General features: G+C 38.1%; 2 protein-coding genes across 2 annotated transcripts; both read right to left on the minus strand.

The window, feature by feature from the left end:
- Positions 1–13,039: 13,039 nt before the first annotated feature.
- On the minus strand, positions 13,040–104,552 carry pik3cb (phosphatidylinositol-4,5-bisphosphate 3-kinase, catalytic subunit beta). Its single transcript, XM_079823112.1, has 24 exons — positions 104,023–104,552; positions 82,307–82,370; positions 51,021–51,204; positions 49,359–49,587; positions 47,277–47,497; positions 45,545–45,727; positions 43,815–43,982; positions 41,004–41,093; positions 40,187–40,435; positions 38,917–39,013; positions 38,172–38,302; positions 36,300–36,350; positions 35,908–36,096; positions 35,694–35,815; positions 35,459–35,602; positions 35,266–35,365; positions 26,957–27,141; positions 26,494–26,603; positions 26,333–26,411; positions 22,806–22,973; positions 18,681–18,804; positions 18,366–18,511; positions 18,106–18,238; positions 13,040–14,781 (listed from the first exon to the last, which is right to left on the minus strand). Exons 3-24 carry the CDS (start codon positions 51,168–51,170, stop codon positions 14,650–14,652), a joined length of 3,201 nt encoding a protein of 1,066 aa, XP_079679238.1. The 5' UTR covers positions 51,171–51,204; positions 82,307–82,370; positions 104,023–104,552; the 3' UTR covers positions 13,040–14,649.
- Positions 104,553–114,745: 10,193 nt separating this feature from the next.
- foxl2a (forkhead box L2a) lies at positions 114,746–119,091 on the minus strand. The gene is made up of 2 exons (XM_079823855.1): positions 118,991–119,091; positions 114,746–116,364 (listed from the first exon to the last, which is right to left on the minus strand). The coding sequence occupies exon 2, from the start codon at positions 116,349–116,351 to the stop codon at positions 115,431–115,433; it is 921 nt and encodes a 306-aa protein (XP_079679981.1). The 5' UTR covers positions 116,352–116,364; positions 118,991–119,091; the 3' UTR covers positions 114,746–115,430.
- Positions 119,092–133,016: the final 13,925 nt, after the last annotated feature.

Consider the following 133,016-nt stretch of genomic DNA (forward strand, 5'->3'; position numbering starts at 1 on the left):
CGAAAATTGTTATGCATATGTGAGATCACATCTTTAACAAGCATGCAAAGTTTTATGGAAATCAGACCATGGGTGGCGCTATAACTGTTTAAAACCTTTTAAAACCACGTATTTCCTATTGGAAATTGCCTGTATTGACTGTAAATGGTATTTTCCATCTATTATTTCAGTGTTTAAAATCTTGCTAAATAAAACTTAATGTCTTTTGATGCTTGTGTGCTTAAAGGCCTTAAAGGCTTGAACCCCGCTAAATGCTGCTTGCAGCTTTAATATTATTATTATTATTATTATTATTATTCTCCGCTAAAACGCATCGTGCAGCCCAAACCGTAAGGGCTGGAACTTTGAAACTTTGTCAGATGGTAGTAAACAAATCGAGGAGAGGTTATCAAATTATGAGCCAGATTGGCCTATAGGTGGCGCTATAGCAATCAATTGCGCGAAACTGCTCATAACTCCTAAACCGTATGTCGTAGACTCAAGTGTCTTATATCATTGGAAAGGTGAGTTTATGACGAACAAAACGTATATCTCCGATTTCATTTGCGCCATGATAGATTTTCCGCCATTTTGAATTTTGTCAAAAAACTACTTTTGCGAACTAGTCCTAGGTTTTTTGCCCGATCGGAACCAAACCAGTGCAGAAATGTTCTCTGGAGTCTGAATATCAATAATTATCGAAAAAAAGTTGAAATTTCTATTCACGGTTGCTAAGGGGCGGAAAACGAATGTTGTGGGAGGAGCCTATTTTACTAAAATGGCTATAACTCAAGAAAAAAATGAGATATCTTCACCAAACTTGGTACACATGTGTATGGGCTCCGTTTTTGGTCACGATAAAAAAACCGCGATGATTGAACACTTGGTGGCGCTATAACACGAAAAAAACATGAAAATGGCTATAACCACCCGACCGCTAGTCCGATTGACTTGAAAATTGGTATGCAGTGTCTTGGTCCAAGGTACCAAGTATGTCTATGAGGACATTGGCGTATCTCAAAAAACATGGCCGCCAAGGCCAACTAAATTTGAGCACCTATTAGACAAGGTTAACGGAGGCCGATCAGAACGAAACTCGATGGGTATGTTTGACTTATGGCCTTAGAGGTCTATAAGAATTTTGAAAGAAATCAGCCACTAGTTGGCGCTAACAAGTTTTATGGCACTGTAATCACGTGGTGTTGAACACATCCACAAAATATGCATATCGTTTGATAGACCTCCTCATATTGAACAACTTTGCCTCTGGAACCATTGCTGTTAATCCAATTGTTCATTAAATATTTGCGATTATGTTTAAAACCTACTTTTGCAAACTAGTCCCTGGTTTTTTGCCTGATCGGAACCAAACCAGTATAGGACAATTCTCTGGACTCTCTAGATCAATAATTATCGAAAAAAAGTCCAATTTTTGCCTTTGGATGGCTATAACAGGGTCATTTAGAAGAGGGGCGTAGCAAAATACACTCAAAAGCCTATAAATCCTAAAGGAAAACTCAAAACTTCACGAAAATTGTTATGTATATGTAACATAACATGCTGAAAAATCATGCAAAGTTTCATGGAGATCGGACTATAGGTGGCGCTATAACTGTTAAAAAGCTTTGAAAACCATGTAATCCTATGGTGAAATGCCTGTATTGGCTGTAAATGGTATTTTCCATCTCTGTAATCAGGTGGGGTTAAAAACATCCACATAATATGCATAAATTATGATAGATCTCCTCATACTGAACAACTTTGCCTCAAGAACCAATACTGTCTATCAAATCGTTATTTAAACATTCACAATTATGTTAATAACCTACTTTTGCAAACTAGTCATAGATTTTTCAACCTGATCAGAACCAAACCAGTGCAGTACAATTCTCTGGACTCTTTAGAGCAATAGTTATTTTAAAAAAAAGTTAAACTTTTGCATCTGAATGGCTATAACAGGGTTATTTCATGATGTGGCCTTGACCAAGTGTCCCCAAATGCCTATATCTATTCAATGAATGCTCAGATATTCTTAAAAACAAGTCAGAACATGTGTACTATGCCTCTAAACAAGCATGAAAAATTTCAGACAGATAGGACAATATTTGCCTCTATAACAGTTAAAAAGCTGAAAATTATGAAAATAATGGTATATTAAGCCAATAAGTGGTCGTTTGCTGCCCCCCGCTGTTCATTTTATTGTACTACACTCTAATATTGATCTACAAGTCATATTCAGCTTAAAATAAATCACTATTTTAACATTTGCAATCACATTTAGTTAAAATGAATCTATTAAGTATTACTATTGACAATTTTCACATTGAGAAATGTGAATCTTGAAGGAGACTGGCAGGAAACATTTTGTTTACTGCAACATCATAAAGTTCAAATGTCTGTATCTACAACAAAATGTGTGTGTGTAGTCCTATGTTTCTGAATACATTTTTAAAAATCTGATAAATAGTTACAAAGAGCTATGTTAAATGATTATAGACCATAGCATTAAAAAAGTGTGTGTGTGTGTGTGTGTGTGTGTGTGTCTGGCCTTGACCAAGTGTCCCCAAATGCCTATATCTATTCAATGAATGCTCAGATATTCTTAAAAACAAGTCAGAAGATGTGTACTATGCCTCTAAACAAGCATGAAAAATTTCAGACAGATAGGACAATATTTGCCTCTATAACAGTTAAAAAGCTGAAAATTATGAAAATGATGGTATATTAAGCCAATAAGTGGTCGTTTGCTGCCCCCCGCTGTTCTTTTTATTGTACTACACTCTAATATTGATCTATAAGTCATATTCAGACTTTAAAAAAAATCACAATTTTAACATTTACAATCACATTTAGTCAAAATTAATCTATTAGCTATTACCATTGACAATAATTGTCACATTGAGAAATGTGAATCTTGAAGGAGACTTGCAGGAAACATTTTGTTTACTGCAACATCATATAGTTCAAATGTCTGTATCTACAACAAATTGTGTGTGTGTGTAGTCCTATGTTTCTGAATACATTTTTAATAATCTGATTAATAGTTACAAAGAGCTATGTGAAATGATTATAGACCATAGTGTGTGAAAAAGTGTGTCTGTGTGTGTCTGTGTGTGTGTGTGTGTGTGTGTGTGTGTGTGTGTGTGTGTGTGTGTGTGTGTGTGTGTGTGTGTGTGTATAAGCATGTATAATGGAATTAACATGGAAGACCAATATGATATTTAAGTGAAGCAACTGTGAAAAGACTGTATTAATAAGTAGAATGTCCAGCAGAGGGCAGCAGAAGACCACTTATTGACTCACTTTCCTTTTAAAGTTTGATTTTCCACAGTATTTTGCACTAAAGCAATTACTATTATAACACAATCATATTTTGTCAGAGTTGACACTTCACATAATTACTAGCAATGTGGTAAATCATGATAAATCACATTAGAAACATGGTAAATCATGGTAAATAATACTAGAACATGGTATATCATTGTAAATTTTGCTAGAACAGGGTAAATCACGGTAGACTATGGTAAATCATGCTAGAAACATGGTTATTCATAGTAAATAATACTAGAACGTGATGTATTTCACAAAAAAATTTGACATGCTCATAGACCATTAAAAGATATTTTCACAATTACATATCTCAAAAACATTTTGTGTGTGTGTGTGTAACCATGCATAATGGAACAACTGGTTTGAAGCCTGTTTTAGAGACTATTTTACTAAAAGGGCTATAACTCAGGAACGAAATGAGATATCTTCACCAAACTTGGTACACATGTGTATGGGCTGAGTCTTTGGTCACAGTAAAATTAATTGTGAGGACTGAAAACTTGGTGGCGCTATAACATTAAAAAAACATGAAAAGGGCTATAACCACCCACCTGCTAGTCCAATTGACTTGAAAATTGGTATGCAGTGTCTTGGTCCAAGGTCCAAACATGGCCGCCATTGGCCAATGAAATTTGAGCACCTATAAGACAAGGTTAAAGGAGGCCGATCGGAACAAAACTTGGTGAGCATGTTTGACTCATGGTCCTAGAGGTCTGTAATAATTTTTTAAGAAATTGGCCACTAGTAGGCTCCAACGAATTTTACGGCTCTGTAATCACGTGATGTTTCACATATTCCCACAATATTGATATAATTTGATAGATCTCCTCATACTGTACAACTGTGCCTCTAGAAACATTGCTGTCAATCAAATCGTTCATTAAATATTCGTAATTATGTTAAAACCCTACTTTTGCAAACTAGTCCCGTTTTTTTTGCCCGATCGGAGCCAAACAAGTCTAGGACAATTCTCTGCACTCTCTAGATCAATAATTATCAAAAAAGTTGAACTTTTGCATCTGGATGGCTATAACAGGGTCATTTAGAAAAGAGGCGTGGCAAAATACACTCAAAAGCCTATAAATTCTAAGGGAAAGCTCAAAACTTCACGAAAATTGGTGGGCATATGTGACATTAGATCCTTAACAAGCATTAAACGTTTTATAGAGATCGGACCATAGGTGGCGCTATAACTGTTAAAAACCTTTTAAAACCATGTTTCCTATGGTAAATTGCCTGTAAATTGACTTTTCCATCTATTATTTCAGTGTTTAAAATCTTGCTAAATAAAACTTAACGTCTTTTGATGCTTGTGTGCTTAAAGGCCTTAAAGGCTTGAACCCCGCTAAATGCTGCTTGCAGCTTTAATTATTATTATTATTATTATTATTCTCCGCTAAAACGCATCGTGCAGCCCAAACCGTAAGGGCTGGAACTTTGAAACTTTGTCAGATGATAGTACACAAATCGAGGAGAGGTTATCAAATTATGAGCCAGATTGGCCTATAGGTGGCGCTATAGCAATCAATTGCGCGAAACTGCTCATAACTCCTAAACCGTATGTCGTAGACTCAAGTGTCTTATATCATTGGAAAGGTGAGTCCATGACGAACAAAACGTATATCTCCGATTTCATTTCCGCCATGATAGATTTTCCGCCATTTTGAATTTTGTCAAAAAACTACTTTTGCGAACTAGTCCCTGGATTTTAGACCGATCGGAACCAAACCAGTGCAGAAATGTTCTCTGGAGTCTGAATATCAATAATTATCGAAAAAAAGTTGAAATTTCTATTCACGGTTGCTAAGGGGCGGAAAACGAATGTTGTGGGAGGAGCCTATTTTACTAAAATGGCTATAACTCAAGAACAAAATGAGATATCTTCACCAAACTTGGTACACATGTGTATAGGCTCAGTTTTTGGTCACGATAAAAAAACCGCGATGATTGAACACTTGGTGGCGCTATAACACGAAAAAAACATGAAAATGGCTATAACCACCCGACCGCTAGTCCGATTGACTTGAAAATTGGTATGCAGTGTCTTGGTCCAAGGTACCATGTATGTCTATGAGGACATTGGCGTATCTCAAAAAACATGGCCGCCAAGGCCAATTAAATTTGAGCACCTATTAGACAAGGTTAACGGAGGCCGATCAGAACGAAACTCGATGGGTATGTTTGACTTATGGCCCTAGAGGTCTATAAGAATTTTGAAAGAAATCGGCCACTAGTTGGCGCTAACAAGTTTTATGGCACTGTAATCACGTGGTGTTTAACACATCCACGAAATATGCATATCGTTTGATAGACCTCCTCATATTGAACAACTTTGCCTCTGGAACCATTGCTGTCAATCCAATTGTTCATTAAATATTTGCAATTATGTTAAAAACCTACTTTTGCGAACTAGTCCCTGGTTTTTTGCCCGATCAGAACCAAACCAGTCTAGGACAATTCTTTGGACTCTCTAGATCAATAATTATCAAAAAAAAGTCCAACTTTTGCATTTAGATGGCTATAACAGTGTCATTTAGAAGAGGGATGTAGCAAAATACACTCAATAGCCTATAAATCTTAATGGAAAACTCAAAACGTCACTAAAATTGTTATGTATATGTGACATAACATGCTGAAGAAGTGTGCAAAGTTTCATGGAGATTGGACCATAGGTGGCGCTATAACTGTTAAAAAGCTTTGAAAACCATGTATTCCCTATGATGAATTGCCTGTATTGGCTGTAAATGGTATTTTCCATCTCTGTAATCAGGTGGGGTTAAAAACATCCACATAATATGCATATATTATGATAGATCTCCTCATGCTAAACAACTTTGCCTCAAGAACCAATACTGTCAATCAAATTGTTCATTAAATATTAACGATTATGTTAAAAACCTCTTTTTGCAAACTAGTAATAGATTTTTCGACCTGATCAGAACCAAACCAGTGCAGTACAATTCTCTGGACTCTTTAGAGCAATAATTATAAAAAAAAGTTAAACTTTTGCATCTGAATGGTTATAACAGGGTAATTTCAAGATGTGGCCTTGACCAAGTGTCTCCAAATGCCTATATCTATTCAATGAATGCTCAGATCTACTTAAAAACAAGTCAGTACATGTATCCTATGCCTCTTAACAAGCATGAAACATTTCAGACAGATCGGACAATATTTGCCTCTATAACAATTAAAAAGGTGAAAATTACAGAGTTCATATCAAAATAATGGTATATTAAGCCAATAAGTGGTCGTTTGCTGCCCCCCGCTGTTCATTTTATTGTACTACACACAAAATAATTGATCTCTAAGTCATATTTAACTGCTCATAACTCCTAAACCGTATGTCGTAGACTCAAGTGTCTTGTATCATTAGAAAGGTGAGTCCATGATGAACAAAACTAACATGTTAAACGAATGTTGTGGGAGGAGCCTATTTTACTAAAATGGCTATAACTCAAGAACAAAATGAGATATCTTAACCAAACTTGGTACACATGTGTATGGGCTTAGTCTTGGTTATAATAAGCCAATAAGTGGTCGTTTGCTGCCCCCCGCTGTTCATTTTATTGTACTACACACACAAAAATTGATCTATAAGTCATATTTAGACTTTAAAAAAAATCACTATTTAAACATTTACATCACATGTAGTCAAAATTAATCTATTAAGTATTACTACTGACAATTGTGTCACATTGAGAAATGTGAATCTTGAAGGAGACTTGCAGGAATTTTGTTATGTTTACTGCAACATCATATAGTTATAATGTCTGTATCTACAACATAATTTGTGTGTAGTCCAATGTTTCTGAATACACTTTTAATAATCTGATTAATGGTTACAAAGATCTATGTGAAATGATTATAGACCATAGCATTAAAAAAAATGTGTGTGTGTGTGTGTGTGTGTGTGTGTGTGTGTGTGTGTGTGTGTGTGTGTGTGTGTGTGTGTGTGTGTGTGTGTGTGTGTGTGTGTGTGTGTGTGTGTGTGTGTGTGTAAGCATGCATAATGGAACAACTGGTTTGAAGCCTGTTTCAGAGCCTATTTTACTAAAAGGGCTATAACTCAAGAACGAAATGAGATATCTTCACCAAACTTTGTACACATGTGTATGGGCTCAGTCTTTGGTCACGATAAAACAATCGCAACGATTGAACACTTGGTGGCGCTATAACATGAAAAAAACATGAAAATGGCTATAACCACTCGACCGCTAGTCCGATTGACTTGAAAATTGGTATGCATTGTCTTGGTCCAAGGTACCATGCATGTCTATGAGGACATTGGCGTAACTCAAAAAACATGGCCGCCACAGCCAATTAAATTTGAGCACCTATTAGACAAGGTTAACTTAGGCCGATCAGAACGAAACTCAATGGGTATGTTTGACTCATGGCCCTAGAGGTCTGTAAGAATTTTTTAAGAAATTGGCCACTAGTAGGCGCTAACAAGCATATGTTTCCTATGGTAAATTGCCTGTAATTTAAGTTTTCCATCTATTATTTCAGTGTTTAAAATCTTGCTAAATAAAACGTAATGTCTTTTGATGCTTGTGTGCTTAAAGGCCTTAAAGGCTTGAACCCCGCTAAATGCTGCTTGCAGCTTTAATTATTATTATTATTCTCCGCTAAAACGCATCGTGCAGCCCAAACCGTAGAAGCTGGAGCTTTGAAACTTTGTCAGATGGTAGTACAAAAATCGAGGAGAGGTTATCAAATTATGAGCCAGATTGGCCTATAGGTGGCGCTATAGCAATCAATTGCGCGAAACTGCTCATAACTCCTAAACCGTATGTCGTAGACTCAAGTGTCTTATATCATTGGAAAGCTGAATACCTGACGTGAAAAATGTATATCTCCGATTTCATTTCCGCCATTATAGATTTTCCGCCATTTTGAATTATGTCAAAAAACTACTTTTGCAAACTAGTCCCTGGATTTTAGCTCGATCGGAACCAAACCAGTGCAGAAATGTTCTCTGGAGTCTGAATATCAATAATTATTGAAAAAAAGTTGAAATTTCTATTCACGGTCGCTAAGGGGCGGAAAACGATCGTTGTGGGAGGAGCCTATTTTACTAAAATGGCTATAACTCAAGAACAAAATGAGATATCTTTACCAAACTTTGTACACATGTGTATGGGCTGAGTCTTGGGTCACGATAAAAGAATCGCGACGATTGACCACTTGGTGGCGCTATAACACGAAAAAAACATGAAAATGGCTATAACCACCCGACCGCTAGTCCGATTGACGTGAAAATTGGTATGCAGTGTCTTGGTACAAGGTACCATGTATGTCTATGAGGACATTGGCGTATCTCAAAAAACATGGCTGCTATTGGCCAATGAAGTTTGAGCACCTCTAAGACAAGGTTAACGGAGGCCGATCGGAATGAAACTCGGTGGGCATGTTTGACTCATGGACTTAGAGGTCTGTAAGAATTTTGAAAGAAATCGGCCACTAGTTGGCGCTAACGAGTTTTTTGGCTCTGTAATCACGTGGTGTTGCACACATCAACCAAATATACACATCATATGATAGGGCTCCTCATACTGAACAACTTTTCCTCTAAAAGCATTGCTGTCAATCAAATCGTTCATTAAATATTTGCGATTATGTTTAAAACCTACTTTTGCAAACTAGTCTCTGGATTTTTGCCTGATCGGAAACAAACCAGTCTAGGACAATTCTCTGGACTCTCTAGATCAATAATTATCAAAAAAAGTTGAACTTTTGCATTTGAATGCCTATAACAGGGTCATTTAGAAGAGGGGCGTAGCAAAATACACTCAAAAGCATATAAATCCTAAAGGAAAACTCAAAACTTCACGAAAATTATTATGTATATGTAACATAACATGCTGAAAAAGCATGCAAAGTTTCATGGAGATCGGACCATAGGTGGCGCTATAACTGTTAAAAAGCTTTGAAAACCATGTATTCCTATGGTGAAATGCCTGTATTGGCTGTAAATGGTATTCTCCATCTCTGTAATCAGGTGGGGTTAAAAACATCCACATAATATGCATAAATTATGATAGATCTCCTCATACTGAACAACTTTGCCTCAAGAACCAATACTGTCAATCAAATCGTTATTTAAACATTCACAATTATGTTAATAACCTACTTTTGCAAACTAGTCATAGATTTTTCAACCTGATCAGAACCAACCCAGGGCAGTACAATTCTCTGGACTCTTTAGAGCAATAATTATTTTTAAAAAAAGTTAAACTTTTGCATCTGAATGGCTATAACTGGGTTATTTCAAGATGTGGCCTTGACCAAGTGTCCCCAAATGCCTATATCTATTCAATGAATGCTCAGATATTCTTAAAAACAAGTCAGAACATGTGTACTATGCCTCTAAACAAGCATGAAAATTCAGACAGATAGGACCATATTTGCCTCTATAACAGTTAAAAAGCTGAAAATTATGAAAATAATGGTATATTAAGCCAATAAGTGGTCGTTTGCTGCCCCCCGCTGTTCATTTTATTGTACTACACTCTAATATTGATATACAAGTCATTTTCAGCTTTAAATAAATCACTATTTTAACATTTGCTATCACATTTAGTTAAAATTAATCTATTAAGTATTACTATTGACAATTGTCACATTGAGAAATGTGAATCTTGAAGGAGACTTGCAGGAAACATTTTGTTTACTGCAACATCATAAAGTTCAAATGTCTGTAACTACAACAAAATGTGTGTGTGTGTAGTCCTATGTTTCTGAATACATTTTTAAAAATCTGATTAATAGTTACAAAGAGCTATGTGAAATGATTATAGACCATAGCATTAAACAAGTGTGTGTGTGTCTGGCCTTGACCAAGTGTCCCCAAATGCCTATATCTATTCAATGAATGCTCAGATATTCTTAAAAACAAGTCAGAACATGTGTAATATGCCTCCAAACAAGCATGACAATTTTCAGACAGATAGGACAATATTTGCCTCTATAACAGTTAAAAAGGTGAAAATGACAGAGTTCATATGAAAATAATGACCAATATGTGGTCTTTTGCTGCCCCCCGCTGTTCATTTTATTGTACTACACTCTAATATTGATCTATGGTTATAGATACATGGTTAATCATAGTAAATAATACTAGAACGTGGTGCATTTCACAAAAAAATGTGACATGCTCATAGACCATTAAAAGATATTTTCACAATAACATATCTCAAAAATATTGTGTGTGTGTGTGTGTGTGTGTGTAACCATGCATAATGGAACAACTGGTTTGAAGCCTGTTTCAGAGCCTATTTTACTAAAAGGGCTATAACTCAGGAACGAAATGAGATATCTTCACCAAACTTGGTACACTTGTGTATGGGATGAGTCTTTGGTCAAGGTAAAAAGAATTGTGAGGATTGAACACTTGGTGGCGCTATAACATAAAAAAACATGAAAAGGGCTATAACCACCCGACTGCCAGTCCGATTGACTTGAAAGTTGGTATGCAGTGTCTTGGTCCAAGGTACCACGCATGTCTATAAAGGAAATTGGCGTAGCTCAAAAAACATGGCCGCCATTGGCCAATGAAATGTGAGCACTTATTAGACAAGGTTAACAGAGGCCGATCGGAACAAAAGTTGGCGAGCATGTTTGACTCAGGGTCCTAGAGGTCTGTAATAATTTTTTAAGAATTTGGCCACTAGTAGGCGCCAATAAGTTTTATGGCTCTGTAATCACGTGATGTTTCACATATTCTCACAATATTGATATAATTTGATAGATCTCCTCATACTGAACAACTTTGTCTCTAGAAACATTGCTGTCAATCAAATCGTTCATTAAATATTTGTGATTATGTTAAAAACCTACTTTTGCAAATAAGTCCCTGTTTTTTTGCCCGATCGGAACCAAACCAGTCTAGGACAATTCTCTGGACTCTCTAGATCAATAATTATCAAAAAAAGTTTAACTTTTGCATTTGGATGGCTATAACAGGGTCATTTCGAAAAGAGGCGTGGCAAAAAACCCTCAAAAGCCTATAAATTCTAAGGGAAAGCTCAAAACTTCACGAAAATTGGTGGCCATGTGTGAGATTAGATCCTTAACAAGCATTAAACGTTTTATAGAGATCGGACCATAGGTGGCGCTATAACTGTTAAAAACCTTTTAAAACCATGTTTCCTATGGTGAATTGCCTGTAAATTGAATTTTCCATCTATTATTTCAGCGTTTAAAATCTTGCTAAATAAAACTTAATGTCTTTTGATGCTTGTGTGCTTAAAGGCCTTAAAGGCTTGAACCCCGCTAAATGCTGCTTGCAGCTTTAATTATTATTATGTTTTTAGCTATGATGTATTTAGCGATGTGTTTGTTGTCAAACTCAAAAATGAGTATATTTGTAATAATTAAAAATGCCGTTATTTTATTTAAAAAAGTTAATAATTGTATTTTATTGACAAAATATTTTAGTTTGTCTTATATATTTTTTGATTATATCAGGTAACATTTTAAGCTGTCAATTGGTCATGTTACATTGTACCCCACCTATGGGGCATGTGGTCACATTTCACTTCCATGATTTCGGGGTAAATCAAGAAAAAGGTATACACTGTATTCATGAAACAAAACCACATAATTGAATTAGACATGTGAAATGAATGTGGCAAACAATAAATTTACACAAACTGAGACCGTCAAAAAGTGTTAGGTTGTGCCCCGATCTCCCCTATATGAAGTCGTAATATCATATAATTAAAAAAAGACACCTGCCGAAAAACTTGACGAATACAAAAACCGCATTTCTGGACCTTTATAAGGAAACAACATAAAAGTTATAATAGATAAATGAAATGTGCACTGTTTTTTTTAAACAGGATTCCCAAATATTTATATTCATGATTTTACAGTATTTCTACACCCTTTACATTTTTATTTCAATGTTGTAATTAGCAATTCATTTAATTTTTAATTCAATTTGAAGCAGATTTGTTCCCTGTCTTAAGGGTCAACATCAAGTTATCTGCATCTCCTGCGCTGCATCAAGCCATCCCATAAAATCCGTCATCACTCAAATTAATGCACGGCTCAGAGTAACTACATGTGTGTAAGACTCCAATAACATTATAAAGTAATTATTCTATCAAAAATAAATCTCTCAATCAAACGGCTGTGTCTATAGTATTATACACAACATTATAATATCTTCAAATATATTTTTTATTATTATTTAAAATTATCATTGCCCCTGGTTCAGTAATGAACTATTGTAATAAAGTAGCAGTGACTGGGACAGATTTTAAGTATCACCTCAAGATGCAATCTAATCCGGTTTACATGAAATAAGCTGCTCCAGAGCAGGTTTAAGCTTACGGACCTGTTGCAATGACAGCAAGTCCAGGATGAGCTCAAATCCAGCTAACTGAGTTAGCGACATACGAAGAACGGACCCCAGATCTCACCATCATCTGGGATTACACAAGGAAATCTATACGGTCTCCGAGTCAGTTTTTTCTGTTTCCTTGGGTAATTTTATAAATCTCTCTATATTGATAATGGCAAACAAATGTTTGGAAATGTAATCTGATATTTCCTACTGACACACTACAGCAAAAGATATAACTGGTTTAAAACCATTTTTATTTGGTGAAAATACTAATGTGCCTAAGACTTTTACACAGTACTGTATAACGTTTGTCTAATTACATAATAACCCCGTCCCCCCACCCCCCACAAAAAAAACTGAAATGATAAAGAAGAGTTCAATGAAAACAACTTTTATTTCTATGAAATGGGCGAGACAGAGCAAAGCCTGTATTAAACGTTTCAGTGAAATCAAAGGTCATCAGTGTAACATACAGCAGCACGAGCGCACACGCATACACTCTCGTAATAGGTTTACAGTTGCACATTTACGTTTGCATATTGCACCAAGGCATCAAAACATCCCCTAATAGCATATGGAGTAGGGCCATTGGACATTACAATTTAGACTAGAATAGGTTGTACTCTAATTTCAATTCTTACTCTCTCATATAGCATAACAGCACAGGAAATGAACGTATAATTCTCTGGAATGTTGGTCCTATACTCTCTGCATTGCTCTTAATAACTCACTATATCACAGTACACAGTCTTTCCTCCCATTCACACATTCGCATATTCAGTGTAAAAATAACATGCTCAGTGCATCTACACATCTCTAGTCACACAGCCAACAAGAAAAGCAGCACTAGAGACATTGATAATTACTGTCTGTGCTTTAAAATATAGGCATTAACCAGTGATTACTATTGCCTGAGCCGCCAGTCACGACAGCTAGACCTCCCCTTTTTGGTCCGCTGAGTCTTTTGTGCAGATATTCTGTCTAAACAGGCCATTGAAATCGAATCTCGAGTTTTGATATGCAGGCGTATACAGTTTTAAGCCTATTTAAATCTGTGAATTACTCTCAAAATAACAGGCACCAAAACGAGCAATTTTCATGGACTGTACCATTAAACAACAGGTTTGGCTACAATGCTGCGCTTACATTTAGATGAGGAATATATTTTATGGCTAGCACCATAGAACAAACTACATGAGAGCGATGTTGGGGAAGGCCCTCAATCTTCACAGTGTTTGTTCAAAGTGATCCTCAATCCAATATTTGTGTGAAGCCTCTTCAATTTTACAGCAATTTCTGCTATACTGTACATAAAGTAGCACTGTGGCATACAGGAACAATGCTTTACCTTTACAATGTTTAAAACTAATAAAATATTTATAACATGATTCCAGTGTTTTTAAGACTATTTCTCATAATAAAGTAGTCTGGCACATACAGTTTAAAAAAACAAATTCAAAAGCAATTACAAACAACACGTTTCTTGTGCAGTGAGGCACATGTTTACCTTTTGGTCTGATAAGATGCACTTCCTCTGAGCTTGCGCTCTGATTGGTCCATTTTCAAAAGTCCCGATACGTGAACACATAAAAATTCATTTCTGTATGGCCAAAACCTGCCTTGTTGTTTCAAGGTTTAGGAACTCTTCATTCCCTCCGGAAGGACAGGCTGGAGTTATTAACAGTCTATTGATTTTTCAGTGGAGGAAGAAAATGCAGAAGTTCTTTCTTTTGTCACCTTCTATAAGGCTATTACATCCAATGTCAAGTCAGGGTTTTGCATGGCTCTACTATGGTCAGAGGCAGTTGATGTCCAACACAACAAACGGGTAAAAGCTTAGATCCATGCGATTTGGCCATCAATTTTCTAAGATCATAAATAAGCTGGTTTTTGCTGTAGTAAACAGTTTTTCTGCACGTAAAGATGCTTTACGGTGAACCCTAACTTCAGTTTGGAGAGATGTTTGTGTGGCCAGATGTTAGTGTTTATGAAGGGTGAGCCACAATGTGGGCCATCCAGTTGACTTTGGTGGTCCAACTCTCTCGCAGAGCTTCGTCAAACTTCTGCCGGAACTGTTTGAGGGCCTCCTCATCAGTTTTACCTAACGCCAGAGAGTCCTGGAAAACAAACATACAGCTGCTGTCACTCCATTCATTGCTATCATATATTCATTTGTTTATGTATTTTGAATGTCTTCTCATTTAACACTCTTAAAGGAGTAGTTCACTTTAAAATGAAAATTAGCCCACTCACCCTCAAGCCATCTTAGGTGTATATGACTTTCTTCTTTCTGTTGAACTCAGAGTTATATTAATAAATATCCTGATGCTTCCAAGCTTTATAATGGCAGTGATGGGGTCCATCGAGTTTGAAGCTCAAAGAAGCACATCCATCCATCATAAACGTACTCCACACTGCTCCGGGGGTTCATAAAGGCCTTATGAAGTGAATCGATGGGGTTTTGTAAGTAAAATATCAATATTTAAAACTTTATGAAGTAAAATATCTAGCTTCCACCAGACCGCCTTCCGTATTCAACTTACGAAAAAAGTGTAACGCCTCTCGCAGTTCAAAATGCTTACGCTATAGTTTAAGATACATCGTGCCAGTTACACTTTTTCTGTAGGTTGAATACGGAAGGCAATCTGCCGGAAGCTAGATATTTCACTTTATAACATGCTAAATATATGGATATTTTTCTCACAAAACCCCATCGATTCACTCCAGAAGGCCTTTATTAACCCCCCAGAGCCGTGTGGATTATGTTTATTATGGGGGGATGTGCTTTTTTGATTTTCAAACTCAATGGATCTCGTCACTGCCATTATAAAGCTTGGAAGCGTCAGGATATTTTTTTTACAATTACTCTGATTGTGTTCGTCTGAAAGAAGAAAGTCATTTACACCTAGGATGGCTTGAGGGTGAGTACTCCTCTAATGCATTGACCTAATTCAGTGTTATAATGGCTTCATTCTCTTTTGTGTGATGTTCTTTTCTTTATTTTTTTGACCCTGACCTTTTTGCAAAACACCAACTCAAAAACAAACACACGACAGCGAAAGGTACATAAAACAAAGACACAGATCAACATAGTAGCATGTTAAATATGACTAAATTGGATTTTAAATGGATCCCTTGTATGTTTGCATTTGTAGTTTGTTTTTCTGCTAGTTTCTTGAATTCCTGGTGATGTTAAGATCCTTCATTGTTTCACTGATACTGAAGTAGTATGAATGAAATTAGTGTATAATTTTGTCTGAATTTTACTGAATTAAATGTTTTTGATGGGTTCTAAAAGTGGTGGTTGTTCTAAAGTCCTATCTTTAAATATTTTCAATTTGTAAATAACAGTAATTGTAAAAATATTGTTTCTTAACTGTAAGAATAATGAATTTATTATTAGTGGAGTATAGTGTAATACCTGAGAAATCTAAGAATAGTAAGTGGTGATTTGTTGATATCAGGGATTGAGTCAGAGCTATGCCATAAAAGTGAGATTATGTGTGGTTTGAAATCATGTTCATTTTTATTAATTTGCCCATTGCCACAAAGCAGTAAATGTTTTTATTTTTTTTTGTAACATTAAGCAGGTCTTTACTGTCACTTTTGACCAATTTAATGCACCCTTGCTGAATAAAAGTATTAATTTCTTTAATTTCTCCCATTAAAAAAATATTTCTGACCCAAGATTTTTTAACTGTTGAGTATAATGTAACAGAAGCTTTTCAATTCTATTAAAAGAATTCTGAAACAAATTGTACACAAATGTTTTCAAAATTGATAATAATCATAAATGTTTCTTGAGCAAAAAAATCATATTAGAATGAATTCGAAGGATCATGTGACACTGAAGACTGGGAGTAATGATGCTGCCAATTCAGCTTTGATCAAATTAATAAATTACATTTTAAAATATATTTAAATAGAAAACAGTTATTTTGAAATGTAAAGATATTTCACAATATTACTGTTTTTGCTGTATTTTGGATCAAATAAATGCAGCCTGTGTGAGTATAAGGTCCTTCTTTTAAAAACATTTGAAAAATCTTACCAATCTAAAATTTTGAATGTTTTGGTAATCTGCAAATGGTATCTGTGAGGATTTCCAGTCAGGATTTAGACCATATCATAGTACTGAGAATGCTCTCATTAGAGTTACAAATGATTAACTCTACTCATCCGATCGTGGTTGTTTCTCGCTATTAGTGTTACTAGATACTTAGCACTGCATTCAATACTATCGACTCTAATGGCAATGCAGTTCCACAAATTTTTTCAGCTATTTTTTTAATTCAGTCGTAGTCTAGGTCCTATGTCAAAAGTACTTTTTAGTTATCATATTTAGTCAACCTTGTCCTGTTTTTGTTTACTAATGGTCACTAATTAAGGTTATTGGAAGGAGATATTTAGCAGATTATCCAAGCTGCTCTTTGCCATACAATAAAAGTGGAAGGATACCAGTGGTTTTCTAGGTCCATAAAGGATATAGCAATACCATAAAAACACCATATCAATCTGTTTTTTTAAGTCTCATGCCAAAATCAAAAATTTCCAAAGAAAACAACAAATGGTCCTAATATACACTTATGGTACGCTGTTGTACTAAAATCACAATCTTAACCTTTATCTCCACACTAAAATCTCAGTTGGCCAAACTTTCAGTGGCTCATATTTTCTGAATTGTTATTGGTGTCCGGAAACAGTATTCAATACGTCATGACTTAAAGGGTTAGTTCACCCAAAAATGAAAATTCTGTCATTAATTCCTCACCCTCATGTCGTTCCAAACCCGTAAGACCTTTGCTCATCTTCAGAACACAAATGAAGATATTTCTGATGAAATCCTAGAGGTTTGAACCATCCATAGGCATCGTTAAAATAGTCCATGTGACTCCAGTGGTTCAACCTTAATGTTATGAAGCGACAAGAATACTTTGTGTGCAGTATGTCAGAACGTCAGCTCATTATTGGTTGACGCTGTTCACGTGCACACAAAAAGTATTCTTGTTGCTTAATAACATTGAGGTTGAACCACTGTAGTCACATCGACTATTTTAATGATGTCTTTACTACCTTTCTGGGCCTTGAAAGTTGCAATGACGTTGTTGCCTATGGATGGTTCAGAAAACTCGGATTTCATCAAAAATATCTTAATTTGTTTTTCCTAAGATGAACAAAGTCTTACGGGCTTGGAACGACATGAGGGTGAGTAATTAATGACAGGATTTTCATTTTAGGGTGAACTAACCCTTTAACACTTGCTTAATTTTATGGTGCTTATCAGTCTTGTTAGAGCTTGACAGCCCCATTAATATTCGCTTATCATTTCATATGGTGTTTGAGCAGTTTGAGAATGAATAAATTACAATTTTCTTTTTTGGATGCACTATCCCTTGAAGGAGATCCTCGGAGGGAACTCTGTGCTGTACATGTCTGCTTACCTTTAAATACTGGATATCTTTGACAGACGTAAGCTCTGGCAGGCCTGCTGTGAGCATCAGAGCAAAGAGTGTGATGAACAGATTTCCATTCTTCCTCAGAATCAGATACGCGTCCTCACAGTATTGCCTAAAACTACATATATATATATACAAAGCACTGTTAGATTAGTGTCCTATGGAAATGTTGAAAAAGAGAAATGGAATTGTGCATTATGAGGGAGAGAGATAAAGTGAATTAGACAAAGAAGTCAGTCACTAACTTTCCAAATTTCTCAGTGTTGCCCGTTTTTCCCTGTTGAATCACGTGGATGAAGTCATGTGTGAGGATAAAAGGAACGCGCTCACGCTTGATCCCAAACTTCGACTTAAAGTTTCCAAGGATATGGCCAAAGTCTATGTGGAAGAGCTGAATCGCACACACACACACACACAGTTTGTAAATATCCTGTCAATCTACTTCAATAGCATTTTAATCAACAGAAGAGACTATAGAATGGCATTTTAAAACAGTATACATTCTGTGGGAAAACTATACATTAACGTGGCTTCATGTGTAGAACAGTTTCCCAACCTACCTGCCCTGTACTGCGAACCATGATGTTGTCGCTATGACGATCACCAATGCCCAAGACGTAAGTGGCAACACAATAACCGGCACATGATAGAGTGAACTCCTCAATGGCTTTGTCCAAAGCATCTCTATGTCAACACATCACATCACCAATCAGTTTTGACACAAACAGCAACTTTCAATTACAATATAATACAGCAATATAATTCGATAAGAAGTACTGCCACCCATAATTTCTATATCGTTAAGAACTGCTTGGAGGCTAGATCTAGTTTTACCATAAAAAAAAAAAATTATAATAAGAGATGACAACCAAGTGTGGGCTGTTAATCAAAAGGTTTGGAGGTCAGTATTGTACAATTTCCATGCATATTTATAATTTAATGATAGTGAGACTTAAACAAAATTGTAAAAAATAGAGTTTTATGTGAAATTTCCTCAATTATCCATTGACAAGATTTCGTAAAAGACAGAAGTGGGCATTAATCTATCAATAGATTCCGTTAATCTATGAATAATCGATAACCTCAAGATGCCAAATATCAGACAGATAATGTATCCAAAAACACAACAACAATTAGGGCCCAATGAAATTTAGTTTTTTCACAAATTCTGATTTTCTGTTTTACTTTTTTCTGGATTCCATTTTAATGTTTAAATAAAATTTTAGTAATCAAAAGGCATGTCTAATTAATTCAAATAACCATGAAATGTTTTATTTTTTTCAGAAATTCTGAGTTGTCGTCTGAATTCTTCTTGATTTATGATTTAATACAAACGTACTATGAAATGGTAGTAATCAAATTAAGGCATAAAATATTAAAAACCTAATAACTATTTTATTTGGCAAACAAGGTTTACTGTTAAAAATTGTGATAATCCTTAAAATAATAATGTTATATTATTATCATCATCATCATCATCATCATCATCATCATCATCATCATCATCATCATCATCACTTTAAGGAGTATATTCTGTATAGTATTTATACACTGTCACAATGTTAACTGTTTATTCTGACATTGTCATGAAGCCCTTGAGCTTCTGTGTATGATATGACTATAGTTTTAAAGTGCCCCTATTATGATTTTTTGAATATTAACCTTTCATTCAGTGTATTGGTCCCTACTGTATCAGAATTTAAAATCAGGTTAAAAACATTTCTTTTTAACTTGGCTTTTAATTGAATTACATGTTTTTTTTCCCTTTTGTTATTTATTTGGTCTTTCGGTTTTTATTTGAATTATGATGTGATTTGATCTTGAATTATGATATGCTTTATCATTTTGTTTTTATTGTATGTTTGACCTTGTTCAGCACTTTGGTAGGTTCTACCTTGTTTAAAGCCCTTTATAAATAAAGTAACTTGAACTTGTGTAATGGAGCTGTTTGTGAATGTAAACGTTCTGCAAAGTTGTCAAGTCGAAAGTGCACAATATATACAATTATTGTCTCCCAAAAGAAAGAATCGATAGTGAACCGCCTAAACGAGTCGTCTGTAATTCGAATCCCACTGTGTGCCGCTTCTACGTCACTAGATGAGACATTTGCGTTATGCCCACCTACGTTGTACATTGTTTGTGTGTGAACAACTTGACCAGCTGTCAAATATCATTTTACTGACGACTGCTTCTCAAATCTCGGAGCTCAACACAGGATTTGCAAAACGCTTGCTCTTGAAAGATGGGTCATTACCCCGATTATTTGGACCAGCTTTCTTCTCAGAATCACAACCTGTAGGTATAAATAACTATTGATGTATATATTTTCTACAGGGTGTTCAAAATACGTAGTTTTGTGTTTTATATCAAAACACTCACGTTATTACTGTCTTACAGAAATACTTCTGCTCATCAGCTGTGGGCCACTATTACCTAAAACTGTGTCTATTAATGAAGATTGTCTGTTGTTCTTACTATCAGTAAAGATAAAGGATGGAGCAAGATTTGTTTCACAAACTTTAATGTTACATCTAGCAATTCACGTTCAATCACGTACAATCGCTGAGGACTGAGGAAGACTCCGGAGCTGAAGTTCAGTTTTGGTAATGAGCTTTTTGTTCACAACAGACTGGGCACTTTAGAGCAAAGTAGGCTCATGGAAAGGAGGGATTTAGAGACACTGGATCATATGTCGAGTTGTTTGAGAATCATTGAACACTGTGGTGATGTGCAATGTATATTATGAGAAAATTAAAGTGTTTTTTGACCTTTGATGCATTTAAACCTTTCATAGTAGACCTCAAAAACAAAATTAGGAACCTTCAAAATAGCACTTTAATCAAATTAAAAGGTGAAATGCTGGTGAGCACTTTTAAGTACAGATGGAGTGAGATGACAGACACTGAAAACAGGGCTTGAATATGTGTAGTAGAAACTTGATATTTAAAGAGCACCTATCATGGAATTTTGAAATTTACCTTTCATGTAGTGTGTAACATAGATCTAAGTGAACAAAAACATCCTGCAAAGTTTGAAATATGACAGTGCACCGTATATATAGTTATTTTCTTTCAAAAGTAAGAGTCGACTCTGAGTCATTTTTAAGAATCGTTAGAAGACCGAAGCTTTTTCTCTGACTAGATGACGTCAACTTGTCAAGTTATTTGAATACGATACGCCCACTTATTGCGCTCCAAGACGCCAACTAGAAAACCTCATGGCGACGAGACCCTGTGTTCTGAAGTGCGACTCAAAAGCAAACTTTTTTCATCTGCCCAAGGATGAGCATTTGAAGACTAAGTGGCTTGAAGACAAACCATACATCGTCGCGATTGAGTGTTTATTAGTCTTCAAATGTCTCTATTTGCATGTTTCGCGATCTCAGGAAGCTTTTATTATGGACTTCTATTATGGCACATGGTATCTTCTTCGTCTGTGTGTACCATATATGGACTACATGTGCACAGAGCGCCCTCCGGCTGCCAGGATGAATTGAAAACAACACATAAGAGTCTGCATCGCTCATGATTAGGCTACATCTGCGCATTTTGAGGAAGTATTGAATAAAAAATACTCCTCTGTTTAGAAATTTGACACAGACATATGAGAATCTATCAATATGTCTCCTCATCTGCACACTTTTGAACTAAAAGCCCTGAGGGATGTTGATTTGTCGCGAGTCTTCGTGAGGAGAATAGAGGAGTTTTTTTATGAATGAGATCAGCTGAGGCTCATATTACAATCAAACGGTACCGACACGGTTTTCATATTCATAACTCCTAACACATATTAACAAATTACTGTCACTATAAGACTTTGATTGGCGTTCCGTTTCCGAAAATATCTGCACAGACTATACCAATCACAACTGACTGGGTCATCGGACCAATCACCGCAGATTAGCGTCACGTAAAGGCGGGGTTTTGAAAAGTGAATCACTAAAGGAATCATTTGAGAATCGCTGTCAAAACAGGTAAAAATAAATGCATATTATAAGAAAACTAAAGTTTTTTTTGTCATTGCATGCATGCGAAACTGTTGTTGGGGACTTCTAAAACAATATTTGGAACATTTTAAATGCCATAATAGGTGCTCTTTAAATAACAGCCTTTTCATGCTTCGATATTCATAAATGGTAAGTATGTGCTTTTTCTCTTTTGCTCCAGTGTGCTGATTGCTGAGCAGGCCGCTGTGTCTTGAGTAAACTGTGTTGGTTAACAAGTTTTTGTTTATTGATCGTCACATGCGATCATAATATACAGCATATTGCAAAAAGGTGTTTTAGTGCATCTCTTGCACTAAACGGTGATACTCGAGCCAGGTAATGTTTTGCCCACACTGACTACATCAGTACTGAATGCAAAAGCAAGAGCCGTTATCCTCCGTCCGAACTTTCACCATGGTGGAATAAATAAATTAATGCAAACAATAAACAGCTATGCTATGCTATAAAAAGTATTAATCATTTTCACACCGAACTGATCTGGCCAGTGTGTTGTATACGGTGTAGTCACTCAAGTTAAAAAAAATTTCTTTTTTTTTTTTCGGAAATCATAGGGCCCTAAACAATGTAAATATCAATATCCAAAGGCTTTAGAATCATGAAAAGCAAATGTATTGAAATAATCAAATACTGTACATAAGATATGTCAGAAGTAGCCCCGTAGTAGGCAGGTATAACTCACCCAGAGTTCTTGTCTTTAAGCCAGTTCAGTAGTGCATCTTTATTGAAGGCGGCAGCAGCGGCCATGTTGCTGCTTGTTTTTTGGATGTTCGCAATGGTATCAGCTGAAGACACAACCTCGATCAGACCAGAGTGATCTCCTGTTGCCAAGCAACCATAAGGCACAATTCTATGAGACATAAAAAAAACAACCATTTGAAAATAATAATCTTTAAATCCATTAACTGCAACTGAATGCAGTTGTCCCTCCATGTGCTTAATCCTGTTATATACACAGTACTTTTGTGCCAACCGAATGTACTCCAGGCAATGAGAACCACATTTAAACAAATGTGTGTATTGAGTATAGAACCAAACTCAATTAAAACTCATTTTAATTCAGTAAAAATCACACTCTTTTGGACGTTGGTAGTTGTGGTCATTATAGATGCTTTAAATAAAAAATAAAAAACAAAACCTAACACAGTCTTAACAGTCTTGACTCATTCAAAAATGTTGACACTATCTCTCTACACCAGAACTGCTCTCATAGGGAAACCCCATATAGAACAGTCCAGAGCGAGCAGTTGTTTAAAAACAGCAGTTGAAACACCTTAACCCCCATGCAAGAGCCTGCATCGTTTTAGAGCTGCATGATTCTTGATAAATAGAGAATAGAGTTTTGTTTTTTACATCGAGATCACGATTCTCCCACGATTCTGAACAGACAACTAAACAAAATAACATGTAATTTACTGTAAATAAATTACTGTATTTTTTACTGTAAATATAACATGTAACATGTAATTTACTAGATGAAAACATTTCAGGGTGATTGCTGCAGTCTATTAATGAATAATTTTTCATTTGGAATTAATTATTATTATTTTTTAAATCTGACTGAACTTGGGGCGCTGAACATGCTGATTGGTTGAGTTCACGCAGCATTTTATTTCGACCACTATTTTTAAAAGTCTGTTGCGGTGTGGGCAGTAAGAGTTGTTTGCTATTCGGAACAACAATAGAGTTTAAAAAATACGGCCGATGGACCGATTCAGGCTTTATTAAAGGGTTAGTTCACCCAAAAATGAAAATTCTGTCATTAATTACTTACCCTCATGTCGTTGGACACCCGTCAGACCTCCGTTCATCTTTGGAACAGAAATGAAGATATTTTAGTTGAAATCTGATGGCTCTGAAAGGCCTCCATTGGCACAATGCACGGTTCACTCTCAAGACCCTTAAAAGTTACTAAAGACGTCGTTACAAAGTCCATCTCACTACAGTGGTTCTACAATAACTTTATGAATCGGCGACAATAGTTGTTGTGCGCAAAAAAAACCTAAATAACGACTTATATAGTGATGATGATTTCAAAACACAGCATCATGAAGCTTCGAAGCGTTATGAATCAATCAGTTATGAATGAGTCGAATCATGATTCGGATCGCGTGTCAAACCGCCAAACTGCTGAAATTTGGCGATCCAAACTGCTGATTCGACTCACTGATTCATAACACTTCGAAGCTTCATGATGCCGTGTTTTGAAATCGTCATCACTATATAAGTCGTTATTTAGGGTTTTTTTGCGCACAAAAACTATTCTCGTCACTCCATAAAGTTATTGTAGAACCACTGTAGTGAGATGGACTTTGTAACGACTTCTTTAGTGCCTTTTAAGGGTCTTGAGAGTGTAAAGTGCCATTGAGCCAATGGAGGCCTTTCAGAGCCATCAGATTTCAACTAAAATATCTTCATTTGTGTTCTGAAGATGAACGGAGGTCTGACGGGTGTCGAACGACATGAGGGTAAGTAATTAATGACAGAATTTTCATTTTTGGGTGAACTAACCCTTTAAGGTCTGGGGGGAATAAAGTCCCTGGGACAAATTGTTCCGGGTAATTTAGGAGGAAAGGAGTTTTAAGAGATTTAAATATTGGTTGGTTTTGATCAAAGCGATCAAAGTCTCAAAAAGTATTAATAAAGTTATTATCAGCTGTAGCAGGTAAAATGTCTGAAAAAGTCTGATGCTCGGGCACACACCAGGAGAAAGTGATTAAGGAATGCATTTCCTTTTAATGAAGTCCAGAGTATCTTCTTTTAAAATACAAATGTTCTGTTCCTCAAAAGGCTCAGGAACTGAGTGTGAATATGTAATTTTTGTGGTTTGCCCTAAAAAATGGAGGTACTCCAAGAGATGTTAATGAGCATACATAAAAACCTTTCATGAAGCCTCTATCCGCAGCAGATTACTAATAACTGCTGGATGATGAAACGCCTATGGTTGCGAATAATACTTAAAAACAGCTCAACCAAACAGATTGAATTCTTGAAATTCATGTTTCTAGTTTACGGCTGAAACAAGTCAAAACTTTACTATTATTGTTAATCGTTGTATTTTAGGGAGTAACACTGTAATAAAATATTAGTACAATTATGTAATGATTTTTAGGGTATTCACTACTGTTACAGATGTCATTCCCAAAATTGTGTGTACAAGTCCAAAGAGCACTCTGAAACTCTAGAGGGAGCCGTTTCCAATGTAGACAGGCATTCAAGTACAACAATTCACTGCTAGGTCAAGAGGTCTGTAGTGTTCTTGTCAAAGGTTGAAAAAAATATTAAATATTGACTCAAAAAATGTGATGGCTTTGATTGGCTTGTGTCCAGAAGCATTTAAAAAGCACCTAAAACAATGTGTTCAGTGAAAAAGGAAGTGGTGAACATGATTGCGTCTTCTGACATTCTGTAACATTCAACCTTTTAACCATATTGTAGAAATCGCAGGGGCCCTCAAGGGGGATAGTTATAGCTCTGGGCCCCTTTCCTCAGAGTAACACCCTTCCCTCTGCTAGCGACACCCCTGCACGCGCACACACACACATGTTGGGTTTTCATGTTTTATGGGGACTTTCCATAGGCGTAATGGTTTTTATACTGTACAAACCATATTTTTTATCCCCCTACACTGCCCCTGCCCCAAAACCAACCCATCACAGGAGACATTCTGCATTTTTACATTGTCAAAAAACATAATTTAGTCTGATTTATAAGATGTTTTCCTCATGGGGACCTAAAAATGTCCCCACAAGGATGAGGATTTTGGATATTGCCATCTTTGTGGGGACATTTTGTCCCCATAACGTAGGGATTACCAGTCCACACACACGCACGCACACACGCACGCACACACGCACGCACACACGTTTGTTTTTGTGAAATGTGGGGACATTCCATAGGCGTAATGGTTTTTATACCGTACAAACCGTATTTTCTATCCCCTTACACTGCCCCTGCCCCTAAACCTACCCATCACAGGAGACTGCACAGTTTACTTTCTGTGAAAAAAACCTTGTTATGTATGATTTATAAGCATTTTGAAAAGTGAGGACATGGGGAACGTCCTCATATTTCACCCTCTTTTTGTAATACCTATGTCATACCCATGTCATTATACACATTTGTGTCCTGATATTTCACAAAAACATGCCCACGCACGCACGCACGCACGCACGCACGCACGCACGCACACGCACACTCTCTCTCTACCTGAGGTCAAGGTTGGCCTCCTTCCATAGCAGATCCATCAACCTCAAGATCTGTAGAGTCAACATGTCCTGCCTCAGGTCTGAAAAAGACAGATTTTCAAAAGCATTGTAATGTCATTCTGTGACAGCCTTTTGATATCATCCGAGCCATCTGTCACTCACCATCTCCATTTTTGAAGATGATGTCCACTGTGTCTCCTCCCAAGAGCTTGTTATTGTAAACAATCCACAGAGGTTTCATCTTAGAGTCCATGTACTTACACCTCTCAACACTGGCAGAGGAGAAAACAAAGTTAGACATTTCTTCTTAGTATTCAGTATTTTTTGATGACAATTTGATAAAAGAGAATTCTCAACACATCAAAATGTTTGACTACTATACTGTATATAATCTTCCTTCAACATTAGTCTTTGAAACCACTTTAATTTTCAGCTGACGTCACCAACCCCCTTCCCCCAACCACCCGACATACAGAGACAACTTTCATAACCTGATCACTGTGGAAGTAAAAAGGCTGTTGCATGTTTACTTTAATAATAATAATGAAAATAAACAACTCATTTAGATCATTAGCCCCATAAAATTCAACTCATGTGCAGTGAACTTTGAAAACAGAAATCTTACTTGACTCCAGCAAGCAATAAGTTGGGATTGAGAGGTGAATGCAGGTCGGAAAGAGTCTCGATGAATCCCGTCTGTCGAAGGCATGTCATCATGGCCTCTTTAAGATGAGCCTGTTTTGTCTTAGTTTTGATGGTGGCCAATTTAATCAGCTCATTTACTGCTTTCAGCTTACTGAGCGCTTCAACCTACAAAATAATTACAACACATCATAATGTTAAATTCCAGATTGTATGGTCATACATCCCTGCCTTCAAAACTGCTTCAATCCTACAGACTGCTTTAAAACTTCCTGAACTGTGTGAAGAGAGAAAGCAGCTGGGTTTCCATCAACATATTTTTATGCACATTTTGGGATATCTCTCACACACAAATGCAATGGAAAGAGCAAGATGCAAGTAAAATCTAAAGTGCATAAAATACATAAACGCTCACGTAGAGTCGATCATTTTATTCAGAAAAAAGAAATGCACAGAAAACAATGATGCAAATGCATTAAAAAACATCTTTCCCATTCTGTCAGTTTTGAGTTTGGGTTCCTTGCCACTTGCTAGGTGGGGACACTTAATATTCAACAATATTATTGATCTGACTGTACTATTGGATGAGAACTGAACTGAGTTGATGATCGCTGTTTTCCTCAGAGCTGCTTTATAGACGAATTGAACTCATTTAATAATTGACGAGCTCACACAGTTATTGAACCAAACTGAATCAACACTGAACTGACTTCAGCTGAACATTGACATTGTCTTTTTAGCACTGCTTTTCAGCACACTTGAACTCTGTTTGCATCATTGAATCATTATTTTCCTGTTATCACTGTAAAGCTGCTTTGAAACAATCTGTAAAAATTTTTTTTTGCTTTGGTCATTTGCTTGCTCTTGTTCTCTTGGATACATTTGTACACTTTGCACTCAAGAACCTAATTCAATAAGTGTTTAATTATTTTTATAGGTATATTTTTATAGGTTAGGAGGCTGCTGACTTGATTTTTTTTTAAAAACACATTTACATTTAATTGCTCAATAGATGTTATAATATTAGATCCAAAGCAAATTACTAATGAAAAATACAACAAAGTCCAATAAAGAGAAAAGCGCTAAAAAGTTAGGGTATGTTTACAACAATGTACTAAAAACAGATGACAACTTTATCAAAGTGACCGGCAAATACAACTAAAAGCGCTGAGATTTTAACAGTAAAAGACTGTAAAAATGCTACGGTGAAAGTTTTTGAACTATATACTGTGAATAACTGTAATAGATCTAACTGTACATTTAATGTAATTTTACAGTAAAATACCATTAAATTGACAGTTTTTGAAAGTGAAAAAGAGCAAATCATTGTGTAATTTACAGTGAAAAAATGCACATTGACATTCCCAGAATTCCCTGCATGACACTTCACATTTTATGTATTTTTGTTGAAATAACTGATTAGAAAAAACTAAGAAAAACTATAAAGGAAAACCGTACATAAGGGTTTTATGTTACATCTAATGTTGTTAAATTAATGTTTATTGCATTTTTTATTTTTCATGCGTGTTAAGCATGAAGGTTTTTACTGTTTGTGTGAATGACACTGTGCACCTTGTATATATTAGTATTAACCTTCTCAGCTTGTGGAAAAGCTGCTTGTGATAAGCTGTGATTCATGTCAGTATTTATCAAAAGGTACATAACAGATATTTAGTATTTCAATAGGTTGGTAATTTAACATTATTTCAGTAAATGGAATATATATTTTTTTACTGTAAAATTTACTTAAATCTGTAAAACCTACAATGTTGCTACTGTATTTTTTACGGTCAATTTCTGGCAACCACAGCTGCCAGTTTTTTTTACCGTAAATGTAACAGATTTTTTTTTACAGTGCGCAGGCCGGTATTTGGCGATATCACTTTGAAAAGAGAAGTGTTCACATTTCTGTTGTTTACACAGAGACGGCATCTTTTTCAAAACCTTGGACTTTGGAACCCGTTTTCAATGGTTTCCGTTTTCAGGCCCCCAAAACGCCATTTTTGTGTAAATGAATGGCCAAAACACAAGCCAAAAGTTTTCCGTTTTTATTTGAAAATGGTGTTGTGTAAACGACCCCTTGAGTGTCCAATCCTAGTCCTGAAGGGCCATCTTGCAGAGTTTAGATCCAACCTTAATTGAACGCATCAGAATAAGCTTATCAGGTCTTGTGTCTGAATATGCCTGTTATTCTAGGCAAAAAGCAGTATGTGAAATTAGCAGTACACAGGAGAGTAGTTGTGAGCGATGCAACTGATGCTGTAGGTCACATGACAATGACAACATGGTGGATATACGTCTGGATTGTATCCTTACTATTACACACATTCATACTAGTCAAGTCAACTTTATTTATATAGCGCTTTTTACAATGCAGATTGTTTCAAAGCAGCTTCACAGTGTTAAACAGGAAAATAATGCAACAGAATTTGATTCGGCTGAACACCCACTCTGGAGAAAACGGTGATGTCATTTCAATAATCATATGGTGACAATGTTTTGACACTGTTCCCTTTAACATATTTAAAAAAAAAAAAAAATTGAGACCAATAGTTGACCACTTGCTCATTCCTCATAATGCAAATTATTAAAGCTACACTATGTAACTTTTCCGTCCACTAGAGGTCGTCTGTTCAAAACAAAGGCGTAGTTTGATGACGCCACGTTTGAGCGCAGAATCTTGGGACATGTGGTCTTCACCTCACAGTCGGTGGAAAACAGTCAGGATAGGACTCGGGCAGAAATCATGTTCATGGATGCGATTATTAACATTACTGTAGTCTGAAGCAGAGCAGGACCGAGTGTTGTGGAGCTGAGCAAGGCCGCAGGAGCGATTGAAGAGCGGGACTGTTATTATGGCATAGTCGCCGGCGGGACTTTTATTATGACACGGTTGCCGGAGCCACTTCCTCTTTTCCAGTCATGAGTATGAGGTAACGCAACTCTGTTTATCGTATTAGATATATCTGAGTGTGTTGAAAAGGAAGTTATGACGTTCACTCGGCGGCTGCTATGACACTTGTTCACACTGCAGTAAGAGTAAAGTGTTTCACTGAATAAAACCGGAAACCGAGGGTGACGCAGAAATGACGCAATCGACAGGCGACTCCCTCACACGCATAGCTCACACGTCCCGGTTCCTTGGTTAAAATAGCAATTTCTCACGATTTACAAATAGTTGGAAACATTTGGGATATTCTAAGTACTCAACTGAACAAAATAAATAACACTGGCCTAGTGGTTTCTGGATATTTTACTGCAAAAAATCCTACATAGTTCACCTTTAAATTGCCTCATACAACAGGTTTCATGCATCAAGGGAAAAAAAAAAACACTTTCATTTTCTCATAATATACATTGCACATCACCTCATTTCTCAAAGAGTCGGAAACCGGTTTGTTCAAATATTCAGTCTCCCTAAACCTCTCCTTTCGAGACCCTGCTCTGCTCTGATTGGTCAGATGTCCCCGTCTGTTGTGATTGGTTGATGCTTACAGCGCGTGTCGGAAACAAAATGCCCATTACTATATTGGAATCTCAGCTCCAGATCTTCTTCAGTACTTGATACACAACAATACGAACGATGGCATCAGTTTTAACATATCAATTTGAGCCTGATTCCTCATCGTTTGGAAGTGTATCATAGATAGTGGATTTGTTTTTACCATTAAAAACAAACCCATAGTTGTTTTGTTTTTAAATGTGTTAAAGGGCACAGTGTCAAAAATAACAAGTGCAAATGCCAGCTATGGAAAAACTGTATCAGTATCAAGGCTTGCCAACATTGACAGCTGGACATTTCGAAATCAAGTCAAAAGTACAGTCCTAAAGGTCACCTCTTCACTGACACAGTCAATAAAAGCTGCTACAAAATATTTGATTTAATGTAGAGTTAAACAGCGTCTTCTCAACATGTCCAAACATGAACCAAACTCATCCAGGCTTTAGCTACAACTACAGTGTTTGAGGGTCAAAGTAGTAGGGCCGGTCCAGATACCATTTTTTGAGCTTTGAAGCTTCAGCAGAAATCAACACAGAATATTCGAAGCTTCGGAGGGAAGGGGCTGAACTTATTCTCTCTAATAAAGGCAGGAATCTCGAGAAGTGGCGCGCCTCACGCGGGCAGGGCTTATATGCGCCGAAAACGGACACTGTAGTGATACAAAACACACAGGTCTGTTACGTCCCAGGTTTGATATATGATAGTAGTAAAAATCATTTAGTCAGTTAGAGAACAGATTAACTACAATTAAAAACTGAATGTGCAGCGTGAGCCGAACGAGAGTCAGATTTCATTCATCACGAGAGTGAGGAGCTGAATGACAAGATGATCGCGGAAGATTTGGTTTCAAAGCGAAATGTAAAAGCGCCTATTTAAGGGAGTTTGTCATTGTGCTGTTTTGTAGTGTTTATCATTAAGAATAATAGGCTTATGAACCAACAATTCAAGCAATCCGTCCCCGAATTGGCAAACTGAAAGTAAACTGTGCACGGCTACATTCGTTCACAGCCACAAGCACTGCAATGTGAGGGAACATTTTCTCACCCTCACAACATCCCATAGGCTAATACATTTTGATTCTATTATTCTATTTTCCACAATGTCAAACCAACGCAGTTTAACCCAAAATGCAAGCTCAGGTATGCGCTTCTTCTATATAAGCTCGTGCAGTTGTGCGCTCTAGACAGAGAATATTCCATTGCAGGGAACACTAAGAAGCAAATATAGTTATTAAGTTAAACTCATATTTAAAAACGAGTTTGGGTTCCTGTCGATCCTATTAAAAACTGCTAGGCTATAAAATAATAGTATTGTATTTCGCCAGATTTTATATAGTGTAAACATATGCATATGCGAAAAAAACGAACAATATTCAAATCCCAAAACTGAAAATCGAATACCAACTCGTCAAACAAATATTCAAATATTCTGGTCCAGCCCTACAAAGTAGACATTGTTCGCAGGCAGCCAATGAAGACCATAGGCTAGCATTATGCAAATGTGTTACAATGTTATGTATGTAACAGGAAGACTGGAATTACTGACGACTTGTTTCGGTAGTTCAGAATCGATTCCTCATTTTAAGAGACATAAAAAAAAATTTATTCGCTTTGGTACTATTTCCCACACACACACTCCATAGACATTATGATTTTTATACTGTACAAACTCTATATTTTTTGCCCTTAAACTAAACCTACCCATCACAGAAACATTTTAGCATTTTCAAAAAAACTCATTCAGTATGATTTATAAGCTTGACCAAAAAACATCCCCGCAAGGACAAGGATTTAGGATATTGCCACCTTTATGGGGACATTTTGTCTAAAGTTTACCAGGCCACGCACACTTTAAATCACACACACCTTATATTCGAAGATATATCGCTTATAATGTAAAAATAATTAATTTCATATGGTTATCCATATCGGAAATTGCAAACAAAGTAGAAACTATGTCTAGATAATCAATATCTATAGAAATCTATTGGTGTACCAAATGATTCATTGATTAACCATTAAGATCAGTGGATTAAATAATAGACAAATGTATTAACTGAAGTAAGAGCTTTATGAGAGACAGTTACTGTGAATGACACATTTATAAAGATGAAACTGTTATTTTGTGTAGTGAAAAGGATACTTTGTGGTTTTGTGTATTGTACAAACACAATTTAAAATATGCTGACATGTGTGAAAAAGTGCACTTTTGATGATCTGTTGTGATATAAGCACTATGAGTACACCTTGTAAAATGTACACCTTGCTTGTGAAAATTGTACCAAAGCGAATAAAAAAACTAACTTTATTTGTCATGCACTTTGATCTGTGAAACTTTGCAGACCTTTTACCTTCACAAAAAGCTATATCACGCACTGCATGCAAGGGAATATCTGAAAAAGCATAAAAAAGTCTCCTGAAAAAAGGAGCTCTTTAAATGTCCTTTATAACTACTCATTTGTAATCAACTTAATGTGATTTAATAAAACTGTATTTATTAAAACTGTATCTACAACTTTATACAAATTATACAACGTTGTATACTTTTTCACAAGTCAAATCAACTTTATTTATTTAGCGCTTTTTACAATGCAGATTGTTTCAAAGCAGCTTCACAGTGTTAAACAGGAAAATAATGCAACAGAATTTTATTCAGCCGTATAGCCATATGTCATCAGCTCGTTTCAATTATCATACAGTGACAATGTGGACATTAGATCAGTAATTCGATCAGTAATTTAGTTTATATGGTTAATTTAGTTTACTATTAGATTTATTTGGATATTTAGTTGAAAAATGTTGTGTCCCCAACTGAGCACGCCAAGCCAAAGGCGACAGTGGCAAGGAAACCAAAACCCCATCAGGTGACCTAATGGAGAAAAGTAAACCTTGGGAGAAACCAGGCTCAGTCGGGGTGCCAGTTCTCCTCTGGCCAATTAACAAACAGCGTATGATTATTATTCTGGCAACTTTACAGGTCAGAGGTCCTATTAGATAGGAATAGGCGTATTGAGGATGGCGTATTTTTATTAAACAATTATTAAATGGCAATATTCGAAAGATTGGAGGCAACACGCTGGAGACGGGTTTATTGAGGATGACGTTTTGATTAAACAATAATAAAAGTGCAATATTCGAAAGATCTGAGTCATCACGCCAGAGACGGGTTTATTGAGGATGACATATCGATTTAACAATTATTAAATAGGAATATTCGAGCAATCGGAGTCATCACGCCGGAGACGGGGTTTTGAGGATGCCGTGTCGATGAAGTAATTTCAGGGGGAGTCAACACTGCATATTCTTATAGACACAATGCTCAGACATAACAAAAATCGGTACACTTGAAATCTAAATGAATCAAATTCCACTCCTAGGGATGCTAATAACTAAGACAATTTATAACTAAGGAAAGAAATCAGAACTGCAATGTTTTGATAAATGAAGAAGAAATGTTCCACCCTAAGACTACAACTACAATTTTTTTCTTAAATTTTTGCCATCTGATGCTACACTATATTGCTAAAAGTTTTGGGACGCCTGCCTTTACATGCACATGAACTTTAATGACATCCCATTCTTAATCCGTAGAGTTGAATATGGAGTTGGCCCACCCTTTGCAGCTATAACAGCTTCAACTCTTCTAGGAAGGCTTTCCACAAGGTTTAGGAGTGTGTTTATGGGAATTTGTGACCATTCTTCTAGAAGCGCATTTGTGAGGTCAGGCACTGATGTTGGACGAGAAGGCCTGGCTCTCAGTCTCGGCACTAATTCATCCCAATGGTGTTCTGTCGGGTTGAGGTCAAGTTCCTCCACACCCAACCTGCTCATCCATGTCTTTATGGACCTTGCTCTGTGCACTGGTGCGCAGTCATGCTGGAACAGGAAGGGGTCATCCCCAAACTGTTCCCACAAATTTAGGAGCATGAAATTGTCAAAAATGTCTTGGTGTGCTGAAGCATTAAGAGTTCCTTTCACTGAGACTAAGAGGCCAAGCCCAACCCCTGAAAAACAACCCCACACCATAATCCCCCCTCCACCAAACTTTACACTTGGCACAATGCAGTCAGGCAAGTACCGTTCTCCTGGCAACTGCCAAACCCAGACTCATCCATCAGATGGCCAGACAGAGAAGCGTGATTGGTCACTCCAGAGAACACGTCTCCACTGCTCTAGAGTCCAGTGGCGGCGCGCTTTACCCCACTGCATCCCACGCTTTGCATTGCACTTGGTGATGTAAGGTTTGGATGAGCTGCTCGGCCATGGAAACCCATTCCATGAAGCTCTACGCACTGTTCTTGAGCTAATCTGAAGACAACACGAAGTTTGGAGGTCTATTGACTCTGCAGAAAGTTTGCGACTTCAGAAAGTTGGCGTGCGCTGACCCCGCTCTGTGATTTTACGTGGTCTACCACCTCATGGCTGAGTTGCTGTTGTTCCCAATTGCTTCCACTTTGTTATAACACCACTAACAGTTGACCGTAGAATATTTAGTAGTGATGAAATTTCACGAATGGACTTATTGCACAGGTGGCAACCTATCACGGTACCACACTTGAATTGGTTGAATTGGTGAAGGTCCTGAGAGCGAGCCATTCTTTCACAAATGTTTGTAGAAGCGTCTGCATGCCTAGTGTTTGATTTTATACACCTGTGGCCATGGAAGGGATTCGAACACCTAAATTCAATGATTTGGAGAGGTGTCCCAATACTTTTGGAAATACAGTGTTCAGTGTCAATCTCTGACTGAAACAGATAATGCTTGAAAAAGCTGAAATGAAAATGTTGCACCTGTTTTTTGAGAACTTCTATGTGTGGGATGCAGCCTCGGCAGTATGCTTCCAAAATCAGAGCGAAATGAACCGATACCGCTGGCATGTACATTTCAGACCTGTAACGTACATCACACACAATCATAAGCTTTAGGTCTGCAGGTGAACTGAAGCATTTACATATTCAGGCTTCTTCACATGTACACACTTGCCTGAGATGCCAGAATAGGAAATGGCCGATTTTGCGGCTGGTCTGAGCGCGCTCCAGGAGGAAACGGCTGAGGGCGCAGTCGTAGTATGGCTCGTAGCGCAACACCTGCACAAGCTGCAGCAAATACTGCAACAGCTCGTCATCACTAACACACACATAAGCAAACATTCAGGATTTCAGCATTTCTCATGAGGTCTCCTTGATATGAAAGGGTGCTCCCAGACAGCGTTGCTCACCTCATATCTCTTAGGCAGATGACTGCAAATTCTCGGACATACTGGTCAGGGTAGTTGAAGTCCAGGAGTTCTAGAGCATCTCGAGGGCTTAGCTTGGGCCAAATCTGCAGCAAAGCCTGTAGCTGCAGTACAAGAGAGAGAATTTTGAAAAACACTGTTTGAGTTTGAACACATCTACAGGGGAATGTGTAAGCGTGTTTGTGTGTGCGTATACCTGAGCCATGTCTTCATGTTTGCTCCATTTAACAGACAGCAGCAGTTTGGGGAGAGACTGAGGAAAATTTTCTCTGCAGTCGTAGCGAAGTGTCCAGATCAGATCCTTCTCATTCTCACACAGCTGAGAGAGAGGATCCCTCTCCATGATCTCCTTCAGCTCTATGTAAAACTTCTTACCCCCACGACCCTGCAGACATTGATTTCAATTCATTAGTAAAGGAATATCTCAAAGAAATAATGGTATTTATGTGGAGGTTATGATAATAATGCATGATATCAATGGATTTGATAAAACTAGAATCCGCAATTACATCAAAACAAGAAGCTGGGAAATTATTTCAACATTATATAACCTTAGATGTTGAATGTTTAAGGATGTCACCATTTTACCATTGTCATGGTCTCATTGGATCCTGCTATTTCTGCAGCTTTTTCCAGGATCTATGGAAGAAAAATATCAGAACATGACAAATGTTGCCTCATGTTTTATTATGTATGTATGTGTACACTCACAGACCTTTCACTGCCTAATGCATGTTGCACACAAAAATGTTTTTAACACTTACTTTTTTTGGGTATGAGTGTGCTTTTTTTTCAAGCAGAGTTTTGTTTAAGACTTTTGGTAACCTTTTTTGGTAACTCTCAATTTTTGCACCTTTCACTTGTCACATTTACTAAACAGGGCAAATTAGTGTGAGAGCACAATTCCAAAAAAGCGCAGATGGGAGTGGAAAGTTCAGCATGTGATTTACTGACGACGCACATATTAATGATCACAGACGGAGCCGGATCATTTCCATAATGACCAACACAATCTACCAGTTAGCATCTGGTTTAAGACATGCCTTTTTTGGCCGGTAAATAATGGCGCAAACATCAGTAAATTGACAAGCGCAAACCTTGCATGATTCATTTCAATACTCTCCTCCCATACATTTTGCGTCTGAAAGGGAAACTCCTACAAATGCATATGCAATTCACTGCGTGTATTTAGTAAATCCAGACACTATTTTTTTAACGCCAAAAGTGGGTTTTTGCGCTGACCCATAAAATGGCTTTTCAGTTTTCAGCCAAAAGAGAATAAAAGGCTGAAAATATTCCAGAAACTATCACTTGACAACAATATAAAAGTTCAAAACAAACAAACAAACTTTAAAACATATTCAGGCTACGCCTACATTAATCCGGATACATTTGAAAATGGCATTTTCAAGCGTCTTCCAAAAGTTGCTCATCTAGACTGAAACATCTGAAAGGAAATGACCTTACTGCGCATGCGTAAAACATACTAAAAGTTAATGAGATTCTTCAGAGAGAGCGCTATTCTTCTGGCACAATCATTTTATTAGCAAAATATCACACCACTCAATGTTGCGTCCAGGTTGCACTCAAAATCGCATGGTCTAAAACGCAAATGCCATCATGTTTTGTTGCAGGACAGAAATTGTGAGAACAGTTTGAGTCATCTTTGCAGGAATGCAAAATAAAACTGTACAAATAAAAATTTCTCTTTAGCAACATTATAAAAGTATACAGCAGACAACTGTGCTGGTATAACCATAGATCTCTATGGAATATGCAGCACATGACTAAATATGCGTCATCGTTTTCAAATACGTTTTAAAGTTCACACTAAAAAGCCAAAACAGGGTTCTCAAATGTATCCACTTGAGAGTGTGTTTTCAAAAAGCTCCATCTTCATTGACAAATATGCCATCTCAATGTGGACGGAAGGCCAAAACAAAGGCCAAACAAAAACGTATTAGTGTGGATTTTTTATTTAAATTTGTTTAATGATGTTGAATTTGTGTTGATAACATTATTGAGGGGGAAAAAAAGGAAACCGAGAAAAAAAACCCCCTGCTCCTGGACAACATGTATAAACAAATCTGTGATTAATCACTTTAATATGCTGCATTATGGACTAGAGCACAAGGCATTTAGTCAAAGGTGTCAATCCTTTCCTGACTATGCAAGACTAAGTGCATCTTAAGTCACAGAAATCGTGTAGAAGCCAATCAATTTGATATCTGATAGAGCTGCTATTTTTTGTGGATGAATGTGGACCGTTTGAGGGCCTATAAACATGTAATATCTAGTACACAAGATACTAGATATCCACACTAAAAACAGTATATTGGGTTTTCGAAGTTCAGTTGTACACAAGAATAATGTGTGCAAGTAGTCGTATGTACATGTGTGGGTATACGGTATGTGTGTAATTAATCATGCTCACATTTATGAGTGTGATATGTGAGATACCTTGTCAAAAGCGGGAAATACAACTGGTTGTGTTGAGTATTCTGGAAAGCTTATATGTAGTTCGGTGGCGTTCTCTGTGTATGGATTGGTCTGAATCGTCCCAATAGGGTTCAACATCTCTTCCAGCTCATCTGCAACACACAGAAAAAAAGGCATTTCCTGAACACATTTCCTTCCTTTACAAGACATTAGTGCACAACCTTACACAAAATGAAGTACTGCTAACAGATGAGTTGATAACTCACACAGAGTTTTTCTAACTCTACAGACACACACACACCCTATGCACACAGCAGTTTACACAACCACATAGTCACAATCACACCCCAGTAAGCTGAGTGTTTTCTCCTTATGATGGTGCGCTTGATGAATTCATTACACAAGTTATTAGAGTCTTGTGAAGAGAAACACACATACATTACCAATTAGACAAAACCACATATTTCGATGAGTGTAGTCGCGAGTCGCTCTCTCGCTGTAATACCTGATGAGTTAATTACTTAAAATACAATTTATCATCGTGCAAAAACAAAAACAAAAAGCAAAAGCTTTTTAGTTAGGTTGAACACGAGTAGAATTTTGTGCATTACGTTCCGTCGGGACCCCTATGTGAGATCCAACAATCAGAGAGGTTCCCGAAACCTCAATCGATTTTTTTGATTGGTTAAAAATAAATACAGAATATCTGGTGTTTTTCTGTGGGTGCTCGGCCATTGTTGGCGCCTATGAATGTGTGTGTTCTCACCAGGGAAAGAGGACCAGCAGTGAAGGATAATGTCACCAGTCTTCAGCTGCCCTCTGTAGTCAAACACCATTGTGTTCACCCATGCTATTGGGTAGTGCTAGACAAAAAACATAAAACATGATTAGTTAGTGTGTAGTGAGCGCTTTTTTGCTTTCTCAGTTTGCGTAAATCCACTTGGGGTTCAGGGTATTTATTTTTTCAGCACATTAATTTCACACGTCTAAAACAATTATGTTTCATGAATACAGTGTATACTTTTTTCTTGATTTACCCCTAAAGAATGGAAGTGAAATGTGACAACATGCCCCATAGGTGGGGTACATTGTAACATGTGAGAGGCTTATTGTAACATGACCAAATTACAGCTTAAAATGCTATCTGATATAATCAAAAAATATCCAAGACAAACTAAAATATTTTGTCAATAAAATACAATTATTCACTTTTTTAAATAAAATAATGGCATTTTTTAATCATTCAAAATAAACACATTTTTGAGTTTGACAACAAACACATCGCTAAATACAGCTATACATCATAGCTAAAAACATAATAATTAATCACCTCTGAACATTGACTCTCAGTCATTATTCACCTTTTTCTCATTGTTTCTCAAAAGAATTAATAAAAGTATAGAATATAACAGCACAGTTCTAATAGGGGCTCATTGTGACAACATGCCCCGCCTGAAAAATGAAAAATAAACTAAAGTAAGAAATGTACTTTTGCTATGGTTAAATAAATGTTCAGTGATATCTTCAAAAGATTTTTTTAATTTTTTCTCTAAATAATGTTGATATGGCAACTAGTAAATACACCAAGTTTCGTCATCCTGGCATGTGTGGAAAGTTTTAAACCCTGTGTGTTACAACTAACCCTGCGTTAGGTTGTGCCCCGCTCTCCCCTTGTGTTAGTGCTTGAGTTGAGGCATGGGGGATAAAAAAAAAAAAAAAAGACTTAGGTGGGTCCCCAATTATTGTTTTGGCAACCACCCAATAGGAGCGTAAAATCGAGGACTGGTATGTGTTTGCTCAAAAATGTGTGCTATGATATTACATGTATTTGTTAGTGCTACTGAAAGTTATTTGTCATGTAATGTTTTAATATTATGTGTACCTGCCCGGGGACTGCGGATGGAAACTAGCATTAGCTAATTCTGGTACAAAACATCTTTTCGTAAGATTAAAGTATTTTGTACATTGTCCCTGACAAATAAACGAATTAAATAAATAAATAAAATGAATAAAGTTTGTATGCGTGTTGATCTCACCACTTTCCCAGCCTTGCGGATAGTCTGGTATTTGCTCTGGGGGTTCTTGGTGGATCTCTGTTTCTTCACTTTGTCCATAACGGCGTAAATGGCGAAACAGAGGCGGGCCATCCGCGGCAGGTCGCAAACCGTGATGTCAAACTCCAGTGTTTTGTTCCACACATGTTCAGATCGATTGCTGCTCTCACTGCTGACCGCTGTCTTGCACAACATCTCCGTACCGTGAAACAGCCCAGCTCGAACTTGGATCTACACGTATACAAGTTACAAAAATAAATCATCACGACATGCAACTGTTCTTCGATTCGATTATTCAAATGTATGTGCAAATGATACTCTTCTCCAGGTAATTGACAAAAACAGATTCGTCTGACTGAATAATACTCGACTTAAAAATGTGTGCTATGATATTACATGTATTTGTTAGTGCTACAATCTTGCAGGAGGGTTTAAAATCAGTAATTATACGTTTGTATTTTTGGTAAAACACTTACATGAATACTTCAGTAAAATAATGTGTGCTGTGTTCTCAGTTATTTGTAAACGTTTAGAGGCGGGACTACTTTTCTTGCTGACATCTGAATGTGTGTTACTGATTGAGGTAAAAGGTTGCACATTTCACATTTCCTGTCCATAAAGGTCTGCTTTTGTATGTTTGGAAACAGTCATTACTTTGGAGTTGGACATAAAGACACACTGCGCTTCTAAATAAACATGTTTTAATTGTAATGTAATACAGATTCTGTGCCACCAGGAGGCAGATAAAGGTTAGTGTTAGTGAGATCATGCTGAATTCAGGGGTGTTGACAATATTTACCTTAGCAGCATCATCAGCGTTCACCTTGTTACCTTTCACAAGATTAATTCTGAACAAAGATTGAACCTTCCAAACACATGTATGTAATTGCTGAGGAGAGAGAAAGATAAAAGGACAATGTAAATAAATTATGAAATTATGGTTACATATACACACTGTATTGTCAGTGTACTGTGTAACAAAATATGAAACCAAGTGTGATTCATTTCAAATGAGAGCAAAACATTTTACAGAAAGAAAATGGTCTCAACAAGGTTTTAACATCAAAATGTCGGACATGTTTTGGTTGTCAAACGTCAGTGGAACATACCCACAGTTAATGTGATGAATTATATATGTGCTTTCTCTACTGGGACATGATCTTGATCCTCTAAAATGGCTCAGAAAAGTCAATGGCTCATTTTTTAAAAGTTGCATTCCTTTGCATATGGTTCTTGGTTTGATATTTATTTTGTTATCTAATGCGATGACATTTAGACATTAAGTGATGCTTAAGTTTAAATTACTATACAATTTGCAGTCACATTTTATATTAGCTGTCTTGAACTACCGTGTACTTGCATCCAAAAAATTGTTAGGTACAATATATTGTGTTAAAAGCTATATTGTTGTATTGTAATGTTGTTAATACACGTATCGCAAAACACATTTGCTGCAATTGAAGTGGGATACAAGAAATTTAAGGGTGGGTTAAGCGTAAGGGAATTTAAAGGGTGACATACATAGTACTTTACAAGGGGACATAGTAATAGTGTTGTAGTACTTGAGTCCCATCTTGAGACCTTTTTTTTTATATAAGGTCTCTGCCTTGTCTCTGTCTAGATTCAGACTAAGAGGATTCAGGATTTTATTTCAAAACTGGTCAAAATCACAACGGGAAATTGTAACTTCAGTAAATTGCCAGTGCATTGTCTGATTTATTTGTTAACATCATTACTGTGACTTGGTGTAAAACTCAAATGCAATCAATACATTATTTCTAATTTTATTTCTTTTGTTACTGTTGTGCCAGGTCAGAAATGATTGGTCAACAGTGTCGAAAATATGACCATTATTAATACAAATGCCCAAAAAATACAAGATATGATTGCAAAAGCTATTTATATCTTGTTTTTTATACATAATACCATATGATATTTCTAATTAAGCATATCTCAAGAGCAAGAGAGTGGTTTTCATGAATACGAGCACGACTGCAAACGTGATATGGATTTTATACACGTTCAGTAGAAGAAGTTAATATTAAAAAGTAGGGTAGACAACTTTTTATAAACACTTTTTTTATACTGGTTGAAACTCACTCCACATCCTGATAGCAATCAATAATAGAAGTGGTCTAAATGTTAAAACATCTTCTGTGGAAGTCTCAGGACCAAGCATTTTTCGTCCAATCATTGCATTTGGTCCGAAGATACGTATGTGTTAGAGAAAGACATTATAGAGTGTGTAAAAATGAACAAACTGTGAATTTTAAGCTTACATATAACATTTCTTCAAAAAATAATTGTACTGTATAAATACAAATGTTCATTTTCTTTTTGTGTACTACATTATTGATTTTTTTCCAGTCAATTTTTCCTACTGTCTGAATCTGTATTTACAGTAAAAAGCTCAGTGTGATCCACAAGAGGATTTCGGCAAAACAAAACTGACATTTTTGTATAGAATTCTATAGAAAAAAAATATCCATGGTGAAAAAACAGTTTGACCAGTATGGCTCACACGATGACTTTTTATCTTGGTGGCATTGGCCAATTTACTGACACAATAACTAGGTTTTGAAGCATAAATTAAATGTTTTGGGTGAGTAACTACATTTTGCAGACATTCAATAGAGTTCTAATGTTCCAGCAAACTGTTGTGACAATTGAACTTACAGTTTTGAAAAATGTGCCAAAGCGGATTGAGAAAAACTGTAACAAAGTGGGACCCAATTTGCTATGTGACAATGTGACCTCATAGACATATTCAAATGCACACACACAAATGCACATTTGCACGCTCACACAAATGCACATTTACATTCCATTAGGGGTTTGGTTTAACATCAGCAGTTTTGATGTGGTCAGCACTCTGACATCTGCAAAATAACTCACATGATCAGTGCTAACACACACAAATGCCTGACTCACTTCCTGGAACACATTTTTGAAACTCACTGGCCCAAAAATAAATAAATAAATAAACTATAATGTGCACTGGACGCTACACAAGGCCACAATTTACATGATATATCTGTCAGACACACATACATACACACAACACTACACGGCAGCAAACATTAGATAAAACATACCAACCAATAAACAAGTGCCACAAGACTATAAAGCAGCAGCACAGCAAGAAGAGAAATGATAAATAAATAAAGTTTGATGTTTCCTACTTTGTCTAGTACGTGTGTTTGTATGCGCATGCATTTATACGGCACCTGCTAAGATAAATGCATTTAAATTATTCAGCTAACTTATTCCAGTTTAAATGTGCAAAATGAACTACAAGCATCTCAATTGTATTTAGGCTAACCAGAGTGTGTAAACACCGTGACCCAATGGTGGTTTCAAAGCAATGCTCTGTTTGTTTGAGGAGTTTAACTTGTCAACTTCTGCCTCAACCAATGGTGTGAGATTCGGGTGGGACTGTCTGTTTGTTTGAACAATGGCAGACGAGATGCGAGGTGGAGATGCGCTAGGAGTGTTTGGGGAATAAATCCACAATCTTTGCAGCGCTGTTTGGTGCTGCTAGGGGTGCAAAACTAAGACGACATTTGATTATCTGAAGTGCAGGACACACAGAGACTCGCAGTGTCCTTACCGTTGGCTGTCTCTTCTTCGGGGGCAGTGGTAGAGGAGGGTTCGAAGACTTCCGCGCAAGCACTGATCCAATGGTGCTGATTTCCTTCTCAAACATGGCCTTCACAACGTTACAGTGAACCATTGTCAGATGAGGGTTCTCATTTGCCAACAAACAAGCCCTAATGTACTACACACACACACACAAACAAACAGTTATATTAGTGTCTTCATACAGAAAATATAGATTATAATTCTATAATAATTCTCTACTTTTGCTGCTAGATTTTTGGTTGTAAAGTTGTAAAATTATTTCTGTGTGAGCAACTGAGCATGTTTACGTGTCTGCATGGTTTGAGTTTTTAAATGTACTTCCTGGAACAACACTGCACTTAAGATCCAAACACATGTCTTTAATGGGCTGCTGTGACTGATCACTCACCTGACTGGTTTAGGCTCATGATGGAACTTAACTATTATGCACACAACATTTAAAGTAAAGCACGCACTCTTTTGGTTGATGTCTGAACATGACCTACCAGTTAAGACACATTTCACTTTGCGGAATTCTTTTCATTGTTTTTCGGAAAAACAACCGGGGCGTTACTGTACACCTCCTTCTTAGGATGTTTTTGAATAGTAAAAATGCTAATCAGCTACACTGAAGCTCACTGTGGTAATTTGATTCCAGGTTGAATTTTAAATGTGAGCCAAATGCACAAATAAATTAAACAACAGATAGAATAATTCAGGCCTGAATGGAGAACCCAATCCAAGAACCCAAGAAATATTTTAATAATAATCATTACTTGTAATAGTCTGGTGCTTTTAAAACATTGGAAGTGAAAAAAGAATGTCATATACACCTCGGATGACTTGAGGGTGAGTAAATCATGGGCTAATTTAAATTTTTGGGTGAACTAACACTTTAAGGAATGTTAGTCTTTTGATTAAAGATTATGAGGTCAAGCCACTAAATGTCATTTATATAGATCAGTGAGTCAAACACGTGTGTGTGTGTGTGTGTGTGTGTGTGTACCCTAACCCTAAAAATATGTCATACAAATCAAAAAGCATTTCTTCATTCAATTGATAATTTTGTCTTATTTTCCTCATCATCGTGCAATTTAAAACCGCATGATGATGAGGAAAAGAAGACAACATTATCAATTGAATGAAGAAATGCTTTTACAGGTGCAAAATGCATGACACTTTAAACAGCACATTGCTCGAAAAACAGTATGTACTGTACTTTGCCATATTAAAGGGATGGTTCACCCAAACATGAAAATTAGCCCATGATTTACTCACCCTGAAGCCATCCCTTATGACATTCTTCTTTCAGACGAATACAATCAGTTATATTAATAAATGTCCTGGCTCTTCCAAGTTTTATAATGGCACTGAACGGCAGCCCAAAATTTGAACGGGTTAAATATGGCTATTTTTCTTACAAAAACCCATCGATTCACTTCAGAAGGCCTTTATTAACCCCCCAGAGCCGTGTGGAGCACTTTTATAATGGATGGATGCACTTTTTTGGGCTTCAAATTTTGGGCTGCCATTATAAAGCTTGGAAGAGCCTGGACATTTTTTAATACAACTCTGATTGTATTTGTCTGAAAGAAGAATGCCATATACACCTAGGATGGCTTGAGGGTGAGTAAATTATGGGCTAATTTTCATTTTTGGATGTGAACCTTTGAAAGTACAGTTTGAGCTTCAAAAGCCATTTCTGCCATTGTATCTTACTTTGTACTGATTAAGAGGGTAATCTTCAAACAGGAACTCCAGTTTGCCGCTGACACGCAGCACATAATCGCTCCGGGCACCAATGTCTTCCTCTGGGCCATGAGTGGTCTGCCATTTCTTGAGAGCCTGGTCCATTATTTCAGATACTGTACAATGCAATGACACTTTCAGGCTAGCTGTGTCCTACAGAGAGAGAAAGCAATACGAGGATAAGACTGACATTTTGTGGTAGATATACAGTTGCTGGTCATATAATTACAATATCATTAAAAAAGTTGATTTATTTCACTAATTCCATTCAAAAAGTGAAACTTGTATATTATATTCATTCATTACATACAGACTGATATATTTCAAATGGTTATTTATTTTAATTTTGATGATTATAACTGACAACTAAGGAAAATCCCAAATTTGAATATTGAATATTTGAAAATTTGAATATTGTGAAAAGGTTCAATATTGAAGACACCTGGGGCCACAGCTAATTAACTCAAAATACCTGCAAAGGCCTTTAAATGGTCTCTCAGTCTAGTTCTGTAGGCTACACAAACATGGGGAAGACTGCTGACTTGACAGTTGTCCAAAAGACGACTCCTTGCACAAGGAGGGCAAAACACAAAAGGTCATTGCAAAAGAGGCTGGCTTTTCACAGAGCTCTGTGTCTAAGCACATTAATAGAGAGGCGAAGGGAAGGAAAAGATGTGGTAGAAAAAAGTGTACAAGCAATAGGGATAACCACACCCTGAAGAGGATTGTGAAACAAAACCCATTCAAAAATGTGGGGGAAATTCACAAAGAGTGGACTGCAGCTGGAGTCAGTGCTTCAAGAACCACTACGCACAGATGTATGCAAGACATGGGTTTCAGCTGTCGCATTCCTTGTGTCAAGCCACTCTTGAACAACAGACAGCGTCAAAAAGCGTCTCGCCTGGGCTAAAGACAAAAAGGACTGGACTGCTGCTGAGTGGTCCAAAGTTATGTTCTCTGATGAAAGTAAATTTTGCATTTCCTTTGGAAATCAGGGTCCCAGAGTCTGGAGGAAGAGAGGAGAGGCCCACAATCCACGTTGCTTGAGGTCCAGTGAAAAGTTTCCACAGTCAGTGATGGTTTGGGGTGCCATGTCATCTGCTGGTGTTGGTCCATTGTGTTTTCTGAGGTCCAAGGTCAACGCAGCCGTATACCAGGAAGTTTTAGAGCACTTCATGCTTCCTGCTGCTGACCAACTTTATGGAGATGCAGATTTCATTTTCCAACAGGACTTGGCACCTGGACACAGTGCCAAAGCAACCAGTACCTGGTTTAAGGACCATGGTATCCCTGTTTTTAATTGGCCAGCAAACTCGCCTGACCTTAACCCCATAGAAAATCTATGAAAACTATCAATACTATCAAATCTATCAATACTTAGTTGGAGCCCATATTTTTCATGTTCATACTTTTCAGTTGGCCAAGATTTCTAAAAATCCTTTCTTTGTATTGGTCTTAAGTAATATTCAAATTTTACTGAATTTGGGATTTTCCTTAGTTGTCCGTTATAATCATCAATATTAAAAGAAATAAACATTTGAAATATATCAGTCTGTGTGTAATGAATGAATATAATAAACAAGTTTCACTTTTTGAATGGAATTAGTGAATCAACTTTTTGATGATATTCTAATTATATGACCAGCACCTGTATATGCAACCATATCCTATGCATACCATATCCTAAAATAACACTACGCACCTGTGACTGGTCGTAGTGCATGGTAATTTTGATTACGCCCTCATGCTTGTCAATCAAATTCTCCAATAACCCTGTCTCCAGCTGAGGGGAGTAACAGCTCCGAAGCCACTCCCCCCACGACATCATCTGCATTTGGTGCATTTTCTCTTCGCTGATTCGCTTCATTTTGGAACGAAAGTCCTTCACTTCCTGGTCTTGCAGGGCGTCCAACTCGTGAAGACCTGTGCCATGTGGCATAACGTTCAGTGATTTCACACTCTCACCATATCAACATTCACGGCAAACATGGTGTTTATGCAAAGAATAACATAGAATCTGAATTAAAACCACTCTGTCACAGATTAACACTTGTGCATATGTGATGCTGTGAATTTCTGCTTCAAAAACATGCTTGTCTCCCCAACACTGGTCCAAAATCTGGTCCTTTTTTAAGTTTTATAAAAGAGTAAAAACAATGTGTGATAAGTCACACAAACTAGTTGCGCGAATTAAAAAAGGCTTGCAATAGGCATGGGGATTACATTAAAAATACATCAAGATTTCTCCTTTTGTGTTTCACTTAAAAAATTGAATTTACATTTTTGACTGAACTATTCCTTTAACTAGCGTTTGTTTCTGTTGAATGACAACAGTGTGTTTTGTAGCGAGACAGAGCTCTGAGGGAAAGGTTTCAAATGGCTTCCTGATAACACACATGATGACATTTAAAGAGCATTAAAAATTCATTTGATCCTCTCCACTAAGAGAGACTGCCCATATTGTGTGTGTGCGTTTCAGAGCCAGTGAATGAGTAAGGGAAGTGGAGTGTGTGAGTGCGTAAGCCTCGCGGGTTGAGCCTGACATCTCATTATAGCCTTATGATGATTAATACTTGCATACATATAAACAGACCATCAGCATCACTCTGGTGTCGAAGCAAATGTTCTTTCACTGCTCCATTTGTCCTGTTGTCAACAGATTTGTGCGTGGAGTATACTGTGATCTGTATACTGTATCCAGTGTAAACAGCGTCACTGATTATAATGGCTTCTGTTTGCTTTAGACGTGACACAGCGATCATCCGTGACATCCAGTGTAGGTAAATGTCAGACTGAACGCCAGTGGGTGGGGCCTATGGTGTAGAGCTTAGATCAGGCCCAAAAAAAATCAAGCCCGACCCTACCTGAGCCCGTGCACATTGTGTGCGATGTAGGGCCGGCCTGGCCGGACACATTAACTGTAATTATGAGCCCGAGCCCGATTCAAACCCGAACATTAATTTAATACGTGGGCGTTATGACGAGAACGAGCCTGTAATGAGCGAAGCGGAGCGGTGTGACGCTCAGCTCAATAATACGCTCTATGCCAGCGCGCTCCAATCATGAAGACATCTAAATCTGGGGGATACGGTGAATAAGCTAAAGTCCCAAAAAGTTGGCATGTTCCTCTAATAAATACAGATTATACTACGTGCAATTCAAACAAATCGCCCAACTCAAGTGTTTTGATTTTTATTGCCAAAATTTTCAAAACAAAGCACAGCGATATAAATATATACTATATATTGTACATTAAAAAACACGAAATATAAAATTAACATTTGAGGTACTACCACATTTTTTAAAAAGCTGTAAGACAAAAGCAGTGCTGTTGTTGTTTTAAGAGGTCCTCACATAATCCTTTGATATTAGTCCTCTGATATTTTGAACAACAGCTCAATTGAGTGAGTGTAATATTGTTTTGAATATCTGTTCAATAAACAAGTTATTATGGAGTAATGTGCACAATATTGCTAGCTGCTTGGTCTATTTTTGCTCTGCAAATGAAAAAATATTCCTAAAAATCTCAAAGCAAAATCAACAGGTGCATACCTCTGAGCAAGATTTAGTGATAGTTCATTCCTGAATAAACAAGTTGGTTGAATTGATTCAGTGATCCTCTCATAAAACAAAAAAGACATTTGCTTGTCGTCACCCACTGGGCTAAGAAATGTAACCTGCAGAAATTGTCACTGAAAAATCCCACATGGTCACATCCTATCTAATGGATATTAGCCAAAAGAATAGCTCTCCTTATGCATTTGATTAAGTGCATATTTGTCACCTTTCCCAATGAGGACTCCTATCTTAGAGTCGAGTAGTCGCTCTGCACGTCCACAGTTGCGTGTGATCAGTTTGAGGACAGGCAGGAACGGTCGCACATCGCATAGTCGCCTGGTCTCATCCTCCAGCTCCTCGTGCACTGCTGCCTGGTTCACACACTCGAACATGTGACCCTCCATCTCCCCCAGCAATGAGAAGAGAGGGTATGTCTGTGCCTCCTTCCATAACAGCTACATCAACACAAAAACAAGACGATGAGAGTAAATAATATAATCAAAACTGCATGTTAAATATCCATTCTATCTATAATATATACCAGGGCTCTTCAACTCCTGTACTGGAGGGCTGGTGTCTTGCAGATAGATGTAACCGGGCATACTCGACCCACTCCGAGCCGGTTTCCAGCGTGGGAGGCGGGCGCGCTAACTACATCTGTCATGTTGTTACGGTCACATGATCTACGGTGTTGCTTCACTGTCATTCATAAATCCTATATAGTAAAGTGTCCATCGAATGCACACTTCAGAGGAACAGGAAGTATCTCACAGGAAGTAGTAGGTCATCCGGGGACTTTTTTGGAGCTTGATAAATGCTTTGTTTATAATGAAAAGGACGATTTAAGCTATTAAACTTTTAGGATGTTTTAATAGTACAAAGACCTCTAATATGTCAAAAGATCAAGGCCAATTTGATTTCTCTTGATTATACTACTAGTGTAATTCAAATAAATCGCCCAACTCCTAGCTTTCGCCACTGCAGTGTGTTGAGGCATTGGTTTTGTTTGTAATGTTTTTAGGTGCATTGCGTTATGTTTTATGATGTTGTTCTTTTCATTTAATAGGAATCATTTTATTATTGTACAGCACTTTGGTCAACTCTCTGTTGTTTTAATCGTGCTTTATAAATAAACTGAAACTGAAAGTGTCCTAAGATGCAAATGTGCATTGACCGGTCTAGCCTGAAAAATGCAGTGTTGTCATGATTTGAACATTTACAATGTTAGTTCTTGTCAGATTTCATTGGTGAATTCAAATATGAAATTAAATCTTAAGTTTGGTGTACAGCTTTGGAGAATTTGATTTTTTCCCATTCAGAGATACAAGCTGTACTCTCATGTCTGAAATAGCTGCCAAAGAGGCGTTTCAAAGATGGCTGCCGAGAATGACATGTATTATACCCGGTAAACATCGTATGATATATGATTTTGGGCTGTCCCAGACGAAAGATGATCGATTTCTGTGGTCGTGGCTCCGAAACGGTGGTCCTACGTTGTACAGTGAGAGAAGTTCAAAGACGGACGTTTTTACGGTCTTTCGACCAAAGATTGGCAATAGAGGGACTTTGTCTAAACTCAGCAGGACACTTGCCCTCTCCAGGACTGAAGATGATGTGCTCTGCTATAGACTATCTGAAGTGCCCTTGCATTCTTTCTTGGTAATGGTTAAACTAAAATCTAAAATGAAGGGGTATCTTCAGAAGGGGCATTTTCAGAAGAAAATGTGAATGGTGCTTGCCAGAACTCCACCAGAATGCTTGTTTCAGGAGGCTGCTTTGTGTTTCCTAAAATATCTTTCTTAATTGTTATTAATAGGCCATTTTTCACAGCTGAAGTGTTACTTCTTACTCTGAAAGAGCGAATCTGCTTGTAAACAAACACACGCACCAGTTTGATGTGTTGGATGGTGCTCTCGCGAGGAACCTCCATCTGGATATAGATTCCAGTGGGCAACAGGAAGTCCACCATCACCTGGTCGTCTCCATCCAGCTCTGACTCTGCCCACAAGTCCAGCTGATCTGTCTTGGCGGGAGGCATGGCAGAGAGCACGCTGGAGCCAAACCATGGGAACCTCAACACATATCAAAACAAACAAAGGTTAGCAATAAAATAAAACACAAAGGTCAAGTAAAAAGATCAAAGTAAAAGGCTTTTGCCATTGAAATAAGGGAAACTTAAGTGTGTAAAGAAAATGGCATCAATTGTAAAGTCAAGTCAACCTTATTTATATAGCGCTTTTAACAATGCAGATTGTTTCAAAGCAGCTTTACAGGAAACAGGAAAATAATGCAACATAATTTTATTCAGCTGTATAGCTATTCTGGAGAAAATGTCATCAGTTCATTTCAATTATCATACAGTGACAGTGTGGGCTTTAGATCAGTAATTTAGTTTATATGGTTAATTTAGTTTAATAATTAGATTTATTTGGATATTTAGTTGAAAAATTTAGAAAAATGTAGTGTCCCCAACTGAGCACGCCAAGCCAGAGGCAACTATGACCTCTGAAAATTATGATCATAGTTCATTTTCTATGAACTATGATCATAGAAAATTGTGTAAGGTTGTGTCTCGTTTACAATCCAGATTGTTTCAAAGCAGCTTTAAAGTGGTAACAGGAAAATAATGCAACAAAATTTGTTTCGCTCTGGAGAAGACAGTGATGCCATCATCCAGCTCAGTTAATTTCTCATACAATGGTTTCAATGCGGGCACCGCACTGGCCTGTTATTCAAGCACTCCAACTGATCCTAGAAAGGCTCAGTGGAATAGAATGGAATGATTGCACTCGATAATGTCCACTATCGTTTCGAACAACTACAAATTACTGCCCCCTCAAATAGTGCACCAAATAAGGGCGATTTCAGCCACAGCACTAGAAACCTCTAGGCAAAAGTGTGTTGGAGCTAAACTTGGCCCTCCAGTTTTATGAGAGGTGGCCAAAGCATTACTCAGCAGTTCCAAAAGTGTTCTGAATGAATTTTGTATGATATTTTGATTTGCAAGAAATGGCTTGGGTCACGCCTGTCAGACTATTTAATTAGAGAAATAAAAGCATAGCTCTCCTCAACAATGTGTGGCGTCATTCTGAGGGTTTGTGCAAATATGAGCTAATCATAGGCTGTGTGTACACTGGCACAACAAATATTTGTTTACAAATGTTTTACTCACATCTGACACAGGAATTTGTGGCACATATGCTGGAAGAAAACAAAACTGGAGTTTTTTCGCATTGCGTGGAAAGAGAGCATGATTGCATACAGAAAGGCTGTAAAAACTTCTAGATCTGCTTATTTCTCAACTCTCTTAGAAGAAAACAAACACAACCCTAGATATTTATTTGATGCAGTGGCTAAATTAACAAGAAATAAAGCACAGCAGTAATGACTTTATGAACTTCTTTATGTGCAAGATTGATAATATTAGGGAGAAAATTATGCATCAGAGAGTGCATTGTAGTGTCACTGAGGACAAATTCCACTCATTCACTGCTATAGGAGAGGAAGAATTGGCTAAACTCGTTAAATCATCTAAATCAACAACCCTATACTGACTAAGCTACTAAAAGAGATGCTTCCAGAGGTCATAGATCCTCTTCTTAATATCATTCATTCATCTTTGTCATTAGGATATGTACCGAAAACTTTTAAGCTGACTATTATTAAACCTCTTAATAAACTATTAAAAAAACGCAACTTGATCCTACAGAATTAGTCAATTACAAATCTAATGTCTAATGCCAATGTCAAATCTACCCTTTCTGTCAAAAATACTAGAAAAGGCAGTATCCTCACAACTATGCTCCTTTTTAGAAATAAATGATATCTGTGAGGATTTCCCGTCAGGATTTAGACCGTATCATAGTACTACCACATCAGATTTGGTAATTTTTAGAAGGCTGGAAAATCTCCCGAGTGCTGTCACTGCCTTCTGCCATTTCTTCTCGTTCAAAAAACAACATTGCGCGCTGCGCCTGCCTCAGACTGATGCTGGCTGGACAGGATTTACAGCGAGTTTTCAAAATCGTGATAATAAAACACTGTTTTAATAATTACATCTTAAACGATAATACTAACCGTCAGTACATTTTATCGTGGTTTATCTTGAAACCAGTAATCATCCCATCCCTAACGGCCAGAAGGTCTACCATGTGCATAGTAAAGCAATCACCGACAATCATTTTGGGCGGGGATTAATGTAAACACAGATATTGGATACCAGTTGTGTCAAAAGTGAATGTAAACAGGCAGACCAATGTATTAACCCATTTGTGCCCAAATTTTTCTGAATGGTTTCATGCATATAGTCATGTTAATAGTGTCCTATCTATGTGAACATGTTCTGCATTTATTTTCCCCAGGTTTTAGTTTTTTTTTCTTGAAAATCGTATTTGAATGTGTGGATATGTTGTATGCACCCCTTCAATGTCAAATTTGACTAGGAGGAGAACATTTGGCATCTAACTCAAAATAACTGCTTTCAACAGATCAATCTTTATTCACAAACAAATTTCTTATGTATAAAAGTCGAAGAACATTCGATGCAAACTCAAAAAAGCTGCATCTATCTGTTGAATATGAAAATAAAACAAACAACAAATATCTTAAAACAACGACAAAAGTCTTAAAGTTGTGGAACATAGTGCAGAACAAAGTGCAGCCATTAAGTTGCCCTAACAGGGCATTGTGTATCAAAAAGTTAAATGAAAATAAATTAATATAATGACGAAAAAATTACATCTATATGACAAAAATAAATAAATAGTCCCATAGTATTCAATGGCTGACTGTAGTAGGTGATTTCATATAATAATGTACATGTAAACTCATTACTTGTCTGAATTTCCACATTATAATGGAATCATAAGCTACTAGTCATAAAAAGAATTAGGGTCCTTGACCGATTAGAATGAAATGCATCCATTCCAAATTGGATGAAGGGTCCTCAATATTTTGGCCCTTACAAGACATAATATCATAAAATAAGATATTTGTCAGTTAAAGGGTTAAGTTATGTTTTAGGTGGGATATTATGAAAGCAAAAAGCACTAAACAAGACCAAAAACCTTGATTTATTAACCGGTTAACACAGTATACCCCATTTCCCTATTATATTTACTTACAAGTCATTTGCCCACCGGCAACTATAGTTGCCACTTGGACTTTTGACTAAGTATACAAAAAACTATAGATCTCTTGTAAGAATTGTTTTGTTTGGATGATTCAAGAGACCTTCACAATTATGTATATCTATGTATGTATGTATGTATGTATGTATGTATGTATGTATGTATGTATGTATGTATGTATGTATGTATGTATGTATGTATGTATGTATGTATATATATATATATGTCAAAAAAATTCTTATTAGTAACATGAAAATAACCTTTCTTTGGGAGGGTTTGCCTTCGTTATGCTTCCTGGAAGTAGGGGGAGGAAGTTGGCAATCTCATGTGACAGGAAGGAAGTTAATACCTTTTTTTTCCTCTTGAAATCCTTTATTTGGTTGTTTTCTTGCGTGTCATTGAGATATAAAACATGGATACTATCTAGAAAAATACTTACAAAAGGAAAATTACAACTATACGCTGCGGCAACTATAGTTGCCGGTGGGCTTAAATGGGTTAAGAGAGAGAGATTAAAAGACCAAATTCAATGTAAACCTTATTGATGATGCACATGTACAGACAAGCAGATGAATCCAGAATATACAGCTCTGGAAAAAAATTAAGAGACCACTTAACATTGATTTCTCAATGTTAAGTGATCTCTTAATTTTTTCCAGAGCTGTAAATACAACACGCAGTTTCTCTTAAGTGTTTTTCCATTGAAAACCAATTAAAAAGAAAACGTTTTCAATTATTCACCACAATCATTTAGTGTATTGCGTTTATCCAGGGCTCATCTGCTCACCTGTATATAGTATGCATCTTCACAAAGTTATACTGAATTTGATCTTAATCACTGTTTTGGTACATTAAGTGTTTTCCACGTAAAGTATTTTAGAACGTCCCGTTGTTTTTAGTGATTGAAATACTGCAGCAGATGCTGTATATGGATCACAACTTTTTTCACAATTGTTTTTCTTCTTTTGAGAGGTGATCTAAATATTGCTGGCTTGAAACAAATGGAAAATTGGCAGGACTGTCCAGCATGTTTTGCCCTCCATGTCTTCACACCAGTCACATGACTGAAAACTATGAATAGTAATAGTAATGCCTTAGCAAACACTTACATATAACAATTCGCATTTTTGCAATTTTGTTTTATGTCTTTAGGGGTCCAGAAATTACACATCAAATATGGCAAACAAAAGCTCAACCATTATAAACCGCTCTAATCATTTGGATTACATTTACAAAGTCTTTATATACTTTTTAAAGCTTAAAAAATAATGAAGATTAGATTAATTTGTGTTTGAAGATAAATGTAAGCATTATGGGTTATGAATTATATCTTGAAAAGGTATAAAAAAATAGGAAAAACGTATATATATATATATATATATATATATATATATATATATATATATATATATATATATATATATATATATATATATATATATATAAAAATAATTAAAAAAACGAAACTGTGCTATAGCCTTAATTCAAAAATATTTCCAACAAACACTTGCTATTTTCAGCCAGTATTTACCCTGAAGAGCACAACAATGAGTCATTGAACCACATGATGCTGCTTATCTCTGTTCTCACCTTACAAACAAACTCAAAACCTCAAAAGCAGGACATCATCGCACAGAGACCAGACAGGTGCGGAGACTCAGTCACACAATGTCAATCGATGAGACACAGGGTAGGAGGAGGGGGATGTGGTTCACGTCTCGCTTCCACACACACTCGTGAGAAATGGCAAGCTATACAAAGACATATCCACAACAGGGGACAGAGGATGTGGGTTTTCAAACTGTGAACACAGATTTTCACATACAAGCACACTTTTGTTTATTTAGATATACATAAACCCAAACCAACAAGAGTTAATTGCTGTGTCAATACAGCTGTAAGTGCACTTTGTCTGCTTTTAGAGAGGCTCAGTGCACCACATCCATTACAGCTCATATCAAGAGGTTCTAATAACTCTATCCCGTGAAGTGCTTCAGGAAGCCCAACCTTCACGTCCACCACAGCTCAATATCACTGACATTTCCAGACCTCTGACGTCTCCCTGCTGACGGCACTGTTTGTTAAGAGCTACTGTGCTCTGAGGTTTTAACCCTTCATGTTAGTTCTTCCTTTAAGAAAGCACTTTATGTACTAGTGCGCTGGTAAACTGTGATCAAGTTATCATAGATAAGATTTCCACAACTCTTAAAGAGCCAGTGATCAAGCAGAAGAATGTCAACTACAGAAGGACTAAACATTTGTGTTTTGTCGTGTTAGCCTTCTGTGAAAATGCTTGAATACAGCAGGAATTAGCGTCTTAGTATCACTGACTGGTTGTTCATATGACAATGCATAGTTAAAAGAATACATTTCCAACATATTTTTTTGTAAAAATATTATATAAACAATATAATAAAATATAAATGAAATGACAATTTTTTTTTATAATAAATAAATAGCATTAATTGTAATGGGTTGCATTAAAGGCACAATATGTAGTTTTTGCCGCTAGAGGTCGCCTATTCAAAACAAAGGTGTAGCTTGACACAGAGATTGAGCGCGGATTCATGGGAGATGTAATCGGGATGGGACGTGGGCAGAAATCATGTTCATGGATGAGATTATTAACGTTACTGTAGTATGAAGAATTTCATATTAAAAAATGCTGGATGACTTGTGTTGCTAAATGGCATGCAATTAATTTGAAAACATAATGTATGACAAAGAAAATGCTGTACTAATGCACAATAATTCGTTTTTTGTCTATAAATTTCTCCAAACAGTTGTTCCCTTGTCTAAGAAAACACATAATATATTAAAGTGTCTTTGGTGTTTCCATGGTTTCCACAAAATAAAACAGGAAATCGAGGGTAACGCAGGTATGTCACTGATAGGCGGCACACCGTGTCCAAGTCCTGGATAAAATTGCTAATTACTCTGGATATAAACATTCTTGGAAACATTTGGGATAATGTAAATACACAAGTCAACAAAATATATCACTGTTAATCCAAAAATCTTAAATATTGTGCCTTATTGTATCAATGTGACCATATGTCTTGTAGGCCATTTCCTCATACAGGCCTAAAAATAAATATTGTTGTATCTTTGATTATCAATAAAACTTTTTTAGTTTTAGTCATCATCCTGGGAAACAGGCCAAGAATCCTGGGAAACAGGCCTCATTAGGCTCTTGAGTCAAGATGGCGCCGAGGACGGCCGCAACGTCGCAAGCTCTGCTGAAGCATTGTAGTTTTTTGTTTGTTCTGTTTATAGTTTTTGTGTTTTTTGTCTTGGATGTTGTCTGCCTTACTACGTACGACAGACAGACACTTTTGGACATTGGTTCGGCAATCGCACACCGAAAACCGGACTTTAAATTCATCAACGACGACACGCCGTTTACAAACACAGCAGCGGAACCCTTTGTCTGGGTGGCCCGGCCGCGGAGACGCGGCCGGAGAAGGGGCTGTAGAGCTGGCGTACTCGTCAGATTAAGACGCCGCGCAAACCGACCCCCGCTTCCCAGTATTTTACTGGCAAATGTTCAGTCTCTGGACAATAAACTCTGCGAGCTGAGAGCGCGGATCTCTTTCCAACGAGACACGAGGGACTGCTGCATTATCTGCCTTACAGAAACTTGGATGTCCGCTGAGATTCCAGACTCAGCCATCGAAACCACAGGGTTCTCCGTGCATCGGATGGACAGAGAAAAAGATCTCTCCGGGAAAAGCAAAGGCGGGGGTGTGTGTTTTATGATCAACCGATCCTGGTGTGATCAGAGGAACGTACACTCTATCAAGTCTTTCTGCTCTCCTGATCTGGAATTTCTCATGGTTCTGTGCCGACCATTCTGGCTACCGAGGGAATTCACCGCGGTCATCATCACAGCGGTGTATATTCCCCCACAAGCCGACACAGACCGGGCACTAAAGGAACTGTATAGGTCAGTGAGTGAGCAGGAAAGCGCGCATCCTGAGGCTGCGTTTATTGTGACCGGGGACTTTAACAAAGCCAACTTCAAGCGCATCGCACCCAAATACCACCAACATGTTAGCATCAACACGCGAGGGAACCGTGTTTTAGACCACTGCTACTCCCCCTTCAAGGAGGGTTACAAGTCCCTCCCTCGCCCACCATTCGGCAAATCAGATCACGCGTCCATTCTACTTTTGCCCGCTTACAGGCAGAGACTGAAACAGGAAGCACCAGCCCTCAGAACCATCCAGTGCTGGTCGGACCAATCGGACTCTATGCTACAGGACTGTTTTGATCACGCGGACTGGGAGATGTTCCGGTCGGCCTCTGATGACGACATCGAGGTCTACGCTGATAGCGTAACGTGTTTCATCAGGAAGTGCGTAGATGACGTTGTTCCGACCAAAACAATTCGGCTGTACCCAAACCAGAAGCCGTGGATAAATGGGGATGTTCGCGCGGCACTCAATGCGCGGACCTTCACTTTTAACTCTGGTAATGCGGAGGAGCATAAACAAGCAAGTTATGCCCTCCGGAAAACAATCAAAGCAGCAAAACGCCAGTACAGGGACAAGATTGAAGGACAGTTCAACACCACCGACTCCAGAAGCATGTGGAGGGGAATTAACACCATCACAGACTATAAAGGGAACACAAACTCCACCGTGAACACCGCTGCCTCTCTCCCGGACGAGCTCAACACCTTTTATGCTCGCTTTGAGGGAAATAACACCGCCCTCACGGAGAGAGAGCTCGCGGCTGAAGATACAGAGGTTAGTGCACTCTCCGTATCTGAAGCGGATGTTACCCGATCCTTCCGGCGGGTGAACGTCCGAAAAGCTGCGGGTCCAGACGGGATTCCCGGCCGCGTCATCAGAGCGTGCGCGCGCCAACTGGCTGGAGTTTTCACGGACATTTTTAACCTGTCCCTCTCCCTGTCTGTGGTCCCCACATGCTTCAAAACGTCCACCATTGTTCCTGTACCTAAGCAGTCAAAAACACTCTGCTTAAACGACTGGCGTCCTGTTGCTCTGACCCCCATCATCAGCAAATGCTTTGAGAAACTAGTCAGAAACCACATCTGCTCTGTTCTCCCCCCCTCACTGGACCCACTGCAGTTTGCATACCGCAAAAACCGCTCCACTGATGATGCCATTTCATCAACAATTCACACTGCTCTCTCCCACCTGGAAAAGAGGAACACATATGTGAGAATGCTGTTTGTAGACTACAGCTCAGCATTCAACACCATTGTGCCCTCCATACTTGACATTAAACTCCGGGCTCTCGGCTTAAACAGCTTGTTATGCAGCTGGATCCTGGACTTCCTGTCAAACAGACGCCAGGTGGTCAGAATGGGCAGTAACATCTCCTCACCACTGACTCTCAACACTGGAGCCCCTCAGGGCTGTGTTCTCAGCCCACTCCTGTACTCTTTGTACACACATGACTGTGTGGCAACCCACAGCTCCAACACCATCATCAAGTTTGCTGACGATACGACGGTGGTAGGTCTCATCACTGACAATGATGAAACGGCCTACAGAGAGGAGGTGCACACTCTGACACGATGGTGTCAGGAGCACAACCTCTCCCTCAACGTCAGCAAGACCAAGGAGCTGGTGGTCGACTTCAGGAGGAATGAGAGAGAACACCGCCCCATCACCATCGATGGAGCACCGGTGGAGAGAGTCAGCAGCTTCAAGTTCCTCGGTGTCCACATCACAGAGGAACTCTCATGGTCCGTCCACACCGAGGCCGTTGTGAAGAAGGCTCATCAGCGCCTTTTCTTCCTGCGACGGCTGAGGAGGTTTGGAATGAGCCGCCACATCCTCACACGGTTCTACACCTGCACCATAGAGAGCCTGCTGACTGGCTGCATCACCACCTGGTACGGCAACAGTACCGCCCGCAGCCGCAAAGCCCTGCAAAGGGTAGTGCGCACGGCCAGCTGCATCATCGGAGGTGAGCTTCCCTCCCTCCAGGACATTTACGCCAGGCGATGTGTGAAGAGAGCTCAGAGGATCATCAGAGACTCTAGCCACCCGAACCATGGGCTGCTCTCACTGCTGCCATCAGGCAGACGGTACCGCAGCATCAGATCACGCACCAGCCGACTCCAGAACAGCTTCTTCCCACAAACAATCAGACTCCTTAACTCTTGACCCATCAGGATCATAACACACACTGGACAGAATATCACTCAGCACAACCCACTGTAGATAAACACACATTATATACACATTTATTTATCATACAGCATCTATTGCACTTTGGATTTCAATTTTTCAATCTGTGAATAATATTTTATACTGTACATTGTATATTATTATTACTATTATAGCGTAATGTATATTGTTTAGTGTATGTTTAGTGTATATTGTTTAAAGTATATGTATATTGTAAGTATGTGTATATTGTTTAAAGCTGTGAGAACTACACTCACATTGTGTAAATTATTTATTGTTTATTGTAGAGTTTACTGTGCTGTGAGTAATTGTGGGCGCATCAGTGTAATCTGATGCTGCTTTAAATGTTGTACATGTCATGTCATGACTACCATGTTGCTCGGAACTGCACCTAAGAATTTCACCTACTGTTGCACTTGTGCATATGTAGAGTGACAAATAAAGTGATTTGATTTGATTTGATTTGATTTGATTTGATTTGATTTGAAACCGTTAATTCTCTATTTGCAGATTCAGATGACATTAAATTGTTTAAAACAAATCTGTAAAAAAATCTTGTATGTGAAAAGGCGCTTTATGCACAGTCAATCGATTGCAGCTAAATTTACCTTGTGGTGAATGACACAAAAACCAGTTCAGTCCGATTTGAGCAAACTACCCTTAAGAGACTTGTTTTAAAGGTCCCATGGCATGGATTATTTTATTTTATTTTATAATGTATTCTGAGGTGTACTTATATTGTTAGTATGATTTTTCCATCATAAAATGTCATAATTTAGAAATAAAAGGCATTTTTTCTATACTGCTGTTTGCCCTCTGGCTGAATGCCCTGTTTCAAGGAGCGTGTCTGCTGTGAGACTTTGGCTGACATCTTTGCATTTGAAATGAGTAGGCCTATGAGTAGGGGGCGTGGTTTAACGAGGTCTACGAGGCACAAGCCTGCCAGAGAGACGGATGGACCTGAGTTCACTTCTCATCAGTTCTCAGCATGTCTCAGTTCAGTAAACTGTTGTAGTTACAGCATTTACTTCAGGTTATTCGTTTATTTCTAGTCGGAGGGACTGTCACACATGTCAGAAAGTTAGTAACTTTTGTAAATTATGGATCAGCGCTGACTCGAAACGCGAACCGTTTAGAACGATTCAGTCCAATTTGGTGAACTGGTTTGACCGGTTCACTAAAAAGAACCGGTTCAAAAGAACGATTTGTTTGTGAACCGGACATCAATGGACCAGAGGCGGAGCGCTTGCTAACAAAGTTATATTGTTACTACGGAGTTGTGAGAGCGCTGTCAGTCAGCGCAAGCTTATTTTGTTTGTATCTGAGAGTTCTGAATAAACACGAGTCCCAGTCACGCCGAGACCGTCTTCCTCCTTATTCTACCAACTTGGAAAGTACCATTACAGCAGTCGAGATGAACGGGTTACGAGTAAGTGATGATTATAGCATTATTAGATATTTTCCTATCATATGAAAAGCGTCAGCATTGAGTACACAGCGCAAACAAAGACACAACAGTGCAGTATTTGAATGTAATCCAGTTTATTGTGGGGATATCTGGCTAGCCTAGCCAGGATACCCTCATGCTTACCCCCCTTCTGCTTAATCTCGCGCCGCGTTTGGTGCCTCCGCTGTGGGCCAGATGCAGTACTGGGGGTTGGTGATGTTGAAGGCCGACCGGCCAGTGCAGCCCGAACTTCGGCGTGCGTGAGGTTTATCTCTAAAGATGTTACTCTGCTGATGTTGAGCAGAAACTCACGACTGCATGCACATTTTAGAACAGATAGACGCGACGAGGACATACAAAAACACTGACTCACAAGATAGAAAACACTAAAACAACGTTCTGTCGCGAGAGAGAGAAGCCGCAGCGTGTGCATGAATAATAAAGTTTTGTGTGAAGTTGAATAATTAGCTACACATCAGAAATCACTGATCACAGATCAGAAGGAACTGAAACAAGTCTTCATCCAAACACTGAGAAACTGCCAGCATTCACTCCTTCACAAGCCATGATCTCTCGAGGACAAACAAATATAGCGCTCGCATGGGCGTGCCAAATTCTCTGGGCAGAGGAAAGGGAGGTAACCGTTCCTGTTGTGACATCATAACAGGACAATTCAAGATCAGCTTGTGTGAGCTGTCATTTTCTCAAAGGCATTTGCACTAGCTCCACCTAACAATGGCTGGTTGGGCCAAACAAGATACAAAAAAGACGTGCCTATTTCAACATATTCAGTGGCGTAGTCAGTATCTAGGTTGACGCAATCGACCCAGGTTCGAATCCGCCTTTTGTCAAGCTCGCTCTTCTCCCTTTTCCCGTCACATATCACATCAGAAAGGCATTTACTTTCAATAAAAATGAAGAACATGTTCTAAAAGTGGAAATAAAGTGCCAAACAAAATGTTTAATAATAATAAAAGCATTTATTGGGTAGAGTTAGGGGTAGGTGTAAGGAGGGCTTTTATTGTCCCATTAAGGTGGCATCCATTTAATAATTTTAATAAATATAATCATTTACACTCTGTTATTATTGCATCCTGTTAATGTACAACAATACTGAGGTGCATAGTATGTATCTGCCAAAATAATGTATAAATAGCATCTAATAGCAAATTACTATTTACACATATATTGCAAAGAACTGCTACTTTTATATTTACATCCACAGCTATTTGCACAGTGAAAATATGCAAGTATAAAATAAGTATTTTAAAAATAAAATAAGTGTTTTAAAAACACTTACCAGATCTTTTATGAAACCGTTTGATTCAACAAATCTCAGTGAATCAAGTTTTCATATTTCATAGCCATTTTGACATTAAATGGATATCATAATTTATATATATATATAATATATATTTTACATCTTATTGTTGAGCTGTGTGCCATAAATCGTTTGGTATTGTAATTAAACTTGTATTTAATTCATACTATGATATACTAAAGATAACAAATGTGTGCGTTTTTCCCTCTCTACATTCTTCCCATATTTTGTGGAATTTTGAGAACCCCAGATGTAAGGTATCAATTCTTATCTGTAGTACAAACGAGGCATGCATTAAAGTTTAATACTTACAATTAAGGGTTTGTTCAAATAAGTGTGAGCAATATTAATGGCAAATTGCACTAGCGAGAAACAGGGCTCACACACACACACACACAAAACATCAAGGACAAGCAACAAGCAATGTGGGGTGATCCTATATTGGATCGAAAGTCCAGAACTGGAACTGAATGACACTGAAGTGAAATATTTACTCTATGCAGAAACTGCTACTTTTTATCCAAAACACACCTTTTACACTTCAACACTTTGGACTGTATTTTGTTATATCCAACTTTGGAAGCTTTAATTCAGCAATACTAAGTCTATTTGTTGAAGCTCACAGGTCACTGCATGCCATTTAAATGAAATAATTACATAGTAATAATTACAACCATAATGCATGGGACAAACATATTATTAGGACAAAACATTAACAAGGTCAAAGTGTTAGTCAAAAGCCTGCTAGTATCACCACTCACAAACAACATTCACAATTTCAATTCACCACAACAATCTATTAGGTTAAAGAAACTATGGATCTACAAAGAGATATTTACTGTACTTAGATCACAGAAGAGAACAAACAAAAAACCAAAAAAGCTGAATGATTTGGATTTAAACAATGAGTAGGCCTACTGGCCAGCCAAATATTTCTTCTCTGTCAGAGACAGAAAACTGAGAGTAGGGTTATCAGGGTACCAACACCAGTACCATTTTTGAAACTGAATTAAAAATTATTGACTGTCCACACATTGTGTATTCTTTCAATTTTCCGGTATATCTGTATTGGTTTCTATGGCAATGACATTGAGTTGGTTGGCATACACCAAAAACAACAACAAAAACAGCAGCATGAAGGGGTTTGCAATACAGATGTTGTCTTATTTACAACATGACATCGTGCAGCTGCCACGCTGGACTACTGCGTTATGATGAGGTAATGGCAGAAAAGTAGGAGGCTGGTATGAATGGTTTTATTTCGCTCTGTCGTCTCTGCCACACTGTAAAAAAAATTGTTGGTTTAACTTAAAAAAGTAAGTAACCGGTTGCCTTAAAATTTGGAGTTCATTGAAATAAAAATTTTTAGTTAGTACAATGAAGGAATTGTTTTAATAAATAGCAACATAGAAAAATATGATTGCATCTGAAACACATAAATAAAAAAAAGCGATAAATCATGGAATTTGGCACAATTTGGCATGTTTCACTGCATTATTACAAATAAAACACAATTACGCAATATGCTTACAAAATCTTTTAATAATATTTGAATAAAGGGTGATGTCGATTCTCAAAAACGTTCATTGTATTAACTAAATTTTTTTATTTCAATGAACTCAAAATTTTAAGGCAACCAGGTAACTTACTTTTTAAATATTTGTTTACAGTTCAGTTTCAAAACATGTCTCCATTATAGCCTCTTGTTATTCTGCTCGTCTGGGACTTTGCAACAACACAACCTTGTTTCTGTAGCGACTTTCAACATACTGCCTTTCATATAACAACGACTGACATTTATGTTTAACGTGGCTCGAGAAAGACACACAAAAATCCGATAAGAGCAGTCAGACTGAAACGGACTTTGATAAATGGGATTTGAATAGGATTTCAAGCCACGTATGAAAGTAGTATGTCATTTTTGGCCTTTCAGACTTGCTAAATCTGATCGAATTTCAATCGGATATGCAGGTAATTGTGCCCCAAATCCATTTGCTCAGATCTGTTTTTCTCATGACACACATACCACATGGAATCTGATCTTTTCAAATCCGATTTGTGCCACTTCCGATACAGGTCAGATCTTTTTCCGAATTCCGGAATCCGAATTCATATGACTTTTATGTCACTCTAGAGATCACATTCTGCAGCATGGCAGAACATACCCGATGTTATCAAGACAGTTGTGAAAGGTAGTCAGTGATGTTTCAGAGCTCATAAGTATTACAGTGACAGCTGTAAAGCTCTGCTCTTTTTTTGCATCCTCATCTTAAATTAAAATGATTTTCATCTGTGTCGTCTTCTCAGCTCTGCTTGCCTGGCATTTCTGTCTGATGGTAAAATATGATATATTCATCTGACTTGCCTCTCTGTTTCCACTTGACTATTTTATGTTTGAGTTGATGGCGCACTGAACTTGTGATGGACTGCTTGGCGCTGTACGTCTTGCACTTAACTGTATTCCCTAGAATAAACTGCACTCGACTCTCACCCGAGCACGTAGACCGACTCAGCCATCTTTTTGAATAAGATTAGTCAATATAAAAATAACATTTTGGTTGATGAGAAAGTACAAAGTTAATCCAAAATATTTCCATCAGTATTCTACAAATATATATAGTTAAAAAAATGATAATGCTGGTCAATAATCGCGATTAATTGCATCTAAAATAAAAGTTTGTGTTTACATAATATAGAATACATAACAGTGCTGTGTATAATTATTATGTATATATAAATACACACTCCTTAATGTATATATTTAAGAAATATTTACATGTATTTATATTTATTTATATATATATATATTTTATATATATATATATATATATATATATATATATATATATATATATATATATATATATATATATATATATATATATATATATATAATTTATCTTATATATAAATATTTTATATATTTATATAATTTTTTTCTTAAATATACATGCATGTGTGTGTATTTATATATACATAATTATACACAGCACACACATATATTATGTGTAAACAAACTTTTATTTTGGGTGCGATTAATTGCGATTAATCGATTGCCCAGCCCTAAAAAACATTATAATAGGGGCACTATGGTAATAGAATGCTGTAAATTCTTTTATATCTTTAGTTGCCTGTGTTTTAAAGAACATAGTTATAGGACTTTTTGTCCATTAATCTGTTTTTGATAGAGATGAGGGACATTAAACAAAGGGAACCGTAAAGACCATAAGGTTTTACTACTGATTAATCTTTTAAACACAAACAAAACAGGAAGTTCTCTCTCCCTATTATACTGGCTCACACACATACACACGCACACCAGTGTGTCTCTCAAAAGTACCATGACTAATGGAAGACCTTATGACCCAGCCACACGCAAATGCTAAAAAAACACTACAGAGTTAACACCCACCCTTCACACAGAACACATTTATCAATACACTGATGAATGAGCACAAAGTAGATCAAAGAGTATAAACACAACAAAAGACTGAGGGACCAAATGAGCAGCAAACACGTTCAAAAAGCCCTGACTCTTCATTCCTGTACAGAGACAAGGGCAACACTGAGTCCAGGAGATTTCCGGATAATGATGCCGTAACTATGGTCACTGTTCCGCTGATTAATCTTATTTGGATGGATTGAAAAGCCCATGATCCTGTATCCTTACTTCTTTACTAAAGAAATGCCACATGATTTGTTTATTTGAGGATGCAAGATCTGTAGATCTAAAGTGTGTTCTTGTCATTTTAAAATAACTTTTCACTGACTGTTCTATTTAAGTATTTTTTCCGGACGCTGAATGACGGTGAAGATACAACTTAAGGTACGTTCACACGATAACGATATGCTTAAAACTGAGAACTTTTTCCTTCCCGTTTTCCGTGTACAGACGAGACCACTGTCAAAATGATTCCCAATCACACGGATCCGCAAAAATGGCGAGAAAAGCTGTATTCTGCTGCCAGGCCATTAGGTTGCGATGAAACAATATAGACTGAACATGTAATGCACATGTTTTCATGGGTTCGCGGTTTACATGGAGAGTTTTTGGGCACCCAAAACGCAGTTGTGGTGTAAATGAACAGAATGATTTGTCGGGATTTGAAAGGAGTGTCGGGAAAGTCAAACAAAGGAACACATGGGAATGAATGAAAACAACTAAAAGTCCATGATAACTGAACATACACTATATTGCCAAAAGTTTTGGGACACCTGCCTTTACATGCACATGAACTTTAATGACATCCCATTCTTAATCCGTAGAGTTTAATATGGAGTTGGCCCACCCTTTACAGCTATAACAGCTTCAACTCTACTGGGAAGGCTTTCCACAAGGTTTAGGAGTGTGTTTATGGGAATTTGGGACCATTCTTCTAGAAGTGCATTTGTGAGGTCAGGCACTGATGTTGGACGAGAAGGCCTGGCTCTAGAGTCCAGTGGCGGCGTGCTTTACCCCACTGCATCCCACGCTTTGCATTGCACTTGGTGATGTAAGGTTTGGATGCAGCTGCTCACCATGAAAACCCATTCCATGAAGCTCTACACACTGTTCTTGAGCTGATCACTGATCTGAAGGCCACACAAAGTTTGGAAATCTGTAGCTATTGATTCTGCAGAAAGTTGGCGACTACTGTGCACTGTGACCCCGCTCTGTGATTTAACATGCTACCACTTCGTGGCTGAGTTGCTGTTGTTCCCAATTGCTTCACTTTGTTATAATGCCACTAACAGTTGACTGTAGAATATTTAGTAGTGAGGAAACTTCACACTTGCACAGGTGTCAACCTATCACGGTACAACGCTTGAATTCACTGAGGTCCTGAGAGCGACCCATTCTTTCACAAATGTTTATAGAAGCGTCTCATGTCTAGGTGTTTGATGTTACACACCTGTGGCCATGGAAGTGATTGGAACACCTCGATTCAATGATTCGGAGGGGTGTCCCAATACTTTTGGCAATATAGTGTATCTGTGACAGCTATGCTTAAAGTCGGCATGAAACAGAAGTTGAGATCGTCTTTTTCTCCTTATTGTGACGTATATCCGAGTGAAACGGCTTCTGAAATTAGAAAAAATGTAGGGCGAGGCTTGATTTCGTCCTTCGGGAATTGATTGGATCGTTGGAAGTTGGGCGTTGCTAACAAAATGGAGGCAGATTTGAAGTTTGCATTCAGTTGTGGAGAAAAAAAATCGATCTATCTTTTAAATAAATGTATTTTCTCTCTAAATCTTTTCTACATAATGTTACTGAGCATATTTCCTCACTTTTCGCTGGTTTATGCTACAGATTTTACTTCTTTTAAGCCTTTTATGGCCTTATTTCTGTAAAGCTTTTTTCCTCAGCTCTCCCTTATAAGGGGGGCGCGCCGTAAGCGCGTTCACACGCTGCATTCCTCAGTGCGAGTCGTCACGAGAAGCTGTTCGTCCGACTATATTGAGTAATTTTTACATTAAAAAAAGCTTTTATTTCTCATATATTTCTCTCTTTTTGCCTCAAGTCCTTCTTGAAGAAGGTATTGTGTATACCTAGAAAAATGCACCTAACCACGATCAGTGACATGTTTCTGAGAGGAGGTGCAGAAACGTGACGGGGCGATAACCCCGCCCTCGCGCCATAGCACATGACCGGGAGAGAAGAGAGGTCGTTTCGATGGGGGAGGGAAAGTTAACATATTTGATTAAAGATTATAAGGGTAAATGAATTTTTTAAAAATAAAGAAGTGCACAGATAAATCAGTTATAGTAAACACTACATTATTAATATAAAAATACGAATTGTAAAATTTTATTTCATGCTGCCTTTAAAGTGTACGTTCGCCGATTATCTAAAGTTTGAAGAGTGAAGAATGGTGAAGGCACCAAAAACACAATTCTGCAATCATTTGTCAGATACAATGTGGAAGAAAAGGAAGAGAAAGCCTGAAAGAGAAAGACAGAGATGGGGAGTGGAGCTCATTAAGCTGTAAAAGTTCTCAGCAGGATATTGGTTTTAGAGCTCTCTGTATCTCTATCAGCACTAATCAGATTGTTTCACTCCGTTTATGGCATCAGTTGATCAACAAATTGGGATGTCATAAAGTGTTCTTTATTATGTAAGGAATAATTGACGACGGGCCGTTGAATTATAAAAAAAAATAATGCTGACCTGATGGTGGTAATGCGATGCGGTCATGACGCGATGCATAGTGCCCCGTCACACCACGGGTGTGCATTATTTTTCAATAATTATATTATGGTTACCACACCTCAAAACATTGTTCAGATTATTTATTTCAAGACATTTGTCAGATTTTGTCCTTAAAATGCTCGTGTGGAGGACATTTTTTTTTACACATTCAAACCCAAGCCTCCGTTGCTAATTCCAAAACGTCATTTTAGATCTAGTAATGGAGGCTTGGGTCATTGATAGCAGACTAATGCAGTTATTAATGCAGTGAGAGAGAAAGAAAGAGAAAGAGAGAGACAGAGAGAGAGAGAGAGAGAGAGAGAGAGAGTGAGAGAGTATGTGAATTACCTCAGTCTGTGCATCTCTTTCAACAGTGTTCAGCAGCAGCGTCTACTAATGCGAAACTGTAAGAACAGCGCCGTTATTACCTCACTAGTAGGGTGACCACCTGTCCCGCTTTGCGTTGTACCGCACAGCATTTTCACCCCTTGTCCCGCATGTCGCATATTGAGAAAATGTCCCGCATCTTCAGCAGTCTGTTGATTTTTAATGATCATATTGAGAAAACATGCATGAGTTCTTTTGCCTTTTTAAGAAAGCATTTTATTTATTATTTTTGCGGCATCGTTTTTCACCTATATTTAACAGCGCTTCGTCAGAAGTAACATCCCGCCTTACACAAAAACAAAAGCGGTGTTTAAACCATATCCAATGGTTGAAAAGAAAGGAGTAAACACGGTCACTAGTAGGTTGTGACGGCTGTCAATCAAAATGTGGAGCGGTGATTCGTTCCATGTGTTCCCTGTCAGAAAACGAATGGATAGTTCTGTATATATATATATATATATATATATATATATATATATATATGTATATATATATATATATATGTATATATATATATATATATATATATATGTGTATATATATATATATATATATATATATATATATATATATATATGTGTATATATATATATATATATATATATATATATATATATATATATATATATATATATATATATATATATATATATATATATATATATATATATATATATATATATATATATATATATATATATATATATATGAATTAATATATAAGATTAACTAATTTAATGTTGTTTTATTTGTTTCATTATTTATTTAGTTGGATTTTAGTTGCACTTGGTCAGAACTGTTTCAAAAGTAGTTATCTGCATGATGCCTGCTGCCTTTGGGCTCAGTGATGTTGAATTTAAGATTATACAACAGTTTCAGGTTATGTTTTAGTGTTGGTAACATGTCCCACATTGTCCCACACAAACTTAGTAAGCGTCCCACATTTGGTTTGTTTGATGGTGGTCACCCTACTCACTAGTGAAAAATGTCATGTTAAATTATTTTACTGATAAAATCATCAGAGCAGCGAGTGTGTGTCTGTGGTGATTGTGTGTGTGTGTGTTTGAGTGTAAGAGAGAGAGCGGGAGAAAGAGAGTATAGTATGTTCCTTCCATACATACTTAAACGTAATTTTGTGGAAATTTTTATTTTTATTTTTACAGTTTTTATCCTATTGTTTACTATATTTCTTTGCTTGTTCAGTGTCGTTGTGGGATTTGGTTATTTTGCTATTGTTGGCTGTAAAGACATTTGAAATATCTGAAATCATTTGGTGAAGTGATATGGAACTGTAAATTTAACCGAACTTGAACTACTTTAGCCGGGTATTACCCTGAAATTAAATCGCACACCTTAGAACGTTCGTCAGCCAATCAGATTCAAGCATTCAACAGCCCCGTAGTATAATTTATATTAATGCGTGTCAGCACCAGGGCCGCATTAACAAGGAGGGGGCCCGTGATTGGATGTGGTGGAGTCCAATGACTTGCCATCAGGAGCACCTGAACTTTTCCCGGTTGATGATTATCCTCTTCTAGAGCCATAATGAAGACCTTCTAATGATACAACTTAAGTAGAAGTTGTTTCTGGAAACCTGTTTGCTTTGCATTTATGCTTTTAAAGTTTTTATGTTTTTATGATTTATATATAGATATATTGTATCTCTGTGGGTTATATATATATATATATATATATATATATATATATATATATATATATATTTAAAAAAAATTATAATTATACTAATTATTCCTGTGGAAGAAAACGTTGTGGCACCAAGATAGGGTACTATGAAGGGGCCCTGTGTGTTCTTAATGTGGGCCTGGTCAGCACATGATCATCACGTGGATCTGCAGAATTTGTATGTGTAAGATGGGCAAAAAGGGAAGAGAACACAGAAGAAGCAGAATGATATATTGGTCATTATCATGAATGATTGATTTAAGAAATAATTTTATTATGCGAGAAGAAAGAGGGCACAAGGTGAAAATGTGCACAAAGTGATATGAGAAACATGAAACTAGCACAATTATAGAAAACCAGTTGCCTGAATCAATGGTCTATTATTGGTCATTATATACAAATATTTTTTTAACACAGAATGCAGCAATAGACCAATCAGCATCAAGTATACCAAAATTAGAGCAGCACAAAAACAAACCCAACAATTTAGCTGCAAGCAAATTATCAGGGTCCAAGCTGAAATTATCCATTTAGTTAATCATTTAAAGATAAACTTGCAAGTTTATTAACTAGTTAAAGGTCCCATGGCATGGCATTTTTCTATTATTTTATAATGTTTCCTGAGGTGTACTTATATTGTTAGTATGATTTTTACATCATAAAATGTCATAATTTAGAAATAAAAGGCATTTTTTTCAATACTGATGTTTGCCCTGTGGCTGAATGCCCTGTTTCAAGAGGCGTGTCTGCTGTGAGACTTCAGTAAAAATGCCCACTGTTGTGATTGGCTGACATCTTTGCATTTGAAATGAGCGGAGGGGGCGTGGTTTAACGAGGTCTACGAGGCACGAGCTGCTGCCAGAGAGACGGATGGACCGGAGTTCACTTCACATCAGTTCTGTCAGTCTCAGTTCAGTGAACGGTTGTAGTTACAGCATATACTTCAGGTTATTAGTCTATTTCTAGTCGGAGGGGCTGTCACTCATGTCAGAAAGTTAGTAACTTTAGTAAATTATGGATCAGCGCTGACTGGAGACGCGAACCGTTTAGAACGATTCAGTCCGATTTGGTGAAATGAAAGCTCTAGCATAAGTTCTGCTGGGAAGACTCAATTACTACGTCACTTATTGCCTTCATTCTAACCCAATTATATTCTCATGCTCACCGTATAAAAGCCCGGTACTTACACATGTTTGAGTTCGCAGATACTGAAGCGACGATTACGCAGATCTGAAGCGACGATTACCCCCATCCTCCCCACCACCACCAGGATGGTCCTGTCCATACCTCCAGCGGCTGCGCCCCTGCCCTCGTCTTCAGGCAGGAATTGCAGATCCGATACCCTCGGATTATGCCTACGGATGGGGCCTACGGCAAATTGACTTTGTATATTATTAGCTTGCTGAGCTATTATTAAATGCAAGAACCGGTTCAAAAGAAAGATCGTTCGCGAACCGGACATCACTAATGTACCAGAGACTGAGCTCAGCGATTGCTAACAAAGTTATTTATAGTAACTACTGAGTTATGAGAGCGCTGTCAGTCAGCGTGAGTTTATTGTGTTTGTATCTGAGAGTTCTGAATAAACACGAGTCCCAGTCACACCGAGTCCGTCTTCATCATTATTACCAACTTTGTAACACATGCAAAGTACCATTACAGCTGTCGAGATGAACGAGTTACGAGTAAGTGTTGATAATAACATTATTTTTTAGATATGTTCCTATCACATGAAAACCGTCAGTGCATTGAGTACACAGCGCAAACAAAGACACAACAGCAATAATCGAATGTAATCCAGTTTATTGTGGGGCTATGCTGCCTAGCCCGGATACCATCACGCTTACCCCCCTTATGCTTCATCTCACTCCGCGTTTGGCGCCTCCGCTGTGGGCCAGATGCAGTACTGGGGGTTGGTGATGTTGAAGGCCGACCGGCCAGTGCAGCCCGAGCTTCGGCGTGTGTGAGGTTTATCTCTAAAGATGTGACTCTGCTAATGTTGAGCAGAAACAACTGTATGCACATTTTAGAACAGATAGACGCAACGAAGACGTACATAAACACTGACTCACATGATAGAAAACACCGTTCTGTCGGGAGAGAGAGAGAAGCCGCAGTGTGTGCACGAATAATAAATAATTAGCTACACATAAGAAATCATTGATCACAGATCAGAAGGAACTGAAAAAAGACTTCTGTTTTCATTTGTACATCCAAACACTGAGAAACTGCCAGCGTTCACTCATTCACAAGCAATGATCTCTTGAGCGCTTGCATGGGCGTGCCAGATTCTCTGGGTGGAGGAAAGGGAGGAAACCGCTCCTGCTTGGACGTCAAACCAGGAGACTTCAGGATTGGCTCGTCTGACCTGTCATTTTCTCAAAGGCAGAGAAAGACAGCCAGAACTCGGGTTTACACTGATCAACATTTCTATCCACTTGGGGACAATATTCAGGCTAGGGGAACTCATATTAATGTTGAAAAACCTCATAAAATGAAAATTTCATGCCATGGGACCTTTAAAACTGTTAATCCCTTTACCAGTATTTCGGGTACTTCTCATGCACAAGTACATCAATTGAGTGCTGTCATGGTGTGTTGGATCTCACAATAACAGCATTTTGTGCATGAACGCATTATTATATTCCTAACTAAAAAGTTACCAGCTTGTTTAAAACTTGCTTTCAGACACTCACTGAATTAGTAACACAAGTTTTACTGTTGTTATTTCACCATGTCAAGAGCAGGAAATCAAGCAGAATATCAGTTATGGGACACTTCCTCTATTTCAGCAGTGTGGCGCTAAGGCAATATAAAACCTCCCATGTTGTCATGTTGTGAAAATGAATTGCTTCTTTGAGAGAGAGAGAATACACTTGCGTTAGTTTCTTTACCACAGAGGAACAAAAGACCTCTGTACTAAAAAAGCATGGTGCACCCCCCACCCACTCCTCAGACACACAGTGGTGGGTTCAACAGAGGTCACAGAAAAGACTTTGAAAAAACATGAATTACAGACTCTCATTCGCACTCTCATAGGCGAACGGGAAAACCACATGCAAATTTCCTTCTGATTCTACGAAGCAGGATCTATTAATAATGCCACTATGACAACACGCCACATTCTCTACGACTAAATCCCTGCTGTCCTCCACCTATCATTCCATCATTAAAAAAGAAACAACCAAACACATATTCCTCTAATTACATGTTGAAAACACAAGCAAATCTAACATGTACTACAGACACATGGAAATACTGGAGACCGGTATTGATGGAGACCAGACTCATGGACTTGACGAGGGTTGGAGGGGTGGGGTGGCATCATTGATTCTTATGCTTCCTACAATATAGCATAACCATATGAACTATATATTACAAAACTAGCAAATAAAAATTCAGAAAAGACTAATCAGAAAGTTAAAAAAAATACAGTCCACTATGCTAGGCTGTTCTACATACTACATATTCCTAGGATGTTCTAGTTTGCCACAGTAGGTATTGCTGGTATATTTCAATTTGTACTAATTGCTGTCTAATTGGTTTTCTGGTTAGTTGTTAGGGCCTGTTGGGCTCCTCGATCGGGTTACTAGATGCTGTCTAGCTATTCTGTATACTATTCTGGCCTGTTGTTGAGCTGTTCTGGTTAGCTGTTCCTACACTTTAAAAAGTAATCTTTGCTAATTTTTTTTAGTTATGACAACTTTGAATGAAATTATGGAGTACTAAATTGAGTAAGAGGAACTTAATTTTTTGAGTAATCAACTTAAAAAGTTGTGTTTATGCCATAGATTAAGTCGCTCCAGCTACTTTAGTTGTAGTCCTGGAACCAATTAATCTTATCTATTTCAGTTAAAATACACAGCTAGTGTATCACATGTTAAATGTAACTAATTTAGTATGTAGGGTACAATGGGGCTAAAGGCGCACCAGGGTAAAAGGTGAATGTGACTATTCTCTTTTAAACCACTAGATGGCACAGAAACCCACATTTACGGTGAAAGAGTGACCCCAGACCTGATGCACGACGTATTGATGAACGCAGAAGCGCAGAGGATAGAGCAAAACAAAACACCAGTCATAAATTAGAAGTCTAAAACGAGAATCTTTAAAGAGTAATGTCAGAGGATTCCGATATAAGAGAAGAGGAGCTTGAGTTTGTTGCCCAGCCCTATTTGTTTGAACTGCGAGAGGCGTCAAAGCTTATGCTATTACTACATCGCGTCAGGGGGTTACTCTTTTGGCGTAAGTCGACTTGCGTAGGCCGTCCGCCGGAAGCTAGTTATTTTAGTTTTTAAAGTTTTAAATATGGCTATTTTTCTTACACAAACGCATGGCTTCGCTTCAGAAGGCCTTTATTAAACCCCCGGAGCCGTGTGGAGTACTTTCATGACGGATAGATGCACGTTTATGGACTTCAAAACAAATCAGCCATTCACTGCCATTATAAAGCTTGGAAGAGCCAGGACATTTGTTAATATAACACTGATTATTTTCGTCTGAAAGAAGAAAGTCATATACACCTAAGAGGGCTTGAAGTTGAGTAAATTATGCGCTAATTTTCATTTTTGGGTGAACTATCCATTTAATGATTTTCAGTTTTGTTCAAGGTAATTATCATTAAATGAATAGTTCACCCAAAAATTTAAATAGTTTTTCGAAAGGCATAATAATTAATGTTAATAAACAGATGGCTGACTTTTCCATTTGTTACAACACGCTATTTGTAGACCCACCTTCCATCAATCTCCCTGTGGCACCGATGGTCAATACTAAACCTACAATTGAGGAAGTGAAGGCAGAAGTGAAAAACGGCAAGGCACCAGGAGTGGACCAGGGGCCTCATTTATAAAACTTTGCGTAGGATTTGCGTCAGAAGTGGCGTACGGATGAAACATAGGACGTGCGTATGCACAGAAATATTCGGATTTATAAAACCGTGCGCACGCACATCCTACGCAGTCTTCCCTTAATAAATCACAATCAATTCTAAATGTAGCGCAGCTTTTGTCACGCCCATATTTGCCTGTAAATAGTCCGTGAAACGGCCACAAGTTAATATTCATCGATTGCGAAATCATGGCAAATACAGAGAGGAAATCAAAAAACGTAACTTCACTCAATGTGAAGTAGAAATTATCGTTGGCGAGGTGGAAAAAAGGAGAAAAATATTTTTTGGAGGGCACAGTGTGGGCATTACTTATGCCAAAAAGGCACTTGAGGTGCAAAAGGTTGCAGACGCCGTAAATGCTGTAGCCTCACAACCTCGGACCGTGGCCGAAAAAAAAAAGAAATGGTCGGACATTAAAGTCGAGGCAAAAAAGCGTCTAGCGCTCCATCGGACACCAGAGCTGACCCCTCTTGATGAGAGACTGGCGGCAATTATTGGGGAATCCCTATCCCTGGAAATGGGAAATAGTTCAGTGCAAATGTAATTTCTTGCAGCTTTCTGAATGGTTGAGACATACGTCATATGTTATTTTATCGAATATAAAACAAACTAAAGGCATTTGCATGAATACCATGATTCCGTAGCTGATGAAGAAATTTTTACTATGAAAACAACTTTCCCCAGGGGACAATTAATACATCTATCTATCTATTTATCTATATATCTCCCTAATTATCTATCTATCTATCTATCTGTCTGTCTATCTAATTGCATCTATATCTGCTCCGCCAGACGGACACATTGACGAGAATATCAGTTTTGTACATTATTTCGTTCTGTTTACCATATTATTTATGAGGATGAATTGCATAACATGCCAATATTGTTGCAGAACATATTTAACTTTTTTTTTTGTTGCATTTCTGTTGTAATTTTCGTTTGATTTTGTTTGTTTTACACTGCAGATCGATCAAACGGGTGTTCGTGTAGGCTGTTAATTGTAATACTTGCTTTGTGAAGTCTTCATGTTATATATGAGAGGCAGTATTGCCATTTCTTTCACACAACGGTCTACAGTTTCACACACTTTCACATGTTTCTTCCATCTGCCGACGGTGTCGCCATTTCTCATTTCACCCGTTTTTGTGCGTACGCCTGGGTCAGAGCTTGCGTGAAGGACCGCACATTTTCCCGTCAAGGTTGCTTTTTATAAATACCAATTATTGCGTAGAGAGTGGCGTACGCCTTCTTTTGTGCGTACGCAACGTTTATAAATGAGGCCCCAGGTCACTGCAGAAGCTATTAAGGCTGGAAGGGATGTCCTGCATCGTCTGCTTTACTCATTTCTCCAACACATCTGGGCGTACCAATTGCATGCCAATCACATGGAGGAAAGCCATCATTGTGCCCTTTTTAAAAAAAAAATTTGATAATCGAGAATGTAAGAACTATCGTGGCATCGTCAGCAAGGTTTCTTATGAAGAGCATCCAGTTAACGCTGCAAAGGCATCTAGGGGGGGCACTAGCAGGATTTAGACCAAACCGTGGTTGCGGTGACCAGATCTTCGTGCTTCGGCAGCTGCTAGAAGTTCAGTACGATAAAGATAACATTTTAACCAATCTAATGTTTGCAGACGACAGCGCCATATTCACAGACAGCAATGCTGAAGCAACGATTATACTGCACACTATTGCTCGTACTTCGGAATCTCTGAAAACAACAGAGATTTGAATTATTGGACCAAAAACCTCTGCACATAATAACCTAGAATACATCTAAACACTTGATGGCTGCTCTGTCAAGTCCTCGTTGTCAGTTAGGGGGCCGATTAGAAATGTGGTTTTCATTTGAAAGCCACAAAGAGATTGTGTCAACTAGACCATCCCTGTGAGGGCCTCATCGACACGACAGCCAGATCCTCAACAAAACCATACCATACCAGCCCAATGAATCCGATCTTCAACCAGATGGAACTGGATTGAATATTTTGAATGTTCCGATCCCAATCTGACTTCTGACCTGCAATGCTGCCTGAACCCTAATCACACTGCGTTGGCCAGAGGAGCCTGGTTTCTCCCAAAGTTTTTTCTCCATTCTGTCACCTGATGGAGTTTGCGTACCTTGCCACTGTCGCCTCTGGCTTGCTTAGTTGGGGACTCCAAATATTCAACAATATTATTGATCTGACTGTACTGACGCTGTTGTATGAGAACTGAACTGAGCTGGACGATGACATCACTGTTTTCTCCAGAGCTGCTGTATTGTTTAATGAACTAAATTAATAACTAATGATTTTTTACAAAGGAACTGAATCAACACTGAACTCACTTATGCTGGACAATGACACTATTTTCTTTTAGAGCTGCTGTAAAGCCCAAACAAACCCTCGTCTGGACCCTCGTTTTGCCAATTCTTCTTTATGGATAAGACATGTGGACCCTACTCAATCTAGGCCTGAACAAGCTTGATTGAGTAGTGTTTCAGATGCAATGCCTGTGACAGATACTGCGAGTATCACTTCACGATTATATCTGAAATGAAGTCCTTCATCAGTGATGCGAGCAGCAACCAAGGATAGAGGAACAGAAACGTATATATATATATATATATATATATATATATATATATATATATATATATATATATATATATATATATATATATATATATATATATAAAATGTTACATCGCCACTTTATGTCGACTACTCTTTAGGCCAATCGTAACCACAAAAACTTTTAAACTAACAGGACTTTTCCTTTACTAAAAACATTAAATCAACTAATGCAAAAAAACAAAAACAAACATACACAATATTAGTTTAATGTAATGATCATCAATATAATATATAAACAGAACTCGAACCAGTATTTTGAATTTGCCACAATGGGAACATGTTTCAAAAAGTTAATTTACTAACTTACACATAAAACTGTGATAGAAAAAAGTATTTCAACATTGATGAACCAGTTTCCCCATTTTTAATACACCTTAGTTATGAGTGTTCCTACAATTACTGTGACCTTCATTTTGCTGTGCATGCATGACCTTTTGTACAGTGCAATATTAAACAAATTAATCTACAAAAGCACTGCTTCCCTTTTTTAGTTCTACAGTCAAAGTCTGAAAGAAAAAGCACTTAAGGCTTGGTTTTTGCTGAAACATACCACTGTCCCCACAGTAAACAGCTCTCAGTTTAGGGGTTATTCAGCTGTCGGCTTGAAATCACTCACAATTAAACCCACATCCTATGTAAAGTCTTACACACAAGACTTACTATAGTGTTTAAAGGGGAGCTAATACATACTCCACACATATAAAACAGTCTATAACTTTGAACCGCTATAAATAATAATAACTTTAAGATTGTGCAAGATCAGCACCCGTCAAGCAGCATAAACCTGCAACACCTAATGTGATTTAACAGGGATATTATTGACACAATACAGTAAGCTGACAGCTTTGGATAATAACAACAGCACATACAAATACTGCCAATTAAATTTATTTCCGACAAGAGGTTACTGTGAATCAATAATCTACTCCCACAAGCAAAGAGATAGAAAACGGTCAGACAATAAATACATGATTAAAAAATCCAATAAAAAGCACTACCAAAACAACTCAAGAACATCTACGACTTAATTTGCATCAGTTTATTATCAGCATATCTCTTATCTGCAAGGAGGACACTTTGGTGAGATGCCTCTCTAGTGCTATCAGAGGCCCGGAGTTACAGAAGTAACCAAATATTTTCTTTCTAACATCCTTTCTGCATCTCGTCATGAACAACTGCCATATATTGGAGAAGCTGGGGCAGACATACTAAGTAACAAACTATGACTCCCCCTAGGGAATAGCTTTTGTGGAAATGGCATGATAAAACCTCACCTCACGAGTGTACTACTTACACATTTTTTTAGGAGGAGTTTACCATAGGAGTTTAAAGCTACACTATGTAACTTTTCCGTCCACTAGAGGTCGCCTGTTCAAAACAAAGGCGTAGTTTGATGACGCCACGTTTGAGCGCAGAATCTTGGGACATGTGGTCTTCACCTCACAGCCGGTGGGAAACCGTCAGGATAGGACTCGGGCAGAAATCATGTTCATGGATGCGATTATTAACATTACTGTAGTCTGAAGCAGAGCAGGACCGAGTGTTGTGGAGCTGAGCAAGGCCGCAGGAGCGATTGAAGAGCGGGACTGTTATCATGGCATAGTCGCCGGCGGGACTTTTATTATGACACGGTTGCCGGCGCCACTTCCTCTTTTCCAGTCATGAGTGTGAGGTAACGCAGCTCTGTTTATCGTATTAGATATATCTGAGTGTGTTGAAAAGGAAGTTATGACGTTCGCGCGGCGGCTGCTATGACACTTGTTCACACTGCAGTGAGAGTAAAGTGTTTCTCTGAATAAAACCGGAGACCGAGGGTGACGCAGATATGACACAATCGACAGGCGACTCCCTCACACGCATAGCTCACACGTCCCGGCTCCTTGGTTAAAATAGCAATTTCTCACGATTTACAAATAGTTGAAAACATTTGGGATATTCTAAGTACTCAACTGAACAAAATATATAACACTGGCCTATTGGTTTCTGGATGTTTTACTGCAAAAATCCTACATAGTTCACCTTTAAGTACAGTTACTGCCGAATTAACAGTAGTCTCTCCAGGACTATACCATTTTAAACAGGACAGTGGCTCCCCAGCAGTAGGGTTGAAGACCAATGACTTAATATAATAGCTAACCAATGAGACATGTTGATATATTCTGCTGTGCCCTTGGCCCATGACCTGGTTGCGCAGGCAACTTTTTTCTGGTCTAACTGTGCAAATTATTTCCCTCTTCTAGAACTGAAATCTTTGAGTGACTCTTCTCCATTCAAACTGTGGCATATAAATTTAACGGGCCTAGTTTGGGACCACTGAGCAGCTGAGGCTCTCTTCTGTTTTCCCTAGGGGTGCTTATACCACAGGGGGTGGAATAGGTAACCTGTGGTGCTGGCATTTTAGACTTTTAGTTCGCCCCGCCTCCTCTTTGCCCTTTGGGAGTTGGCAGGATGATGTTTAGCAAAAAAAACTTGCCTTCCCTTTGACTCAACAGTCTCAGGGAGTGAAGCCACACTCAAAGGCAGCTGAGGTAAAGAAATACCACGAACATCACCTTCTTGGGGTTCCTGCCAGTGATCAATTCTGAGGTTGGCAAGTGCCGAATACAGCAAGTTAGTGGGGTAAGGAAAGGCAACGGAAGATATGCGCAGCCTCAGCCTCAAAACTATTTTGATACGCATTTTGATAATGCGCATAAGAAATCCGAAATGAAACAGGCATGCAAATATACTCTCAGATTTAACAGAAATTGAATGCCCTAAAGCAGGGGTCGGCAACCTTTTTGTCATGAAGTGCCATTAAGTTTCTGAGGTAATCAATGTGCAACAAGATGATTTAGTGTCACTACGTTTAATGAAGACAACTGTGTATTTGTTTTACTCAAACAAATTTTTTTTTAGCAAGTAACTCTTACTGCATGCACTGCAACAGACTTTCATAAAAAAAAAAAAAAAATTACATTTAGACCCTGATCCCTGTGGTCGAAACACACAGAGTACCACCCCAAAGTCCCTAGTTCCTGGGGAAAGTTCCTGCGGTTGAAACGTGGCTAATTTTATGTTCTAGCCATGGGACTCTTTTTACAGGCATGGATGTCTTTTCTGGGACTCTTTCAGGATACTGGACAAGGCGGCTTTGCAGTTTTGGGAACACTCTGGTTTCTTGTATATAATATGCTATCCAAAAGACATTCTTTTTTGTAAAAATCGCAATAATACACCAATCACCCAATTCATGGAATTGCTGATACTTTCTATTTAGGTTTTAACCAGACTTTAGCTTTTTTCCTGAATAAGAATATTATGATCGCCTGCTGCCATTTCCTTACAGTGTAGTCCTTGTACTCTGGTCTGTCAGCACTCACCTGCTGTCTCTGCAGTCTCTTATTTCTCAGCTGGCTCCATGATGGGATGAAGAGGATGCTGCATCTGACAGAGAGACACAGAGAGGATTCAGACGAGAATATGTGAGATGAAGAGAGTCAGAAATGAAGGACACGGAGTGTCCCCTTATCAGCTGAGACAGCAACACTTGGAGCTAATATTTCATAGTACTGCAGCACCTCTGGTTATTCTAGCTAACCTGACGGCATTAATATTTGCCAACAATAGGGTGTAATGAGGCAAAGTTAATGCATCCATTTGAAATTGTCTGTAACACTGATTTCAAATGAACATAACCTCTCCCTCATGAAAACACACAAATTTATGCCACAGCCTCTTGATAGGAAGAATCATTACTGGGTACTGGCAGAGGTTTGATGGGATAAACCGGGTTATGCTAGGTAACTGTCAAACTCACTTTCTATGTTTTACACATGCCTGGAAACATATGAACATTCTCTGATGGACTCGTTGTTGTATTCACAAAAAAGGTACAGTATTACTATGATTTCTGGACATGCACTGATAAAAATGAAAATAAAAATACTATAGAAAAAACAAATGTAATTTCTACATGAAAAAGTTTGTCAAGGCAATAATTAAAAAAACTATTCTCTCGAACTAAGAACAAGGAACTTTGCTGCCGTACCATGGGTGCAGCGGTGCAGTGATATTACGGCTGACTTGATATTGAAAATAGGCTAACTTCCGTCGACATAACCAACGTGACAACCTTTTTACATAGAGAGCGTGCTGGGCACTATTTTCAGGCGCTGTGCGTAATATTATTGCGCCGCTGCACCCATGGTATGGCAGCAAAGTTCCTTGATTATTACGCAGCAATGAGAGAATAGTTACTAGCCATATCAGTCTAGAATATCGCAACTTTTCATTTTCCGTCGGTCTTAGTACACGATGTAACTATACACATCATTACATGTAAATAGGAAAATGTTGGTGTTATTTTGTCACTTATTGAGCAGTAGGGCTAGCTGGAGCCGTTTACCTCCAGTCTTTGTGCTAAGCTAGGCTAGCTGGAGCCGTTTATCTCCAGTCTTTGTGCTAAGCTAGGCTAGCTGGAGCCGTTTACCTCCAGTCTTTGTGCTAAGCTAGGCTAGCTGGAGCCGTTTATCTCCAGTCTTTGTGCTAAGCTAGGCTAGCAGTGTCAGACAGAGTTATGGCACGCATGGAGATGAGAATGTTAAGTTAAGTAGAGTTTACTTAATGTGAAATTTACTTCAAAAAAATGGGTGCAAAAACTTGCTAAATAAAAAAATTAAGCAAATTTTACTTGTTTTTTTCAGTACCTGTTTTTACCTGTAACATGGTAACAAAATAAGTTCTCAGGCATGTTCCCGGCAATGCCATGTTTTTTTCTCATGGTAAAACTATAGAATTAAACTAGTACTGAGTGCTTCAATGTTCCATGTGTTTCTTTGTCATTGTTAAGGCCTGGTCACACCACGGACGATAACTATAAAGAAAATGATAAAGATACAGATCTAAAAATCGTTCTCAATATTCAACAATAGCAGAGTTCACACTGACCACAGCTATAACAATAAACGGCACAGAGATACGATGTAGTTGGAATCACTTTCAGAACGATTTTTTTGCAGCTGATGAATGATAGAAACATTGAAAGCCAATCAGAATTTGTCCTGCTGAAACAAGCTAGCTAGAGCATTTAAAGTGGCAGACAATTATGCGCATAGAATAAACAGAACGATATTGTCCGCTGGTGTAATGGGCCTAATAATGGGCCTTTGAAATACCATGGTATTTGAATATGATAATCCTTCACTATCATAGTACATAAATATACCATAGTAATCACCATCTGACCCCCGCTGCACCACAGTACCTGCATAGTACATTTTGCAGCTAGGGAAGTGGGTGTCAAAATAGTGGCCCGAAATTGCTTGGCCTGTTTTTATTGCGGGGAAAAGTTTACTCACTCTTTTTCTCTCTTGCGGTGAAATACGCACACACACACTCATTTACTCCGCTATGTAAATGGGGACATTCCACAGACTTTTTTGTTTTTTTTTATTATCTACATCTAGTTATAAATACCCTAACCCACATCCTTGCCTTAAAAGAAAACATGAAGCATTTTTACAATTTAAACAAAACTTTATTTACTTTACTTTTATAATGGTTCTACAAATAAAGACATACTCAACTCTGTCCCCAAAACGTGCACACTATTAAGAAAACAATGCTTGCAGGACATACAAAGCCCCAGCAGTGATGCTTAGACACACACGCTGCAAGATGAGCACCACAAACTTCGAGCACCACTGCTTGCAAACACTCTCAGACACAGGAGAGCATAGGGCTCCACCATTAATCATATTTTAATTGTGATCATTTCTACTCCTCTCAATTAATTAAAAATACTTAAAAAAAAAAATTAAATTAAAGGGTTAGTTCACTCAAAAATGAAATTCTGTCATTAATTCCTCACCCTCATATCGTTTCAAACCTGTAAGACCTTCGTTCATCTTTGGAACACAAATGAAGATGTTCTCTGACAAACATGTATGTTGAAATTTAGCAATTTTCATTGTGAAATTTTGCTCAAATGAAAGTGTCAAATGAAACCGCCTGTGCGATTTGCTGCTAATAAATCTGTGAGCGAACCATCTCTGTGACGAACTGTAATAAATTCAAACATCCAAATCTTGTGTTCGTGATTATGGTTGGTGAATAAATTCGGTCCATGCAAACTCTGTGCTACATTATAAATTACAATTTTTACATAATTTGGAATTAATATTAGGAACTTAACTTTTTCATGTTTTTGCTTTTGAGAGAAGCTTCTTATGATTTTACAAGTTGGCTAAAAGAAAAAAAGATGACGACTATCGCTCTTTGTTAAGCCGTCTGTGTGAATTTGCATTTGTGGAGCGATCTGAATCTGTGGTTTGTCTCATTTGCAACTGGATTGCCTCTCATAAAATACCTAATGTGAAGCCAAATTGCAAAGCAAAATATATAAAATTAAAAATATATATTATTTATTTTATTCAAATGAAATTGTGATTATCAGTTTAATCATTATTGTGCAGCTCTAGGAGAGAATATTCATTCTTTATTGTACACACACCAGCCACTCTGTCCTTATCACAGAGCAAACAGAGAGAGGCACAGTTAGAGGAACAAACCTTGCAGACCTCCAACCCGGAGGTATTCCTCTTTTCCTCATCTTCCTTGATCTACCTCCTGCTCTCACACTGGAATCTCAGGAATTCACATTCCGCATAGAACTACATCCTCCTTCTCACAACCCTTCTAATACACACACACACACACACACACACACACACACACACACACACACACACACACACACACACACACACACACACACACACACACACACACACACACACACACACACACACACACACACACACACACACACACACACACACACACACACACACACACACACACACACACACACACACACACACACACACACACACACACAGACTAAAAAGAGACACTTCAGGAAACATAAATTACTAAAGCTGATCGGAACATGATAGAAAAGGAAGTCATGTGTAAATATCAAGAAACGGCTAAAGACGCATCTTTTTCATCAACACTTGACCCATTAATAATAACACGTGCTATTCTAGTCTTTACATCTATATTTTATATTTATTATTGAAAAATTGATAAAAAGAGAAGAACTTGATATGTGTACTACTGTGCTAGAACAACTGGGACTGGTCACAGCACTTACATATTGTTGCCCTATTGTTACCTTGATTGCTTCTATTGTTCTCCTCATTTTTAAGTCAATTTGAAAGCGTCTGCTAAATGATTAAATGTCAATATCAACAATGATATCAACACTGATATTGGCCACTCAGACCAAACAAAGAGCCACTCAAAACTAAGGGCCACATAATTCATTGAATAAGAAAGGGACAATGTCTAAGACGCTGATTAAGCTCTTGAAATGAATAGGCCTGGTTTATCAGACAGGGTTTAGATTAAACCAGGATTAGGCCTTAGTTCAATTAGGGCATTTAAAGGATTAATTCACCCAAAAATAATTTACTTACCCTCAAGCCTTCCTAGGTGTATATGAATTTCTTCTTTCAGACGAATACAATTTGAGTTACATTAAAAAAAATGTCCAGGTTAATCCAAGCTTTATAATGGCAGTGAATGGGTGCCCAAAATTTGAAGCCCAAAAAAAGTGCATCCATCCATCATAAAAGTAATCCATATGGCTCTGGGGGGTTAATAAAAGCCTTCTGAAGCTAATCGATGGGTTTGTGTAAGAAAAATATCCTTATTTAACATGTTATAAAGTAAAATATCTTGCTTCGATCAGACCGCCTTCTGTATTCAACTAACGAAAAAAGCGTAACTGTAGGGCTGGGCGATATGGCCAAAAAAATCATATCTCTGTATTTTTTTGTTTGAATGGTGATACAGGGTATATATCCCGGTATTTTCTACGTTTTTTTTATTTGGATAAAATTATTATTAAAATAAATTGTTATTAAAATAAATACAGAGTTTTTTATTTTATTTCACACCCAGCCCTTCGTAACTGCCCTTCGATGGCATTGGACGCTAGCAAGCGTATTTCTTCGTAAGTTGAATATGAAAGGGGGGCTGGCGTAAACTAGATATTTTGGTTTATAATGTGTTAAATATGGATATTTTTCTTATACAAACCCATCGATTGCCTTTATTAATGCTTATTAACTATGTTTATAATGGATGGATGCACTTTTTTGGGCTTCACATTTGTTGGGCTTCCATTCACTGCCATTATAAAGCTTGGATTAGCCAGGACATGTTTTAATATAACTCCGATTGTATTCGTCTGAAAGAAGTAAGTCATATACACCTCGGATGGCTTGAGGGTGAGTAAATCATGGAGCAATTTTCATTTTTGGGTGAACAATCCCCTTAAAGGGTTAGTTCACCCAAAAATGAAAATTCTGTCATTAATTACTTACCCTCATGTCGTTCGACACCTCCGTTCATCTTCAGAACACAAATGAAGATATTTTAGTTGAAATCTGATGGCTCTGAAAGGCCTCCATTGGCACAATGGCACGGTTCACTCTCAAGACCCTTAAAACACTCTCAAGACCCTTCTCACTACAGTGGTTCTACAATAACTTTATGGAGTGACGAGAATAGTTTTTGTGCGCAAAAAACCCCTAAATAATGACTTATATAGTGATGACGATTTCAAAACAAGGCATCATGAACCTTCTAAGCGTTATGAATCAGTGAGTCGAATCATGATTCGGATCGCGTGTCAAACCGCCAAACTGCTGAAATTTGTCGATTCAAACTGCTGATTCGACTCACTGATTCATAACGCTTCAAAGCTTCATGATGCCGTGTTTTGAAATCGTCATCACTATATAAGTCGTTATTTAGGGTTTTTTTGCGCACAAAAACTAGGAGGTCTTACGGGTGTCGAACGAGGGTAAGTAATTAATGACAGAATTTTCATTTTTGGGTGAACTAACCCTTTAAGTAGCTTTTATAGACATGCTTTAGAAAAAAAAAACATTACTAGTGTGCATCTTGAGACAATGGCACTGACATGTTTTAGTCAGTCCATGTTACTTTCAGTTGAAGGAAAAATATGTAAGATAAATATGTAAGAAACCACTAGAACAATGTCCTGGTTAAAATTGCTAATTTCTCTGGATGTAAACATTCTTGGAAACAACGGCTAAAGACGCATCTTTTTCATCAACACTTGACCCATTAATAATAACACGTGCTATTCTAGTCTTTACATCTATATTTTATATTTATTATTGAAAAATTGATAAAAAGAGAAGAACTTGATATGTGTACTACTGTGCTAGAACAACTGGGACTGGTCACAGCACTTACATATTGTTGCCCTATTGTTACCTTGATTGCTTCTATTGTTCTCCTCATTTTTAAGTCAATTTGAAAGCGTCTGCTAAATGATTAAATGTCAATATCAACAATGATATCAACACTGATATTGGCCACTCAGACCAAACAAAGAGCCACTCAAAACTAAGGGCCACATAATTCATTGAATAAGAAAGGGACAATGTCTAAGACGCTGATTAAGCTCTTGAAATGAATAGGCCTGGTTTATCAGACAGGGTTTAGATTAAACCAGGATTAGGCCTTAGTTCAATTAGGGCATTTAAAGGATTAATTCACCCAAAAATAATTTACTTACCCTCAAGCCTTCCTAGGTGTATATGAATTTCTTCTTTCAGACGAATACAATTTGAGTTACATTAAAAAAAATGTCCAGGTTAATCCAAGCTTTATAATGGCAGTGAATGGGTGCCCAAAATTTGAAGCCCCAAAAAAGTGCATCCATCCATCATAAAAGTAATCCATATGGCTCTGGGGGGTTAATAAAAGCCTTCTGAAGCTAATCGATGGGTTTGTGTAAGAAAAATATCCTTATTTAACATGTTATAAAGTAAAATATCTTGCTTCGATCAGACCGCCTTCTGTATTCAACTAACGAAAAAAGCGTAACAACAATATATATATATATATATAATGTTAGTACACAAGTCATATATATATATATATATATATATATATATATATATATATATGACTTGTGTACTAACATTATATATATATATATATTGTTGTTATAATATAATATATATATTGTTGACTTGTGTACTAACATTATCCCAAATGTTTCCAAGAATGTTTACATCCAGAGAAATTAGCAATTTTAACCAGGACACCGACCATCGCCTATCAATGACATCATACCCGTGTTAGCCTCGATTTTATTTTGTGGAAACCATGGAAACAGCAAAGACGCTTTAATATATTATGTGTTTCATTAGACAAGGGAACAACTGTTTGGATACATCCATTGTTTTAAATAAGCGACCTCCAGCAGCAAAAAATTACATATTGTGGCTTTAAAACAGCTCAAACATGTATTTTAGTCTGAGACTAGGCTTAAGCCTTGTCTGTGAAAACGGGGGATAGACTATAAGGGAAAATTGATTCTCGATTGATATAAGACATCAAGCACTGAATACCAAATAGAGCACAGTAATTTTTTTTAAAGACAACGTTAATCCATTTGCAAAAAAGGCACATTTTATGAAGTATGAAGGGGCACAAGCTAAGAAGCATGAAGGAGGATATACCTCATCTGGATGACTTAATATATATGTTGGATTTGTAACAAAGGTTGCATCATTCAGCTTAAGTGACGTAAAAAATGGGAACGCACTTAGCTCATAATAATTATGATCAACATGTTTTCCAGTGGCATCGTTATAATTTACAGGAACTAAAGATGATCTCAGAGTTGGCCTATTGCGTAATTATAAATGTAACGCCTCTCCAAAGAGTGTGAAAAGAACCACAAACAGTAGTAACTTTTTTATGTAGTAAATTTGTGATTATGACCTTAAATGTGTTTTGACAAAACAGCTAACATTGGTGTGGCCAAAAGGATCTGTAGAATATCTAACCACAACCTCATAACAAACAAAGAGAGCGCTGTAGCTGCCTTACATTTCCCACGTCAGTAACAGCTCAGTACAATACCAGCAGCTAAATATCCACACCCTTTTATAAATATCATATCTTCCTCCAATGTGTGTTCACACAAGCGTGTGTGCTGGCTGTAATGCTTAATAACCCATTGGAGAAGATTAGGGTCCATTTCAAGACTTTCAGACTTAAATTTCATATCTATTTCTTTCAAAAGCTATACTGTATGGCTTTAGAAGGCTTGGGATATAGTGTACAAATAATATTGACCTCTTTTATGAGATACTTTTGGAGCTTGACAAACATAATCTTCAATTTACCCTTTGTGTTCCACAGAAGAAAAAGTCTTTTGAGTTTGGAACAACAGTGACAAACACAATCTTTTGTGCCTGAACAGTCAGGCAAATATGAAAAAAACCCTAAATAACGACTTACATAGTGATGACGATTTCAAAACACGGCATCATGAAGCTTCGAAGCGTTATGAATCAATGAGCCGAATCATGATTCGGATCGTGTGTCAAACCGCCAAACTGCTGAAATTTGGCGATTCAAACCGCTGAATCGACTCACTGATTCATAACGCTTCGAAGCTTCATGATGCCTTGTTTTGAAATCGTCATCACTATGTAAGTCGTTATTTAGGGTTTTTTTGCGCACAAAAACTATTCTCGTCGCTTCATAAAGTTATTGTAGAGCCACTGTAGTGAGATGGACTTTGTAACGACGTCTTTAGTGCCTTTTAAGGGTCTTGAGAGTGTAAAGTGCCATTGTGCCAATGGAGGCCTTTCAGAGCCATCAGATTTCAACTAAAATATCTTCATTTGTGTTCTGAAGATGAACGGAGGTCTTACGGGTGTCGAACGACATGAGGGTGAGTAATTAATGACAGAATTTTCATTTTTGGGTGAACTAACCCTTTAAGTTTAGGCTTTTAGGGAGGAACGAAAGCGCACCGCTGTGAAGGAAAGAAATGCAATAAAATCACATCTGTAGCGTTGCTGTCGTTACAATGTCTCTCCGCAAAGACATTGCAAATGTATTATCCTTTTCAGACAACTGCACAAAGAAAGTTGTCTGATGAGTTTTGCGTCATCTGATCTGCCTTTTTAGAGACCACCAATTAAACTATATAAAGCTATTATCGGCCGATAACGAATAGAATAGGACCCTTGGGTGCAAGATTTTTGATTTCATGGTGACTTTAAATGAAAGTAAATGAAGATAACATTTTATTTTTGGGTGTACTATTCCTTTAACCTCTAAATTTAGAGTCCATTGTGCAGCTGCCCTTTCAATGCTGTGCCACGGTGGCACAATTTCAATAAACACACACAAACACACAAGCACATACTAAAAAAGTGTTAATCAGTTACCTACTGAGGCCTGACTGAACAAAGGTCCCATTTTAGCTGTGGGTGGAGCACACAAGCGTCTCTCTCTCTCTCTCTCTCTCTCTCTCTCTGTACGGCTAACTGTATGTGCATGTTTAATAAATCTGTGATATTATGCAAGAGCTGACAGATGGAAGGCATAGACTTTACAAACTACACATGCGAGAGAGACAGAAAGATAGTGTGAATGAGAAAGCAGCTGTCACACTGCTTCTGATGACTGCAGTGCGGTTTCTCACTTAGTTTAAGGCTCTCGAGAAATAGAAATCTGTTTGTACGATTACGTGTCACGTCTTTTTTATTGGGTTTTATATGACGCCTCAAATGTTACATTGGACATCAAAAGGATCAGTTTCATGGGCCGGTTATGCATTTTTATAACTGTTCAATATTGGCTATCCAAAGCCCGAACCTATAGTTTACATCAGCTGTCACGCAGGTGTCGTGCAGTAGGTGCCGGCATGCACCTTCAAATGGGTTTGGCAACCACCATTAAAAAGAAAAGAAGAAGGTCAAATGTGCGCACTTTTATAACGAATCACTCGAAAGTGATTTATTTACTGTTTTATCTGCCGTCAGACTATCCATCTTCGTTGCTATGGGATGTCTCTAGCTGCTTTAGACAGACTGGCATTCTGACACCAAAAGCTTCATACTGTCTAACCTAAAATCTACTTTTTCCCCCCCATTTTTGTTGCAAATGATTATTGTGTACAATGACAATACTGTTACTCAGGAAATGCAAAGATATGTATGTTCTTTTATTTTTGACTATTACTTTAATAACCTTTAGTGTATATACATATTTACATTGCACAGTTTATTTGGTATTTCTGAAGGTGATTTTAGATTGTTGGTATTATTGCGGTTATGTTTTATATTTTGATATTGTGACTGTGAGTGAGTGTGTTATATATGAGTGTGTGAGGGTGTATATATGTATGCATGTATAATAAAGGCTTATAGGGGTGTAACGGTACACATATTCGTACCGAACAGTTTCGGTACAGGACTTTCGGTTCAGTGCACGCATGTACCAAACGGTTTCCGAATGCAATCTTTAACAGTTAACAGTCGGCTTGTTTTAAGCGCGGAACACACTTCAATCCGAGTTCCCACATGAACATATTAAGTATTCAGTCATTAAAATTTAATTTTATCATGAAATTCAAACGATAAATGCCGTTTAGACGCTCTTTAATGTGGCTTGACAGATCACTGATCACAGTTATAGCGGTTGAACTCGATCATCTGTGAATGCGATCGATCATCTCGTCCTAAAGAATAAACATGAATGAACATCTGAAGGTATGTTGAGGATACATTACAACTTACTGTCACGTATCATATGTGGTGTAATCGCTCAATCAGTGTTTCAATGGCGGAAAGACCTCAATATAACTGCTTGTAAACAATGTCATGTAGCATCACATTTACCTCAGGCAGTCATTCAGTGTCCATGGAATTTTATTCACTAGAGAAATCAACTCTTTCACTAAATATATGCACTATATTAGCCTATTCATTATATTCTACTTGATCTGTTAGTGATGTACGTCTTGATTATTTCAGGTATGTTTAAATAAACCTGTCATGAAAATGACAGACACTGTGTATAAATGATTATATTTCAACAACGAATTGGAGAAAAAAAACTATTTTATAATTAGATTTAGAAGTTATTGCAAAAACTGCCTTATGCGAAGTTTACATGTTTGCATACTATGTTATTTGAGTGTTGATTATTATACCTAAAAATAAATAGCACTGTTTAATAAAACTAAATAAAAAGCAATTTTGTAAACTGTACCGAACTGTGACTTCAAAACAGAAGTACGTAACGAACCGTCAGTTTTGTGTACCGTTACACCCCTATAGGCCTATAAGGATATTCCACTATACTCTATACTGATAGCTGCCCCTTTTTTTACATTTGAGCCCCTGAGAAACTCTCTGTACATCCCTGTATACACTGGATTGATTTTAATATCTTTAATGTACTTGAAGTGTGCACTAAAGCACTAGGAAAATGCAAGTATCGAATTGGAATTTGATATCGGCAGATACTCAATATTCAATGGGGGCACAAATTTGATTGGGACATCCTTAACATCATGTAATTTAAAAATGGCTTTAAATAGCTAGCAAAGTATGTGTGTGCGCTTATGTGAAATTTTGGCAGACTTTCAAATTTCTCACTCTCAAGTTACAAAGATCAGCCTCTTGATCCTCCAAACACACGCAAAATAGGCACTTTACAAAAGCACCTTAACACACATTCTTGTAATCCCTTCCCAAAGCATTTCAGACTAAATATGAACATATATTCATGTGTATTCATAAAGTCAACAATTGTAACGAATCAAATTTATGAATCAATACCATTTGCTCTAACACACTTTTCCTCCTTCAGTTTCGCCCTCTTTTCCATCTATTTCTCTTGGTATGTTTCACTCCCTTCCTTTCCTGTTCCTCGAAACTGAATTCTTTAGCGTGTCCTGACTCGAATGCAAGGAATTGTAGGATTCCAAGTGCGGGCACGCTTAGCGCTCTGTTCACTGTAGCAGCTCTCTCAAGTGCACAGGTGTGCATACAGGTGTTTGAGTAGGCATATGCATGGAAATCAGGTCTGTAGATGAGAATGCAACTCAGCTATTATGTAAGTGCATGAAAGGGAAGAGACAACTGTGCAAATGTGATGCCACATGCGAATTAGAGAAAGTGTGGTGTGAAGGCTTGCGTGACTCACTTATAACTATCAAATCATGCATCCCAGTTCATTTTTTTTCACAGGAAATGAGCACAGATGTCTTGCACTGACTGTCCTGACACTAACTGATCAAATTATGGGCACAAACACTGGAGCAGAGACGATGTAAAAAGAAAGCGTAACCATGGGTTCTTTTTTTCTCATTAACCACTTTCTGACACTGGTATCACTTGAGTAGAAAACCGGTTTAGACACTTCCAAAAACATTAAAAAAATCATGCCCTTTTGTTCAAATGAAGTTCATCCACAAATGGCTATATAACTGTAATACAATAAAAGGTAGCACTGTAGAATTCAGATGAAAGCAGAGCACTAGACTAGACCGGAATAAGTTTGCAATGGATTGTGAACACCTCCCCTCCTGACACACACTTCTAATAATGCTTTATGACTATCGAGGGCATCTTAATGCAACCCAACTGTAATTACTGTTGTGATGATACTGGAATTTCTAACTGGAAAGATATCGGTATTTGAAACCACCGGGAAACTGCCATATATACTGCCATATAATTGTAATAGCTTATTACAACTGTGAGGCTTTATTTGAAACTAATTTTACAACAAATTTTTTTTTCAAACAAGTAAACAGTCAGTGATAAAATAAGAACTGAAGTTATTAAGTCAAGAGTGAGTGATTTTCTCTTTGTCTTTTGCTCTTTGATTAACATGACAGACAGTTGCAGGTTTATTAGGCTGCTGTCACTTTAAGAGCTTCAGCACGAATCTACTACACAACATGCGTTTTTTTCCTCAACCATTTACGTTCCAAAACTGACCATGTTCACAGGAATACTCGCCATGACGGGCATTTTGATATCATTTTATATTTGACTGTTTAAGTGCAATAAGCCACAAACAAGAACTAAATTTGGTTATTGTCAGCCGGTTGAGAGGCAACTATGTGCCACTTAAATAGATCAGTGGTGAACACGCTTTTTGTGTGAGTGTGAAACCTGTGGGGAATGAGTAAAATTATGTGCAAATTCATGACCCAACACCCTACACTATTCAATCAAGCACTAGGCATGCAGACGCTTCAACAAACATTTGTGAAAGAATGGGTCGGTCTCAGGAGCTCAGTGAACTCAAGCGTGGTACTGTGATGGGTTGCCACCTGTGCAATAAGTCCATTCATGAAATTTCCTCACTACTAAATATTCAACGGTCAACTGTAAGTGGTTTTATAACAAAGTGGAAGCAATTGGGAACAACAGCAGTAGGCCACGTAAAAATCACAGAAACGTGTTCTCTAGAGTGATGAATCACACTTCCCTGTCTGGCAATCTGATGGACGAGTCTGGGTTTGACAGTTGACAGGAGAACGGTACTTGCCTGACTGCATTGTGCCAAGTGTAAAGTTTGGTGGAGGGGGATTATGGTGTGGGGTTGATTTTCAGGGGTTGAGCTTGGCCCCTTAGTTCCAGTGAAAGGAACTCTTAATGCTTCAGCATACCAAGACATTTTGGACAATTTCATTTCAACTTTGTGGGAACAGTTTGGGGATGGCCCCTTCCTGTTCCAACATGACTGCGCACCAGTGCACAAAGCAAGGTCTATAAAGACATGGATGAGCGAGTTTGGTGTGGAGGAACTTGACTGGCCTGCACAGAGTCCTGACCTCAACCCGATAGATCACCTTTGGGATGAATTAGAGCGGAGACTGAGAGCCAGGCCTTCTCGTCCAACATCAGTGCCTGACCTCACAAATGCGCTTCTAGAAGAATGCTCGCAAATTCCCATTAACACACTCCTAAACCTTGTGGAAAGCCTCCCAGAAGAGTTGAAGCTATTATAGCTGCAAAGACTGGGACAACTCCATATTAAACCCAACGGATTAAGAATGGGATGTTATTAAAGTTAATGTGCATGTAAAGGCAGGCGTCCCAAAACTTTTGGCAATATAGTGTCGCCTTTGGCTTGGCTTGCTCAGTTGGGGACACTAAATTTTAAACTAAATATCCAAATAAATCTAATTAGTAAACTAAATTAACCAAATAGACTAAATTACTGATCTAATGCCCACATTGTCACTATATGATAATTGAAACAAGCTAGTTTTCTCCGGAGCAGCTGTGCGGCCGAATCAAATTCTGTTGCATTATTTTCCTGTTTAAAGCTACACTGTGTGATATTTTCCCCCATCTAGTGGTGAAAAGGTATATGACCATCCAGTGAAGTTTAGTTTCTGTTCTTCTCAATTCCGATTTCGTTTCAACTCCTACGGTGGCCGATTAAGTCCAAGATTAATATGGCTTCCAGTTCGACCTCGTCCACATTCGACACGGTGCCTGTGGGATATTCTGTGCGCAGTGGGATGGTTGGAACTCAACTTGCCTAATTATTCGGCTAGAAAGAACTGCAGCTAATCCAGAGTGAACTTTGATGATAGTAATGTTTATTCAGTCATCCAATTGCAAGGCATAAACAGGTTTGCGTGGATATGTACATAAATGTGGTTTCTGTGAGAGACCAAATAAGGATGGTAAATATACATGATAATGACATGACAGAAGATGCACAGTTAAGAACTGTATAACTATACAAGTTACATTTTTATAATGTAACCGTAAACCAGAGCTTATTGTACCATATATAGGGGCTAAATGCAGCTGCATTAAAAGGAGCGGAGCTGCCGCTGCTGCTGTTAACAAGGGGTGTCGGGTTACAAAAGTGTGTGCGTTAGCACTGCCGTGTGCTCTGTATAACAAGCCGATCAGACCTGATACATATTTCCATCAACATACATTACAAACAAATATTTTCTATAAACGAATAAACATTGTTGATAACAAAATAACTGAATGATTATTCACATAGGTGAGCATTACGCTATTCTATGTTGACACAAAAATACTTCTGAGGTGACATCAACTGAATTACGCGATGACACACTCTGAAACACATCTACAATGACAATAACTATTATTACTTACGGAGTTATTAACGCACAGAAATAACACACAAGGAAAAACAGACTTTTGAGGAATAAACAAGCCAGGAAAACTCTGTTTAACTCTGTTACTGGACGCTGCTGAGATGAAAACTCTCTGCGCATGCACCAGACAAGTCTGAACAAGTTGACGCGCAGTGTTAAAACCGGTTAAAACGCGAAAGGCGAAGCTTGAATTTACGGGTATGTCCCTCTTTGGCTAATGTACTTTCAAGATGGAGGGGCAACATGGCGACCACCGTTAGATCCCATTACCTTATGTATTTTCAATGCCATATTATAAACTTACGAGAATACTTTATTACTTGAAAGAAGTAAATATACATTAATGAGCACATATATTTTTGAAAGAACTAAGTGTTTTTAGGTAAGAATAGACTAAAAAAGTTACACAGTGTAGCTTTAACACTGTGAAGCTGCTTTGAAACAATCTGCATTGTAAAAAGTGCTATATAAATAAAGTTGACTTGATTATAGTGCATGTAGCTGTACATTATTTAAAAATAAATAAATGAGTTAAAATACAAACATTACACTCTAAACCTAAAATCAACTGATTGCATATCATTTTAAAGCAGACAAGAAAAACGACTATATTAAAAATGATAAACAAATACAAAAGCAAAATGTTAACTTGCATGAAATACACACACATTTACTCGTCTAAACATAGTAATTATATTACATTAATGTGCTATTCCTACAATAGTGCCTTTACTGTTACTCCTCTCATAAATATGATAACTTGTGTTAAATGTAGAATTTTAGACCTACACTTAAAATATTTTAGCAAAAATGAGTAAGAATTATTGCACTCCAATTCTAATGCTCTCTGTCTGCTTGACATGCATGCGTCCACCGGCGCTCATTCATTGAAGTCTGTGAAGTTTAACAAGACGCTTGTCAGAATATGCAAAGTAGAAATATCTGCGGGACTCTCTAACATTTACAGATAAGGATATAACCATAAAATGTACGTTTTGCACTGAGAAAAACACGTCTCGGAGGCATTAAACAGCACACGTATACTGTATGTCAAAGCACAAGAGGGCAAGACGCAGTAAATGCAAATGCTTTTGTTTGAAGCGCTTATAAATATAAAGCATTCTCTTGCTTTGGACAACTTGGATTGTGTACCTTTCCCACAGCAGCTCACTGCGTCCTCCACTATTTTCTATAGGCATTTTCTCAATAGAAATGGGTTATTTACTACTTGTAAAGTGACGTGACTGGCTGCTGATGATGATTTCTTAAGTGTAGCTAATTATTTATTATTCGTGCACACGCTGCGGCTTCTCTCTCTCCCGACAGAACGGTGTTTTCGTGTTTTCTATCTTGTGAGTATCTTGTCAGTGTTTTTGTACGTCCTCGTTGCGTCTATCTGTTCTAAAATGTGCATACAGTCGTGAGTTTCTGCTCAACATCAGCAGAGCCACATATTTAGAGATAAACCTCACACACGCCGAAGCTCGGGCTGCACTGGCCGGTTGGCCTTCAACATCACCAACCCCCAGTACTGCATCTGGCCCACAGCGGAGGCACCAAACGCGGAGCGAGATGAAGCAGAAGGGGGGTAAGCGTGAGCATATCCGGGCTAGGCAGCCTATCCCCACAATAAACTGGATTACATTCGATTACTGCTGTTGTGTCTTTGTTTGCGCTGTGTACTCAATGCACTGACACTTTTCATATGATAGGAACATATCTAAAAATAATGCTATAATCAACACTTACTCGTAACTCGTTCATCTCGACAGCTGTAATGGTACATTACATGTGTTACAAAGTTGGTAATAATGATGAAGACGGACTCGGTGTGACTGGGACTCGTGTTTATTCAGAACTCTCAAATACAAACACAATAAACTCGCGCTGACTGACAGCGCTCTCATAACTCAGTAGTTACTATAAATAACTTTGTTAGCAATTGCTCCGTCTCTGGTACATTAGTGATGTCCAGTTCGCGAATGAATCATTCTTTTGAACCGGTTCTTTTTAGTGAACCGAACCAGTTCACCAAATCGGACTGAATCGCTCTAAACGGTTCGCGTCTCCAGTCAGCGCTGATCCATAATTCACTAAAGTTACTAACTTTCTGACATGAGTGACAGCCCCTCCGACTAGAAATAAACTAATAACCTGAAGTATATGCTGTAACTACAACAGTTTACTGAACTGAGACGTGCTGAGAACTGATGAGAAGTGAACTCCGGTCCATCCGTCTCTCTGGCAGTCTCGTGCCTCGTAGACCTCGTTAAACCACGCCCCCTCCGCTCATTTCAAATGCAAAGATGTCAGCCAATCACAACAGTGGGCATTTTTACTGAAGTCTCACAGCAGACACGCCTCTTGAAACAGGGCAGTCAGCCACAGGGCAAACAGCAGTATTGGAAAAAATGCCTTTTAATTCTAAATTATGACATTTTATGATGTAAAAATCATACTAACAATATAAGTACACCTCAGGAAACATTATAAAATAATAGAAAAATGCCATGCCATGGGACCTTTAACAATTTTTTTTTGCCATCTACATTTTTAAGGCTCTATATCCCAGAGATATGGGGATCTCAATGTGAATAAATTGTCAAATGTGGGTCACTTTGCATACGGCTGATACTTCTTTTTCTTTTAAAGAGGAATGTCTGAAGAACAAAATGTTGAAACTAGATATGTATCTTATTTCCCTCTTAAAACAATTGCATAGAACATTCCTGTCTAAGTGCCATATATATTATTTTACCCAAGTTTGCGGGCCTGTAACTTTAGGAGTATTAAAGATTCCAATTCTTTTTCCCAGTTTTGCACCATCACATTTAATAATGCAAAGATTGCTAAAGTCAACAGATTTCTAAAGTCATTTTCACCCTCCTCAAGTACAGAATATTGGATTACTCGGTTAATATTCACCCATGACATTTAATATTTTGGCTTTCTTCTTTATTTATGCATGTCTTTCACCAGAAAATGCCCAGATTGCATTTTGACAATTACATAATCTTTAAGGAAAGTGAACCTTGCCTAAGTACCATTTACATCCAGTTCTTGTGTCATTTGAAAACATAAACTGGCAGCACAAAAGAGAATGTTGTTTCACAACAAATGCACATGTTTGTAACATTGTATTTTTTTATTTAGCATATAAGTGCTAATGTACTATGAAAATGAAATGAAATGCATGTCAAGGCAGTAATTCACTCTCTGTGACCTAGAGTTTTAGATTAGCCGATTACACTTTTATGGCTATTGAGCTGAAAGGATTCACTTAGTTATCTTCATCTTTGTTATCTTGTTTTCATTTCTAATGCTGGACAGTATTACATAGACACATAGACTAGTGTAGTTGGGTCACTTCCAGTACTACATTAAAGTTAATCAGAATTGAATTACTAACTATTTGCTAGATTTTAGAAAGGCTGCATCATCTACAATGACTAACAGAATTACAAAACCTACCATTATCCAACAGCCTGCACAGCCGAGGTAACTTGATGCAAAGGCAGAGCAAGTATTACATTTTGATGAAAGATTACAAAGACAAAAACTTTTTTCTTTACAACAACATGCGCAATATGACCTAAAAAGTGCACAAGTAAATAAAAAAAGGATTAAGAGTAGACATTACAGATTCTTAATTCTTAATGCTAACTGGCTCTCCAATACATAATCTGCTCTTTAAACCACACAGTCAGCCCTGGGGGTGTGCATGTGTGTGTGTGTTTGTCCCCATTTCTAAGGAAAAATGTTTTCCTGCGCCTCTAAAACAAACACACACACTGTGCTCTCACATAACTGAGAGAATCAGCCCATTCATGGCCCCTGTCACCACAGTGACCTCTCTTCTGACTATGAGCGAGTGTGTGTGGGCATCCCAAAGTGTTTGTGTCCCCTGACTGATGACATCACAGTCTGCCACCGAAGTCTCTCTGAAGCTCTGGTCACATGTATTTGGGTGAGGTCCAAGAAGCTCGACTCACCAAAAAAAACACATGTGTCTCCACAAACTAATATACTATCTGACTAAAGATGACCTTTCATGTGTTCAGGAGAACACAATTGTCACTTCCTGGGAAATTGGAGCAACATACAGTGTCTGTAATAGAAATGGAAGTTGCTTTAATCAGGGAAGCCACTGAGGCTCTTTTTCCTCCATCAGAGCACGCAGACAAAATGCAATAAACATGTTCACTTGCGTTGGCATGCTGGTGTTTGGGGACTCAATCGTGTGAGTCTCTTCTGGGAGGGAATTAAACCAAATCATTTTGATGACAGACTTTGGCTCAGGCATTTGCTGTGATGCTGTGCATTTGATTGGTCCGCTGTAGTACTAGACCGATATATCGGGCCGATATTCACGATTTTTACGTGTATCGGCATCGGCTGATACAAGGCTGCTGTGTTCGCCGATTTTTTTCCCCCTGCATTATTTACAGACAGGCGTCCACAGGGCAGCTCTCACCATCTTCAAACTGGCTTGCTCTCCCTCCCTCGCGCATATTAATCCAAATCAATTGAGAATTGACACGATGGTAAAAGCTCGAAAGACTGAAGTTTCACGTGGAGCATTGCGAGATTTTTTTCCTGAATTACTGCTGGTGTTGCTCTACAAGAGATTAAGTTAAGTGCACCTACACTCTAAAAAATGTTGGGTTAAAAATAACCCAAGTTGGGTTGAAAATGGACTAACCCATCAATTGGGTTGTTTTAAGCAAACATTTAACCCAACCGCTGGGTCAAAACAACCCAATTGCTGGGTTAGTCCATATACAACCCAACTTGGGTTATTTTTAACCCAGCATTTTTTAGAGTGTAACCATTAAATTACTAGGTTGTGAATAGTTGTTAAAATTAAGTAGGCTATAGTACAGTCATTGTGCACTTTATTATGCTGCTTGCTTGTTGATACTGTGTGCAATAGTGTAATTATTTTATTTATGCTTAAATATTTATTTTCCGAATTTATTTTCACAACTCTTTTTTTTCTTGTTCTACCTCACCTGTTTTTACTATTTGTTAAATATTGTTTTTTTTAGTTTTTTAAATTTTAAATTGTTATCATCATGATCATTGTGTCATTTTTATGTTGTAAATTGAGGGAGCAAAAGCAGCAACAAATATCGGCTCCAGAAAATCGGCAGCCCGTATCGGTCATCGGCAAAGGCTGATGAAAAAAAAATCGGTATCGACACTAAAAAAATCCATATCGGTCGACCCCTAGTCCGCTGGTTAGTCCAGTTATCCAAATCACATCCTCTATTGAGGCAGTCACATGAGATTTTTTGTTGTGCATTGAGGGATTTATTCTATAAAATGTGTTTCCACTGTAGTTCATGCACATCTTATTAGAAAAACATTCAAAACGTCTTTCGCTACGTCCAACGTCATCGTTGCGCCAGTTACACTTTTTCCGTAAGTTGAATATTACGGAAGGCGTTCTGACGGAAGTTAGATATTTGTACTTTATAAAGTTTTATTAAGCCTTAATTAAGCCCCCGGAGTGTGGAGTACGTTTATAATGGACGAACAGGGAGTAACTATTACATGTACATGAGTTACTGTAATCAGTTGCAGTTACTAAGAAAAAATGTGTAATTAAATTACAGTTCCTTATGAAAATGTTAATGATTACAAAGGGGATTACATCTGAATATTTTCTGTAAAAAAGCTAGGATATGTTGAATAATATTCATTTGTTGCTTTGCCTGTTTTTGAGGTCTCCTGCCATTTAAGGTCGTTTAGTAAAGTGATGCTATTCTGATACTTTTGATTGGTTCTCGTTTGAATTTGCTGCACACAACATCTGCCAATTACATCAATCCACTTTGCTGCTGAAATCTTTAGGCTACAATCTTTTTAAGAGTTCTTCAAAGTGATACAAATGCATTCCAGTGCTGGAAATTAGAAAAAGTTATCAAAGAAAGTAATTAAATGTAATCAGTTACATTACTTTAATAAAGTATTTGAATAGTTACACTACGTATTACATTTTAATTATAGGGTAACTTGTAATCTGTAACCTATTACATTTCCAAAGTAACCTTCCCAACACTGTGGATCCACTTTTTTGATCTTCAAACTCAAATGGACCCCGTCACTGCCATTATAAAGCTGGGAAGCGTCAATATATTTATTAATATAACTCTGAGTGAGTTCATCAGATAGAAATAAGTCATGTAGCCTATCAAGGATGGCTTGAGGGTGAGTAAATCATGAGGTAATTTTCATTTTAAAGTGAACTACTCCTTTAATCGTTGGGAATGACGTCAAACTGAAGACGGTGTTGACTGATCTGCCTGGATTTCCCGACCTTCAGAGCCTCTCCAATGGTTACTTTCAGGAGGGAGGTTTGAGAATTCCAAGTTCGGAATGGTCTGGAACGCATTACTAGATCCAGAAAGTGCTTTCAGTTCTATGCGCAACATGCATCAGGGTTGGTGAACGGCCTGCAGGCGTGTCCTGAGGTTCATTACTCATGTCTGTATGGGCTTTGAGTCATTGTTGAGTACAGTATTATGCCATCGCATCCGTCTACGACACAAACCTCCCTGTCCGATTAACCCACGTTTAGCGTTGGACTGTCAGTTAAACTGTGATCGAGTGTCATCCAAGCAGTTTAACGAGTGGCCGTGTAGTGGATCTATTACGATCCATTGTTTAACTTTAATATTTCAAGAGCGATGTTTAATAAAGCAAATGAAAGCAATCAATATTAACCAAACAGATGTCAACTCTTCCATATTCACAACTGAATGACATTGAAAGTCAAGCAACTCGGTTAGCTACTCCAAAAGCTAAAGAATGAATTTACAAGTCTTGATACTTTTAGACAGAAATGTAGGCTGATATGTTTTTGTGTCAAAAGAAGTAACGTAAATAATAAATGAACCGGCTTGGAGCACTAAAGCACTTCTCAACGAATGTTGTTATTTTTGCAGTTTTTGTGCCATTTATTCAACAAACAAATAATATTGAGGCGAGCCGCGTCGGCCAACATCAATGCCATGTAACAAAATCTACGCCACTCAAAGCGATACACACAAAACACAAAGCGCTCACCTTTAGAACAGATTATCCCACTGGAATGGAATGTCCGACGCCAGTTCTGTGGGATTCGCGGAAGCTGAACGTTCGAAGCGAACTGTGCGTGTCTCGGGTGGAACTCCAAAACACCGGGCAGGTTTCAATCACAGTAAGAAGGCAAAAGCAGAGCCCTCTTCTCCTTCAAACGTCCAGCGCAGTCTTTCACTCGACAGGTGAACAGCTCTAGTCCGCTTCCTGCTTCTTTCGGCAGGCTGAGTGAAACAAGCGATCGCTCGATTCTTTTTCCCTGTTTGCTTTGCACTCCCTCCCTTTCCACACGTAACCGCTATTTTGTCAACAGTTCGCAGACACCCGAACTTCTGAGCCGTGATTTCACCCGGAAATAGACATAATGTAATGCGATGACAACTTGCGCAGTCGCGAATGTCTTTAATGCCGTGTAAATATCTCTACGCACGCAGACTAGGCCTGGCGAACTGCATGCATGACTCTCTCTTTCTCTCTCTCTCTCTCTCTCTCTCTCTCTCTCTCTCTCTCTCTCTCTCTCTCTCTCTCTCTCTCTCTCTCTCTCTCTCTCTCTCTCTCTCTCACACACACACACACACACTCAACTAACGCATTCCACTGGGATGAGCGTGTATTGGACGTAAACGCTAGCCTACATACAACTTACTAGTTTGGTCTAATAGTTCCTGTTTTGTTAAGACACGACGCTTTTAACGGTTTGGCTGTTTGATTTTTCCAGTGTTATTTAATAGGCCATATTTAACTCCTAACTTATAGACTTTGTACAACAACAACAACAACAACAACAACAACAACAAAACGGGAAAAAAACACTTGTTTTTCTAATCATCCGGGAATTTATGAGGGAAATTAGAAAACAACACTGAAGTTTTTATTTTTATTTTGAATCTATGCTATGATATCCTTATTTGGTTCCTTAAAAAGGACCTGTTACGCCTGCGAACTGTAGTTCAGTGGTATCTGCGGACATCTAGTGGTGATGGCGGAAATTGCTATAGGCCTAGTTTGCTTCTGTATGTCATTTCGGGCTGATAAAATGGCATTTGTTTACCTGCACGTTGTTCTAAACCTGCATGACTTTCTTTCTTCTGTGGAATATAAAATAATGTGATAGGCAGAACCATTCACTCATCTCTTGACACATGGATAGGGGTGAACGCAGGGTTAGTTGTAACACACAAGGTTTAAAACTTCCCACACATGCCAGGATGACGAAACTTAGTATATTTACTAGTTTCCATATCAACACTATATCAAAAAATAGCACCAAAATGTAAAAAAATCTTTGGAAGATATCACATTTATTTAACCGCAAATTTCCTATAAGTTAATTTGTCATCTCTGTTTTTTGTGTTTATTTAAAATTAGACAAATCTGATATTATTTTAATCGTATATGTTATGTAACAGTTGAACAGTTTAATGCTGATCTAAGACCGTGTTTAAATTCCAGTTGCACAGGTGGGGCACTGGGTTGTCACGATGGGTTACAATGAGCCCCTATTAGAATTTTGCTATTCTATTCTTTACTTTTATGAATTCTTTTGAGAAACCACGAGAAAAAGGTGAATAAAGACTGAGAGTTAATGTTCCGCAATTATTAAATGTTATTATGTTTTGAACTATGCTTGTATAGCTGTCAAACTGCCAATATTTTATTTGAAAAAGTTAATGATTATATTTATTGACAAAATATTTTAGTTTGTCTTGGATATTTTCAGGAACATTTTAAGCTGTCATTTGGTAATGTTACAAGGTACCCCACCTATGGGGCATGTTGTCAAATTTCACTTCCATTCTTTCGGGGGAAATCAAGAAAAAAGTATGCACTGTATTAATGAAACAAAACCACATAGTTGTACTAGACATGTGTAAAACGAATGTGGGAAAATAGAAATACTCTGAACCCCAAGTGCATTTACACAAACTGAGATAGTCAAAAAGCGTTAGGTTGTGCCCCGCTCTCCCCTAATGTAGCTCTTTGACTAAACGAATAAGGCAGATATTTGATAGATAACATATCTCACGGCATGTTCTTGGAACAGGATCTGTCTATAGGTTGCCAGTACTGGAGAGAAGAACTCTTTCCCTCATAAAAGTGAGATGGCATTCGGCATTCATTTTTAGGGCAACAGGAAGTGTCGTAGTTCTAAAAGTTTATTGTGAAAAATTATTTAGTCTTTCGATTCATATAGGGTGGATTAAGGGTGACTGACTTTTCACCTTGTGTAAGGTTTCTTGCCATAAATGAAAAACATCGGCCCAACACATGATACACTCCTGTAATACTGAAGATATTACCTATCCATTTGAACAGGAACCCTTTAATGTAAACTGAGGCGAAACCCCTTTTTTGGTAACATTTGGGTGATGGGACACGACCGGTGATTGTGACAGCACGTCATATCATTGATGTAGTATAAGCATATTTATTACACAAGTTGACACTTTGATATTATTTCATATGCAAAATTTCCTTTTTCTGTCCATCATTAAGAGTCCATGTTTATTTCAGTTATTTCTCAATATTTATAAATTCATCCACAGTACAACACATCCAAACATCATTGAAAAGTGTAAACAAGTAAGAAAATGGTTCAGGTCCAAAATTCATTCAAATAAATTGTAAACCGGTTGGTCAAAAGGTAAAGTAAAAAAGGTTGGGTGACCCCCATCCCCAATAATCTATCAAACTCATTTAACCGGCACAAACCGTTGATTGAAACATGAATGTGGTATTACTGCAACAACAAAACAAAAACACAAGAGTTTAACTATGATATTTTCAGAATCAGGTTGTTTTATTTTAGCATAATCCAGCAAACATAACTGTGTTTGGGTGAATGGGACAAAATAAAAACAACCCAGTTCTGAAAATAGAAACATGAAATGAACACATTTTTACAGATTTTGTTACAGTAGTGCATCATTGTCATGTTTCCATTGAAATATGACAATTTTATGACCTTATTATGAAAACTTGCAAAAGCTTATGGCATTTTTCGGGGTCAGCTTCCTGTTTGATGCCTGCCTGCATCCGATTTAGGTTATGTCATGGCTAGGGCTCAGCAAAAAAAAAAAAAACGTTTTTCACTCATTAGACGAGAAAATAAACTCTGTATAGTTCTACTGTCCCCTTTGACCTTGTCACCCTATTGTCCGAATGAAATAACGTCAGTTTCCAGTATTCAAAAATAACTTACAATTATCCTTATTAAAAAATAATTTACAAATATCAGCGTTTTCATCATTTTTGCCATCATCTGGAAGTTTCCCTGTCCATGCTTAGATGTCTTGGACAGACTTTTCTCATTGTGCTCTTCAGCCGAGGACTTTATAGATATTATTATGGTGTTCCTGGTGCTGAAGTCATGTAAATCCTGCTGGCTGATACACTCATGTCTGTCATGTTTCAGTTAGAAATGATCAGATCTGAAATTTCCTGATAAGCATTTCTAAACATTCCCAGAACATTCTCCAGTCATTCCTGTGGTGAGCGGAGGCAGAAATAGGCCTGCTGGAGGAGATCAGGTTTCAAAGCACAAACTCGCTTTTGGTCATCCTACAGATGACTCCACGCATGTGAGACTGTGTGTGTGGTTGTGCTTGTATACATGAAGGAATGTGTTTGGTATTTATTTGGGAGAGATCATATGTATTATTATCGTCATTATATGCAGCCATCAAGTATGTTGTTAATGTCTGAACGTTATGAGATCATCTTCGGCTAAAATGTGCCACACACTGGTTCACATTAAAGGAGTGAAGCCGCAAACAGCATGCTTCCATTATTCACCCATTCCATTCTTATTCCATTAAGCATTCCGTTAACGGGATCCAAACCAGCCCAACTCCTAATCTCATCAGCTGTAACCAGACACACATGACACTTGAAAGGATCCCCCATGCCTAGGCGTATAATTATGGATATCATAATATAATCATTTGTTTAATTGTGAACCTTGGCCAAGAGGTATGTAATTGCTTGAAAGGGCATTTTTTGCTTCTAAATTAGATTTAGAAGCAAAACTTTAAGGTCTCGGAAAGGGTGATGCTGAGGTGCTAAACTAGGTGGGTACGTAGGTAAATCTGGAGGAAACTTCCATGGCTTTATTCAAGAGTGAAAAGAGAAGCTGACATCTTCACAATCCACCTTCAATAGCCTTCTCTGAAACACCTGGAGTTTTTGTTTTTTTTAGTTGAATCACTCAATATGTAAAAGTCAGTGCAGTGTAGACGTCAGCACGTTTTGCTGATTCAAATTCATAAGTTGTTAATGGGCCTTCTGCTTTTTCATTTTGCCGTTGGCTACGGATAAACACAATCTGCTATATAATAATACGTGGTAACACTTTACAATAAGGTTCATTAGTTCACTACACTAGTAAACATGAACTAACAATGAACTGCACTTTTAAAGCATCTATTAATCTTTGTCAATGTTCATTTCAATCTTGCTAACATTAGTTAATGCACTGTGAACTAACATGAACAAACCATGAACAGTATTTCTATTACGTTAACAAAGATTAACAAATACAGTAACAAATGTATTGCAATGCATTAACTAATGTTAACTAATGAAACCATATTTTCAGAAGTTTCATAATAAGTCTGAATGGTAACACTTTACAATACAGGTGCACTAATATGCTTCAATTTATGCTTAACTAATGTACAGATAATTTGTTAATTTTGTAAATTGTTATTAGTTAAATGTCATAGTATAATTCCCTAATAACATAGTATTAACTAATAGTGTAAATGCATATGTTAATACCACCATGCATTTCAACTTCTGGTTGTCTGCTTTAACTAATTATTAGCTAATGATTTGGTATAATTATGCTATGACTTTACTTGCTGAGGAACATGACTATAATAGCTAATTTACTTAAAACTGATTCAAAACCCATAACCACAATGACATATCACTTATCAATTAGTTAATAGTCATGTGCCTCAACAAGTAACTTCATAGCATAATGATACCTTTGCAAATCGTTAGCAAAGGATTAATTAAAGCAGAAGCTGAAATACATAGCTTTGACCATTGTGGTAATTAACATGAATTTACATTATTAGTTAATATAGTATGTTATTAAGGAATTAACACAATTATTAGGTGGCATTAACTACTATATACGTACATCAAAAAATAAGTACAATGTACTTATTATGTTCATATTGTATTGCAAAACTCTTTTGCTGATATTGAGGTGAGATACGGGTAAGTTTAGGGTTAGGTGTAAGGGAAGTGTCAATGGTGTAATTATAAATGTAACTACAGAAATGAATTACAGATGTAATTACATGCAGCTAATTAAAAAAAAAATTAAGTACAATGTAAAAACATGTATGTACACAATAAGTGCATTGTTTCAAATTACGAGTTTAAATGTTACTACATAGTTAAGGCCACCATTTAAAGTAGGTCCACACATTTAATTAATAGCAATACATTACTTCATCTATTAATCAGACTCTTTATTAGTTGATTGCGGATGCAGTAATCATTCACAAATGGTCAAGTTCTTTGTGAGTCATACATTAACTCATGATTATCTTTGCATTAGTTAAGCATTATTTAATGCATATTAGTGCACAAGTGTTACAGTCTAAATTTGTGTCAGTTGTTATATTTGAATTATTTCACTAAAAGTAATTGAACAGACAAAAGACACCAGCCCTGCTTGATCAGCATGAATCTTTGATTATAGCTCTCTGCACTCTCAGAAAAAAAGGTACAGGGCTGTCACTGGGGCGGTACCCTAAGGTACAAAAGTGAAAAGGTACATCTTTGTACCTTACTCACCCCTGAAAGGTACATTTTAGTACCTCAAAAGGTACATATCAGTACTTTAAGAGTGCATATTAGTACCTTAAAGGTACATATTAATACCGTAAAGGTACATATTAGTACCTTTTTTGTTATGTACCTTAGGGTACCGCCCCAGTGACAGCAATGTACCTTTATTTCTGACAGTGTGTATGTAAAGATGTCATTGCTGATATTACAGTCATTCTGTTTTTCTGAAAAAGTCTGGCATTAACATGCATAATGTTAAACAATTGCATGATAACATCTGAGTGACCTTGGCAACCCGAGGTCATTCTGGGGTCTCTGCGTGATTTAGCAACAATCTCTTGCTTCCATTATCTTCAAAAGGAAAATGAATGACACATCACTTATTTTTAGCTGACCATTTTTGAACCTTATTATGGACATCTTCATGTCCTTTCTCGGGCGAAGAGGTCGCACATACAAACTTGTGTGTGCATTTCCTATTTATAAACGACTGTGGTATATCATAATACACCCCAATAATAATTCTGGCATAGAGTTGCTTATTTAGTGTCATCTATTGTTCATCAAAGCCAATAACACAAAACATCACGTAGGGTGAATCTTCATGTCCAAGAAATGAAATGACCACATTTTTTTGGGATTCAGACAAAAATCATGTGCTTCGTAACAATTGCCGGATTTTGTGCAAATCAAATATTTGTCTATTTTCCTGTGTATAGCAAACACGGCTGACCCCTCTCGTCTTTTCAATAGGCGCGCGCGGGGTGATGTGCGCTCGTCGAAACCACTGCTGTCCAGTTTAAACCTTTCCCAAGAATCTTGGGAATTCAATTGTGTGCCCGACCACTGGGAAACCGACAACCAGTGTTGTGACACCAGAGGCCAGGTCATCCAGCGGAAACCTCACGACCATCACACATTCGCGCAACTGCGGGCGCAAGAACTCGAGGATGAACACGCGCGCAATGTCTGCAGACGCGAATTTGTGCACAACACTGCCAATGATGTATGCTCAATAGGAATAATTTGGCTGTAATTTGTCCGCAACAAAACCCACGACCGCATAAGAAGGATCCAATCCTAATTCAGAATTCACTCAAAGGAAGTGAATGCAACAACAAACAACAGTTTTGTACTTTGTACAGTTTTGTACTCACAACTTTGTTCCCGACACATGTAACTTCCAAATGAAATTGCAAAGAAAAATACAGGCCTATTCTATCCCCCTACGACCCCACCCCTAAACCTACTCATAAAAACCATCTGCATTTTTGCATTTTCAAAAACATCACCTGATTTCTAAGTTGTTTTCCTCATGGGGACCCAAATGTCCCAATGACAAGGATTTCGGATATTGGCATCTTTGTGGGGACACACACGCAATGTATCAGACTGTTGTTCAGCATCCAGACTGTATTCTAAATCTGAACTGAAACTAGTAGGCTAATAATATGTACAGTGATGTGGCTGTAATCCACCAGAAGCTTTCGACAGATATCAGTGCCTGCCCTGCGCCTCACAGCGGTTGGCTACCGTCCGGCGTTTATGGCCAGTTTAGCATAAAGATGAGCATTTCTGAAACGCCCGCTTTGAGGCAGACTCATTCAATTACACATACATTAATACAGTTAATACGTATTTTGCAGCCTCAGTCTTCTTTAACTTGATATCTTTAAAATATGAATATTTAGGCTAAATGAATAGGCTATTATTACGTAAATAAAGTGGGCCTACATTGATTTGAGACAAACATAGCATAGTAGCTACAAACAAAGCAGAAAATTGAAATTCGTTGGGAATGGAGATGCTATATTTTTGGGGCCAACGTGTTGTTGTTTAAAGAGTCCCCGACTGTCAGGAAGTGCTGAGACGCCAATCACGCGGCTTTTCCCATAACGGTACACTCTCAGAATGAATGAAAAATGTGCAAAAATGCCTTTAGGGGTACAACAGCTTGTCACTGGGGCAGTACCCAAAGGACATCTTTGTTGTATATTACCTACCTTAGAGTAGAAATATGTATCTTAAGAACCTTTTAGGTGAATAAAAAAGGTACAAATATGTCCATTTAAGCAGTGCCGCCGCTCCCATTACGCGCATCACGGGTGCTCAGGGGGGCACCACAAGAAAATGCTCTCTCCACCAAAAAAAAAAAAAGTAAAAATGGTACCTTTTGGGGTACAACAGCTTGTCACTGGGGCAGTGCCCTTAAAAAGACATCGTTGTACCCTTTTCACTCTAAAAATGTGCATATTAGTACATTAGCAATATCTTAAGGTACATTCTCAGAAAAAAAAGCACAGTGGAGGTACAATTTTGTTCCTTGAGGAACAAAACGTATACCTATACCTTTAAAGGTACACAAGGTTTGAGACAAGCTACCTTTAAAGGTACACAGGTCATTAGGGTACAATTATACCCTTGTTTAGGTACAAAAATGTTGCCTACCCTTCAGGGTACCACCCCAGGGACGGCCACTTAGGCTACCTTAAAAGGTACAATTTTGTACTTTTTTTTTTTTTTTAGAGTGTACTACTATGAATCTTTTAGGTTTAAAAGGTACAAATATGTCTTTTTAAGGGTACTGCGCAATGACAAGCTGTTGTACCCCTAAAATTTGTACAATGAGTGTGTGTAGGCTACTGTATTTTTTTTTCTGAATTCTTTTTTCTTTACGCAAGATAGAATAATGCATATTATGTTCTAATCATGTCATATTCTAACACAGGTTTAAGTGTAATTTTGCAGTTGTCCTGCAGGAGGCTGCAGGTGTCCGTCTTCTTTCTTCAGAGGTCTCAGTTCCTCCACACAGCGCCAGCAGATCAACGACGATTATCACACGTGTTACGAGGCTTTCGGGACGCGCGGCTCAGATGAATCGAGCAACAATTGTGTAAAAGTAGGATGTAATCTGCACGAAGAATCTATGCCAAACATGTGGATGAATATTTAAAATAACTTTAACATTTTTAGGCCTAGGCTATTTATAACGTTAAGATAAAAATATAAAACCCAATGAAGTTAAAATGACAAGCGATTAACAATTCAGCACTCTCAGTTATTATTATTATTATTATTGTTGTTGTTGTTGTATTATTAGAATATAACTGAATAATAACTGGTTTATAAATTATTGCAGATATAGGAAAGGCTAAAGTAGATGAAACTAAATTAACTAACAAAACTAAATTAGGCCTACATGAAAAACATTGTTGTGAATGTAGCCTATTTTATACCAGGCAGGCTTACCTGTGTCCTGTGGATGAACTGCCTTAAGGGTGAACAATAGGCTACTTCTGTGAACAGTCCCATTAAATATATTTAAGGAGGAGAAAAGTTCTTTTGTGACAACATTCCCCGATGCGCTTTTTGGGCCCCGCACCTTTAAACCCACTGGCCCTGAGCATATCCTGCATGCGGGCGCATCATGTGACGCACACCTGCGGGCCCCTGGAAAACTAGACTGGCGGATGGATGTAGAAAATATACACGGTCATTAATACATAAAGTCGATCATCCAAATATCTAACACAATGTTTAATATTATAGCCTATCTCTAATGATTAAAAAAGTAAATGAAAAATAAAGAATAGAACTGGATGAAAAAGGCGAAAAAGACGTACTATTAATTGTATTAAAAATATAGCCTACTTGAGTATGTTTTTAGTACAATACAAATATATTATAATGCATTTTTAAAACATTTAATAGGACGTCTTTTTCATGGGAGGCCTACATTCAAGCAATGAAAAACAACTTATCAGTATAATAATGTTTTTCGTCTTATCATTGTTATTGTTGTTGTTATTTGTAAAAAAATGAATTATGTCTCCGTTGTTTTATTAAAGTAAATGTTCAAATATTCGTGCAATCCTAAAAAAAACTCATATACCGTCCTCTATCATTAACTCAACGAATCCACTAAATATATTTAAACCGGAAGCTTTAAAACACTTTTTACTTAAACTTATAGGCCTACGCAACAATATGTTTTCCAGAAACACTGAAGTTCTCCATGGACAAGATGAAGGTGTCAGACACACTCCCGTCGTTCAGCGCGCAAACAGAGAATAAAGCTTTAGATTAACTTTCATTATTAACACACATTATCGTAATATATAGGCCTACTAAAGTTTCATTATCTATGATTTATTAAGCATTAGCTATTATGTAAAAACATGTTTGTTAATGTATAAGGACAGTTGTCAAAAGAGGTCATTTTAATGTTCGCTTAGACTTTTATTTTATGTGAAATTAAATCGTGCAAAAACATGCATTTTATGGGGCCCACAAATTCGATTAGTTTCAATTATCGTCGTTTTGACAAGTGTTTTTTCTTCAGATGTGCATATTTACTGTCTAAGAAATGCAAAGAGATACACTTGCTTTGTATTTTACAGCAATTCTAGTAAAATAATTTTAAGGACAAGGCGAAACTAGCTATTCAAATGAAAGATGCGGCAATACGCTTATTTGACAGGGTTAAAATGTACAAATTCAGCAAAGTAATTTGTCTTAAAAGTTTCCCTCATCTACAGGCCCAATGTTGCTTAATATGTACTCGCATAAAATTGACTAGGTTTTTAGGAATCACAAAATAGCTTACATTGCACGAAAACCTTTTTTAGATTTTTAGAGATTGTTTTCGACACAGTCCTATTTGGAAACTATTTTCATGCAGTAACGTATCTCGCATAATTATTAAACTATATATTAATGCCTGTATGAACGCGAAGTAGGTTAAAATATTAGTGGAAGGCCATAAATGCAGTTGGTTAAACAGTTGCAGCACTCCGATACAAATAGCTAATCTTGTTATATAATAATAATAATACTAATAACAACAATAATAATAATAATAACACATGTAGCCTAAATAAATTATAAAATCCAAAATCAGTGTCATGTTGACAAAGAGTTTATTAAAGAATAAAAAGTAGAGCTATTTAAAAAAAGATCGAAAAGTGCTAGTTAAAACATGGCCCCAATGTGTCATAGACATTCAAATTATTTCTTTTTTTTTCTTTTCTTTTTTCTTTTTTTTTTACAAAGTAAATACAAAACAGTCCAAACTGGCAGTCACGTGCTCTGGCCCCAACGAGACCCTCAGTCACGGAAATAAGAGGCCAAAACACAGGTGTACAGGTTGTGTTTGTGTCTCCACATAGCTTGGGGTTCTACCTGTCCAGAGTTTCAATGCATCCTTAAACATTCAACAGCAAAGAGAATCAAAAAAATATTATTTGGGAAAAGGGTTCAGAACCCAATACTTCACTCCAAAGTTACTGACAGAATGTTGTGAACGGATTCAGGTAAACATGATTTGTAAATCCATGACGCTGATACCATCGCAATCATTTTATATGATTGAACAGTTTATACACATTCAGAACATAAATGTCCATGAGTCTCCTGCGAAGAAAAATGTGGACGTGCTTCCATAATTTGAGGCTCCTGAAAAAGGTTTTCCTTCTTATAAGTCAAATAGAAAACGCGCAATTTCTGAAATGTCTTTATGTGGATTTTAAAATCGCTGGACCTTGTTTGCATTGTCTTTAAGCGGGAACAATATGTTGATCTGTATATATCTATATATCAATTCGTGCGTGCAGTGCGGAGTGTTTGCTCTCGTGATCCCAGTACGAGCAGTGCATCATGGAGAGTTCTGCGGGCTGGCGCGAGCAGGCGAACTGCAGCCCAGTCCCGTTGCCGGTGGACACCGGAGGGGGTGCCGCCGTGGCGGGACTCAGCTGCTGCGCGTGAGAGAGCGCGTGAGGGTGCGTGTGATGGTGGTGATGATGGTGGCTCATGCCGTTGTAAGAGTTCACCATGCCCGGGAGACCTATGCTCTGCACACGCGAGTACGGGTTGTACGACGACGGCGCGGACAAGCCTTTCACGTTAACGGGACTCACGCTCCCGCTGCTCATCTGACAGGAGGTGTATGGCATAGGCGCAGGAGACCACGAGTTATTGATAAACCCTGACTGCAGGTATTTGGGCGGGGAGAGGTAACCGTACCCGTCTCCGCCGAAAAGAGATTTGCCAGGCTGGAAATGGGTCGGTGGAGGCCTAAAAGGTCTCTTCATGCGCCGTCTCCGCCGGTAGTTGCCCTTTTCGAACATATCCTCGCATGCCGGGTCCAGGGTCCAGTAGTTGCCCTTCCGCTCGCCGCCACCCTCCCGAGGCACCTTGATGAAGCACTCGTTGAGAGACAGGTTGTGTCGGATGCTGTTCTGCCATCCCTTCTTGTTCTTCTCGTAGAAAGGAAACTTGCTGATGATGTACTGGTAGATACCGGACAGCGTGAGACGCTTTTCCGAGCTCTCGCGGATCGCCATCGCGATTAACGCCACGTAGGAGTACGGCGGTTTCTGGGTCGGGTCGGATTTGTCCGGTCCCTTCTCAGGAGGAGTTTCGTCTTTTGTTCGGTCTTTCTCCGCTGAGCTCGAGGACGTGTCCATGAGTATCATGCCGTTGTCCTCAGGGCCTGGGTAGGTGGCCATCATTGCGCACGCAGACCTGCACCAAAACAAACCCGTGCTAATAAAAACAGTTCAGCAATGCAAACTAGTCTTCGGTTGATGGCAGTCAATTCGTCCGACTACAATAATGTGAAGAGTTTTTATATAAATAAATATAGGCTATATTTCGTTCCTTCTTTTTGCGCGTGTGTTAGCGTTAAAGGTTTTCGAAAGCTCTTGCGCGTCAGAGTTTCTGCTCAACTAGATACCCCTGGAGAAGGAGGGCAAATTGTGGTTTGGATTCTCCGTAAGCCCGCCTTCTCTTTCCCTCACACACTCCCTCACACTCACACACATTTGATGCGGTAGGGCATAAAGCTTCCTGATTCGTATTCATCTATTTTGCTTCATACCCTCTAAATTCTGAACTATGTCTCTCACCACGTCAATTGAACCAACAACTGGAAACCGACACAGTTTTAGAAGACATAATTAGTTCATATAACAGGTGCAGGAGCCGTATCCGCGCAGTCAAACCATTTTAAAAATACAACCAGGAATCGCCTTCAGAAAAAGCGATTCAATGAAAATGAATTATTACGTAGGCTATAGCTATGACGAACTGTTAGGCTATTATTACTAATATTATTGGTAGCTATGTTACCAGTAGCCTTGTACTTAATACTGCTATCATCACCACTAATTAGACCAATATCTCCCAAGTAGGCTACACCTCCTTTTGGACTAACTTGAACCTTTACAATATTCATGTTATATTTTATCTTTAGTGATTTTTCTTCAGTGTCATGTGACTTGTATCACTCTTGTATTTGGCTCAATTGTTTTACATTCTTGTATATTTTGTATATGTTGAGAAAGTGTTTGTCAAGAACATGGGCCCGAATGTAAAGGAAAATGCGACTGATCACTCATGGGCTTTGTTTTGGTGGATCACATTGCCTCACAAATGCAGCTAGACCAATTCTGAGTGCATTTAAAGATCTGCATCTGAATAAAACTCTTAAAAATGTGAATATGTTGCTGAATATGACAGAATTTACATCTCACCTAATAATTTGTGCATGACATCCACGGTATTCCCAAAGCACAGGAAAGTAGTACATAAATAAATTGTCATTACGTAAATCATGACATTACACCGCTTAGATGGACCCGTTTAAAGAGTTTAGTTAAAGTTATAACTGCATATGTCTAATTTATTACTTGTAATAACAACATATTTATTAATCATGCAATTAGTTTCTCACAAGGTTTTGACCGTAAAGTATTTTACACTTGACACCTTTACCAACCAAACCAACAAAATATAAATAACAATAGGCAACAGTTAAAATATAAATAATAGGCTAATACAGTTTACAAATATAAATAATAATACAGGTAATAATACAGTGCCAGTGCGTAATTCTCAGAGTGCATCTAAATGGTGCTTTTAAAACATGGGTTGGTTTTTCACAGGTCTGCCAGGTTTTGAATGCGTCTTTTGCCTATAATATAACAACAAGTGTTTTAACTTCAGCTTCAAAATAAGTGCTTATGTGTCCATGCAGCCAAGTGATATCCGCAGACATCCTTAAATAGGCTAATTATCCAAATCATGTCACATAACATAGCCTACATCTACTCATTTATAATCTCTATTTTAGCCACAGTTCATAAAAAAGTTTTACAATTATTATGTATTTATGTTATTGATTTATTATTATAGTTATGATTTTTATTCTGCATTTTTATGACCTTTCTTTAGCACCGTTTGACCTGAGATGCTCTGAAGCTGTTATACGCGCAGTGCACGTGCTGGTTTGTTAAAAGGCAATGACGTAAATTAAGCACACAGTAAAATAACATAGTATCCTGCACCACCATAAATTAGATAAAACATCCTACATCTCATATCATAATTCAATTTCCCATGGTGTTAAAAAAAAAAATCAGGGAAAAGTTGACACTGCAGAAAAATCTTTATTAGCCTAATAATTTTAGAGCTGCATTGTCGGAATTAAAAAAATTGTAACATTTTGTAAAGTAGGCCTATATAAGTCTTTATTTTTATGTTCCGACATTTAAATAAAACCAAGTTCACCGTTAACCACCGTTAACCATTTTGCAACTCCATAACAAAATTATTAAAGCAAATATTCGTTAAGTAGGGTTAAGTGTTAAGTAGCATATTTACCTTCTGAGGACATTAATGAGAACATTTTGAAAGAGGTTGTTAAGATTAGTTAAACTGTTAGCGTTACACATAGCCTATGTGTATATTAGGCTATATGAAACAATTACCAATGTTCTTTAATAATAAAAATAACAAGCCATTTTCTAGCATATATCAGTTACTATTGAACAACAACAACAACGACGACGACGATAAAACGTGTGTGTTGTGATGAAGATCTATATGCGAATTATATGCACTAATTAAAATCAATCAATTCTCGTCCGTGATGTGCTGATTTTTTATAAAAAAAAATAAAAAAAAAACCATAGTGAGATTTTCTGAAAATTCAGCTCGGAGAACAAAGCAATTGCTCTTAAAAATATCCTGTCATGACATTTTAGGGAAGGCTATAGCCCTAATCATTTTACCGTAAACATAAAATATCTAAATCACACATTTTCTTTTAAAAATAAATATACACACATTCCTAGTTGTAAAAACTCACCAGTTTTGTTAGCCCCTAACACGAGCTAAAGATTTTCAAAGATTGCAATAAAAATGCTCTTTCAGGTGTGAACAAGATCCATCGTTTGTCACGGGCTCAGTGAGGAGAAAATAGCGAGTGTGTGTGGAGAGGGAAGGAAGGAAGAGGGAGGAGAAGGAGAAGTGTAGGCCTATGCATACGTTTGTAATGCGTACTTATAAAGGCAAACTATCACCCAGTATTATACTTTGAGAGACAAAAAGCCCTGTTGCCTGCATTTTTTCTGAAATCGGGCATGAGGTCTATGTCCACACACACACACACACACACACACACACACACACACACACACACACACACACACACACACACACACACACACACACACACACACACACACACACACACACACACACACACACACACACACACACACACACACACACACACACACACACACACACACACACACACACACACACACACTCTCTCTCTCTCTCTCTCTCTCTCTCTCTCTCTCTCTCTCTCTCTCTCTCTCTCTCTTAATGGGGACTCTCCATAGGCATAATGGTTTTTATACTGTACAAATACTGTATATTCTCTCCCCTATCCCTCCCCTTAAACCTACCCATCACACAAAACTTTCTGCATTTTCAACAAAAAAAAAAAACACTAAAAATTTGTTTCGATTAACTGCCGGAGCATAAGCAGCCGCTCACCTTGCTCTGGCATCAGCTGTTTTGGCATCCCTCCACCTCCCCAACTCCACCCACATAATTTAGGCATCTCATTAGCATACTCATCATCCAAGCATTAGTAGCTCCACTGGGGGGATATATCTAAGCTCGGGTTGAAGCTGCTTCCTCGAGCCCCTGCACTGCAGACAGCAAGCCAAATACGCTTAGTCTTAGTTTACTCAGATTTCACAAGTTTGTTTGCCCATATACTCTTTTAGCTAATAAGACTTAGACATACTGTAGATGCTCGCTCATTAATAGCAAATACACAAGTACAATAACACAAGTGTAAGGAAGGACTCATGTGACTCCCGATGTTAAGGATTAGTTCACTTTAAAATTAAATTATCCTGATTTACTCACCCTCAAGCCAGTATATGACTTTCTTCTTTCTGATGAACACAATCGGAGTTATATTAGTTCATACCCTCTGCCAAGCTTTATCATGGCAGTGATGGGGTCCATTGAGTTTAAAACTAAAAAAAGAACATCCATCCATCATAAACGTACTCCACACGGCTCCGGGGGTTCATAAAGTCCTTCTGAATTTTGCGTATTGGTTTTGAATTACACATTGCATTAGTTTGTGTTTTAAGGGTTAACAGACATTTCCGTAAAATTACTGGATAATGTCCTGGCAGAAAATTACTAGTACATTTTCCGTTAAAATTTTTGTGTAGCTTCTGACAGACCGCCTTCCGTATTCAACTTACGAAAAAACTTACGTCTGACGTAGCGCAAGTGTTTTGAACTGGCAGAGGCGTTACACTTTCTTGAATACGGAAAGCTTCAAGCTCAATGGACCCCGTCACTGCCATTATAAAGCTTGGAAACGTCAGGATATTTATTAATATAACTCTGATTGTGTTCATCAGAAAGAATAAAGTCATTTACACCTAGGATGGCTTGAGGGTGAGTAAATCATAGGCTAATTTTCATTTTAAAGTGAACTACTCCTTTAAGTCTCTAACCCAATATTATGATAAATACATTGCTCAATTCGGTTATGAATCTGATTAATGCATTTAAATGATGCTTATAATTAGTTTTCGGTTGTGCATGTAAACACAGTCATTGTTTCAAATGGATAAATGTCTCGATGTTAATATTTACAAACCTTTTCTTCAAATAAGAGCAAATTGGGGGGGGGGGGGTTAGAACAGACAGAGGGAAAAAGTGCATGCAGAGATGTGAAAATGGAGGAACGGAAAGAGGGATTAAGACGGAGGGATGTTCTCCTGCTCCTACTGTGACAGGTGGACATCATCAGAGGAACACACACAGATACTCTCTCTCTCTCTCTCTCTCTCTCTCTCTCTCTCTCTCTCTCTCTCTCTCTCTCTCTCTCTCTCTCTGTGTGTGTTTGTCCTTCAGTATATCCCATTGTATTGATCATTTGCAAGCAATCTACAAACATTCAAAATCAAATGCTTATTTAATTATATATTGTACAAACATTGAGATGTTTAATGAAGTTGAAAGTCTGCACTATCAATTTGACAATTCAGAGTCAGAGGCAGAGGCAGAGGCAGTGGAAGGCAGTTGAAATTCACTCCAAAGCCCGTTGATGGTGTTATCATGGCCATATTTCTCTTGCTTTAAACCAAGAGCAATGTTGCGCATTACTATCATATAATCTTATATTTACTATTTTCTTATATACACTTAATCCAAATATATGACCAGCTATACAGTATTATCACAAGTTATATCTGCAGTTACAAGGTCATAATTACTAACACACAAATGCATTTACACGCATGAAGAGAAAGCAACAGCTTTCACAGTTGACATGTTTAAATCCTCAAAGTTAATGGACCAAAAATGTGCAGGTATAATTCAGGTGAACAAGGTGTTTGTACGATTGGGCGGTCTTCACCCGACACCCCTATTAGCTGCATGTTGCCAAGCTACCAGAGAACGTTCTTGGTGCGGCCACATTACAAAAGGCATAAACTACATGTGGGTGGCTATGATCTTATCGCATCCTGTCTCCACGACAACAAGAGACGTTAATGCAGCCATGACACTGCAACCGCGTTACACAGCTGTCTGACTTTTTACAGTTCTCCTCATCTCCTCATCTCTAATCATGCATTCATTTTCCTCTTAATAATTAATGTAGCTTTCTCTCTGCTAAAAGTGTCTCGTTTTGGGTGCCTAAAATTGTTGTAGTATAGTATAGGTGTGAAAATACTAGTGTTGTAGTCAAGACCACATAATCCAAGACCAGAGTGTGTTGAGACCAAGAAAAGACCAAGACATTGAGGGGTTGAGACAGAGACCAAGACAAGACCAAGACATTGAGGGGTTGAGACCGAGAAAAGACCAAGACATTGAGGGGTTGAGACAGAGACCAAGACAAGACCAAGACATTGAGGGGTTGAGACCAAGACTAGACCAAGACATTGAGGGGTTGAGACAGAGACCAAGACAAGACCAAGACATTGAGGGGTTGAGACCGAGAAAAGACCAAGACATTGAGGGGTTGAGACAGAGACCAAGACAAGACCAAGACATTGAGGGGTTGAGACAGAGACCAAGACAAGACCAAGACATTGAGGGGTTGAGACCAAGACTAGACCAAGACATTGAGGGGTTGAGACAGAGACCAAGACAAGACCAAGACTTTGAGGGGTTGAGACCAAGACAAGACCAAGACATTGATAGATAGATAGATAGATAGATACAACTTTATTGTCATTGCATAGTACAGGTACACAGCAACGAAATGCAGTTTGGCATCTACCAGAAGTGCAAAATGTAGCCTAAATATGTAGCATATTTACAGCAAGATAAAAATATAAACATATGTAAAGTAAATAAAAATAAAATATGTAATATGTACATGTATAGTACAGAGGTTATATACAGTGTTTTTTGTTTTGTTTTGTAGTGATTAGCGGTGTAGTGTAGAGTTCAGTAGTGTGATGGTGGATGGAAAAAAGCTGTCCCTGAACCTGCTGGTTCTGGTGCGCAAGTTCCTGTATCTCCTTCGTGATGGAAGGAGGTTAAACAGTTTGTGACTGGGATGTGCAGAGTCTTTGATAATATTGTGAGCTCTGCGCAGACATCTGCTGTGGTGAAGGTGTTCAATGGCAGGTAGTTGGGTGCCAGTGATGCGTTGGGCGGTTTTGACCACCCTTTGCAGGGCTTTCCGTTCCTTCACAGTTGAGCCTCCGTACCATACAGTGATTGAGTTGGTCAGGATGCTCTCAATGATGCAGCGGTAGAAGCTCGTTAAAATCCCCGGGGACAAATGCGATTTCTTGAGACTTCTCAAGAAGTACAGGCGCTGTTGTGCTTTTTTAACCAGGGCTGAAGTATTCTGCTGCCATGTCAGATCCTCATAGATGTGAACTCCCAGGAACTTAAAGCTGGAGACTCGTTCTACCTCAGTTCCATCGATGTTAACAGGTAGATGTCTCCTGCTGTTGGATTTCCGAAAGTCCACAATGAGCTCTTTGGTCTTCATGGCATTGAGAGTCAGGTTATTGGTGGCACACCACACTGCCAGATTGTGGATCTCTTCCCTGTAGGCCGATTCATCATTGTTGTCAATCTGGCCGACCACGGTGGTGTCATCTGCATACTTGATGAAGATGTTGGAGTTATACAGAGGAGCACAATCATGGGTGAACAGGGAGTAGAGCAGTGGGCTCAGAACACAGCCCTGCGGGATGCCAGTGCTCAGAATGAGGGTAGAGGATACCTGGTTTCCCAATCTGACAGATTGAGGTCTGTTGGTGAGAAAGTCCAGAATCCATCTGCGGATGCGGATCCATTGAGGGGTTGAGACAGAGAAAAGACCAAGACATTGAAGGTTGAGACCAAGACAAGACCAAGACATTGAGGGGTTGAGACCAAGACAAGACCAAGACATTGAGGGGTTGAGACCAAGACAAGACCAAGACATTGAGGGGTTGAGACCAAGACTAGACCAAGACATTGAGGGGTTGAGACAGAGACCAAGACAAGACCAAGACTTTGAGGGGTTGAGACCAAGACAAGACCAAGACATTGAGGGGTTGAGACCAAGACTAGACCAAGACATTGAGGGGTTGAGACAGAGACCAAGACAAGACCAAGACTTTGAGGGGTTGAGACCAAGACAAGACCAAGACATTGAGGGGTTGAGACCGAGAAAAGACCAAGACATTGAGGGGTTGAGACCGAGAGAAGACCAAGACATTGAAGGTTGAGACCAAGACAAGACCAAGACATTGAGGGGTTGAGACCAAGACAAGACCAAGACATTGAGGGGTTGAGACAGAGACCAAGACAAGACCAAGACTTTGAGGGGTTGAGACCAAGACAAGACCAAGACTTTGAGGGGTTGAGACCAAGACTAGACCAAGACATTGAGGGGTTGAGACAGAGACCAAGACAAGACCAAGACTTTGAGGGGTTGAGACCAAGACAAGACCAAGACATTGAGGGGTTGAGACCGAGAAAAGACCAAGACATTGAAGGTTGAGACCAAGACAAGACCAAGACATTGAGGGGTTGAGACCAAGACAAGACCAAGACATTGAGGGGTTGAGACAGAGACCAAGACAAGACCAAGACTTTGAGGGGTTGAGACCAAGACAAGACCAAGACATTGAGGGGTTGAGACCGAGAAAAGACCAAGACATTGAGGGGTTGAGACCGAGAAAAGACCAAGACATTGAAGGTTGAGACCAAGACAAGACCAAGACATTGAGGGGTTGGGACCAAGACAAGACCAAGACATTGAGGGGTTGAGACAGAGACCAAGACAAGACCAAGACTTTGAGGGGTTGAGACCAAGACAAGACCAAGACATTGAGGGGTTGAGACCAAGACTAGACCAAGACATTGAGGGGTTGAGACAGAGACCAAGACAAGACCAAGACTTTGAGGGGTTGAGACCAAGACAAGACCAAGACATTGAGGGGTTGAGACCTAGAAAAGACCAAGACATTGAGGGGTTGAGACCGAGAAAAGACCAAGACATTGAAGGTTGAGACCAAGACAAGACCAAGACATTGAGGGGTTGAGACCAAGACAAGACCAAGACTTTGAGGGGTTGAGACCAAGACAAGACCAAGACTTTGAGGGGTTGAGACCAAGACTAGACCAAGACATTGAGAGGTTGAGACAGAGACCAAGACAAGACCAAGACATTGAGGGGTTGAGACCGAGAAAAGACCAAGACATTGAGGGGTTGAGACCGAGAAAAGACCAAGACATTGAAGGTTGAGACCAAGACAAGACCAAGACATTGAGGGGTTGAGACAGAGACCAAGACAAGACCAAGACTTTGAGGGGTTGAGACCAAGACAAGACCAAGACATTGAGGGGTTGAGCAGGGCTGGACTGGGGCTAAAATTCGGCCCTGGCAAATCCAGCCCATCCGGCCCATGAGTTCCTCTTGAATGTTTTAACTAGGGTTAGGGCCTTAAATTGGAGTAAATAAATAAATCTAGGACAGGGACAACTAATGATGGATATTATCGAATTTACTGCAAATGCAGATAACAAACGTAATATTGCACTTTTGTCACACAGAAATGCACTTGACAGTAAACCACTGATTTTGAGCTAGGATACATTAAAGTGAATTTACTGCTTTTAAAATCTGTCATCATTTACTAACTCTCATGTCGTTCCAAACCTGTATGACTTTCTCTCTTCCGTGAAACATAAAAGAAGATATTTTGAAGAATTGTAACAAAGCAGACAGAGCAACTATTGACTACCATAGTATTTTTTTCCCTACTATGGTAGTCAATAGTTGCTCTATCTGCTTGGTTACAAACATTCTTCAAAATATCTTCTTTTGTGTTCAGCAGAACAAAGAAACTCATACAGGTTTGGAACGACATGAGAGTGAGTAAATGATGACACAATTTTCATTTTTGGGTGAACTATCCCTTTAATGCATGGGATCCAGGCTTTAAAGCTGTTTTGTTGAATTATAATTTAATTACCCTACACTCAAAAAAAAAAAGGTTCTATATGGCTCCAAAAATGGTTCTTGGCTCGTAATCATTGGGGAACCTTTTTTAGTGCTATATAGCACCAATTTTGGTGCTTCAGTGGTTCTTCAGCGGTTCTTCAGAGGTGCTATATCGCACCTTAGTCAAAGAACAGGTGAAGAACCGCTGAAGAACCGCTGAAGAACCTCTGAAGAACCTCTGAAGAACCACTGAAGCACCAAAATTGGTGCTATATAGCACTAAAAAAGGTTCCCCTATGATTACGAGCGGAGCCAAGAACCATTTTTGGTGCCATATAGAACCTTTTTTTAGAGTGTAATGACATTTTAACTGAGTTTAACTGTAGGTCAGTTTCATTTAACTGTATGGTAGTCACAGGTAAAATCATGCTCCTCATTACCATAGGTATATGGTTTCAAAAATAAATAAACAAGTTTGTAGTTGTGTGTATTGCTGTTTTCCAATTTACCTCGTGATGTATTTACATGGTCGCGCCTTATGCAGTTTCATGCGCCCAAATTTTTAAACAGCGCCTAATATGGACACAGTCTATGGAGGAGGGAAGGTCTCTCTCGCGTTGGCCTGTCAATTCAGAAGACAAACCAATGGGCCGCTGTCCCTGCATGATGGGCCAGTCCGTGGCAAAAAATGTAATAAATAAATAACCTTGTATCGGCCCCAAAGTGCGTCGGCCCACCGGGAAAATGCCCGGTATGCCAGATTACCAGTCCAGCCCTGGGGTTGAGACAGAGACCAAGACAAGACCAAGACTTTGAGGGGTTGAGACCAAGACAAGACCAAGACATTGAGGGGTTGAGACCGAGACAAGACCAAGACATTGAGGGGTTGAGACCGAGACAAGACCAAAACATTGAAGGTTGAGACCGAGACAAGACCAAAACTGTGAGGGATTGACACCAAGACAAGACCAAGACATTGAGGGGTTGAGACCGAGACAAGACCAAGACATTGAGGGGTTGAGACAGAGACCAAGACAAGACCAAGATTTGAGGGGTTGAGACCAAGACAAGACCAAGACATTGAGGGGTTGAGACCGAGACAAGACCAAGACATTGAGGGGTTGAGACAGAGACCAAGACAAGACCAAGACTTTGAGGGGTTGAGACCAAGATAAGACCAAGACATTGAGGGGTTGAGACAGAGACAAGACCAAGACATTGAGGGGTTGAGACCGAGACAAGACCAAAACATTGAAGTTTGAGACCGAGACAAGACCAAAACTGTGAGGGATTGAGACCAAGACAAGACAAAGACATTGAGGGGTTGAGACCGAGACAAGACCAAGACATTGAGGGGTTGAGACAGAGACCAAGAAAAGACCAAGACTTTGAGGGGTTGAGACCAAGACAAGACCAATACATTGAGGGGTTGAGACCAAGACAAGACCAAGACATTGAGGGGTTGAGACAGAGACCAAGACAAGACCAAGACTTTGAGGGGTTGAGACCAAGACAAGACCAAGACATTGAGGGGTTGAGACCGAGACAAGACCAAGACATTGAGGGGTTGAGACCGAGACAAGACCAAAACATTGAAGGTTGAGACCGAGACAAGACCAAAACTGTGAGGGATTGAGACCAAGACAAGACCAAAACTGTGAGGGATTGAGACCAAGACAAGACCAAGACATTGAGGGGTTGAGACCGAGACAAGACCAAGACATTGAGGGGTTGAGACAGATACCAAGACAAGACCAAGACTTTGAGGGGTTGAGACCAAGACAAGACCAAGACATTGAGGGGTTGAGACCAAGACAAGACCAAGACATTGAGGGGTTGAGACCGAGACAAGACCAAAACATTGAAGGTTGAGACCGAGACAAGACCAAAACTGTGAGGGATTGAGACCAAGACAAGACCAAGACATTGAGGGGTTGAGAAAGAGACCAAGACAAGACTAAGACTTTGAGGGGTTGAGACCAAGACAAGACCAAGACATTGAGGGGTTGAGACCGAGACAAGACCAAGACATTGAGGGGTTGAGACAGAGACAAGACCAAGATATTGAAGGTTGAGACAGAGACAAGACCAAAACTGTGAGGGATTGAGACCAAGACAAGACCAAGACATTGAGGGGTTGAGACCGAGACAAGACCAAGACTTTGAGGGGTTGAGACCGAGACAAGACCAAGACATTGACAGGTTGAGACTGAGACAAGACCAAGACATTGAAGGTTGAGACCGAGACAAGACCAAGACTTTGAGGGGTTGAGACAGAGACCAAGACAAGACCAAGACATTGAGGTGTTGAGACAGAGACCAAGACAAGACCAAGACTTTGAGGGGTTGAGACCGAGACAAGACCAAGACATTGAGAGGTTGAGACAGAGACAAGACCAAGACATTGAGGGGTTGAGACCGAGACAAGACCAAGACTTTGAGGGGTTGAGACTGAGACAAGACCAAGACATTGACAGGTTGAGACTGAGACAAGACCAAGACATTGAAGGTTGAGACCGAGACAAGACCAAGACATTGAAGGTTGAGACCGAGACAAGACCAAGACATTGAAGGTTGAGACCGAGACAAGACCAAGACTTTGAGGGGTTGAGACAGAGACCAAGACAAGACCAAGACATTGAGGTGTTGAGACAGAGACCAAGACAAGACCAAGACTTTGAGGGGTTGAGACCGAGACAAGACCAAGACATTGAGAGGTTGAGACAGAGACAAGACCAAGACATTGAGGGGTTGAGACCGAGACAAGACCAAGACTTTGAGGGGTTGAGACTGAGACAAGACCAAGACATTGACAGGTTGAGACTGAGACAAGACCAAGACATTGAAGGTTGAGACCGAGACAAGACCAAGACATTGAAGGTTGAGACCGAGACAAGACCAAGACATTGAAGGTTGAGACCGAGACAAGACCAAGACTTTGAGGGGTTGAGACAGAGACCAAGACAAGACCAAGACATTGAGGTGTTGAGACAGAGACCAAGACAAGACCAAGACTTTGAGGGGTTGAGACCGAGACAAGACCAAGACATTGAGAGGTTGAGACAGAGACAAGACCAAGACATTGAGGGGTTGAGACCGAGACAAGACCAAGACTTTGAGGGGTTGAGACTGAGACAAGACCAAGACATTGACAGGTTGAGACTGAGACAAGACCAAGACATTGAAGGTTGAGACCGAGACAAGACCAAGACATTGAAGGTTGAGACCGAGACAAGACCAAGACATTGAAGGTTGAGACCGAGACAAGACCAAGACTTTGAGGGGTTGAGACCGAGACAAGACCAAGACATTGAAGGTTGAGACCGAGACAAGACCAAGACATTGAAGGTTGAGACCGAGACAAGACCAAGACTTTGAGGGGTTGAGACAGAGACCAAGACAAGACCAAGACATTGAGGTGTTGAGACAGAGACCAAGACAAGACCAAGACTTTGAGGGGTTGAGACCGAGACAAGACCAAGACATTGAGAGGTTGAGACAGAGACAAGACCAAGACATTGAGGGGTTGAGACCGAGACAAGACCAAGACTTTGAGGGGTTGAGACTGAGACAAGACCAAGACATTGACAGGTTGAGACTGAGACAAGACCAAGACATTGAAGGTTGAGACCGAGACAAGACCAAGACATTGAAGGTTGAGACCGAGACAAGACCAAGACATTGAAGGTTGAGACCGAGACAAGACCAAGACTTTGAGGGGTTGAGACCGAGACAAGACCAAGACATTGAAGGTTGAGACAGAGACAAGACCAAGACATTGAAGGTTGAGACCGAGACAAGACCAAGACTTTGAGGGGTTGAGACAGAGACCAAGACAAGACCAAGACATTGAGGTGTTGAGACAGAGACCAAGACAAGACCAAGACATTGAGGTGTTGAGACAGAGACCAAGACAAGACCAAGACTTTGAGGGGTTGAGACCGAGACAAGACCAAGACATTGAAGGTTGAGACCAAGACAAGACCAAGACTTTGAGGGGTTGAGACCGAGACAAGACCAAGACATTGAGGTGTTGAGACAGAGACAAGACCAAGACCAGACCAGCACTCCTTAAATACATAAAGATCCACATTACCGCCTGTTATTAACAATAAATATAATTAGAATAAGACACTTGAGTTGTTACCATTCCAATGAAATCACTAAAAACAAAATTCGTCTTTGCACTGCAGAGGTGGTACAAAAGATGCATCTGAATTGGTAAATTACAAATGCACAAATAATGCTGAGAATAATGTTTAAAATATTTGTATAAAAGCAATATCATGTTTGCCGTCATGCTCAAATTTGTGAAAACAGCTCTCTTGCTCTTGTGATATTGCTTAATTATATTGCATGTTATAATATAACAATCCAGATCTCATACAAGTACTTTTTTGCAACAATATCTTGAATTTTGTGAGCATTTGTATTAATTTTGGTGACATTTTTGATACAATCCCTCATTCATTTCTGAACCAGTGCAATAAATAAATCAAAATAGAAATAAGTTATTGATTGTATCTGAAACAGCAAGTTTTACATCCAATCACATTAATGATGTTAATAAATAATGTACCAGCAATTTAGTAATATCAGTGGTCTTGACTGGTCTTGAAATAAAATCCTGAGTCCTCTTAGTCTGAGACAGAGTACAAATGTGGTCGAGACCGAGACAAGACCAAGACCTTCAAAAAATGGTCTTAAGACCGGCCTCGAGTACTACAACACTAGAAAATACTGACAATCGTTTAATACAGAATGAAAGTTCAGAGCATTGAAGCACTTGTGACAAAATGCACTGATTTGTTCAAGCATGTAGTGAGAAATATGTATTTGTGAAGTGTGCTGTGCATCTGGTTATAAGCACTCTTATTTATTTGCACATGTGATTGAAATGGTGTGTGTATGTGTGTGTGTGTGTGAGGTCTTTGCACACAGTGTGGAGTAGCTTCCTGCAGGAAAGGAAAAGTAAAACAGGACGTCTTCAAATCCGCAGGGAAAAGGATTCAAAACCTCCACATATCTCACTCCTTTTATTCACTACATCCCTCAATCATTCTGTCTCCTTCGATCTTTCCAAACCCTCTGTATGATATTCTTGAGAGTTAATTTCTCTGTTTTCATGTCCTGCTTTCACTTATGATAAAACTTCCGAATATACAGCATGTTTCAGTGATGTTCATATATACCGCAGACTTGTATTGTTCTTACGTAAGGCTAATAACTAGAGAAGGAAAACAAACTGACAGCCCTGTCTAAAAAGTCTTGAACTCTGAAGGATATTTAGGCCCGGTTGAAGGTTTTTAGGCAGTTTAAAGGTCCCAAGATTCAACGTTTAGAGGATTTAAGTACTACATACTTTCATAACCTGCTAGAAGAGAGATTTGGAGGTTAAAATTATTGTTAAGATGCTTCCGGTGATCCGTGCTAGAGCAGAATTATACAGGATTGTGACATTAAAATCAGAAATGGACCAACAGCATAGGACATAACATGGACTTCTGAGAATACATGTTTTACAGACATCAGGCCATCGTTTTAGTGTGCCGGTAGCAAAAGTTCTAATGTCCCATTCATGTCCAACGTTTTATTTCTGAGAGATCTTCCCATCTTCTGTATTAACAGATCATTTCAGAGAAGCTTTAAAAGGGAACCATGGCCCACCAGGACACTTTTTAACGTTTACGGCTATAGTGTTTCACACTGACATCATTAACGCATAGATTGGACAACCTCCATGAAATGGATATCTCTATCTGTGTCTTCAGAGTGTTTGTAAATGAAAACGATCAAAATGCAGGAATGAAAGTGTAGGCTGTTTCTCTTGTAGAGTGATACTTTAAGAGTGTTTAGTGTGTGTTATAGGCATAATCAGGTCCAGATGAGGACTGTTTACTGTGGACTCTTGGCAGATGAGAGCATTAACAGGTAATTGTCTAATCCCTGCCAGTCTCTTTGAAATGGGGCTAAAGTTTCATTCGGTGTGGGTAATCCTGCCTGGCTCTTAGAGTTTGGCAGAACAGGCTTTGCATCTCCGCAGCAGATGATGATGGTCCTAGATATAGATGACATCCGGGACTTAGCCTATTAGTGTCATAAAGCAAAGCTACCTATAAGTAGATCATTCCCACAGCAGTTCCATTTTTTGGAACCCGTCGCCTTTAAAATAAATAAATGAATAATTAAGTAAATAAACTTCATGCATTATTGAAAAAAAGAAGTTATGTGGAATTGTCAACTGCACATAACTTTTTTTCAATTACAATTGAAGTTTATTACTTAATAATTTTCCTCACTTTTTTTCAATTGATCACATTTTACAGAGCACTGTAAATCCTAACGCTCAACATAATTCATTGGTTTGAGACTCAAAAAAATGATTCAAGCCCTTCATATGTGACACATTTAAATTCTGTTCACTTTACTTAAACATATCTAATTTTGTCACAACTTAATTTAATTGTGTTCAATCAACCTAATATTTTTAAAACTGAAGTTTACTTAATTCAGTTGTGTTAAAACTACATTAAATATTTGTGTTGACATAACTAACTGGGCAGTTCCCAGCATGCTTTGCAAGGGACTCCATTAGGAGAGTAAATTTAGGGATTAGAGTGTTATTTATATGTTTTTCTGTAAAGGGAATGATGTTGTTAGTAATGTTAGTGTTTAATGTTCAGTTATGTTGGACATTTAGAGAGGTTTCTGTACTGTTTTTTTAATTTTGTGGTTACCGTTATTCTGAAGAGTGGCACTCAGTGATCTATGCTAATGTCAAACCTCTTTTCTCATATATTCATTATATAAATTGTGTATGATGATGAATGAAACTGCTTATAATTGATTTTCCAATTAATTTTTTTAATATAAGTTTGACAAGAAAAAAAAGTAATGTTATACGTATATAAATATCAATTAAACTATTAGATAAAATTGAGTTGGACCAACTCAATTACATTTCATTGTATGAATTAGTTTTTTATGAGTTGGGGTTACACATATTTATTGGATGGAAAACCTGCCCTCAGGTAAATTGAGTTTGTCCAATGAGTTATTTTTTTGAGTGTGCATGTTCATTTAACTTAACCGATTTAAGTTACAGGGAAGCAATTCCACTGATTTAGTTCAACATTACTATTTCACATAGATTCTTCCCCATTCAGTTGTGTTGTCCCAACACAAGGAGTTTACATAGATTAGAAAAATTCCATTAATGTTAATAAAAAGCAATTTGCTTGTGTGGAACCACTGTCCATAATTAAATTAAGTAAGTTTAAAGAATCATTTTTTTGAGTAGAGCCAACTCAAATTAAACTAATAATTTCAATCAAATTAACTTTTATGAGTATTTAGAACTTCCTCTTTTTTTGGAGTTCTCAAAACA

The sequence above is a fragment of the Gobio gobio genome, assembly GCF_949357685.1.
Source record: "Gobio gobio genome assembly, chromosome: 8".
In the NCBI taxonomy this organism is placed as follows: Eukaryota; Metazoa; Chordata; class Actinopteri; order Cypriniformes; family Gobionidae; genus Gobio; species Gobio gobio.

Coding starts and splice junctions, on each gene's coding strand:
- pik3cb (XM_079823112.1), bottom strand. CDS start 51,170: ATGCCTCCCGCCAAGACAGATCAGCTGGACTTGTGGGCAGAGTCAGAG. Junction 36,097..36,299: donor CCAATGAGACCATGACAATG/GTAAAATGGTGA, acceptor CAATGTCTGCAG/GGTCGTGGGGGTAAGAAGTT. Junction 26,412..26,493: donor CATCTTCAAAAATGGAGATG/GTGAGTGACAGA, acceptor TGTCTTTTTCAG/ACCTGAGGCAGGACATGTTG.
- foxl2a (XM_079823855.1), bottom strand. CDS start 116,351: ATGATGGCCACCTACCCAGGCCCTGAGGACAACGGCATGATACTCATG.